At 38.7% G+C, this 131943-nt stretch overlaps 1 protein-coding gene and 1 non-coding gene across 2 annotated transcripts; one reads left to right on the forward strand and one right to left on the reverse strand.

Moving 5' to 3' along the window:
- Window positions 1-835: 835 nt before the first annotated feature.
- Window positions 836-94296, reverse strand: MOXD1 (monooxygenase DBH like 1). The gene is made up of 12 exons (XM_081530545.1): window positions 93761-94296; window positions 67590-67736; window positions 65707-65874; window positions 65456-65539; window positions 25870-26049; window positions 25483-25585; window positions 23933-24099; window positions 22726-22917; window positions 21177-21236; window positions 14659-14801; window positions 2579-2747; window positions 836-2094 (listed from the first exon to the last, which is right to left on the reverse strand). Exons 1-12 carry the CDS (start codon window positions 94022-94024, stop codon window positions 1927-1929), a joined length of 1845 nt encoding a protein of 614 aa, XP_081386671.1. The 5' UTR covers window positions 94025-94296; the 3' UTR covers window positions 836-1926.
- On the forward strand, window positions 81771-81877 carry LOC145522071 (U6 spliceosomal RNA). The gene has a single exon (XR_014065890.1). It is a non-coding gene; the product is annotated as a U6 spliceosomal RNA (small nuclear RNA).
- Window positions 94297-131943: the final 37647 nt, after the last annotated feature.

A 131943-nucleotide genomic window follows, 5' to 3' on the forward strand; every position in this document is an offset into this window, starting at 1 on the left:
TATATATATATATATTCATGAGTATTCCTACAAGAGGAATGCCTGCTTTATTCTTAGCAACAACTGGAAAAATAGATTTCCCCTGGCTCCAAAAATTTGAGTTTCCAAAAGCTATGTATCCTTTTCTAGCCAGTATGTTCAGCTTCCTTACCAAGAACAATGAAAACAAATATAATATTACACAATTTCCAAAGGAAATCATTTTTCTTTGACATCTCAGATTCAGATTCTGAACTAAAAATAAACATGAAATTTCAAATACGGAGTGTTTGGGATGGTCATATTTTATAAATATTTGGATGGAAAATCGTAGACTCTGATATAGCACTTATGAAATAAAAAGAATTAAACTTAACAGTAAAATACTCCTCATAAGCATTACAAACATTCCATTAAGTGGACAAATTCAAAGAATCAAGAAGGAAAAACTCCAAAAGACAATATTTATTTAGAAAACAATATAGTCTGTGTTGGGACTTCGCAGGTGGCTCAGTGGTAAAGATCTCACCTCCAATGCAGGAGACATGGGTTTGATCCCTGCATAGGGAAGATCCCCTGGAGGAGGAAATAGCAACCCACTACAGTATTCTTGCCTGAAAAATGCAATGGACAAAGAAGCCTGACAGGCTAAGTCCATAGGGTGCAAAGAGTCACACATACTGAACAACTAAACACACACGCATGCATAGTTGGTGTTTAGGACATTGTTCGCTGAGGAGAAAGGGCTTAAAAATGAAATGGAAAAATACAACATTCTTAATTGATGTGACTGGCAAATATGGCAGTATTGAACCGCTTGCTTCTCTCAAGTAGTATACAAGATATCACACAAAAATTTAATTTCATTTAGTTTATTAATATGATCCAAACAAACTTAGCTTAAGAAATGAGCAAAAGACACAAGACAAGATTTGGCTGATCTATACCAAAAGAACAAAAAAGGTGGCAGGACTGGTGATAATTTTATTTTGGAAAGTTAGTTTACTAACTAATATAAAAATAAATCTACAATAGCAACTGTGACTCAAATTGAGCCAGTATGCAACACGTGTGATACCCAACATGGTCAGAGAGGACCTCACACCCTCCTCAGCTGGTTCACACTCTCTGGCCTTTGTCCTGGACCTTCACAAAAGACCCCTCACAGCACTGAGTTTGCAGCCAGCTACATTTTCTCCTCAGCCTACAACCAGTTATGTACCATTGCTATGTTTTCTACAGCCTCTTTGTTTTTGGATTGTGACAGAGCTCAAGGAAAAAACTCACCTGGCCAGCGCGGAGCAAGGAAGGGGGAAAAAAAGATGGGTTCAGGGTAGTTTGGGACTCAGACTCAGGTAAATGAGGAGACTAGAACGGGCACCATCAGAAAGTGTTGAGGTCAGGGGCCCACAGGTAATTCACAGAAAAGGACAGAATCGGATATTACAAGAAAGTAGGAAGAACCACTGTTCTACTGGGGAAATCACACCAAAGAGCAGTAAAGAGGGAGAACCCTGGAATGGAGACTACTTCCATTTACACCTTTAAGATAAAAACATTTAGAAAGAGGAATGTAGAAACCAAATCAATAATTTGAAAAAGTAAAATAGCAACAACAAGTATTTCAACAAAATGAAATACAGGAGATAAAGAAGTCTTTTACTTCCACTTGACTTTGTCCAATTTTTTTAAGAGGTTAGGTAAGGTCAATTTTGCTTTACTGAACGATTCATACATTGTATCAGATGTTTCTGAGGAAAAGATGAGAACCTGATGGACATCTCTCAGGGAGCCTGGGAAGGAAGCGGGGACAGGAGGAAGGGAACCTGTGAAAGGAAGTCTCCAAGGTCTTCACCCTCATCCTTCACACCCCATAAATGTCCTTAATCTGCACGTGAGATGTCAGGCTCAGATCACGGAAAACCGTGGTCACCGAGCACGACAGAATCACGGGCACAAGCTCCTGGCGCTGAGTGCGCTGCCCAGGACCACGAAGCTCAGGAGCAGCTCGAGACAGACATTTCCACGCAGGGAAGTGGAAGAAGCTCGGCACACCAAGGGCTCTGCTTGATACGGTCTTTCTATATCTGGAGGTAATGCTGTCATGCCTTGAATCTGAAAAGGAAAGAGCAGAAACAATGCCACTGAGTGTGTGATTGAAGAGGAGGGCTGCGGCCACGCTTGCGCAGCCCCTGCGCTTCTGCAGGGGTTAAAAGGGTGGAGGGGGGAACAGATGCTGAAGTTGTCCAAGGTCGGGCAGTCAGAACCCTAGGGATTCCCAGCAAGGCGGAGAAGGGGTCAGACACACCTTTGGGAAAGAAGAGACATAAAACATGCTCTGTTGGGTTTCTTTTGGAAGCTTTCATCCCACCTTATTCCTTTTTCATCCCAACTTTGGTTTCAGAATAAACTTCCTTCTTTGAAGGAAGCGGAATCAGGAGTTTTGGGGCATCTATGTAATCATTGAAAAATTCTCAGACTTATTCAAAAGACAACTGGATTTATGGATATCTGTCTGTTCCTTTCATTTTATCTGTTGTGGATTCAGGTAAGACACGGTATCTGTTTTCCCTGAAGATTAAAACAAAGTGGGGCTTACCGACCACTCTGCGTTGTCTGTCTTGGAACATCTCACGTTGACCGGCAGGCTAAGGACAAGCTTATTGAAGGCAAGACCTTCCTTTTTAGTCCATTTAAACTTGTTCATTGCGTCCATGAAAGAAAGGTTTTTATACTGCTTAGGGCTTTTGATAATGAAAGGCCAGGTCCTGAATATAAGATAAATAACCAGAAAGAGTCATATTCAGAACAAAAGCATTTTGTGTTTCCATTATTTTCAATACCGTAAGTCCCCTACATATGAGCTTTTAAGTTGTGAACTTTTAAAGATGCAAATGTACCCCTGTATGCCAGCTGTGTACTGTACTCCTGTACTTTTGAAGGTATGGTACTGTAAGATTAAAAATGCTTTCGTTACTTTCTATGTTTGTTTTTTATCTACATATTATTTGTGTGAAAAGTATTATAAACCTATTACAGTACGGTACTATATAGACGATTATGTTAGCTGGGTACCTAGGGCTAACTTTACTGGACTTAACAAATTGGACTTATGAACACTCTCTCGGTAGAAAATGCATTTGGATGTAGGGGACTTACCGTATTCTAAAACAGACTTCATACTAGTTCATTTTTACACACATAGATAACCTAATTGAAAGTACTAGTGAACTCTTAAGCAGTTACTAGAAGAAATACATATAAAATAAGAAGTCTTTTTAAAAAAGAAAATTCCTCAGTTTAGTAGCAGTTGAGTGTTACTTTTAGACAAGAAAGCTTCCCCAGAGTCCCACAATTCCTCACATAATTGTTTTGGCTTTGGCTAACAATATAACTGATATGCATTCAGTTCTGAAGACTACAATGCTAATGGTGTAATGAAGAAATGTGCAGAATATCAAAAGATACTGAACAACAATGGAAATTTCAATTCCACACTGTTGAAAAGCCTGACCACTGCTGGTTGTCCTGTTTTTGCTTGTCTAAGTGGCAACATTTAAAAAAAAAAATTGAACCAATATTTTTAAAATTTCACTGAGAAAAAAATAAAGATGCTACACTCTGCTTCTACTTGCTGCTGAAGAAAAATATATGTTAAATGTCCAAGAAATAAAAGTTTTATATTATCGATTCTCGAAAAAAGGAAATGTGTTTAAGTGTAGTTCAAAAATTTGCATGGTCTGTTCCATGGACCATCCAGGAGATTATCATGGGTAACTGGTAGGTGTTTGGCTCCCTTGATATCCCAAGAGGAAGTTCCAGTGATTTTCAATAATTAGCAACGAATTAACCTCCAGCTGAGGAATCTACATTTTTAATATTTTATCTTTGTAATTTCTTCATTTAATTATGTCATATCAGCTCTCTCTCTTATACACATATCCTAATCAGGCACGTTTAATATTATCTTTTAAATTAAATTAAACATTCTTTATTAATCTTTTAGAGTTATGAAGATAAATTTTTTATGTTTAAAATGAAAACATTTCCTCTGTACTTTAATAAGTAAGATAATGAATAATACAATAGGTCATATACGAGGGTCTTTATATTCTTTATTCCTAACCTTTTTTCTTTAATTAAAGTCAATATATCTTTGTTAAGTTTTAAATGCACTGTTTTGCACAGAGACCTTAAAGTACTATAAAGAATGAGCAAGCGCCATCACACCTCAGCAAACAGATCTAGGAATGACCTGAAATCTATAACATTGTAAATTAAATACTCTGTGGAGACTTACAGAGGTGCAATCCAGAATTAGTACAAAATAAAATTTGTACATGTAAAAACTTGTATAAAGTAAAAATTTAACTTGAAAGCGGCCCATTATATTTACATACCATGTCATTTAAAATACACTAAAAGCTAGGTGCTAGTGGTAAAGAACTTGTCTGTCAATGCAGGAGATGCGAGTTCCATCCCTGGATTGGGAAGATCCCCTGAAGAAGGAAATGACAACCCACTCCAGTATTCTTGCCTGGGAAATTCCATGGACAGAGGAGCCTCGTGGGCTACAGTTCATGGGGTCACAAAGAGTCAGACACAACTGAAGCAACTACAGCCTCCCCAAAGTAGTTAAGTTTCATTAAATATAAAGTAACTTTAAATCAAATTTTAAAAAAATTTACTTTTTTAGGAGATGAGGTATTTGTCTTGAAAAAAGGAAAAATATACTTTATAACCAGGAAAATGCTGGGAGTGCGGTGGGGAGATCACCAGCTTGTAATCTCCTACACCACCACAAGGGGGCACTGGAATCTCTGCTAACTCCCTAAGTTTTCGGCAGTTTGCTAGTAAGAGTGAACGCGTGTGTGCTAAGTCACTTCAGTCGTGTCTGTCTCTTTGCGGCTCCATGGACTGTAGCCCACCAGGCTCCTTTGTCCATGGGATTCTCCAGGCAAGAATACTGAAGTGGGTTGCCATACCCTAATCCAGGGGATCTTCCGGACCCAGAGATCCAACCCACGTCTCTAATGTCTCCTGCATTGGCTGGTGGGTTCTTTACCACTAATGTATTGTATATTACATGTATGAAATCTTAAAAAGTTTTACCGCTAGAAAATATTAGCATCCGTTTGAGATTTCACAGTATAAAGTTACAGAAGAGGTGTAAACACATTTGTTTATTTATTGTAAGTATGTAGAAAAGGATTTTTAAAAGGGCAAGCCCAATGAACCCTATGTTGGAGCCAGCAGGACGGGCTGGGTGGGGAGGAGAGTGTCACGACCTCCAAAACCTGGCATCTTGTCCCATTTGTATTGTCTCCTTTCCCTTCCTACTAAATTGGCTCAGGCTCCTACTTTATAACGTCACACCAATAAACTCCCTAACACCTTCCAGCTTGTTCTACACCACACTTGCTGATTACCACTGCAGAGAAGAGAAGGAAAAGACAGAATGAGGAGTAATCCTGAAAAATTAAATATTTATCCTAAGTATTTTTCCTTAAAAGACTACAAACTAAACCAGAAACAGATAATGTTCAAGTTCTGCTCTCACTGGGACTGGGATTTAGCTATTAGAAATTTAGGAATGTTCTAGAAAGTAAAACCATTACATTTCTGCACATCTGGGCAGTGTCTAAATAACTACCCAGATCCACATATAGATTGAAGGGTATTATTTATATATCATTTCAGTTAAAGGATTTAATATTGATGAATAATTTTCCAATATAAGCTTAATTTAATTGGCTAGTCAATTTAAAAATGTACAGAAATGAAATAAACTTAGACTATCCAAAATAACTTTGGAGAAAGAAAAAATGGAAAAGTTTGGGGATTTACCCACTCATTTCAAGATTTACTATAAAACTATAATAATAATTGTGTGGTTTTGTAGTAAAGCTAAATGTGCACCACATGAACATAACTCAGAGTTCAGAAATTGTCAATATATGGTGAAATGATTTGCAAGAAACATTTCCGAGTAATTATATAGGAAAAAAGTAGCTTTTTTCATCAAACAGTTCTTGTACAACTTGATGTCTGTGTGAAATACAATGAATCTCAGCAAATTCAACAAACAGAAAATCATTCAAAATGGATCTTCAACCTAACATTAAAACTATAAAGCTTTTAGGAAAAAAAAAAAGAAACTCTTCACAGCCTTAGGCAGGCAACTATTTCTTACATAGTAATCAAAAGCACAAAGCAAACCAAAAATAATAAAATGGACTTCAGATAAATATAGTTAAAAAATTAAAATCAAGCCATAGACCAAAAAAAATCATTTGCAAACATACACCTGACAAAGAATTTATATCTAAAGTATAAAAACTCTTTAAAATTATAAAGAACTCTTACAACTCAATAATAAAAAAATAACTCAGTTAAATGGACAAGAATTTGAACAATTAAAAAGGAACATGTATAAATGACTAATCAGCATGTGAAAAGAGGCTCAATATCATTTGTCACAGGGGAAATGGAAAATAAAACTACAGTAAGATACCACTGCATACACATTAAAATAGATGAAATTCAAAATACAAAAAATACAAAGAACACTTTTTTTTTAAGAAGACTGTTAAGCAGTAGGAAATCTTATAGATTACCACTGAGAATGTAGAAAGGTACGTTATTTGGGAGGACATTTGAGAATCTCATGCAGTAAACATAGACTTAGTGTACAATCCAAGGATTCCACCACTAGGTATTAAAGCAGAAATTGAAAATGTATGTCCATACAAAGATGAATACAATAATGTTTATATCAGCTTGCTTCATAATTCCCACAAACTGGAAAACATCCAAATGACTTTCAACTGGTGAACAGATAAATGAAATTTCAGGTATACACACACTGGGGAATACTACTCAGCAATAAAAAGGAATGGATTGATGATACACATACATACACACAAATATATACATACATATATATGTATAGGTGAATTTCAGTATAGATGAAACTCAAAAACATTCTGAGGTAAAGCAGCCAGGCACAAAAACGTATATACCATATGATCCTATTTTCATAAAATCCAGAGAAGATCAAACTAATAGTGACATAAAGCAGATTCACGCCTTCCTGGGGCTTCCTGTGGAGGTGGGTGTCTCCAGAGGTGTGAGAGGAGTCTCAGTGGTGATGAAAACGCCCTAGAGCTGCTCTGTGATGTGGTTAAACAGGGGAACATATCTGAGAGAACTTTTTAACAGCATGCTTAGCACGCATGCGTGTTCAGTTGCTCAGTTGTGTCCGACACTTTTGCGATTCTAGGAACTGTATCCCACCAGGCTCCTCCGTCCATGGGATTTCCCAGGCAAGCATACTGGAGTGGGTTGCCATTTCCTCCTCCAGAGGATCTTTCTGACCCAGGGATCAAACCCACGTCTCTGCAACTCCGAAAGGTGAGTTCTTTACCACTGAGCCACCTGGGAAGCCCATACTTAACGAAGGGGCATTTAACTGGATGTAAGTTCCACCTCAAGCAATATGACTTAAATAAATAAATAACAAACAAGAAATAAAAACGTATCAACAAACAGACAAAAAAGATACAACCTATACTTTACCAATCAAACTGTTAAAGAAGGAAGCCAGGAAATCTGACTTATGAGGCACAACTCCTAACCCTCTCCACGCTCTCTGAGTAAACGAAGGTTGGGAAGGATCAAGCACAGTTGAACCTCCCTGACAGAAGCAGAGGTGTGTGAGCTGTAACAGATTTGGCAGACTGATATAATAAGGCCTGGGACATTCCTCTACTGAAAGGCAGTCAGCTCCAACCAGTTAGAAAACATCTTCTAATAGATTTTTAATAAAATCTGAGGAAGGAATAACCCCCGTATTGTGATATAGAGAAGAGAGTCACACCTCTGCACACACAGCCCTTTACCCTCAAAATATAGAAAAGAAAGTACATAAAATATGAACAAGTGGACAAGTGAAAGTCGCTCAGTCATGTCTGACTCTTTCCGATCCCATAGTCTATACAGTCCATGGAATTCTCCAGGCCAGAATACTGGAGTGGGTGGCCTTTTCCTTCTCCAGGGGATCTTCCCAATCCTGGGATCGAATCCAAGTCTCCCACATTGCAGGTGGATTCTTTACCAGCTGAGCCACAAGGGAAGCCCACATAAAATATATCACCCCTCCAAAAAAAAGAAATATATATATATATATATATATATATATATATATGTATCACCCAAACCTCAAACTGTGGTGTGGAGAGAAAGCAAACTACTCTCAGATTTGCTTAGAAAGTAGTCAAAACTCACCTATATTTTACCAAAGAGAAGTTTTAAACAGAACTGGCTCAGCAAAAAGAAGGAATGGCCAAACAACCATGAAACTTAGGGTGAAAGGAAATACCACATTTCAACTATTTCAATATCCAGTGAAGACAAAAAAAAGAGAGAGGGAGAGACAAAAAAATCTATTCTAGAAGATGATATAAACCAATTATACTGGAGAGAATTTCCACAAGTGTTTCATGCTGCTGCTGCTGCTGCTAAGTTGCTTCAGTTGTGCTATGTTTATTTAATAAGAACATGAATGCAATTAAACAAGGGCTTAAATACAGGATGATAAAACAACAGAAGGAGATGAAAAAGGAGATATACCAAAGGAAATAAATTTTAGAGAAAACAAATTTAGCACCAAGTAGGTTTTTAAAAAAAAAAGAAAAAAAGCAAGAGGCAGAAGAGCACTTCTGAAAAATTATAGGGAAACGCTTGAGAAAAATCCCAAATAGATTAGAAAAAGTTTGTAGACATAAGAAAATTTCCTTGTAATGAAAAAAATAAGTGAATATATATATATTTCCAGAAGATATGTAAATATTTATATATGTAATTATGTAAAGCATTTTGTATTTCCAGAAATTTTGATTCATATACTCAACACTGAAATATGCTCAATTGAACTTACAAATTCTACAGGTAGAGGAAGAATGAGACCATTTATCCAAAGACATCTCCGAAGGCTGGGGGTGCAGGGTGGTGGTGGGGGATATGACTCCCAATTACTATACCCAACCAAATGCTGCACAAATATAAATGCAGAAATTTTCAAACATAAAGGACATAAAGCATGTGAAAGCCCTTCTTGATTAAATAACTGAGGACAAAATCCTGAAGAATCAAATTAAAGAACCTAGAAATGCAGAAATCATATGAAGTAGGGATTATCATGGAATCTATAAAAGCTGCAATAAATATTGTGGAAATTATGTTTCAGAATTAAAGGTGAAAATTAAAAATCTTGAGAATACAAAAATTCTAATATAAATAATAAATATTTGGAGGTACAAAAAGGGAGGTTGGGAGAAAATGTGAAAGTTCTCATTTTTATGATCTAAAACTGAAATACAGTGTTTAAAAAAATGTTAATATCTTTTATGATCTATTTTTTCAGCATCTGAGAGCTCCTTTATATAATATTATTTCTTGTCATTAAAAACAACAGCAATGTTTATTTATTCAACAATTATTCAATTTTAATTTAGTCTTCTGATTAATTTAAACAAAATTAAATTTTAATATTTTTGTTTAAAGCAATACACAAATTATAATCTTTCTAACTCTGATCTGGGCTTCCCTGGTGGTTCAGCTGGTAAAGAATCCACCTGCAATGCAAGAGATGTGGGTTCGATCCCTGGGTAGGGAAGATCCCCTGGAGAAGGGAACAGCTACCCATTCCAGTATTCTGGCCTGGAAAATTCCATGGACTGTATAGTCCATGGGGTTGCAAAGAGTTGGACATGACTGAGAGACTTTCACAATCCTGATCTATTCATCTTTGCATCAATACCTATACAGAAAGATGTCTCCAGTGACATTCAATTAATGTCAGGGTTATTTATTTCTAACAGAATTTGGAGTGATAGCTTGTGTCCTCTTTTTTAAAACCTTTTTCTGCATTACCTAAATGCTCTATAATAAGACTATGTGATTTTAACGCCTTATCAACATAAACTGATTTTTTTTTTTCCTGCAGAGAATAGAAAAAACACCTCTCCTGATTTTTTTTTAAAGAAAGAGAACAAATGAAGCAGGAACTTTCCATCACATAAACCTCACTGGAACCACATGGAGAGTGTTGATGTATCCTCCAGCAGGGAATACAAATTTATCTAAACTCATTATCTATTCTGTTATCTGATCTTTGGGAGGTTTTGTTTTTCCTTAAGCCTTGCCAGATCTGTAGAAGGCAGAGGAAAACTGCACCCTGCACCCTCCACAACAGACAAATTTTGAGACAGGATGTACGTGTCTCTCTTTTTCTACCAATGTATCCTCTAATCCTAGAATTGCTACAGAATCTTTAAAATAAAATGGAGCACCTAAATAGTCCTTACATTAAAAGCAAAAATAGAAGATTCTAGGTCATATGTTATTCCTGTTTAATACTGTATCCTAAAACCAATATTTTTACAAGCAAAACAAAAAAAAGCACTCAAAACCCTTTCTCTCTATCTTTTTCCCAGTACCTTGTTGGTTTGGTCTTTAATAATATTTATGTCAGTGTGATGATGAACTAAACTTAAAAGTCTGATTTAAAGTCCAAACATGTACTTATAACAGAGGTTCTTTTTCATTCATATTTTTGTAGAATAAATAAATTTAAACATGTAGTTAAATGTTTTATGTGGGCAATGACATCTCAAACTAGTCGTGTTCTGTGAAGCAATTCTCCCTGTCTAAGTGACGAAAATCCCAACTTCAGTATTTCCTGGAGGAGATCAATCTAGTGGGCGCTGACAAAGCTTGTTGGGACACAGGAGATAAGCATTTTCAGAGGCTTCATACAAGTTGAGCAGAAAAGAAAATAACTGGATCATAGCATGCAATTTGTTCATCTTGTAAATACATAGCTTTGAATGTTCATCTAACATTCTCTCCAACATTCTCTTGATTAGGAAGTTTCTAGTCAATACATTAAAAATATTCTAAAGGGAAAAAAACAAGGCTGTTGAAGTCTTGCTGTGCTGTGCTCAGTCATGTCCAACTCTTTGCGACCCCATGGACTGCAGCCCGCCAGGCTCCTCTGTCCACCGGATTCTCCAGGCAAGAATACTGAAATGGGTTGCCACGCCCTCCTCCAGGGGATTTTCCCAACCCAGGGATCGAACTCAGGTCTCCCACATTGCAGCTGGACTCCTTAACAGTCGGAGCCATCAGGGAAGCCCACTTAAGTCTTAGTAAGAAGCAATATGGGCTTCCCTGGTGGCTCAGATGGTAAAGAATGCCTGCAATGCAGGAGACCTGGGTTCAATCCCTGGGTCCCGAAGATTTCTTGGAGAAGTAAATGGCTACCCACTCCAGTATTATTGCTTGGAAAATCCAATGGACAAATGAGCTTGGTGGCCTACGGTCCATAGGGTACCAAAAAGTCGGACGTGACTGAAGTGATTAAACATCCATGCCAGAAACATACAATCTCAATATTTTAAAGACAAGACTACATCCTAGTGCTTCTAGAGTGACATTTTATGTGCCGTTGTGATTTTTATTGACATTTTATTTGTTCGCAATGTAGTTATTGTGAACAAAATAGCACATATATAGCAACGACAATACAAATCCCACCTCCCCCATTGATTATGTAATCTATGAAGCTGAACAGATTTTTAATCTTTAGTTTCCATTTCCTTCTCTGAACTGGGACTGCAAATACTGCTCTACCTAATAAAACTGTGTGAAAATAAATTAAGTGAAATTACGTATGTGAAAATACTTCAGAAGCTACAACCAAATTTATACCAGCATTTTGTTATTTGTATTTTAGCAGATACAGACTTCTGATATGGTCGTCATTGGGTTGACTGAATAGGAATTCAGTAGAACGTATCTATGAATAGTGGGTTTAATTTAAAAAGAAGAGTGTTTGTAGTTTCTAATTTATAATTCTTATAAAATTTTGGAACAAAAAGTAGGCCATAATTATATTCTCAGTCAGATCTATGTTTTTACCACATCCTCATCAAGTGTTTATTTAACCTTTACTTAAATACACCCCCTCAAAAATCTACGTGTCACTTTTGCCTAATTACATCAGTCCTTTTGTAATTGACTGATTAATTTTGAAAAATCCTAATCATTAGAAAGTTCTTCCTTGTATAAAAATAAAATTTACACTTCAAACTTTCCACCAGCCATGCTAATTTGCTTTGTGGTACTGCTAAGAATGGATAAAATCCTTTTTTTCTATATCAAACTTAATATTAATAATAATAATAATTCTTAATTTCTTTTTCAAACATGTTTCCCTGCACCATTTGGACATCATTATTTTTCCTTTACTCTTCTCTTTTCCTCACCATCTCCCAGAGAGGCAGTATATCAACAAGACCAGTGAGGGCTACCTTCAAAAGGTAATCTGATTGGAACCATTTCTCACCAGTTTTATTGGCACCATCCTGGTCTAAGGCACCCTTACCTTTCAACTGGGCAATCACAAATCTCCTGGTTGATTATACTATTTCTAATCTTGCCCTCCTAGAGTCTTTTCTCAACATAGTGGCTAAATTAACATTTTGAATACCTATATCCTATAATAGGACTCTTGAGAGTCCCTTGGACTGAAAGGAGATCAAACCAGTCAATCCGAAAGGAAATCAGTCCTGAATATTCATCAGAAGGACTGATGCTGAAGCTGAAACTCCAATACTTTGGCCACTTGATGTAAAGAACTGACTCATTGGAAAAGACCTTGATGCTGGAAAAGATTGAAGGCAGGAGGAGAAGGGGATGACAGAGGATGAGATGGTTGGATGGTATCACTGACTCGATGGACATGAGTTTGAGCAAGCTCTGGGTGTTGGTGATGAACAGGGAAGCCTGGCATGCTGCAGTGTATGGGTTAGCAAAGAGTTGGACATGACTGAGCAACTGAACTGATCCTATAAGAGGGCTTCCTAGGTGGTACAATGGTAAAGAATCTGCCTGCCAATGCAGGAGACAAAAGAGATTTAGGTTCAGTCCCTGGGTTGGGGAGATTCCGTGGAGTAAGAAATGGCAACCCACTCCAGTACTCTTGTCTGGAAAATTCCATGGATAGAAAAGCCTGGTGGGCTACAGTCCATGAGGTTGCAAAGAGTTGGACATTACCAAACAACTAGCACACATGCACCATATCCTATACTAGCTTCTCTTTGCATTTAAACCCCAAAGTCCTTATGTTGCCTATAAAGTCCTACACTGTCTGGTCTCACTTGCTCTTATACCTCCCACTTACTGCCCACCATATCTCCCTCTGCTTCAGCCAAACTCACCTTCTTGCTGTTCTTTGAACATGCTGGCCTCATACTCACCACCTGTTACACTGGCTTTTCTCTCTGCAGAGTATACTTGCAGATCTTTCCATGACTGGCTCCTCAACACTTAGGTCTCTGTTCAAACATCACCTTCTGATACAAACTGAATATTTGAGTCCCCGCCCTGCCCCACAGATTCACATGTTGAAATCCTAACACCCAAGGTGATGTTATTAGGAGGTGGGGCTTTTGGAAGAGTCTGTCCTCATAAATGGGATTAGTGTCCTTATAGAAGCAGCCTGAGAAAGCTCCCCTGAGCTTTCTGCCACGGGAGATCACTGTGAGAAGACGGCTGTCTGGGTCCTCAGCAGGCACTGAATCTACCAGAACCTTGATCTTGGACTTCTCAACCTCCAGAACAGTGAAAGATAAACTTCTATTGTTTGTAAGCTACCCTGTCTGTGGTAGTTAAAGCAGAAGGGACTAAGACAGCTCTCCAGATAAGCTCTCACCACCCAGTTGGGAACAACAACACAGTTCCTTCATTGTCTCAATTATTTTCATAACATCTTTTAATATCTGAAATTTTATATGTATATTTTCTTATTACTTCTTACCCTCTCTAATATGCAATCTCAAGGGAGCAAGAATAATATTTATCTTGTTTATTATTTTGCCATAAGTCATTCCTATCATACACAACCGTGCAGAAAGAATTAACCTGAGCCTGACATCTAGGAACACCTGCTAGGAAGGCTGACCTTTGCTGGCATCAGGGAACTTAAATAGCAAACAGTTTTCTCTGCTAACATAAAACTTTCTCTAAATGATAAGCATAATTTACCATAGCTAGACTGTCTGTACAAATGATGCTGCTTATGTTGAATACTTGCTTTCCTCCTGGGAGTCTGGAATTTTGGTATTTGCCAAGCAGAGGGCATCTATGTGACCAGCCCCCAATAAAAACTCTGAGCTCTGAGTCTCTAATGAGCTTCTCCAGTTGACAATACTTCCTATGTGTTGTCATAATTTGCTGCTGGTGGAATTAAGCACGTTCTGTGAGGCTCCACTGGGAGTGTCTTGAAAGCTTGCCTTGGAAACTTGTATCTGGTTTCCTGTGGATTTTGCCTCATGTACTTTTTCTTTTGGTTCATGTTTTATAGTCTTTCACTGTAATATATGTTAGCCATGAATATAATTACATGCTAAATCCTTCAGGTCTTCCCAGAAAACTCGTGAACCTAAGAGTAGTCTTAAAGACCTTGGACACAGCAAACAAGATGGTCACCTGGACGCTTCAGCTGAAAATAATCAAATAGAACAGCACATAAAGGAATCCCATAACATGGTGATGAATCTAAAATGAAAATAAAGCCCACCCTTACCCCTATCATGAAATCCATTCACTACTTACGTGACTGGCCTGTAGATCTCCTTAACACCAATGAATTGAAGCTGCTCCATGATGTCTGGGATGCTTGCACATCGAGTAAGATTAACTCTTGGGTAATAAAGAAGGTAGGAGAGACACATTTCATTCCTGGTGCTTAATCCGCCCTGAAAATGGGGACATTTCATTTAGAAAAGTATATGTTCCACCAACTCTGATACTTGTAGCACACAAACCACAAATGTTACAGTTTCTTCCAATATTGACATGTAACCCATCTTAAAGCTGAAAAATAATCACCTAAAGGACAATTTGGTTTCAAAAAGATAGTAGCACTTTTAAAATTAATAAAGTTATTTCCAACTCTTTAAAGGTTATCTTTCTTAAATAACCTAATAATCTCCTCAAAGTTCTGCTTATATGATATAAACTTCTCACTATAGTGAATGTTTCAGAGGATGTTTAGCAACATGATACCAATCAGCTGGAATCTTTTCCTGATTGCATTGAATTTTCTATAATCTTGTTGTCATAAATATCAGCATCTGCATACCACAGGGGAAACAGATTACACACTTTGAAACTAAATATAAATAGTGGACTAATTAAAAAAAGATCAAAGATCCTCCAAAGAACAGAATCTGGAGTTGCTACTATATATTATCTACAATGTCCAATTTTCAACCAGAAGTTATTAAACATGAAAAGAAACAGGAAACTATGACCTGTATTCAGAAGTAGAAATTTATTGTGAAGGATATAGATGCTGGATTTAGCAGAGACTTAAAAACAGATATACACATGTTTAAAGAGCTAAAGAAAGATGCTGAAATAATTAAAGATAAATATGCTAAAAATGAGTGAACAAATAAGGAATAACATCAGAGAAAGCAAAACACAAAAAAAGAATCAAATAGAAATTCTAGATTTGAAAGATAATGTAACTAAATTTAAAGTTCACAGGATGACTCAACAGCAACTTGAAATGGCAGAGGAAGGAAGCAATGAACTTGAAGATTGATCACCAGGAATCTCCCAACTCAAAGAACAGAGAGAGAAAGACTAAAGTAAGTAAAAAACAACCCAAGAGAGCTATAAGACAATATTAAATACTCCATGCATGCAACCAAAATGGGCTTCCCTGATAGCTCAGGTGGTAAAGAATCCACCTGCAATGCAGGAGACCTGGGTTTGATTCCTGGGATGGGAAGATATGTTGGAGAAGGGATAGGCTATCCATTCCAGTATTCTTGGGCTTCCCTTGTGGCTCAGCTGGTAAAGAATCTGCCTGCAATGTGGGAGACCTGGGTTCAATCCTTGGGTTGGGAAGATCCCCTGGAGAAGGGAAAGGCTACCCACTCCAGTATTCTGGCCTGGAGAACTCCATGGACTGTATGGTCCATGGGGTCACAAAGAGTCGGACATGACTGAGTGACTTTCACTTTCACTTCATGCAACTGAAGGCCCAGAATGAGAAGGAAGAGGAAAAAAGAGTAGAAAAAACTATTTGAAAAAAATGGTGGAAATCCTCCCAAATTTAGTGAAAAACCTTAACTTACAGATCCAAGAAGCTCAACAAATGCCAAAGACAATTATGAAGCAAGTCATACCTAGACACCTTATAATTATATTGCTGAAAGCCAAGGACAAAAAGAAAATCTTGGAAGCGGCAAAGCAAAATGATATATTGCATACAGGGAACAATAATACAATGAACAACTGACATTTTATCATAAATGATGAAAGTAACAAAAAGATATTGGAATTACATAGTCAGTGCTCCAGAAAAAAGAAATTATTCAAGAATTCTGTATCCAGCAAATCCTCTATCCTTCAAAAGTGAAGATGAATAACATAGTAGTAGTGTTCATAAAAAATAAAAAAAGTAAAGTGAAGTCACTGAATTGTGTTCAGCTCTTTGCGACCCCATGGACTATAGTCTACCACGCTCCTCCGTCCATGGTATTTTCCAGGCAAGGGTACTGGAATGGGTTGCCATTTCCTTCTCCATCTAGCGTTTATTGTTATACATTAACCTAGATCAAATCCCTTATGAGTATACAGTGGAAGTGACAAATAGATTTAAGGGACTAGACCTGATAGACAGAGTGCCTGACGAACTATGGACAGAGGTTCGTGACATTGTACAGGAGACAGGGATCAAGAAAATCCCCATGGAAAAGAAATGCAAGAAAGCAAAATGGCTGTCTGAGGAGGCCTTACAGATAGCTGGGAAGAGAAGAGAAGCAAAAAGCAAAGGAGAAAAGGAAAGATATTCCCATCTCAATGCAGAGTTCCAAAGAATAGCAAGGAGAGATAAGAAAGCCTTCCTCAGCGATCAGTGCAAAGAAATAGAGGAAAACAACAGATTGGGAAGGACTAGAGATCTCTTCAAGAAAATTAGAGATACCAAGGGAACATTTCATGCAAAGATGGGCTTGATAAAGACAGAAATGGTATGGACCTAACAGAAGAAGAAGATATTAAGAAGAGATGGCAAGAATACACAGAACTGTACAAAAAAGATCTTCATGACCCAGATAATCACGATGGTGTGATCACTCACCTAGAGCCAGACATCCTGGAATGTGAAGTCAAGTGGGCCTTGGAAAGCATCACTACGAACAAAGCTAGTGGAGGTGATGGAATTCCAGTTGAGCTATTTCAAATCCTCAAAGGTGATGCTGTGAAAGTGCTGCACTCGATATGCCAGCAAATTTGGAAAACTCAGCAGTGGCCACAGGACTGGAAAAGGTCAGTGTTCATTCCAATCCCAAAGAAAGGCAATGCCAAAGAATGCTCAAACTACCACACAATTGCACTCATCTCACATGCTAGTAAAGTAATGCTCAAAATTCTCCAAGCCAGGCTTCAGCAATACGTGAACCGTGAACTTCCAGATGTTCAAGCTGGTTTTAGAAAAGGCAGAGGAACCAGAGATCAAATTGCCAATATCCGCTGGATCATCGAAAAAGCAAGAGAGTTCCAGAAAAACATCTATTTCTGCTTTACTGACTATGCCAAAGCCTTTAACTGTGTGGATCACAATAAACTGTGGAAAATTCTGAAAGAGATGGGAATACCAGACCATCTGACCTGTCTCTTGAGAAACCTGTATGCAGGTCAGGAAGCAACAGTTAGAACTGGACATGGAACAACAGACTGGTTCCAAATAGGAAAAGGAGTACGTCAAGGCTGTATATTGTCACCCTGCTTATTTAACTTATATGCAGAGTACATCATGAGAAACGCTGGGCTGGAAGAAACACAAGCTGGAATCAAGATTGCCGGGAGAAATATCAATAACCTCAGATATGCGGATGACACCACCCTTATGGCAGAGAGTGAAGAAGAACTGAAGAGCCTCTTGATGAAGGTGAAGGAGAAGAGTGAAAAAGTTGGCTTAAAGCTCAACGTTCGGAAAACTAAGATCATGGCATCTGGTCCCATCACTCCATGGGAAATAGATGGGGAAACAGTGGAAACAGTGTCAGACTTTATTTTTTTGGGCTCCAGAATCATTGCTGATGGTGACTGCAGCCATGAAATTAAGAGACGCTTACTCCTTGGAAGGAAGGTTATGGCCAACCTAGATAGCATATTTAAAAGCAGAGACATTACTTTGCCAACAAAAGTCCGTCTAGTCAAGGCTATGGTTTTTCCAGTGGTCATGTATGGATGTGAGAGTTGGATGGTGAAGAAAGCTGAGCGCCACAGAATTGATGCTTTTGAGCTGTGGTGTTGGAGAAGACTCTTGAGAGTCCCTTGGGCTGCAAGGAGATCCAATCAATCCATCCTAAAAGAGATCAATCCTGGGTGTTCATTGGAAGGTCTGATGTTGAAGCTGAAACTCCAATACTTTGGCCACCTCATGCGAAGGGTTGACTCATTGGAAAAGACCCTGATGCTGGGTAGGATTGGGGGCGGGAGGAGAAGGCGAGGACAGAGGATGAGATTGTTGGATGGCATCACCGACTCGATGAACATGGGTTTGGGTAGACTCCGGGAGTTGGTGATGGACAGAGAGGCCTGGCGTGCTGCAGTTCATGGGGTCGCAAAGAGTCGGACACGACTGAGCGACTGAACTGTACTGAATGTAGTGTAGTGGCTAATATGCAATGATTTTACAAATTGCAAAACATCATGCCTTGCACTTGATGAAGGGCTGGGTAAAAGGAGAAGCTGATCTACAAATGAGGCTGCAACTGACATCTCAGTAAATATATTTAATCTACCCTTGAGCTTGGATGGTTACTCAGAGTTAAGCCAAATTGTAGGAAGGGAATCAAGCTTATGTATTATCGCATCAACCAGTCATTGGTTGCTCGCTGCCCCACTGAAGAGAGTATGACTTTAAGTGAATCATTCCCTGACACCAACAGCAACGTCCAGTGAAGGACACACTTTGCTCTTTTTCTACTGTATGTTTGTCTTATGCTTGTCTTATGGATTTATAGAATTTATTTTAAATGTTGGATACTAATGCTTTATGTGTTGCAAATTTTTTTTCAGTTTAAAACTTCTCTTCTCACCTAATAGTGTTTTTTAAGTGACCAAAAGTGTTAAAGTAGACAAACTCATCAATCTTCTAATTTAGTTTGTACTTTTCATATTTTAAGAAGTTCCTACCTACTCCAAAGTCATAAAGTTTTATATATATATATATAAAATATACATTTACTTATATATATATTTATTCCTCCTAATGGTTTTAAAATTTTTATTCTTCACATTTTAATATTTAATTTACCTGGAAATTATATCTTTGTGTGAATTGTGGGAGATAAAGATGTAATTTTACTTTTGCCATCTGGCAATTGTACCAGCAATTCTTTAGTGAAAAGTCCATCCTCTCTCACTTACCTGAATGCCAATTTCTATCCTAAACCAAGTTTGCATACAAGGGGTTTGTAGGTCTGTTTCCAGAATCTCTATTCCATTCCACTGTTCTAACTCTGGACTCAAACCACACTATTAATCACCATAGCTTGAAAGTAAGTTTTCATACCTAGTAATTTGTTTCTCATCTTATGCTTTTAGTAGTGTCTTGCCAATTCTTAACCCTTTGCTCTTTTATGTAGATTTTATAATTAACTTGCTCCATGTAAAAAAAGCTGCAAAATTTTTTAGAAAAATTTTTTTAAAATAGGAGAAAACCTTTGGCTAAGGGAAGATTTCTTGGTTAGACACCAAAACCCCAAATAATAAAAATCCTTATAAATTAGATCAAATTTATAAACTAATTTATAAAGAAGGATTATCTTGTATTTTTTTTCTCTGAGCCTTCTATCCATGAACACAGTCTCTCAATCTCTTAGGTGATCTTTAACGTCTTAAAAACTAACAATTTTCTTCACAGAGATCAAACACATCTAATGTTATTTTATTTCTATAGAATTTATAGTCTTAAATTACATTTTCTTGAGATAGTTTACTGCATACTAAAATATAACTAACTTTAGGTATACCAATTTGGGGGAGGTTTTTGATGTGGAAAATGACAATATCTGTGAATAATGTGTTTCATTTCTTTACTTCTTCCTTTCTGATCTTTATATATCATTTTATTTCGTTTCTACTACGACAGTGAATAAAACCAGTGATAATAAATATCCTTGTTTTCTTCCTGATTTTAAAGAAATACTTCTAGCATTTCATTTAGCTTGATATTTGCTATAGATTTTTCACACCTAATCTTTAGCTGGCTAAGGAAATTCCCTCTTATTCTCAGTTTGCTAACTGTCCTTTTTTACCCCCATGATAGACTGATTTTATGAGTGCTTTTCTGCCCTGATTGAGGTAATCATAAGTCTTTTTCCTTCAATTTCTTAATGTATAATGGCATTAATGTATTTTCTAATTCAAACCAATTTTACATTACTTAGTTATACCCAATCAGTCCTAACTCACATTTTTATATAATGAGAGATTTGGTTTGTCAATACATTATCAAAGTGACTTCCATCTGGTGCCTGTTGTTGACCTTTCTTGTACTGCCCATGTCAAGTTTCAGTACTAAGATTATGCTAACTTCATAAGATGAGTTGGTAGAAAGCGTTTACCCTTTTTTTGTGTGTTCCCTGGAAAAGACTGAGGAAGACATGAGTGATTTATTTCTTGAATGTTTGGCAGAACTCCCCAGTAAATCTGCTGGAACCAGATTTCTGTTTGGGTCAGAAGCCCTAAGGTCATGGAATTCATTTCTTTTTGAAGTTTTGATTCATCTAAGTCCAGACTCATGTGCATGGTCATTAGTAACCACAGGTCTTTTATTAATAATATTCGGTGAGGAAAAACTAAAAGATTAAAGATAGCTTTTCATGAAAGAGTCAATAAATTGCACTGCAAATATTACCATAATATCATTAGTTAATCTGATAAAATCTTAAAACAGCTCTGATTTCATTTTTACAATGTTTCATGTTCAAGACAGTCAGGAATTTTGCTTCCAAATAGGAATGCTTTTTATTTTTTTCTCTTCTAAAATCAAAGTTTATACCTCCCCCTCCACAAATAAATTTTAATAATAAAAGTCTTCTTACCCAAGTCATCCGGGCTCTATCTTTTGTGTTGTAGCGACACTCAGTAATTAGATTATCTCCCTAAAACATAAAAGTGGAAGCTTTCAGATTGGAGTTTCATGCTGTTTTATTTACCTAACACATCTGTAGGCCAACAGTTTAATCTGTTATATGAATGCATGCATTAAGTAATTTGACTCAAGAGTAGACTTTTGATCTATTAAATTCTAGGTTTGCTAGCATAATAAGCAAGCAAACAAACAAATAAGGCTCTCTTTATTCAGGCCAGACTCCACAATGTTCTAGCTGCATGACCTTAGGTAAGGAAATGAATCATCTGGGCACAATTTGTTCATCTAAAAAATAATGATAAAAATAGCACTTATCTGACACAGTTGTTGTGAGGAAATTAAATGATAGAACACACATTTAGTTCTTAGTGTTGGCCATAGATACTAGTTACTGTGATTATCTTCTTCTTTACATTATTTTCTTTAAAGGTCCTTAGTCAGGTATTTATTTTCGTAAAACAGACTTGCGAGGCAAATAACTAGTAACTTATTTTTTCCAGTACTTTTCAACCTTTTGAACAGAACTACACATAAGGAAACTAATTTTTTATGGCTCCCGGTCAGGTAAGTGGACAGGCTATTCACAGACCAGAAGCAGCAAGCTCTGGGTACTGGCCCTCAAATTTGTCCTTGCTGCCTGGATATTCAGAGGGACCAGGAATCAGTATTTCAACATTTATAATCCTCTCATGACATACCAGTTGCGGAATTCCAAGATAATCTAAAAAAACTGGTTAGAGAGCCCCAAGACCAGACAACGCCATAAAATGGAGTGTAGTCCTTAAGAATCTTGAGATCACTCAAACTTCATCTTTCTACTTCCAGAGTATACCAGGGAATTACTGCATGTAGAAAAGATATTGCTATTATTCTCATTTCACAAATAGTATAAATATCTGACTTTTGAGAAGAAAACTAGGGTAGGAATTTGTATAACTATTGAGCTCAATGTCAAAATAAAAAATTTGACAAAATGAAGCATCATAAAATTTTTAAATTGTTCATCATTAGAAGGCATAAGATTCCTTTCTGTGTTGTTCCATCAGAACCTCAAGTATGGTTGCCAGCCAGATTACACACAGTAATATAATTAGCTATGTCCTAATACCTTAGTCAAAAGAAAAAAATGATCTTATATTCACTTTTATTGAAATGAAACTTTCAAAACTTCTGATCTTATCATTACCAGAACTGCAAGTCAAGGGATTATTAACTGGGGAGTCTAGAAAAATGGTGCTTAGAGCACAAAACCTAAGTTTTATTTCTTTTGAAATCAACAACTTGAGTTGCCCCTGGGAATAGTAAGAAAAACAAGTTTCAATTTTGGAAAACAGATCAAACACATTCTGTGAGGGTTATGCAACAGCCATGGTGGGTGGCTTTGAAGTTATGGATAGGATGAGCGATTCATTACACCAGGAGAAACCTGGCTAATTCTCAGTAGGTATATGTCTCAGGATTTTGATGACATTCAGTGATAAGAATAAAAACATTCATACTGGTAAGATTGTTTGTTCTTCTTTTAGGTACTGAAACTCCTGGAAATTGAAGTCAAAATCGTCATCGTAAGCGAGCAATCTCATTTCCTCCCCTTTGCGAAAATGACGCAGCCTGATGCCTCTGCCTGCCAGGTGAGCGTGGAGCAGAACAGCAAACACATGGATGCCACTCGGCTTTTCAGCTTCCAAAGCCTACGGGAGATACAGCGGGAGACCTGATTAGGTCTCCAAACAAGTGCAGACAGTTCACCTTAAAACAGACTTGGAGGGACAACTGAGAAGAAAAGCTAACACAATTTAAGTGAACACATGAGCTGCCATACATTCATAATGTGGATTTTTCCTGACTTATACCTATCTTTGTGAAGAAATACTGTCTGGGAGGAAAGAAGAGGAACTAATGCTTGCTGAGGACCAAATGATCACTTCTACATATTATCTTTCTTTTTTCTTCTTTTAGGAGGTGAGCAAACAGTTAAAGCTTCTGGCAAAAAGAATCCATTATTTTGGTAGCTTGAAAATTGAAACTCTTAAAGGGAGAATCTACTCCTGCTTTTCCAGATAAGAAAATTGAACTGGGAGAATTAAATTAAATGAATTGTTCACAGTCCTACAGCTAGAGAATGATGTCATGGTAATTTAATTCATGGTCTAAATAATTCAGAAGAGCATAACCTTTCCATTCTACCAGTCTTCCATACTGTCTACAACCACAGTATCCTACAATTTATAAAGAATACGATCCATGTGAAATACTTTCTTTCAAGAAAAAAAGAACTATGAATGAAGCAGCCATTATAAAATACTTATATATAGTTTTCTCTCATCCAATATGTATTTTATATTAGGTATTTTTGCTATTTGGTTAAAGAAGGGTTGGTAGCTATAAATCAGAGAAAATGAGAAAAAATGAAAATAAATCACAGAAAAAACAAATATGAATAAAAAACGAAACCGTAAAAGATAAAATGAAGTTTCCAATATGAAACAAACAAAGGAAGGGAAAGGAAGGAAAACATCAAAATTCTACTCCTGCAGCCTTCAGGATTTTAAAAAGCAATAAAGGTCTTGCTAAAATTGTAGACAATCATTTTACAGCATGGCAACAAGAAAAAGATGAGTAATACACTTGGAATTTTCAAAACATAGTTTCTACGAGCATAGATTAATCTAGGAAGAGCAGCTCACAGACCCAGACACACCATACCTCTTCCAGGCATTCCAGGGTGCAGTGACCCTCAGACCGGAAGTCGGGCAGGCCTGGAGGGATGGTGTGAAAGAGGCTTACCCAGAGGCCAGCCTCAATCACCCCAGCATCGTATTTCCTTATATCTGCCGTATAAAATAATCTCAATCCAGAATTATCTATTAAGCCTGGAACGAGAGCATTTAGACAAGAAAAATTAAAAGTGAGCTTGAGTATTTGAAAAAGTTTTCCATATTCAGCTGAAATAGGTTTATTGATTTTCCCTAAACTCTCACAAGGGAAAGCAATACAAGCAAAGATTAATGAAAGGCAACAGCCAGATTCACAAAGAAAACTTACACAGCGTACCATGGGAGACACGTTTGTATTATCTAATGATATATTCCACAATTATCTAACATGAAGACAGAAATAAAAATTCTAAGTCACTCATTAGAATATATAGTAACTCAACAGAAGTTTTATTTGATACTGTTTTGGGATGAAGTTCAGTAACATTTACATAGAGGTGAAAACCACTTGGTCTAGAAACCATGTGATGATGGAGAAAATATTAATAATTACCTTTCTTTATAGTTTATCACCAGCCTTTTAATAATTCATCAGTCATATAATCAACAAACAATTATTAAGAATCTACGATGTGAACAACATAACAGGCATGGTGGGGAGGAAAGATAAGATACATCTCTTGCTGTGACATAGTTATCATAAGGAGGGAGAATATGGGCCCCAAACACTCCATAAATCCATTCCACTTGGAAATTAATTGACTCCTTTCTGCAACAGTGACTTACCTGCCTGTGAACTGACCCGTTGGATCAATTAGCATATAAATAATTTTGTATTAATTGTTGTGATTATTTTATTGTTTGCCTTTCCCACTAAACTATAATATCGCTGAAGGTGGGGACATTACGTCATTAAGCACAGATCCAGCACATCCTTGGTGCTTAGTATTTGCTGAAAAATTGCACAAGTCAGTGTAAAATCATAACCTTGAGTTTCTTCTATTAATAATTGCATATTGAATCCTTTAAGTTTTTGGCCTTGGGATATCACATACTAAATTCAGGTGTAAATACTTGCCCCTCTTCATTTCAACATATTACACCAGTGTCAACTGCAGTGTCAGCACCACAAAATGCTTAATATTTTTTAGTGGGATGAATGGTAGTTTTTCATATGTGCTTTTAGAAAGAAAATGTTTCATAAGCACATGTTTTTCAGACTAATTTACACCCTAAAGGGAAAAGTCTATTTTTCTGCTTTCTGGTAAATAACGTCCAAATGGCTTTTTAAGATTAGTGACAACATGTGCCCATTTGCCTGGATCATTGCTGGCCAATGACTGCTGTCCCAGTGTATTTGTTTATAGTGTCCTTTTCTACTCTAAAAGGTTTCCTAATTTGGATGACAAATGTATAGGTTAATTTTCTTTACAACATTAAATGCTATTTTATTTTAAGTCTGTTTAACTCTGTTAAAATAAAGGGGAAAGTTACAAAACTTTTAAAAATCATAGGTGGAATGTATAAAAAAATACTCACCTTCCTTATATGTTGGATTGTCATAATGGACTTCCAGGAGCACATAATGAGGATCTAATGGAGTGCCAAGGGATAATCCAACATGAGGTGGATAGGAAAAACCCTAAACAAGAAAAATTCCATGACACAGTGTTCTGTGAAAGTCCCTCAGAGCTCTACTCCATTCAAAAACCAAACATTCTCAATGATATTTCAACATTCTACAACTGTATTAATCTACAGTTGATCAAATAAAATGGCTTAAGGAAAGAATGATTTCCTGTGGAAAGAAAAATAACCCACCCTCATATCAAAAAGAGTACATAGAGTTTTACTTAGAAGTGTTAGAATCACAGGGGGAAAAGTGATCAATGAACTTTGTTACATCTCAGTAATCAGTGGTCCCACCTCTCCACCAATGGCCCAGGCAAAAATGACCGTCTCACAGGTGAGGAAGGCATCGGGCATGTTAGGGTGGTAGCACTCGTGCCCGTCGTCCAGGACACTGTCACTGAAGTTGCTGCTGCACTGATAGAGCAGGATGTGATGGACCAGACTCTCGTGGCCTTTCTGAATCACGGGCTCAACCTAAACAAGCACAGGTGAGAGGGACGATGCCATCAATAAAACACCCTACAACACCCTCCGATAGGCATGAAACTAGCGTAAACGATCATCGGTTTTTCAAAGGAATAGTTTTCTCAATCGTGTAACTGTTGTGCGGTTGAAGCATAATTTATTCTGGAGACAATGACTGTGATGATGATGATGATGGCAAGGACAATGGCCAGAGCAAAGATGAGATAACCATATACTTCTCTAAGAATCGTTGTTGTCATTGTTAAGTCACCGAGTCCAATCCAACTCTTTTGCGACTCCATGGACTGTAGCCCTCCACGTTCCTCTGTCCATGGGGTATCCCAGGCAAGAATACTGGAATGGGTTGTCATTTCCTTCTCCAGGGGATCTTCCTGACATAGGGATCGAACCCACGTCTTCTGCACTGCAGGTGGATTCTTTACCACCTGGGAAGGACTTTACCAATGTGTTGTTTACTTTTTAAACTCACTGTTATTTCCCTTAACATTCTGTGTAGCAGCTGTTTCAAAACTTGCTTGCTCTCTTCCGGGCTTTACTTTGCCCTGGCACTCTCTATCTCTCTCTCCATCTCCCTGTCTCTCTCTCTCTCTGTCTCTCTGTCTCCCTCTTACAGAGGAAAAAAAAAAATCACAGAGGCATAAACTCCTTCGGTCTCCCTTAAAATGTTATCTTTGCCCATCCCTACTGGAGGTATCGGGGCTTCCCAGGTGGCACAAGTGGTAAAGAACCTGCCTGCCAATGCAGGAGACATAAGAGACTCAGGTTCGATCCCTGGGTCGGGAAGATCTCCTGGAGGAGGGCATGGGAACCCACTCCAGTATTCTTGCTTGGAGAATCCCATGGACAGAGGAGCCTGGCCAGGCTACAGTCCATGGGGTCACAAAGAGTCAGATGCAATGTGTGAAGCAACTTAGCACACGTGCAGTGGAGGTATTAATAACAGATGATGTATCATATATCTATCTACCTATCTTTCTATCTATCATCTAGATGGTGCAGAGCATAGTGCTAGGCACAAAGGAAGGCTCAATAAAAGACACTCTTATTTTAGTGATTAAAATCAAATTCCAATAAGAATTTTACCATGAGAATTTAGGAGAGAAAAAGTCATTGTAGTAATGTGCTCCTGTGACACTGCTGAAATTAGAGGGAACCTGGAAATTGGTGAAAAGAGAACGAGTGGTGATGTTGGTCCTGAAAGCATGATTCGGGTGACTATGTTCGTTCCACTGTCCCTTCTGTAAGTTCCCTTTAGAACACTGTCCAGGAACGCAGAATGAGCTAAGCACATCTTAACATCCCAAAGAGCCTTACTGCCAGAGAAGGCAGACAAGTCCCATACTTAGCTTAGCTGGACTGTAGGTGTGGCCACTAGTTACAGGGTTCTTAGAGCCTTCTATTCATCTGACAAAGTGGTCCTTTGTGTGTTTTCAAGAGTTTGCTGTCTTAGAGGTTGTCCATGCTTGTGCTTTTAGCCCTAACTACTCAAATGCAAACAATTCATTTAAAAAGCTTTGCTTTAGATGGGCATAAAAAGATGAAGTGTTTTCAGCTATTTTCTCCTAAGTCTTGTCATTTTGATTTCCTATATAGTTTCTTATTCATTTTTTCTTTTTTTTTTTTTTAATAGGAAAGATCTAAGCAGCCAAAGAGAGAAGCAGTAGGCATTAGATAGAGCTTTGTATGGGCAGCCAGGGGTCTGAGTTTTTAAATCCAGGTTTTGTTTTGTGTGGCATACTGAGCCCTGCTACACCTAACCCACATGTACATTTTTAACATCACATTCACAGAAAATGACCTTGCAGATGGCTGTGTTTGCACTCATCTCTGCAGGACTGTATGCCCCGAAGACAGAAAGTATTTTCTATGTTGCTTCAAAATGACAGTTACTGTTCAAATATGGTTGTATAACATATAACAATTACACAGAAGGGCAGCCCAGGATTTTCTGAGATTGTAGTTTCCATATCAAATTTGATGTGTGTGTGTGTGTGTGTGTGTGTGCTCAGTCATGTCTGACTCTTTGCAACCCCATAGACTGTAGCCTGCCAGGCTCCTCTGTCCATGGGATTTTCCAGGCAAGAATACTGGAGTGGGTTGCCATTTCCTCTTCCAAGGGTTCTTTCTGACCCAATGATCGAACCCATGTCTCCAGCAGCTCCTGCATTTGGCAGGCAGATTCTTTACCATTGAGCCACCTGGGAAGGTGCTTTTTTGGTGAGAGTATATTTATTTGGGTGCCTCAGTACTCCAAGGCAGGGCAGGGAACTGCTAATATGTCTTTAGATAAATATTCAGGCACATGTGAGGATTTTGCTATGTGCCTTCTAAGTTTAGGCTAAACCCTGTAGGTTGTACTGAGCTCTACTAGCTAAGTTCTGGATAGAAGCCCCTAAGGGCAAATGAGGATTAGCTGCTCCCAAGGCAGCTACCCTGGTCTTCCCTAGTGGTTCAGAAGGTAAAGAATCCGCTTGCAATTCGGAAGACCTGGGTTTGACCCCTTGGTTGGGAAAATTCCCTGGAGGAGGGCATGGCAATCCACTCCAGTATTCTTGCCTGGAGAATCCCATGGACAGGGGAGCCTGGCGGGCTATAGTCCTTGGGGTCACAAAGAGTGGGACACGCCTGAGTGACTAAGCACAGCCCACAGCAAGGCAGCTACAGAAACTAGCGGCTTTCACTGAGGCACCACAAGAGGGCACTAGAGAGCAAGGGGGCAGAGTATGTGAGGCTGGATGGGGCTTAAAGGAGCTTCAAATAACTTTAAAGATTCTTAAAATAAAAAACAAAAAACTTTTAAGAGTAAATGACTTTTGTGCATAAAATAGATAATTAGTGAGAACCTACTATATAGCTCAAGAAACTGTACTCAGTGCTTTGTGGGGAGCAAAATGGGAAGGAAATCCAAAAAAGAGGGTATATATGTACATACATGGCTGATTCACTTCGCTGTACAGCAGAAACTAACACAACATCGTAAAGCAACTATACTCCAATACAATTAATTTAAAAAGAATAAGTGCTTTTTTATGTATAAAGAGAGTGCTGAAACCAACACCAAGTTGCCAAGCTCACAAAGCACTCTAGGAACAATAATAGTAACATCTGTCTTTTATTTAGCACCTCCTACCTACCAGCCAGCCACTATCGAGTCATTTCACATATTTCACATAATATTTATAGCAAATCTATAAGGTAAATGTTCTTGTTTCCATTTGACAGATAAGAAAACAGACTCGGAGGATTCTGCAGCAAATTCAACCATAGCTAGGAAGTGGTAGGTGGGGATTTGAAACTAGGCTGGTCTGACCCTGTAAGTTAGTACTCTTCTGACTGCAACACTTTACTGAAGGAAGCTACTTGGAGATCACCAACAACTTTGGAAGTTGCTGCCAGTGAGTGGGAGGATGAAAGGTTTCACATAGGCAAGTTGCCAACATCTGTCAGCAAGAGGGTGATGACACCAGGGAGCCAGCCCCAGGAAGTGCTTCAGGAGCCACTACTGAAAATCCCCACATAATGCTGCCATCAGGGGAGCAGTGCCACACTGCAAGGGAACCTCATGCCTGGGGAGTCTCCTGCCTTCCTTTGCCACCCTGTCCACATGCCCTGACCTCTAGGGAAAGGTGACAGACTGTGGCCTTTGTTCTTTCTCCTGCTGCTGCTGCTAAGTCGCTTCAGTCGTGTCCGACTCTGTGCAACCCCATAGACGGCAGCCCAACAGGCTCCGCCATCCCTGGGATTCTCCAGGCAAGAATACTGGAGTGGGTTGCCATTTCCTTCTCCAGTGCATGAACAGGAAAAGTGAAAGTGAAGTCGCTCAGTCATGTCTGACTCTTAGCGACCCCATGGACTACAGCCTACCAGGCTCCTCCGTCCATGGGATTTTCCAGGCAAGAGTACTGGAGTGGGGTGCCATTGCCTTCTCCGAGGGCAAGTAACAAGGTCTCTCCTGGAAACCCAGTGAAGGCTTCAAGGAGAATTAAATTGAAATCCAACCTTCAGGTTACAAATTGAGAGTAGAGCCTAGAAAATGAGGATTTCCTAGGAAAAATATACCCACAAAGCAACAAGGAAACTTACTACATGCAAACCCAGGTACTGTTCATTAGGAAATATAAGAAGCCTTGGAAGAGGCAAAGTCCTTAGAAAAAAGTTTTTTTTTTCCTGTTGTGAAATTGAGAGACAAAGAAAGAGAAGTGCCTGAGAATAATATGTAAGGATAACTACTGACTAAATGAGCTATCAAACTCTTGAAAAGAGGAGAACTTCTTGATAGAGAATTTTGAGTTGACCATGGGGGATAATTAAGTGAGACACCAAGAATATCCCTGTGGACAGGAATAACCCACTTAGCGCAGAGTCCAAGTTCCAGGGAATGTGAACACCTTGGTGAGAGCAGGACAGGGCCAGTGGCTCACGGCACCCGGTATGGGGTAGAATTTCCCACAAAGCTTCCTGTCTTTCTTACAAAGCCTAGTGCTGCCAGCGCATGGCGACCAATCACCCACCAAATGACCACTGCTTATTATATTCTGCTGCCATGACCATTCCACAAACATTTGAAGCAGTCATAGCACTTGTGTTTTATCCCCTGCTGTGACATCCTTCTTTACACCAAGTAAGAGTGAGGCAGAGACAGGCCAGCCCCATCTGAGGAAGGAGACCGAAGCACGCAGAGCTCCGTGACTCACGCTGCTTGTTGGCTGAACACAAGCATTCAGCACTGCTCTTCCTTGTGCTCCTGGTAACAGTCCACGGGAAGGAATTTTCCTTTGGCATCACTGCCCAATTTGAATCAATGGTGGAGTTCTATACTTCTGTATTTAAAAATTTTGGAGACAAACAAGGCTGTAATGCTTATTTGTCTATCACTACTATAAGGGGAAGCGCTTAGAAAGGATCTCCTATTTTGATTCCTACTTCATAGATGTCACATTATCATCACAATCAAAATGGGAATCCCAAAAGTTTCCTCTATTCAAAAAAATACTGCAGTCATAGAAATTGTCACAGAAGGTCATGCCAAGATAAAGCATACAAATGTAAATAAATTGGTATTTCTGAGACTGCAATGAGTATTTAAGTGAATTTTCCTTTAAAGTTGATTATGAGTTTGGCAGAAGAAATAAATTTTAAAAAATATTATTTAAAAGTGCCTGTGGAAGCAGGTGGCAATGACACCAAATATTAAACTATGTCACTGATCACTGTGTTCTTGTACGTAACTGAAATTTACAGACCTAGAACAGATAGTAGGCCTGTACACCCACCTTCATAGGCAACAAGCCAAGCAAGGATGGTCTAGAGGCTGTGAGTTATCTGTTAGCCTCTGTGCAAACTAAAAAACAGCCCAGGAACCAAAACACAGATAAAAAGAGAGGGAAGTCTTTAACCTGAAGGATTTTAAAGAGTAAAACAGTCCCTTCAGTTAGTTCAAGAAAATGGAACTTCAGGGTATTCTTGAGAAGACTCAGCAATAAAAAGGAGAAAAAAACGAGAGCAGCTAAGCATAGCCAAGATCAAGATGAAAATTAACAATGACCATAAAGCAGTTATTGATTGTTGTTTTTGACGTTCCTAGACATCAAAAAGCCCCAAATATTTGTACTGTTCCTCATGAACCCATCTTCTCTTACTCTCTTTAGCCAGGTCAAAGCAAAGTGCTTACAACACACTGACTGCTTAATAGCTACTCATTGAATGGAAATGAGGTTGCTACTCCCTTTTCCATTAAGCCAACATCAATGAGGCTGAGTCATCGAATGCATTGCCTCCTAATTTCCTGATCTTCTCAACTCCAGTGACCTAGGCTACACCCCACTTCCATCACCATCTCCCAGAGATGTAATCACCAAGTCTAGTGAGTACTACCTTTAAAAGGTAACCTAGGAACTTCCCTGGTGGTCCAGTGATTAAGAATCTGCCTGCCAATGCAGGGAACACAGGTTCAATCCTTGTTCCACACTCTGCAACAAAAGAAGCCACCACAGTGAGAAGCCCACACACCACAACTAGAGAAAGCCCATGTGTAGCAACGAGGGCCCAGCACAGCCAAAAATAAATAATGAATTTTAAAAAAGGTAACCTGAGTGTAACCATGTCTTCTTAGCTTCCAAATACCAATGACCTCAATACTAACACTTGCAAAATAAAATTGTTTTTTGCTTAATTCCCCTGTACTGGGTTAAGTAGTGTTTCTGCAAAATTCACATCCACCTAGAACCTCAGAAAGTAACCTTATTTGAAAATATGGTCTTTGCACCTGTAATTAGTTAAGGTGAGTTTACACTGGCTGAGGATGGGTCCTAAATCCAATGACTAGTGTCTTTATAGAAGAGAGCGGAGAAGATTCAGACTCAGATACACAGAGAGAAGATGGCCATCTGAAGACAGGGGCAGAGATGGGAGTCAAGTTGCCAGAAACCAAGTAACCCCAGAAAGCACAAGGAAGGATTCTCCGATAGAGCCTTCTGAGAAAGCATGGCCCTGCCAACATCTTGATTTTGGACTTCTGACTTCCAACACTCTCAGAGAGCAACTTTCTGCTGTTTCAAGTTACCCAGCTTGTGGTCATTTATTATGGAAGCTCTAGGAATCTAGTACAGCCCCATCTCAATTTTTAAATTAAAAACTAACAATTTTTAGATGTGCACATTTGTAGCTAGGTCATGGTTATCTCTGCACTTGTTTGTGACATGAACTTATTGCAAATATACGTCATTTCCTCTTATCTGAATAGTTCTATAGGTTAGCTGGGGGCTTCCCAGGTGGCATTAGTGGTAAAGAATCTGCCTGCCAATGCAGGAGATGCAGGAGATGTGGTGTCACTCCCTGGGTCAGGAAGATCTCCTGGAGGAGGGCATGGAAGCCCACTTCAGTATTCTTGTCTGGAGAATCCCCTGAACAGAGGAGGCTGGCAGGTTACAGTCCATAGGATCGCAAAGAGTTGGACACAAGTGAAGCAACTTAGCATGCGCACAGGTTAGTTAATGATACTGTCTCAAGGGTGATTTCCTGGTTTTGATAATCAAACTAAGGAAGATAAGATGTTACCATTTAGGAAAATCTACTATTTTTACACCTATTTTTTGTAAGTCTAAAATTATGTCAAAATAAAAAATGTAAAAAATAAAAAAAAAGATTCCTTATCTACAGCCAAATATATGTGCATCTCGCTTTTGATTTTATTTTAGGAGGGTAAAAAAAGGGGGAGATAAAATGCCCTTCTTGACTGGTCTAAGAATACTGAGCTCAGTGAGGAAAACAGGAGGTTATTAGAGCTCTTATGAGCAATTTTCCTTTATTTATTATTCTAAGTCTATCCATTTAATATGTGACTTGTTAAAACATGTGTGGAACACAGCTCTCCAAAGCCAACTTGTAGTTCAATAAATTAAAAATTAAAACAAAAGGAAAGAAGTGATGGGCGGAATCTGTAATGAGCTGGAAATTTTGTAAATCCCCATCACTGTTCTTCTTGCCTGTTCTTGTCCCTGGCATCTCATTCTATGTCCCCACCCGAGGCGTAGGTTGCTGTCCATGTAAAGCACGTAAACCGTCTCTGACAAAGGTTAGCCAAAGGGCATCTGGTTGGTAAAGTGATGCAGCCTATGAGAACATTTCAGCCAGAACTAGCAGTGCAGAGAGATTATCATAAGGTCATATGACTATTTGCGCCCCTTTCTCCCTTCTTATCTCCATCCCTGCTGGGCAGAGCTCTTTGAGAATGACAATATACCTGACTTTTAAGAGGCAAACAAATTGAGCAAGAGAAGGATATCATTGCCCCACAGGTAATCCAGCCTGAAATAGTTCAGAGTTCAAAGCAAAACCCGACTTGTTGATGTGTTATCAAGGGGCCACAGCTTGAATGGATTTGGCAACTAAAGCCCAGGAAATCATGTTCAAATCAGATGGAGATGAATAGAAGAAATGAAGAAAAGGGGGAAACTGAGGGAGAGGAGACCACTGGGAAATAATTCATCCCCTACCGCAATCTTGAATTCTCAAAGGAACTACCATCTTCATGTAGGACCATGCCCCGCCAGCCACAATTGACTAGTTCAGGGGCGGGTGCCCAACACATCAATCCTTTTGTTGGATTTTCAAACTATGAAAAAAGAATGCATTGTCTACTAGAAGGTGGAGACTGCAGAAGAAGCCAACATGTGGTGAGATACAACAAAAGCACAGAGAAAAGTGCCAAAGACAAGACAGTCTTGGTAGGGGTTTGAATACTTAACTCAAGCTGTTCTGAAACCAGCTTTGTCTCTACCATTCTGCGGCTTGTTTATTCAACCTTTCCTCTTAATTCATGAGTCAGTACATTCCTTTCTATTTCCTAAGCTAGTTCAGGTTGGGTTTCTGTTACTTGCAACCAAAATCCTGATTAATAATCACGTGCAGGCTAAGTCGCTTCAGTTGTGTCGGACTCTTTGTGACCCTATGGACTGTAGACCACCAGGCTCCTCTGTCCATGGGATTCTCCAGGCAAGAATACTGGAATGGGTTGCTATGCCCTCCTCCGGGTGATCTTCCCAACCCTGGGATCAAACTCACGACTCCCGCGGCTCCTGCACTGCAAGTGGATTCTTTATTGCTGCGCCACTGGGGAAGCCACCGATTAACAATCACACCTTTAACCATATATCATCAATTTATCAATATGTGTGTGCATTTATGTAGTGCTATCTGAAAACATCTCTTTTTCTCTTAGGAAACTTGTCACATAAAACTACTTTGCTTTTGTTTTACTCTTTTATTTTAATTATTATGCATAATTGGATCTGGGTAAGGTAATAACAAAGTTACTTCAATAAAATGCCCTTGAAAGACAATATGGGGAGAGAAATCTACCCCTCTAACACACACAAGTGTCTCTCTCCCTTGCTTATTGATTCTTGAAATTCCACGGCACTTAGTATTAAACATTAAGCCTGTTTTACTTGGTGAATATGCAAGTACCCTTGAGAAAGTTTAAACATTGTGATTTATAGTCATTTACTTCCGCATGTGAATTAACTAGGTACCTTTGCCAAACAGTTCAATAATGTTAAAAAAATAAGATATAAAATTACCTTTAAAAAAGTTTATGACACAACATAGTGTATATATTGTTCTTTGAATTCTTAACAGACTATTCGTGATCTATAGTTATATATTAATTTTTGGTTAACTGAGATATTTAATAAACTAGAGACCACCAAGCTACTCTAAGAACATTTAAATTAACTATAAAATTAATTTTATAAATTTAAATTTAATTTATTTAAATTTTATTTAATTTATAAATTTGCTATATGGCCAGTAAAGAGTAGTGGAATGACCTGGAGGTTTGGAGACCAAGTTCATTTCCTGGCTGTGCCATTAACTGTGTCCTGCTGTGTGACAGGACTTTGAGCAGGTCACATCACACTAGTGCTTACTTTTTATCAATCTCTGAGACTCATGTTTATATAGAGACTCAGTTCAGTTAAGTCGCTCAGTTGTGTCCCACTCTTTGCAACTCCATGGACTGCGGCACACCAGGCTTCCCTGTCCATCACTAACTCCTGGAGCTTGCTCAACTCATATCCATTGAGTCATTGATGCCATCCAACCATCTCATCCTCTGTCATCCCTTTCTCCTCCTGCCTTCAATCTTTCCCAGCATCAGAATCTTTTCTAAGGAGTCAGTTCTTCGCATCAGGTGGCCAAAGTATTGGAGTTTCAGTTTCAGCATTAGTCCTTCCAATGAATATTCAGGACTGATTTCCTTTAGGATTGACTGGTATGATCTCCTTGCAGTCCAAGAGTCTTCTCCAACACCGCAGTTTAAAAGCATCAGTTCTTCAGTGCTCAGCCGTCTTTATGGTCCAACTCTCACATCCATACATGACTACTGGAAAAACCATGGCTTTGACTAGATGGACCTTTGTTGGCAAAATAATGTCTCTATTTTTTAACATGCTGTCTAGGTTGGACTAGACATATAAACATTATATTCATTTAATCCTCAAAACAACATAATGAGCTTAGGTAATAGAATTATCACATGTTTTATATAAATGGAAAGTAAAACACATATAAATTAAGAAACTTGCCCAAGTGTCAAAGCCCTGTTTAACTTCTGATGGCCTGGACTGTGAGTCAGTGCTCCTCACAACCACACTGACTGATGTATTGGCCTCTTTATCAGCAGGGTAGTAGGTGGCAGAGTATCCGCTCCACCGAGATCACGTCAGGTCTCCATAGCCTTTACGGTATAACCATCATCCAGATTCTGCTGTCTAATTTCTAATTACTTCACCTGAGACTGCTCGGAGGCATAATCTTGCACACACTTTGCAAACAGCAAGAAGTGCAAGATAATGTACATTCCTTTAGGGAAGGTGAAAAGTAAGGGAGGATGAATGTCTAGCAATCTTGGGTCAAGTGGGACAGCTCTAAACATACTTCATGTGCTACGGATTGAATACTTGTGCCTCGCCCTGAAATTCATATATTAAAGTCCTAACCCCCGAGCTTAGGCCTTTGGGAGGTGTTTAGGTCATGAAGGCAGATCCTCATGAATGGGATTATTGTGCTTGTAAGTGACCCCAGGGAGCTGCCTTGTCCCTTCTTCCCTGTGAGGTCACAGTGAAAAGACAGCCATCTCTGAGGAGAAGGTTCTCACCAGACACCAGAGCTGCCAGTGCCTTGGTCTTGGACTTCCCAGCCTCCAGAACTATAAGAAATAAATTTCTCTTGTTTATAAGCCACCCGGTCTGCGGTGTTCTGTTAGAAGAGATTGAACAGGCTAAGCTATTGAGAATAAGTTAAACCTGGAACTACAAGGCCATCATATCCTTGCTTGGCTCTTTCCCTAGCCTTACTCTGCCCCCTACTGTTTTCTCCTGGTACTTCCTTAATCAATCCTTCCTACATAAATTCTTGTCTCCAAGGACTGCTTCTGGGAACCCAATCTAAGACAAGTAGTGTAATGGAAGAGCATTTTTGGACCACATTTTCTTGGACTTGAATCTTTCTCCATTACTATCTTATTTATTTTTCTTGAAATATATTTGACATATAATACTGTGCAAATTTAAGGTGTACAACATGCTAAAAGACTTGATTTGAGTTTTATATCTGTATATTTAAGACTGAGATGTATTTTCTCTACAGAGATCTTTTTCTGAATTACAGCCTCCCTCCTTTATCCAAAAGAAACTTAGCTACATTGACACTTAAGGGTGTTTGTGTACAGTTTTTAATATAAACATTCCTTATCGTTTTGCTCTGAAAATCTTTTCTCTCAAAGAGATGCTCTCCATTTAGTCATGCACTCAACTAATCAACTAAGAAAAAACACAAAAAACCACACACCTATATCTAGTCTACTGTGTGCTCTGTGTTAGGTGTCAAAGGAGAAAGCAAAGAGGCATCAAACATGACTCTGACAGTAATATTGATAGAGGAAGCACACTGACTGAAACTACCCACCCAGGCCAGGCACCATAGTAACCATTTGCATAAGTTGTTTTACAACAGGAGGTCCTGCTAAGGAACACGGAACTAATAAGCCACCATCAACCGGAAGAGTTCAGGAAAGGTCAAAAGGAGACACCATATGTCCGACCACCTCCCAGAATCCTTCTCACTGGCATCCATCTTGGCTGAACAAGGTGTGCACCACCAGGAATGACTCTGAGTCAGAATGATTGGCTGAAGACAACCCGGAAACTAATCCCACCACCATAAAACCCGAGACTGCAAGCCATGTGGCAGAGCTGTTCTCCTGGGTTCCCTTACCCTACTGCTCTCCACCCGGGTGCCCTTTCCCAATAAAATCTCTTGCTTTGTCAGCACATGTGTCTCCTCAGACATTTCATTTCCGAGTGTTAGACAAGAGCCCTGTTTAGAGCCCTGGAAGGGGTCCCCCTTCCTGCAACAATACGGCTCATATTCTAGAATGGTAGAGAAGTATAGACCAGAGAATGATAATTTCTCGTTGCCTTCCAGCATTGATCCCCCTAGAAGATTTTCCTACCAGAATCCTGAATTGCTTAGCTATACCACTGGGCTAAGAATGATTCCTACATCCCTTGTGTGGCCTAAATTCATTTATGTGATCCCATCCTTGACATGAACTGAAATTGGTCAAATCATAGGGACTTTTCCATGGTGGCTGATGGAAGAGACGTCCTCTCCCTTCCCCAAGATGTGAAAGAAAAAGTGTTTCGTTGGGAGTCAAGGCTGCCATTTTCCTAACATGAGGGAAAACAGTCCAAGGATGAAAACAACAGAATAGTAAGGGCCAAACTCAATGAAGCTGAAGTTCTTGAAACATCATAAATCTACAGACTAACAGATTTGCCTGAAATCAACACAAGCAATGCTCAGTTGAAATTAAAATCAGTTTGGTGCTGATAGTAATTGTCAATGACAATAATTTTCTTCCATCACCCTTCATTTCTTTCCTCTCTTTAGACAAACAATGCAAACTGAGATGAGCACTCAAATATGGATTAAGTTAGAAGCTCTGTTAATTAAGACTTCTGAAAAAAACAAAAACAAGTTCCCAAAATAGCTAACATCTGAGTTTTCGGTTCTGTAACATATTTGAAAACCAATTTTTTTTATGAGAACACTAAATATTTAGAATATGCCAAAGCAATACAGCTTCTCTGGTGGCTCAGACAGTAAAGAATCTGCCTGGAATGCAGGAGATCTGGGTTAGATCCCTGGGTCAGGAAGATCCCCTGGAGAAGTGAATGGCCACCCATTCTTCCCTGGAGAATTCTAATGACAGTCCATGGGGTTGCAAAGAGTCGGACATGACTGAGCAACTAACACTTTCACTTTCAAAGCAATATGAAGTGAAGTGAGTGAGTGAGTGAAGTAAAGTTGCTCAGTCGTGTCCGACTCTTTGCGACCCCATGGACTGTAGCCTACCAGGCTCCTCCCATGGGATTTTCCAGGCAAGAAGAGTACTGGAGTGGGTTGCCATTTCCTTCTCCAGAGGGTCTTCCCCACCCAGAGATTGAACCCGGGTCTCCTGCATTGTAGGCAGATGCTTTACCATCTGAGCCACCAGGGAAGTCCTCAAAGTAACATGGCTCATCCTATTTTGTATTTCCCACCTATAAAATACCCTTCAAGCTACTTTCCAGTCATAATACTCATCCTAGTCCACACCTCCTATGCATCCTATCTGAATTATAGCAATAGCCACACACTTAACTTCTTGAATGTACAGGAGTTTGCTTTCTGAACCACACTCCATATCCAATACTTTAGTCACCTGAATCTAAGAGCTGAAAAAGACCCTGATGCTGGGAAAGATTGAGAGCAGGAAGAGAAGGGACGGCAGAGTATGCGATGGTTAGACAGCATCACTGACTCAATGGACATGAATTTGAGCAAACTCTGGGAGATAGTGAAGGAAAGAGGAGCCTGTTGTGCTGCAGTCCATGGGGTCACAGAGTTGGACACAATTTAGTGACTGAACAACAACAACCCTATCCTAGGCAAATAACCTTCAGAAATCAGCACTTTTAACCTTGTTAATCTGAATAATATTTGATGGCTCCAACTCACCCATCTTATAGCCAATCAACTCCACACTTCTGTTTCTGACATCAAGGGCTCTCTTTCATTGGCTGCATGTTCCTTACACAGTCCCAATATGCATGAATTTCGAGCCATAAGAATCACTTATCTTCATGCACCATATTCATTCTTCCCTCCATGATTTCATTAGTACTGTTTTCTCCACCCAATACATCCCCCTTACTCAAGTCTGCTTGTTAAAATCTTACTCATTCTTGAAAGCCCAGGTTTTGTTTTCCCCGGATGCCTTCTCTGATTATTTTGGCTCATATTTGTCTTGTTTCTCTGAACTTCTTTCAGGAGGCAATACTATGTGGTAGACTGAAACCAAAGACTTGGTTTAGAATCCAATGTCTGGGACTTACCAGCTGTGTGACCTGAGGCAGATTGCTTAACCTTACTGAAACGTAGGGGTTTTATGTATAAAATGTAAATACAGATCAACTTCTAATCCATTATAAAAGTAAAGGAAAATATGTCTAGCTCATAATTCTTAGTATGATGCTGAAAACTCTACTCAGTTCTGTGCGACTTGGTAAATCTATAATTTTTTATTGGATGCAATAATTTCATATATGAGTTTTTTCTGCTTATTTGGAGTTGCAACTCACTGTTTTACCGTTTGTTCACAATTCATTCCAGGGAGTAGACTTCTTCAAAGCTTTTATTATTTCTGTGTATTGTAATTAAGAGAATAGAATATCAAGACTAGATATTGCCAGTTACTCTTTGACAAGCAACTTCTAACTTACTTGTGTGAACTGTTTTTAAACAATGAATTGAATATTTTAGGTTAACTTGCATTTCAGATTCTGGAAATTCATGGAATTGAAAGTACATACTCTTTATATAAAATAGAGATGATTTACTGCTTCCTATGGAGAAGACAATGGCAACCCACTCCAGTACTCTTGCCTGGAAAATCCCATGGACGGAGGAGCCTGGTAGGCTGCAGTCCACGGGGTTGCTAAGAGTCGGACACGACTGAGCAATTTCACTTTTCCTTTTCACTTCATGAATTGGAGAAGGAAATGGCAACCCACTCCAGTGTTCTTGCCTGGAGAATCCCAGGGATGGCAGAGCCTGGTAGGCTGCCATCTATGGGCTCGCACAGAGTCAAACATGACTGAAGTGACTTAGCAGCAGCAGCAGCAGCACAAAAAAGTGGTTCAGAGAACTTATCCAACAGTGCTGTTAGTCAGTGCATGCTATTCAATGCAGTACATACATCAAAGGTATGAGTGTATCTGGATTTCTGCACGGTAGAGAGATACACAAGGACCAACATGTTTTATGGAAAATCGAAAGTGCAGAAATGGGGGCTATCTGATAGGAACATAGCTCCACATCACAGCATGACAGGGGAGACAGAACAGTGCAATAAAAATGCATGAATACTCAAATTTTATCTAAAATGACCCATCTTCCCACAGTGGAGAAGTGGGCTAAAGATTAATAGAGGAAAAGAATTGGAAGTAACACTCAGCTAAGCAAAGATAAGTAAACATTAAATCACCAAAATAATGAGGAAAGTATCTGCAACATTTATGTCTAGAAAAGGGCCTATTCCCTTAATATAAAAAAGCTCTGATAAACAAAAAAACCCAGTAAAGACAGGCAAAGTTACATGAATGAAAAGTTCATAGCAAAGAAATATAACTGGTTACAAACAGAGAAAAAGTTGTTAAAAGTCTTTCATAATTAAATAAATAGAAATGAAAACAACATACTCTTTCACCTATCAAATTGGCAACATGTTAGAAGTTTGTTAAAAGGCAATGTCAGAGAGTATTATGGACTGAATGCTGTATCTCTCAAAATTCATCCATTGAAGTCTCAACCCCCAAAGTGACTGTGTTTCATGACAGAGCCTTTATGGAGGTATGCTCAGCCACAGTCATGTCCAACTCTTTGTGAACCCACGAACTGTAGCCTGCCAGGCTCCTCTGTCCATAGGATTCTCCAGGCAAAAATACTGAAGTGAGTTTTCAGGCTCTCCTCCAGGGGATCTTCCTGACTCAGGGACTGAACCCACATCTCCTGTGTCTCCTGCACTGCAAGCAGATTCTTTACCCACTGAGCCACCTGGGAAACCCAACTTCTACATATTGCATAGTATATACAACCATTCCTCAAATGTCAGTTCTCACATTTCTGTTTCATAATCTACCTATAATACTTCCTTGACTATTACATTTACACTGCATTTATACTATACTATTATACTTAAATATATTATATGGAGTCCTCCAAAATCTTTGAAAATGTTTATTTCCCTAATCTTGAATTAGGGAAACATAGTTTTTCTCTTCTCACGAATTTTTAACTCGAAATTAGTTATTTAGAGTGATAACTGACCAAGATGAAGCAACATACTGTTCCTCTGAAAACCCAATTATAGCCTCCAAATTTTTAGGTCCTTACAATAAAAGAGTTTTCTCCCCGAGCCTGCTGTCAAGACTTTGCAGCCCACTGGCAGATGTCACTGAGCTGGTTTCACCTCTGAACAGACACAGCTCCTTCTGGGAGAGTCTCAGCAAAGACACCCAGACTTTCCCTTGGTTCTGCACCAAACATTTTCTGTCTCCCTTGATTGTTTCTGCTTTCTGGTCTCCTTTGAAGTTACAGTAGATAGTCTGCTTTTTGTTGTTGTTACTGCTGTTATGTGTGTATGTGTGTTTGTTTTTTTATAGTTTAAAGGCCTAATAATTCCATTCATGAAAGAACAACTCAATGACTAACAGATGATCTTCACGATAAAATGCCATAGCCCTAAATTAAAGGGGAAAAAAGCTTAATTTTCCACTTAGCTCAATACAACTTACATGTAAATAGAACTGATTTAATTCTGAATATTTTAATACTAACTAGGGTATCCCTTAATATTCGTTGCAAGGAGTGATGCTAAAGCTGAAGCTCCAATACTTTGACCACCTGATGCAAAGAACTGACTCATTGAAAAAGACCCTGATGCTGGGGAAGACTGAAGGAAAAAGGAGAAGAGGATGACAAAGGATGAGATGGTTGGATGGCATCACCGACTCCATGGACATGAGTTTGAGCAAGATCCGGGAGTTGGTGATGGACAGGGAAGCCTGGCATGCTGCAGTCCATGGGGTCACAAATAGTCAGACAGGACAGCAACTGAACTGAACTGAACTGAGAGTTTCCCTGGTGGCTCAGATGGTAAAGAAGCCACCTACAATGCTGGAGACCTGGGTTTGACCCCTGGGTTGGGAAGATCCCCTGGAGAAGGGAATGGCTACCCACTCCAGTATTATGGCCTGGAAAATTCCATGGACAGAGGAGCCTGGCAGACTACAGTCCAGGGGATCACAAAGAGTTGGACACAATTGAGCGACTTTCACATTCACTTTCACTTCAAGACTTATTTCCACATCCTGAAACTTCTAGTACATATGTTTATATGTAATTTATCATAATACTTTTGGCTTATTTAAATAAAGTATATTATTTTAGCATTGATTCATCATAATTTAAGGACTTTGTTTCCTGCAGAAATTGAATAAATGGGCCATCTTATTTTTCTTCTAGGAAGAGGAAAATAATCATTGCATGGTATTTTTTTATTCCCTCAGGCATAGTTTAAAGATTAGCTATAATTGTAAGCAATACAAATGAATAACACTTACCTGAAGCAGAATTCTATGTTGGCTTTTATCCAAAGGTCTAGAATTCACTGCTGTTTAAATTAAATTTAAGTTTAAAGCATAGCCTATTTTATCTTGTAATGAAAGTAGGGGAAGCTGATGTTAAGTATTTTTCTCTAAGATACAAAATAACATTGCTTTAGAGCCAGTAATAAATGCAGGTTTCCCCAAAATAATTAATTTCATTGAATTTTGCCCCTTTCTATGAAGTGTCTGCAAGTAGCACAGCAGAACAGTTCAGTTCAGCCCTTAAATTCGAAATAAAATCCACAGTGCCACACATTCAAAGTTCATTTGTTTAATGGGTAAGAGAGATTTTTCTGAACAGTGTTTATAATTCATCATCACTGACTTGAATTTAGATTTGAGCCATTCATCCAACAAACATTCATCAAGCACCACTACCCAGAATTGAAGGTCTAAGGATGAGAACAGCACAATTTTCCCAGAGCTTGGGTTCTAAGTCAGGCTTGTTGATGTATGACAGAAAACCACAAAATTCTGTAAAGCAACTATTCTTCAGTTAAAAAAAAAAAAGATGAGTCCTATAGGAAATATATAGGTACTATAGCATTCAGTAACAGCCATCATTTCTATTTATACGCCCCAAGAGTTACACATACTATGATGCTTAATTTCATTTCATCTTCATACCATCCAGAGACAAGTATCATGTCCTTATTGTACAGACAAGGGAACTGAGTCAATAGAACAAGAAATTAAGTCAATGGAATAAACTCACACAGCTGCTGAGTAGTAGGCTTGAATTGGCTTAAGTCAGCAGGGCTGACTGGCTTAAGTCCCATTCTCTGGGGGACTGTTCTTGTCTCCCTTTCTTATCCACACAGGCTGCAGAGGGGGTCTGAATGGGGAGCTATGGTTAGAAAAGAAGTTGGAACAAGGCTCAACAATAATTTTGTACTTTAACACTACAGTACTGTTTCAAAGAGTCATTTGATTTTATTTATGAAGTTTTGCCTTCTGGCTGGAAAAGAGATCATTAAAAATAATAAAAAAGATGGTGATCTCACAGAATTTGCAGCTAGCCAGTTTGTTTTTTTTTTTTTTTGGCTGTGCTGGGTCTTCATCACTGCATGAGCTTTTCTCTAGTTGCAGACAGGGAGGGCTATTCTTTATGGCAGTGCATGGGCTTCTCATTGCAGTGGCTTCTCTGAATGTGGAGCACAAGCTCTAGCAGTCGGGCTGCAGTAGTTGCAGTTCCCAGACTCTAGAGCACAGCTTCAGTAGTTGTCATGCATGGGCTTTGTTGCTTCACGTCATGAAGGATCTTCCCAGACCAGGGATTGAACCCATGTCTCTTGCACTGGCAGGCAGATTCTTTACCACTGAGCTACCTGGGAATCCCTAGCCATTATTATTGATATCAATTAAGACATACTTATAGTGTCTTCCCTGGAGGTCCAGTGATTAGGACTCTACACTTCCACTACAGCGGGTGCAGTTTCGATCCCTGGTCAGAGAACTAAGATCCCATATGCCAACCAACCGAAAAAATAAAAGAAATACACATGAATTGTCTTTACATTTCAGGAAAATTAAACAAATAAATGAACACCAGTGGATGGCTTTTGTAATTATGCCTCCTTTCTTTGTTTCTTTCTTATTCTCTATATATTTAAACATGCTGCTGCTGCTGCTAAGTCGCTTCAGTCGTGTCCGACTCTGTGCAACCCTATAGATGGCAGCCCACCAGGCTCCGCCATCCCTGGGATTCTCCAGGCAAGAATACTGGAGTGGGTTGCCATTTCCTTCTCCAATGCATGAAAGTGAAAAGTGAAAGTGAAGTCGCTCAGTAGTCCAACTCTTAGCGACCCCATGGACTGTAGCGTACCAGGCTCCTCCGTCCATGGGATTTTCCAGGCAAGAGTACTGGAGTGGGGTGCCATTGAGACCTCCATAAAAAGAAGTCCTCATTTACAGAGCAATTCCAAGAAAAGGGGAAACCAATAAGCTGAAGAGTGTCTAGCTCAGCAGTTTATATAACACCTACCCAGAATTAAATAGCATATTGTCACTTTTACATTGTTGTTCCTCTTTGCCCCCACTAAACACAGCACATGTCTATGCTCTCACTAGGTACTCAAGGATGACCTGAATGACAAACTCAGGCATTCAGAGTCTCAAGGAAAAACTCAGGCATCATCAGTTTTAACAAGTCTGACCTTTTTTTCCTAAACATGGCCACCATCTCCTTTAAATTAAACCCCAAATAAATTTGGCAATCAATATTTTTTTATCAGAATTTAAATATTCTTAGGTCTGCTGTATGGATCTACTTATAGATAAACGTATAAAAAGCATAGGTGATTTATTTTGCTTTTTTTTTTTCGGTCATGTCATGCATCTTGTGGCTTATGAAATCTTAGCTCCATGACCAAGGATTGAACTTGGGCCCTCAGCACTGAGAATATTAAGTCATAACCACTGAAGTCCCAAGCATGGGTAATTTATTTCACATTCTTCTTGATCAGATAAAAGACACACGCAATCTAAACTTCATAATTCACAACCTTCATAGGTATTCGTATTCCAAGAGAAATGTTGTAGTTTCAATAACGTGTCCAATCTCTTTTCTTGGCAGTTGAAAGAAGAGATCTAAAAATGATTTGATAAATCAAGCTATGATAATGGTTCCGAGAGAGAACTCATCATCTTCTCTCCCCCATGAACCATCTCTTCTGTCAAATTTTTATTAAGGTCTTAACCTCTAATACCCAGTGAGCTGCCAAGCATTTCAACTTCCCCCTCTACAACAACACATGTGTATTCTCTCATTCCAAAGCCACTCTCCTGGTGGAGGCTGTCTTTTCCTCTCACATACACTATTCTAACCTGTCCGGGCCAAACTCTTTCCTGCAATCTTTTGTATTTTAAAACCTCAACAACAAACCATGCCATTCCTCTAGGCAGAACCCAACAGCTCCACTTTGCTTCAAGAGAAGTTCACTTTTCAGCCTCCTACCCATGCTCCATATGATAGTGTCACAAGATCCTCAAACCGTACCAGGAAGATCTGTTCTCAGCACTTATGGTCATGGCATTCCAGTCTTCTCAAGCCTAAATCTGGCAAAACTGAAATGTATCCGCCAGAATTCAAGTTCTGTTAGGACAGTTAGCTGTTTTAAACACCCCTCAGCTGGAAAACATCTGGACCCTCAAAACTTAAATACATCTTCAAGCATATTGATAAGCTCAGTAAGAAATAAAGGGAAATTTCTCAAAGGTAAATTTATACATATATTTGAAATCAAAGTGACAGATAAAAACTGAAGCTGAGGCTCATATGAGAATATGTGTCTCTACTATGATCGCAGAGACTCAGGGAATATCAGTAACAGGATAGCTAACGGAATGCTGCGAGGGAGACTGAACTTGACACACTCCTCTTCACCAACTCCATTTAGACATAGAACCTGGACCCCTCAATTTGATACAACTCCAGTAAAATGGTAAACTAGAAAAATCTAACTGCTAGCAAAGGCAGGCAATGAAAAAACTTGCTTCTGCCATAAATCTGGGTTAATAAATCCTCCCCCTCAATTCATATCTTGAAGTCTTAATCTCCAATGTGATGATATTTGAAGATGGGGCCTTTGGGAGGTAATTAGAGTTAAATAAAGTCATGGGGGTAGGACCCTCATGTTGGAATTAAAGATTTTTAAGAAGAAAAACCAGAGAGTTTGCTTTCTCCTCTCTTTCTTCCTGTAAAGAAGAGGTCATATGGGCACCCAAAGAGAGGACAGCTGCCTATAAGCCAAAAGAGGAGGCCTCAGGATGAAACCTACATTGCTGGTGCCTTGATCTTGGATTTCCTGGCCTTTGGAACTGTGAGAAATAAATTTCTGTCATTTACCAGTTGTCTACCACACACCTATATGAATAGCTAAAATTAATGGGGCTTCCCAGATGGTGCTAGTGTTAAAGAACCCGCCTGCCATTGCAGGAGATGCAAGAACCATGGGTTCAATCCCTGGGTCCGAAAGATCCCCTGAAGTAGGAAACGGCAATCTGCCCCAGTATTATTGCATGGGAAATTCCATGGACAGAGGAGCCTGGCAGGCTATAGGCCATGGAGCCACAAATGACTGAGTGACTGTGAACACACACAAAGGGATGGAAATATATGAAGTAACTGGAATTCTAACACAATGCTGATGGAAATATAAAATGGCAACACTACTTTGAAAAACTATTTGACAGTTTCTTAAACATGCACACCATGGAGTCCAGCTATTGCTATTCTATTATTAGATATATATCCAAGAGTAATACAAGCATCTGTCCAAAAAAGACCTGCAAAAGAGTGTTCAAAGCAGCTTTATATGTTATAGCTAATCCCAGTGTGATTTTAATTTGCACTTGCTTAATGAGTCCTGCAGGAGAAAATGGCAACCCACTCCAGTATTCTTGCCTAGAAAATCCCACGGGCAGAGGAGCCTGGTAGGCTACATACAGTCCACGGGGTCACAAAGACTCAGACACAACTAAGCATGTGTGCACAATGAGTAGTGACGTTGAACAGTGTCTCTCCAGATATTGGACATCAGTTACACCTTAGCAAACCTGTTAAAAATCACACCGTGCAATATCACCATGCTCCATCCGTGTGTGTGCACAGTTGCATCAGTCGTGTCCGACTCTTTGTAATCCAGTGGACTGTAGCCCACCAAGCTCCTCTGTCCCTGGATTCTCCAGGCAAGAATGCTGGAGTGGGTTGCCATGCCCTCCTCCAGGGGATCTTCCTGACCCAGGGATTGAACCCAAATGCGTAAAAATGGAAATCACTGGTAATATCAAGATTTATAAGGACCATTATATACTTTGAAAACTGTCTTCTATCTAGGTTGAAACTATTTTCTAGGGGTAAGAGTAAAGGTGTGCCAATCTCAAGATCAGGCATCAAATGGCCTTACAGAAACATGTTTGTAACCTTGCCACCACCTTTGAATGAGCTCAGTCTAGACTTCTGGAGAACAAGATACAATAAAGTAGAGCTCACTTCCCAGCTGAGGACTCCTAGACCAGCCTACAAAGAGATAACTTCCAACCGCATGAGAGGGCCCAGCCACCATCAAAGAACCGCCTACACAACCCAAGCTGGTTACAGAACTATGAGTAAGCAAAGCAACAAACGGAAGAACACCTGCCAGCTAATCTGTAAACTGTAATAAATGTGTATTTATTTAGAGCCTTTGAATTTTGGGATGATTTGGGACACAGCAATAGCTAACCGAAACAAATAAAAAATCTGGTGTATACAGACTATTAAACACTGTATCACACAAAGATGAAAATGAACACATGATTTTATACATGCAAAAGCATGGCTGACTCACAATGTCGAGGTAAAGAAGACAGACGTAAAAGAGTACTACTGTCTGATTCTCTCTGCACAATGTTCAAAACAAGCTAAGTTAGTAAAGTGACTGGATAGTGGTTATGTCTGGAGAGAAACGGTACCTGGAGGGGGCCTCAAGAGCCACTTCTGGGGGAGTGGTCATATTCTAATTTCTTGATCTTGACTCTGATTCCATGAGTCAGTTCACCTTGTGAAAATCAATGAGTCATATACTAGTGTTTGTATACTTTTATATAATTCAATAAAAGGATTTCTCAAAAGAAATTGATAAGGAACTGAACAGCAAATTCACCAAGAGATAATATAAATAAAAAGAGCATCAGTCTCCCACTGGTAGTCTGAGCAAAGTAAGTCAAAGCACTCATAAATACTAGATTTCACCCACCAGTAGGCAATATATTTAAAAGATTGAAATATTCAGTACGTGAGAGGGAACAAGGAAATATTGCACACTGCTAGTATGTGAAATTTAGAAAGTAATCTAATGAATATACTAAAATTTGGAATGCAGATAATCTTTACTCAATGCATTTATGAATCTATCCTACAGAAATGAAATCATTAATATGTAAGGATATAATTACTAGAATATTTATTGAAGCACTGTTCATAGCAGCAAAAGAATTAAATCACCTTGCTGCTGCTGCTGCTGCTAAGTCGCTTCAGTCGTGTCCGACTCTGTGCGACCCCATAGACGGCAGCCCACCAGGCTCCCCCTTCCCTAGGATTCTCCAGGCAAGAACACTGGAGTGGGTTGCCATTTCCTTCTCCAATGCATGAAAGTGAAAAGTGAAAGTGAAGTCATTCAGTCGTGTCTGACTCTTAGCGACCCCCTGGACTGCAGCCTACCAGGCTCCTCTGTCCATGGGATTTTCCAGGCAAGAGTCCTGGAGTGGGTTGCCATTACCTTCTCCAAAATCACCTTGAATATACATCAAATGTGGATCGTTGCAAAAGCTGCAGTTTACATGTAACAGGGGACTTAATTATTTAAATATTAAAATGCATGTGTTATTACATTTTGACCTGCAATGATAAGGGTGGTAATTTGAAGAAGCAAATTTCAAAGTAATATATATAGTGATCCTACTTCTGTTTCAAAAAAGAAGGGATATTAACTCAATAAAACCCTATCTAATTCTGTATTTTTTTTCCTGAATATAAAGTTATAGTAATTAACAAATAAATCTATTAACACTGGTTACCTCAGAGAAGTGGAATTTGGAAGAAGGGGAACACCACCGTTTCTTTTATACAGTTCACTCTTTTTTCTTGTTGTAACAAGTTTTTATTACATTGAAAAAGAAACCTATACACAAATTAGAAAACACTTAAAAAAAAAACCTCCAGGGCTTCCCTAGTAGTCCAGGGGTTAAGAATCCACCTTGCAATGCAGGGGACAACGGTTCAATTCCTGGTCCAGGAACATCCTACATGCTATGGAGCAACAAAGCTGGTGAGCTACAACTTCTAAGCCAGTACTTTAGAGACTGCAAGCCACAACTACTGAAGCCCAAGTGCCTAGAGCCTGTGTTCCACGAGAGAAGCCACCACAATGAGAAGCCCATGCATCACAACTATAGAATGGCTGTGCAGCAAGGAAGATTCAGCACTGCTAAAAAATAAATCTTTTTTAAAAGGCCTATAAAAATTTTTTCTTAAACTCTCAGCATTTAAATTAAAAATAAGAACATCCCGTCACCTCATTAAATGCAGTTTTCAATTTTATAGTCAACCAGCACAGGTAAATGCAGACGTTACACAAAATAGGCCCCAAGCAAGAAAAAACTAAAGTGTCCTCTTGAGAAATAGTGCACCGAACAAACTCCTTAATCTTTCAAATAATGAGGGACAAAATTTTAATAGTTGTGATCTCTTTTCAAGATTATTAAAGGCCAGTCCAGGAGGACATCTTATCACATAAATATCATATGTTATTAATTCAAGCAGAAGAAAGCTTTCTATAAAATATCTTCTAGCCCTTGGAACAAATATACTTTGACATAAAGTGACCAGCCCAAAAATCCGTTGGAAAATTTATTTGCTATATGAGTGGAAAATATTACTCAGAGTACTGATATTTCCTGTTTATCATTAAAAAAAAAAAAAGAACTTAGTTCCCTAACCTTGTAAATTTGATTCATTTGTGAACCTTACAACTTCTAGAAATGGGAGTTTACCTTAAGTAACAAATAAGATACATTTGGCAGCCTAGTTCTTATAAGAACCAAGCTTTGTCTTAAAAATGAATACAGAAATAAAAGTGAAGATAGCAGAAATAGTGAATAGCAAATTATAAAGGACAAATATATAATATGAAATCCACTTGGATATAAACAAATATATTTCAATGTTCTCTTCTTTTTAATGTCTCAAAAAAGTCAATGAAATCAAAGTGAGTTTCACAACTGCTCTAAATTACTTGGATGTGATTATTCATTAATTTAGAACTTTTTCAAAAGCTCTATAAATTATTTCATTAGAGATTATTCAAAGATGATAGATTAGAAAAGGTTATAAACCCTGGGTGTATTCTGAGTGCATTTTTTTACTGTAAAATTGTTTTCTATTTCATATGTTGAAAAAGAGATAAGTAATAGCAATTTGGAATTTATGACCTAAGTTTGAATCCCAGTTTCAATTAATTAACTGGATGAGAAAGGTAGTTTTTTTCACGAGACTTCATTTTCTGCAACCATGAAATAAATGTTGATGAAAGCAAACAGAAGTTTTAGAGTGTCAGAGTTAAAAATAACCATATCATGCCTTTTATCAGCTGCTTTATACACATTTTCAGATAATTAATCTGTGAGTAGGTACTATCTTCATTTTGCCAATGAAGAAGGTGACGTTCAGAATTCTTTTTAAGTCACCCAAGGTCACACTGTGGAAAATTCTTAAAGAGATGGGAATACCAGACCACCTTACCCGTATCTTGAGAAACCTGTATGCAGGACAAGAGCAACAGTTTGAACCAGAATTGGAACAATGGACTGGCTCAAAATTGGGCAAGGAGTACATCAAGGCTGTATATTATCACCTTGTTTATTTAACTTCTATGCAGAGTACATCATGTGAAATGCTGGGCTGGACGAATCACAAGCTGGAATCAAGAGTGCCGGGAGAAAAGTCAACAATTTCTGCTATGCAGATGATACCATAATGACAGAAAGTGAAGAGGAACTAAAGAGCTGGATGAGAGTGAAAGAGGAAAATTAAAAACTGGCATAAAACTCAACATTCAAAAACTAATATCATGGCATCCGGTCCCATCACTTCATGGCAAATAGATGGGGAAAAAGTGGAAAGAGTGACAGACTTTATTTTCTTGGGCTCCAAAAATCACTGAGGACGGTGACTGCAGCCATGAAATAAAGACATTTGCTCCTTGGAAGGAAAGCTATAACAAACCTAGACAGAGTTAAAAAGAAGAGGTATCACTTTGCCAAGAAAGGTTCATATAGTCAAAGCTATGGTTTTTCCAGTAGTCATGTACGAATACGAGTTAGATCATAAAGAAAGCTGAGCACTGAAGAATTGATGCTTTTAAATTGTGGTGCTGGGGAAGACTCTTAAGGGGCCCTTGGACAGCAAGAAGATCAAACCAGTCAACCCTAAAGGAAATCAATCCTGACTATTCACTGGAAGGGCTAATGCTAAGCTGAAGCTCCAGTACTTTGGCCACCTGATACAAAGAGCCAACTCATTGGAAAGGGCCCTGATGCTGGGAAAGATTGAAGGGAGAAGGAGAAGGGGATGACAGAGAACAAGATGGTTGAATGGTACCAATTCAATGGACATGAGTTTGAGCAAACTCCAGGAGACAGTGAAGCACAGGGAAATCTGGTATACTACAGTCCATGGAGTCACAAAAAGTCAGATGTGACTTAGTGACTGAACAACAACAACAAAGGTCACACAAATGGTAAATGGGAGAACCAGGATTTGAAACCAGCTCTAAGTGGCTGCAAAGACAGGGTCCTTGAAACTTTGGTACATATAAGTTAAATACATTGTGTAAGCTCCCACTGCTAACTAAGTGAATATGTTTTATAATACTAAATCCTCTGTAACATTAGGAAAGACATCTAAATTTTCTGAACCTCTGCAAAACAGTATAAGTATTAACAGTAAGTAAAGCACAGTGGCTGGAACATAAGGACCAATCAACACAAATTTGTTTTCTAAAATTCAGTATTCTTAAAGCACTTTCAGATTAACATTGAAAAGACAAGAACCATTATCTCCATTTTGCATGTCCATATAGTCAAAGCTGTGGTTTTTCCAGTAGTCATGTATGGGTGTCAGAGCTGGATCATAAAGAAGGCTGAGTGCTGAAGAATTGATGCTTTTGAACTGTGTTGCTGGAGAAGATTCTTGAGAGTCCCTTGGAGAGCAAGGAGATCAAACCAGTCAATCCTAAAGGAAATGAACCCTGAATATTCATTGGAAGGACTGGTGCTGAAGCTGAAGCTCCAATATTTTGGCCACTTGATGAGAAGAGCAGACTCATTGGAAAAGATCCTGATGCTGGGAAAGACTGAAGGCAGGTGGAGAAGGGGACAACAGAGGATAAGATGGTTGAATGGCATCATGGACTCAATGGGATGAATTTGAGCAAAATCAGGGAAATAGTGAAGGACAGGGAAGCCTGGGGGGCTGCAGTTCATGGGGTCGCAAAGAATTGGATATGACTTAGTAACTGAACAAAAACAACATACACTGATAACAATATCATAAAAGGTAAGAGAAGCATATTCAATAACAGCATAATAAATAACACCGTATTTACGGATGTGATGAAAAACCGTGTTGTTTCCATTCAAAAGAACTAATTTTGCCTTGAAGTTATGATGTTAAGATCAGCTATCATGGAGAAAATATCCAATTTCATGAATAAAGATAAATTTGGAAATTTTTAATAACTATGAGAAATATTCTTCTTTGGAGAGTGGTTTCAAAGCAGTATTTTTTCAAATCTCAGGCAATAAATGAATAAACTCTCTCTGGAGATCCTTACCAGGTCCATGATTCTATAAAATAAGGAACTAAGTGATACAAACCTCTTGTATAAAGAAGCCCACACATATTACATACTTGTAAACTACCGAGGAAACAAGATTGACGTTGACAATGGGAATAGACGTCCAGCGACCTCAATAGTCAAGCCACCCTACGGTGACTAGAGCTCTAGGGAAGACCTCTCACTTCCACAAAAATCTAAAGGCCATCACTCTCTTCTGAGGAACTGTCTGCAGCTTTTCTTTAAAGAACTAAATGCTTATATGCATGTGTGTGCAATTAAGAGGTAGCCTTGGTTTCTATTTTGGAGGGCATGACGCAACTACCCAGAGTTTTAACATAAGTAAAACTGTAAGTTCATGACTGGGGATAAAGCTACACAATGGTATCATTCAAGATAAAATCAGTGATCCCATTTAGGTAGCGAAAGCCACAGTCTACAGTCCCTTTCAATATTTCACACGAGGGGCTTTGGTGTGGTGTGGCGAAGGCATTCTCTGATCAAAAAATGCAGTTACCCCGACAACAAGTAACCGCTGGGATTCTGCATTCTAATCTAACATAACCAGACTATGGATTTAAAGTTCAGCCAGCAGCTGCTGGCCGGCTGTAGCCCAGACAGATGTTGGCTGGAGCATCGAGGATTATTTGCCACATGTGGGACCAGATGGAAACTTCTGCACAGACCAACTTCAAAACTTTACTGCTGAAGCAAGAATCCTATTTTTCAGCTAATGATTGTTTTTTGCCATGGGCCTAAATAGTCATATTTTGAGATTGACTCAGCAAAAGTGCTTGTCCATGTTTATTTTTAAAATACACTTTCTTCCTTGGGGAAAAGCATACAAACAGGAAAAGTAGCAGCAATGAGCAACTTACTTCTCTGGGCTTCAGTTTCCTCATCTGTAAAGTGAGGATAATAATACTACCTATTTCCTAGGTTGTTTTATGAGGATTGGTGACTCACAGAATGTATGATGTTTTCAGTAAATGTCTTTCGTCTAATTTTATACTGGCGCTTAAGCACATAAACAGAGAGGTTGTCTCCGGCTCATCCTCACCACACCTGGATTCTTACCTAAGATCCATCTGGTTGTACTCTCCCAAGATGATTCTTTCCATATGGCGTGGGACTATGCTCAGACCTTCACTCCGTTCTCCTTTCTTTTCGCCTTGACTGCCTGTACTATGTCGTTTGACAGCAATGTTCGCTTACCAGCCTTAGGGTTTCTCTCTCATTCATGTGTGCCTCTCTTCTCCCCATCTAGGCTAGGAGATCACTGGGGTGAAAGGCCATGTCTTATATCACCTTGAATTTGACAAAAGACATAGCATTGTCCAAAGTGGGTACCCACTAAACACTCACTGATAATTCTTTGCAATTTAGAGGATAGTTTGAAGGACTACTTCTCACTGATTAAGCATATAGTGTATTAAGTACACACCTGATTTCTGAAATATGTCACGAACAAAGTACTTCTTCTATATTTGTAAGACTTTCTCACATTAATTGAAAGGCTGAGAGGCTTTTGGTAGTATTTATGTGCTTATTAAGTTATTTACATGGTCTGGACTTTAGTTAATATTTATGATTCCACACAGAGCAATTCAGTGAGGTTACAGTGATGAAAAGGTATCTCTTTTTTGGTAATGGAATGCATTCAAAAGTCAGCAAGGTGGCCTTCCATATAGTTTCTAAAGTGGATCCATTACATTGTAAACGTTAATGTATAGAGTTAACTTGATGTATATATTTCACTAGAACATAAACCTTTTCCCTTCTAGAAGAAAGTATCCCTTATATCTGAATTAGTTCGCTGAAATTTTATAATGAAAGTCAGCTGTGGTTCCAGGAAACAGCTGGTGTTTTCGCCTCTCTACTTCCACAAAGAAATATGCAATGCATCAAGAACAAACTATCTCAAAAGCATAAATTGCTTAAATCTTCTTCATGTGCAGACAACAGTGCATTTCAATAGGAGACATTTGATGGGTGTTCAATTTTTAAAATAGTTGTTAATTAAAACAGTATATAACTATAAAAATATGCATGGATACTATGTAATATGAAGAGCACTTTACTAGGTGCTATAAAATATAATTTAAATATGGTCTCCTGGGAAATTTTAATAAATATAAAACACTGGTTCTCAACCACAGGTTTTTTTTCAAGATCATCTGGGGAACTTTTGCAAATGACAGCAACATAAAAGTCTGGACTCCATCCTTAAAGATTCTATCCAGATGGTTCTAATGTGTACCCTAGGTTATGAATCTAGGAAAACAGAATTATTCAATGAAGCAAGACTCAACCATACTTTTTTTGATATATGAACATAATATTCTTCTTCATAAAATATATATATTATTAAAATCAGGTATATTCTGAATTTTTCACATAAAAATACATTCATTTCAAATGTAGTGAGAGGTTTGATAAAGATCCACAACAGTGCAATCTTTTATCACTTGATCAGGATTGTATAAAACTATTCTTTAATTTGAGTTTATAAATTTGAACAGTAAACAACTCTTATTTAAACTGAATTTCTAGCACATACATAATTTTTTCTGTTGTAATGTGTTCAGTCACTCAGTGATGTCTAACTCTTTGCAACCCCATGGACTATAGCCCACCAAGCTCCTCTGTCCATGGGACTTTATAGGTGATAATAGTGGAGTAGGTTGCCATTTCCTTCTCCAGAGGATCTCCCTGACTCAGGGACCAAACCTGTGTCTCTTGCATCTCCTGTGCTGGCAGGCAGATTCTTGACCATTTTACTAAAAGCTCCATTCATAAAAACTATAAAAAATTTCAGTGTTGCATTAAAAAGGATGTCATTAATGGATGACATCCTGTTTTGATAAGTATACAATTCCTTACATTGAAAATAGACATCAAAGCAAAATTGGTGTGTTATATCCCAGAGAAATATACACAAATTATCTTCACTCCTTTTGTAATTTTTAGCATGACTTGTTATTACAGTTTATCTTACAAACTTTATGAATGTATCCATTTATTTGATACATTTCCAGTTTTTTCAATTTCAATATTTAACTAGCCATAGAATTTTAAGGGTTCAAGATCACTTAGAACAACCTCTCAGTTATACCGATTTATAGCCTTTGAGTTGTGTTGTTTACGTGAACTCTATCTTTTGAGAAGCACTGTGATGCAGACACATGACTGATCAGCTGACCAATGGTTACTGCAGGATTAGAACACACACTCAGACTGATTCTTAGGTCATTCAGAGATACCAACATTTCTAGACCTTTCTCCAACAACATGGCTCTTCTTGCTTTTAGAGTACTTGCTCTCTAGGCATTTTGCCATACATTTAACTTCCAAATGAAAATGTTAGTATTTTTTTCTCACAAGTCTCTTTTTATACAGTGAAAGAGAAGAAAATAAGTCATTACTATTTTTTCACTTAATTCCAAAGAGGACTGTAACTCATCTTATACAGAAGGCTACGGGCTTGTTTCCAATTATCTTTATGCTACAAGACAGGTAGCATTTCTTCCCGCTGAAATTATTTCCAGTTCCTTTCTCCCTAACATCATCTCTGAGATCTAACATTCTGTGCCTTATTGTACCCATGTGCATAATCCTTCACCCAGTCAACCTAACACAAACCTTTTCTAACTCAGTTCCCAGGATCTTTATACTGATATTTCTGGAAGGTTCTGTCTAGGAACAGATCTTATAGGATACAAAAGAAGCCTGGATACTGAGGAGCTTATTTAAATTACGTTCCATTGGCATATATCACCTAGAAAGGCCTGGGCTAGTAGTATTTATGTTTCATTGGCATATGCGTGTGTGTACGCTTAGTCACTCAGTTGTGTCCAACTCCTTGAGACGCTATGGACTGTAGCCCATCAGGTTCCTCTGTCCATGGGGATTCTCCAGGCAAGAATACTGGAGTGGGTTGCCATGACCTCCTCCAGGGGATCTTCCTGACCCAGGAATTGAACCTGGGTCTCCTGCATTGCAGGGGGATTCTTACTTGGGGAGGCCCCCATTGGCATAGATCACACAGAAAAACCATAAGGCCTGGGCTACTAATATTGTAGACAGAAAGATCTACTAGCTTTGATATGAAGATCTGTGTACAATCTTGCCTCTGTTTCATAGAACTTGTGTAATGTTAAGCAAGTTCTTTATGCATGCCATGCCTCACTGTGTTCATCTGGAAAGTGGTGTTAATTCAATGTACCTTGAGGGAGGCTGTGAAAATCCAACAAGATAGTATATCTAAAGTAGCAAAAAAATAATTACTTACATACTTCTTTGTATATAAGTAAAGCCATTCATATATTAATATTTCCATATTTCTTAATCTTATTATGCCATCAACATCTAGAATCCAACCTAAATATTTTAGTACTCCATTTTTTAAAAAATTTTATTTATTTATTGCCAAGGCTGCATGGATCTTAGTTCCTCTGACCAGGGATGGAACCTGTTCCCCCTGCAGTGAAAGCCCAGAGTCCTAATGACTGAACCACCAGGGAATTACTTCTTAGCAGTATTTCAAAAGAAGTGCTGTTAATCAAAATATTTACCAATTTTTATAGCCAATAATTATCAATAAATGAGCTAACGCTTTTCAATTCTGCAATTCAACCTTTCGGACTATTAAAAAAAAAAAGATATAGTAGATTGGGTATAGAGTTGGGTGGCAGAAGAGCAACAAAGAATAACTATCTTTTTATGTCTGTGGAAAATTTTTTAAGTCCATAGAGTGGAAAGTTAATGGGTGATCTAAGAATGTAAAAGAATAATTCCCAGAGGTTAGTCACCAGCTGGTTTTTATCCTTACTAAGACAAGAACAGGAGGAAATTAGCTTAGATTTCATTTGGTTTAGAATAATGGAAGCAAGCTATGAAATCTAATTCCCAAGGAATCTTTTCGTCAAAATAAAATAGAGACTTACTGCCTATCATGGTTTCAGGGCAACCCTGACTTTAAGTATGAGAAAATACTAGATGAATTTATAGTCATCCATCTCTATAATCCCCATCAAGAGAAGAAAACAAGCAATTATGAGTCGATTATGGAACAGGTGTTTACATTTGTAATCATTTCATCTGTACTGGAAATTATTTTTCCTACCTCACAACTGAAGATGCACAGAGAGTTTAGTTTGCCCAGGATCATTCAGTTAATGAAAAACTGAATTAGAACACAACCCCTACCTATCTCCAGAGTCCATCCTGGGCGCTGTGCCAACCTATGAGCCTTCTTCTCCCTGCCATTCTTAATTTCAATCCTCATTATTTTTAAAAGGACATTATTCCCAATATTTAGATTTATTTCATTGTTTATTTATTTAGATTTATTTTATTTGGATTATTTCCAAGATTTAGAGGTATCTGAAAACCAAAGTAAACTGGGAGTATAGCTAGTACTTACTGAGCTATCTAATATATGCCAAACACGTAAGAACTCTACACATAATGTCTCATTTGATAATGACAGTTACCATTTGAGACAAGTACTATTGTTATCCTCTTTACAGATGGAAACCTAAGCCTCAGAATATAGGCTAAGAGTTAGAGATGTGGATGGACTTTGAGACTGTTATACAGAGTGAAGTAAGTCAGAAAGAGAAAAACAAATACCGTATATTAGTGCATATATGCAGAATCTAGAAAAATGGTATAGATGATCTCATTTGCAAAACAGAAATAGAGACACAGATGAAGAGAACAAATGTATGAACACTAAGGGGTGGGAGGGAAAGGGGTGGGATGAATTGGGAGGTTGGTATTGACATATACACACTACTGATATGTGTAAAATAGACAACTAATGAGAATCTACTGTACAGCTCAGGGAACTCAGTGCTCTCTGGTGACTTAAATGGGAAGGAAATCCCCAAATGAGGGGATATATATATGTATATGTATATATATATAAAGCTGATTAACTTTGCTATACAGTAGAAACACAACATTGTAAAGCAACTGTACTCCAATAAAAATTAATTAAAAAAAAAGACTATATACTAAGAGAGCCCATGACTGAGGGACTAAAGTAGGAGACTTTTAACTTTAAGGAGGACTTTTAATGTCAAAGGAGGCAGTGGGGTCCTAAGCATTTTCACACTGGAGCACCTGCCTGGGGATGGTGAGAATCAAGCGTATCAGGAAGTCACACCACAGGGCATCCAAACCCCCACACAGATTTCAGTTTTAGTTTTCAGCAAGTCATAGATACTTAGAAGTAAAAAAGAGCCAATTGAAATCATCTGGTCCAATCCCTTTATCTTATAGACAAGGAATTTGAGGATCAGGGCGAGGTTAAGTACTTTCTCTAGGGTCAGAAAGCTAATTAGTGACAGAGTTAGCAATAAATCACTTCCATGAAAAGACATGCTTTCAAAGTGAATTAAATTACCTTCACTCTCAAGTGGCTATTAAGAACACCCATGTAGCTAGACAATCTCCAATGTTTCTGTAAAGTCTAAGTAACCCAAGAGGATCTAGAAAGAACTTGGCAACACTGAGAATCTAAGTCAACAATCCAAAATGTGATAATTTGAGTCAATTCATTATTGTTAGGGGCGGTGCTCCTACCAACTTCTGTTTCAAGTTATAGTTTCAGACAGCTACAGTAAACGTCCAAGTATTTTCATCTCTTCTCTGGTAGATAAAAGATATATAACATTTCAGATATATTTGGATATAAAGGTAAAATTATTTTGGTATTTGTAAATTTTGGATGACAAAATCCCAAAGAAGAGGATTCTTATGATTTTACCACATGATCTTTTTTTCCCAGGAGGTCAAAAATCATCTGTCTTGTCAATCGTGATAAAATTCACAGATGTCAATGGTAATACATTGATATTAAGAAATCAATAACCAAATACAGTGCTGCAAACTAGTTAAGAGGAATGCAAAGCATACTTTTTTTACACAAAGCCTACTTTTAAAATTAATTTTTTTCAACATACTAAATAAATCTATCTGAAGAGCCAAAGCTTGCCTTTAGGAAGTATGGTTGAATTAGTAAAAGATAAAAGGGAAACATCAGCAAACCTGAACAAGTACTATAGAGTTGGAATGAAAATGGATGAAAATACAAACAATTGTTCAGTCAACGGTCAATAATAAATACCTACTAGTCTGCCACAGAATAAAGTGAAACAGAAGGTAAACACACAGTGAAAGAATGAGAACTAAAGCATGGAGTCCATGTAAATGCATCCTAATGACAAACCGAAATGCTATTTCCATCAGGGTGGAAAGAAAATCACACCAATTAAAATATATTTTGAAATATCATTTCAGGGGAGAAAAAAGGAAGAAGATAGAAATCACTCTAATAGTTGTCAAATTATGTAGTTTGGCACCGAGAATTACCACATTTTACTAAATTTAGCTTTGAAGTCTTACACATTTTCAGAAATAGAGACCCGCTATCACACTTGATGTTTCAGAATGTGTTAATGCTAAATTTCTCCATTTGATGGTGTCCTTTCATTTAAGAAAGAAGAAGGAATGAACGTGATAGGGAAAATGGGCAGCAGTGTTCATTTAATATTGTGTATAAAGTCACAGTTCCATGCTGTGTGTCTAGCATAGGAAAATTGATTTTTGAGTGACATTTCATGGGTATACAGTACTCTGGCTTCAAGGACATTTCATGGGTATTCAATGTCAATCGTGCTTAGATTTCCTTATCCCAGGAAACATTCCCCCAAATTAAACCACACAGATTTATGAATGCCACCAACGGAAAAGAGCAGCAGCTTCTAATTTAATGGCAAGAAAGATATGCTGTCCAGTAGCATATTTCCCTCCGTGTGTCTACTACCGAAGAAGAGAAAGATAAGAGTGTTTTTTTCACTCAATTTCAATTTTTCCAGAGCAGAAAGTTCTCAGAGTGGCCCGCTTAAATGAAATAAGTGACAATCCAGGTTTTATTTAGAATTCTGTCTGGAAAAGGTTGGCTGGTTTGGAATCCCACAGGAACCCAGAAACCTAACAAGATGTTCAACAGATTAGCAACTGTGTATCACTAGTGATCAACATAATTTTGTTTAGCTACTTTATTTAACAAATGCTATGTGCCAGGCACTGTTCTAAATTACAAATATTAAACCCTTTTGATTAATGGTCATAACAGCTCTCTTAGAGGAGAACCAGTATGTCCATTTGTCCATGTGAGAAAACTGAGGTACAGGGCAGTAAATAATTTGCCCATGATCAAACAACTAGTAAAAGAAATCCTCTCTTAAAACTCAGCAATAGTCAACCTTCTTGCATGATGCTCTTCCTTTTCTGGGCCGTCAGACAAAAATAGCAGTTTTCAAAGAAAAGTTGTTTGGAGAGCAAAACTGAAAATATGTAGGCTGATCATAGAAATTGAATTTATTAAGAATCCTCTGTGTTGGATACTGTAGTAGGTGCTAATAAAATTTTTTAAGCCTGTTATTTAATCTTTATTTTAAACAATACCATTAGGAAAGCATTGTTCCCATTGTTCCCATTTAAATGGTGAAACTGGGTTTTACATATATGATGAATAACTTTCCTGCTGTTCAATGACTAATGGAAAGAAGGATTCAAACCTGGCCCATCCAAATGCAGAACCTAACTACTGCCTTCCTACTAGGGAGACATCTCCTTTAAGGGGAGATGACTAAGGATGATGATTCAACCTGGATTTTTTTTTTCCCTTCTCTTTAACATAATAAGCCATCAACAACTATTTATTAAATTGATTAAGACATCAGATTTAAACAGGTGAGTGAGGAGTTTAGTTTATCTATGGGGAGAATCCCCTGACACGAAAAGCTCCTCAAAAAAATTGATAGCCCCAGCATCTAGCAGAGTGTATCCAATCATTAATTGTGATAATGATACTATACCGACTAAAGAGAGTGGAGGCAGGAGGAGAAGGGGACAACAGAGGATGAGATGGTTGGATGGCATCACCGACTCGATGGACACGTTTGAGCAAGCTCCGGGAGCGGGAGATGGTGAAGGACAGGGAAGCCTGGCGTGATGCATCCGTGAGGTTGCAGAGTTGGACATGACTGATCGACTGAACAACAACAAAAGAGAGTGGAAAGAATCACTTCCTCTAAAAAATTTTAAATTTGGGGTAATGTCACCTATTTGGCAAAGCTCAAATAGGGTCATGCTTAAATATGAAGAGATGGGCTGGAGGGTTAACCTCAAGAGGGAATCACAGAGATGATCTCCTATGAGAAGTGTGGTTTTAATATAATTTACCAAGATTTTTTTTTCCCATAATCTCCGTATATGTCATCAGACAACATCAACATCTTCAAGTCATAATTTTCAACTTTGTTTGCCATCATCAAAATATAAATGGAATCACAAGTGAACTGGAACCATCAATAATTTATATCATAACCCAATCTTTCCTGCAGATTAAGTTATTTACCTTTCTTATTTTATAATTTTACAAATAAGTTGCCTTATTATTTCATACTTTTAGTAGCAAATAATTTTTTTATTGTGTTGTTCAGTCGCTAAGTCATGTCCGACTCTTTGTGACCCTATGGACTATAGACCACCAGGCTCCTCTGTCCATGAGATTTTCCGGCAAGAATACTGAAATGAGTTGCCATCTCTTCCTGCAGGGGATTTCCCAACCCAGGGATCAAACTTGTATCTGCTGCATTGGCAGGCGGACTCTTTTCCACTAAGGCAACAAGGGAGCCCCATTCATGAGAAGTAATTGAGTTTAAATTTTAGTCTCCAACCTTCTGCCCTGCAACCACAAAATTTGTATAAGCCCTGCTTGCCAACCTGCTACCCTCCCTCACTCAAAACCTCTCTTGTTCTTGTCCTGTTACAGATCTTCAAACATGAAAAAAAAAAAAAAACTGTTCCAAAGTCTTTCAAGTCACTGAGATTCCTCTTTATACCTTTGAAACAGCAGTGTGAACCCAAAAGTACTTAATTCTAAGCATATCCTTAGATAATCGAAGCACACATATCTGAGCATTACTATAATATGCTTGTAATGGGAAAACTAAGAATTCTTAGATGAGGTACCAAGCAAATACCCTACACAGAGGGTCAGAACATATACCGCCATCCCTTAAGTGTAGACAGTTGTTTTTATTTCATTCAACTTAATTATTAGCATTAATAAAAACAAGAAAAAAATGCATTCATGTAAGTGGTTAAGAACTTCACAGCCTATCAATTAACATTTGCTGAAAAATGCATCAAGGACCTATTTTGTGAAACATGTGCTTAACCAATAGTTTTATACTTGACCTTTAAGCCAGGTTCCAGTTCAACTTACTAGAGTGACACATAGCATGCATAACATTCTCTTTCCTGAGAAAGGTTTTTCATTGGTTTAAGGGAAGGACTCAGGCACTATTAAGCATAAAAGACTAGAATTTGCATTCTCCTTTCACATGCAAAAAACAGAAACTAACACTGCATGAAGGTGAATGACTCATCCACAGTCACATTGTTGGTAAATTTGATTGCAAAAATATCCTACAAATATTTAGCACTACTTATTTAATTCAATAATCATTCCCCAACCTGTCCCTCTTGCCTCTCTAAGTAGTTATGAGTCATTCTATAAACAAAAGGCAGATTTGTGCCACTGGAGAAATATATTAGAAATTAACAAATTTAAATCACTTTAATAGTATGTGCTCAATATTTCCATCTCTGCCAGAATGCTTTGAGGTTGGCAGGAAAAATGGGATGACTGACTGCCTTTTCACAGATAAGGAAACCAGGGCAGGCAGCATTACCCCAGAGTGACTTACTTGAGGCTACATAAAGAGACCATATAAAGAGCTATTTAAACCTGCATGTTTCCTTCCAGATTCTAGAATCTAGAAGCTTCTCCCTTTCTGTTGTCTACACTGCTTTACCACATAGTCTAGGGGACAAAAGAAAGGCAGCAGTATCTGGCCTTCTGATTGTCTGCAGTATTTTGTGTACACTATGTAATTCTACCTTATTCCTTCTTGTGTCTTGTCCACATCTCCCACAATCTCACTGTAGGTTCTTTGAGAGCATGGATCATATATTCAACCTCTATGGAATTTCCCAATAATTCCTAGCACAGAGCCAAGGACCTCTAAGTTTTTAAAAATACCTGTTCATTCACTAACTAGATGCAAAAGTTTTGGGAGACCTAACCCTGGAGGAAGTGAGAATTAGAGAAGAATTAGATGTCACAGGCAAATTAGGCTTTATTTATTACTCAGTTCTGTTTTTTTCAACACTGTAGAAATTCAGTACAATTTTCTCATTTTCCTATTTTCAAAAAAATACTGTAACAATTACTTTTATGAAAATATGCAGTATTTTCAATGAAGTAGATATTATCAAACAATATTTGTGGGAAATGTAAACTTCTTGGATAGAATTTATTGATATACAAATACATTATTTTAAATTGCAATTCCCAAAATTCTAATTGTTGAACTGTTACCTAAGAAATAACCAGAGGTGTACAAATGTATCCCAAAACTTTAACCTTTAAGCATATAAAATTATGAGACAAAACATAAAATACTAGCTACAACCCAAGTTTCTTGCTAAATTCAGTGATTTTTAGGACAGCGGATGATTCAGATAAGCCAATTCCTTGTTCTCTAGGTAACTTTTGAATAACTGAAAATCATTTCTATAAATTTATTATTTTCATTTTAAGAACAGCAACTTCTCCCCCATTCATACAAATTAAGTTTAGCTTGTGAGTGAATCACATACCTTTATGACATGATGCTTTTCCTGGAGCATAGGAATCTTAAACATTTGGCACCAGTATGTTGTACCTTTGTTTGGGATGGGAACCTGTCTTAAAAAAATAAATAAATAAAAAGGAGAAGAGGACAAAAGTCATATTGTCTTGACATTCTATTAAAAACAATAATTTAAGTAAAAAAAAAAACCTATTATACGGTTTTAATAAACCCATCCCTAGAATCATAAAAACCTGAAAACAAAACAAAAAAACTTACGTCCTGATTAACTAGGTCAAAGTATGGTACGGCTGTAGACAACATATTGGTTTTCTCAGGATTCAATAACCGCAGACTCTTGGTACCACGATTGGATTCATGGTACTTGGGACCTGCTTCTCCGACATCTTCATGGTGGTAGGCCCAGATCACCCTTACCGTGCTCTCCTGGTGAACAGAAATGGGTAGGGTTATGTCTCATGACAGCACTTTCCTTACCACTGAATTGAGTTTAATGAATGCTATTTAAAGCAGGATACAGAAGCAAAGAAAAGAGAATGACATTCAGAGTCTCAAAATGGTCTCTCACATAATTGTGTAAATTTGATTAAGTCTTAAAAATCCAAATAGATGAATTCCTTTTTGAAAGAAATCATCTCTCCCATGCAAGATAATGTGTTTCAAAACATTGGGTTAGTCAAAAAGTTGTTTGGGTTTATAGTAAGATGTTAACAGAAAAACCCAGGTGAACTTTGTGGTCAACCCAATAGAATGAAGGACAAGTGATTTAGTAGTCATCCTTTCATGCTGATAGCAACAGTAAATCATTGTCATGCAAAAACTCCAAACTACTGAAAACAAACTAGTAGTTACCAGGCAAATACTCTTGTTAAGTAGCAGGAGTTTAGGATAATTAAAACCTGTTTCAATGCTATGGAACATTTTAAAGAAAACAAATAAATATAATGAAAGTTAAAATGACTTCCCAGGTCAGGATTTCAATTTTCACAATAGATTTTTCCTAGACTCTAGCCCAGTCACATGTATGAATTTAGAGAAAGTGGAAATGCAAAAGGAACTTCTGATTCTGGGTTGTTATTATCATAGAATCTAGCTGTAATCATTTAATGAACTCTCGGAATTTTCAAGGGACTGGGCCATTCCAACTAGGGAAAGTACTGTCAGGTGAAACTGGATGCCCAAAGGGTGGTGGGGCGGTGGGGGGGTGGTGTGCTGGGATATTAAAAAATAGTTCAGTCCCCCCACACAGAAAGATGCCTTTGTCTGATCTTTATAATAAGAACATTGAAAATAAATAACAAAACAAAAGCTATTTATTTTAAAAGCTATATTATTTCTCAATAAGTCAAATGACTATAATTATTATTACAATTAAAGTAAAAGAGCACTGTATATTACATAAAAGTGGTCCATGTCTTTGTACACATTTTTCTTCCTCTTTTACTTTTTATGCAGAATGTTAATCAAAACTGCCTCAGATTTTTACATTTCCATTTTTAAAGCTTTGAATTACAAAAAAAAAAAAAGGTAATTTTGTTGGTCTATACAAAATGAAATTGGTTTAAGAAATTCATGGAAAGTTTCAAAGTACCACATGAATTATAGATCCTCTAAATATTTAATTTGCATACGCACAAAGATGTTAATTTTTGCATGATGCCTGACAATAACAAATCTTGTATAACATGTTGACAGGCAATTTTCATCAGTCTACTATTCATCTTGACTTTAGAAATTTACAAAAGTGAATCAGTAACAATTCAGATGAATTATAGCCTAATATTCAGTATCATAATTCTCTCTTATGTAATGTGATTTCTTCCAACATTTATCAGTTGCTTATTTTCAAACTTTATAAAGAAGCTACAATCTTTTATAGATAAAATCACACATACTTTAAGCAGCTCTTCAAAATTTTAGATTCACACAAAAACTGTCTTTATTGAAGTTTATAGTCATAGGTGGTTTCCTGCCCCCTCCCGCCGTGGCTTCTAAGGGGAATTCAAAAATATTCCCAAAAGACTATGTGACTTTGTTGCTAAAGGTTATTTTTAAATATTTGTTCTTTTTATTCTGCAAAGTATTTCCCAATTGTAAATGTACAATCTGTTCATGCATGCATTTACTGATAGACTTCTTACCGTTATACTCTTATCATTTATGTCACAGGTATGCAGTTCTCTGGCAAATTCAATTACTGTGTGTGTACTATTTTCCATGGCATATTCTAGGTGGTAATCTTGCTGAGCATCTTTTCTCAATTCTCTGTTTGCATTTGTAAAATAATCCTGTGGAAAATATGAAAAAGGAAAATCCAGCTGTTCTAAATTCAGAGTGAAAAGAATTTAGATTGAGTATATACATATAACGTTGAAAAATAATTCTGGTTTGCTTACAAAATTCTGTATTTACAGTCATATTTTAAGTCCTGGGAATTTTCAAGGGGCTGGAGTATTCTCCCTAGGGACAGTTCCCTAGGAAACTAATCCATATTTGAACTTCTGGCCCTTCAGGAAAAGGCAGTGTGGATTTATAATAGAGACTACTGAAAGAGATGGAATGAGTAATCACTGAGTACTTTTTCCTCCTTCTACAGATGAAAAGAACTTCAACACAGGGAAATGACTTGCTCCAAAGTGAAATGACTAACTAGTTCATGGCAAAACCACGACCAGCCCCAGTGTCAGCACTTTTTCCACCATTACACCTTATGGTGCTTACTTTCTGCACTTCTAAAAGCAAGGAGACCCATGCTAAGGTTATAGGTTTTTTTAGTATGAGCCTTAATGGCATACATTTATTAAAATGAAATGCAGTGGGAAAATATGGAAAGAAATGACTCTAGTTGAATTACAAGGTACTGAAAAACTAGGAATGTTTTGTTTTAGTGGTTCAGCTATAATTCTCATACTAAACTAGTTCAATGGTTTAAGATTACCTCTTAGAAGCACACAGACGCAATGGAAAGGGTATAGGCTTTGAATCAGATAACTAGGATCTGACGCCCCAGTTCTACTACAAAAATGTCGATGAATTATTGAAATCGAACTCTGAACTTTTGTTCTAACATTAATAAAATTGAGATAGGGACTTCCTTGATTGTCCAGTGGTTAAGACTTCACCTTCCAGTGCAAGGGGTATGGGCTCTATCCCTGGTAGAGGAGCTAAGATCCCTCATGCCTCATGACCAAATAAAAACAAAACATAAAACAGAAGCAATATTGTAACAAATTCAATAAAGACTTTAAAAATGGTCCACATCTAATAAAATCTTTAAAAAAGGAAATAAAATAAAATTGAGCTAATACATACTTATTGTATGAATTTTGAAAGATAAATACATGGAATACTATATAAGGAAAAAAACTGCCAACCATAGTTGGAGCTCACTCAATGCCAATCTTCTTCCCTCTTTTGCAATTAGAGTAGTTTTTCCCCAAAATATTCTCTATGCTTTTTACCATTAGCTTTCTACATTGAGAGCTTCCCTGGTGGCTCAGACGGTAAAGCGTCTGCCTACAATGAGGGAGACCTGGGTTCAATCCCTGGGTCGGGGAGCTCTCCTAGAGAAGAAAATGGCAACCCACTCCAGTATTCTTGCCTGGAAAATCCCATGGATGGAGGAACCTGGTAGGCTACAGTCTATGGGGTCGCAAAGAGTCGGACACAACTGAGCAACTTCACTTTCTTTCTTTCTTTCTTTTTCTACGTTGAAAGTCATAAAAATCATGTTGTTCATTTTTATTACTTATAGAAGACATAAAATTTGCCATAATTATACTGGTTTTCAGCATATAATGGTATTTTATTTCTGATAAACCACAAAGAATTGATTTAGAATACACATGCTGAAATAAAATTACAATTAGTTTTACTAACACTTCAATTACATTTAAAGAAATGATTGCATGCTTGACAGAGAAAATACAGTTGTACAAGAGAAAAACTTGAAGTTGTCTATAATTGTCATACTCTAGGATATGGATAATAGTGTTATAACAATGCTAAATGACCTAACATCAATTACCATGGTTATGTAAGAGAATATCCTTGTTCTTGGTAATTATACACTTAAATGTTTAAGAGTAAAAAAAAAAAGAACAAGAAACGGTCATTCTCAAATGGATGGCATTTGGCATTTTTATTCCTAGCACTTCTTCTAAGGTAGCTATCTAGTGTACGTAAGCTTGACATTCAGGGTACCACATCTTGACATTTTTCAATTCTCACATTATTGGTGATGCACAGAACCTAACTAACTTCACTCTGGTAACAATTACAACATATTGAGTACATTCTATGCACCAGATTAAGCATATTACATGTATTAGCTCATTTAATCTTCATATCAAGGCTATGAGACAAAATGATTTTCCTATTTCACTGAAGCACAAAGAAGTTAGCATCTAGGCCAGAGTCATACAGCTGGTAAATGGTAAAGCCAGTATTGAAACTCAGGCAGTCTGATCTGAGCCTCCTTCTTCACCGTTCTACATCATAGTGGCCAATGCTGGAAAAGGATGGGTTAGTTTACATCCTTCTGTCTACAGAACTATATACATCAAGTATTTTTTCATATAAAATGTTACTTCTTCTACTGCTAAAGTCAGTGTCTGTCTAAAAATGTATTCCGAGAACCAGCTGTAATTGTGAAAGCAATTCAAATGAAATATTCCAATGATAACCGTGCTTTTCCCACTTTTGATCATATAGATTTTCAGTATATAAATGAAATAACAATGCCTGTGGACAAGAGATTTAGATAAACTAACTCTGTCTTTACACCAAGCTCACATTACATTACATGATTCAAGCAATCATGGTTTTTGCAAACAAACAGAATACAATACAAAATGCAATCAGTTCAAAGAGTAGAATAATTATCCGAGTTTTGCAAATATGTTTCCAAAGCCTTAGTCCCACAAAATATCCAGCTGGCTTGCCAATTTTCCATTTGTTTTATTTCCACTCACCAAAACCAATTCTTTTCAGTTATTCCACCTTTTTCTGGCTTTCAGATAACTTAACTATGAGAAATAGCTATGAAAAGAAGAGAAGCGAAAAGCAGAGGAGAACTGAATTATGAGAAAAGGGCAGAAAGTTCATTCAGGTCTTACTGAAAGTCCCTTGAGCTCATTTGCACTGTGTGAACCACTGAATCTTCAATATTCAGAAAAGATGGCTGTCAATTATGTCAAAGTTCTGCACTTCTGGAAAAGTGTGTTTGTCCAAAAGAAGTTGGTATCTTCAACCTCACTAAGGGAAAATATAAATGGGTTTGAATAAAACTAAGGTTGAAATGTTCACTTCATTCAGTTCAGTCATTCAGTCATGTCCGACTCTGCAACCCCATGGATTGCAGCATGCCAGGCTTCCCTGTCCATCACCAACTCCCGGAGCCTGCTCAAATTCATGTCCATCACGTCAGTGATGCCATCCAACCATCTCATCTTCTGGTGTCCCCTTCTCGTTCTGCCTTCAATCTTTCCCAGCATCAGGGTCTTTTCCAATGAGTCAGTTCTTCACATCAGGTGGCCAAAGTATTGGAGTTTCAGCTTCAGCATCAGTTCTTCCAATGAATATTCAGGACTGATTTCCTTTAGGATAGACTGGTTGGATCTCCTTGCAGTCCAAGGGACTCTCAAGAGTCTTCTCCAACACCACAGTTCAAAAGCATGAATTCTTTGGTACTCAGCTTTCTTCATATGAGGTTGAAATGTGAAATAGCCTAATCACCACTGTAATTCCGTTACAATTTTTTTCCACATTTTTCAATTTTTCGGGTCTGTTTGGAGACATAGCTTCAGATTTGATCATAGTACACCTTAACTACCCAAATAGTGTTATCAGTACATGTTTACTTAGCTGGGTCCTTACTAATGCTTGAAAATCCACAAGCTAATCTCTTACTATTCCTGGGAGATCTCCTAGAACAAATACTCTAAACCCTCTCTATATAAGATGCCAACATTTTCCCACCCTCAGCTTTTGATCAGACTTTTCCCTTCACTGAGAGAATTTCAGTTATGATATACATGTGAGCTCACATCTTGCCTTCTGTCTATTCTAAATATTATATCACTTAATGGCATCATAAAAATCAACCTCAAAGCAGGAAAAGAGAAATAAAAAACAAAGAGGAGATGGGACAAACAGAAAGCAAAAAGTAACTGAAATGAAAGAGAAATATTACAATAGATCCTACAGACATTAAAAGGTTAATAATTTCATATATATATACCTTGATGGGAAAAGCTTGAATAATTTAGGTGAGAAACAGACAAAGTACTTGAAGGACACAAACCAGAAAAATGTATCCAATAAAAGATACTCTTAATGACCAGAAACTATAAAACTCTTAGAGGAAAACATAGGCAGAACACTCTATGACATAAATCACAGCAAGATCCTCTATCCACCTCCTAGAATAATGGAAATAAAAACAAAAATAAACAAGTGGGAACTCATTAAACTTAAATGTTTTTGCACAGCAAAGGAAACTACACAAGGTAAAAAGACAACCCTCAGAATGGGAGGAAATAATAGCAAATGAAACAACTGACAAAGAATTTATTTCCAAAACATACAAACAGCTCATGCAACTCAATATTAGGAAAACAAACAACACAATCAAAAAGTGGGCAGAAGACCTAAACAGATATTTCACCAAAGATGATGGCTAATTAACACATGAAAAAATGCTCAGCGTTGCTCATTATTAGAGAAATGCAAATGAAAACTACAATGAGGTATCACCTCACACAGTCAGAATGGCCATCATCAAAAATCTACAAACAATAAATGCTGGAGAGGGTGGAGAAAAGGGAATTCTTTTGCCCTATTGGTGGGAATATAAATTGATATCCCCTACAGAGGACAATATGGAGATTCTTTAAAAAACTAGGAAAACACTATCATATGGTCCAAGAATTCCACTACTTAGCGTATACCCTGAGAAAACAATAACTGAAAAAGACACATGTACCCCAATGTTCATTGCAGCACTATTTACAATACCTAGGACATGGAAGCAACCTAGATGTCCATCAAAAGATGAATGGATAAAGAAGCTGTGGTACATACAGAGAATGGAACATTACTCAGCCATAAAAAGAAATACATTTGAGTCAGTTCTAATGAGGTGGATGAACCTAGAGCTTATTATACAGAGTGAAGTAAGTCAGAAACAGAAAAACAAATATCATATACTAATGCATATATATAGAATCTAGACAGATAGTACTGATGAACCTATTTGCAGGGCAGCAATGAAGACATAGAAAACAGCCTTGTGGGGAAGGACAGGGTGGGATGATGAAGAGAGTAGCATGGAAACATGTTCTACCATACATAAAACCAATAGCCAGTGGAAATTTGCTATATGACTCAGGAAGCTCAAACTAAGTCTCTGTTACAACCTAGAGGGGTGGGATGGGGTGGGAGGTGGGAGGGAGGTTAAAGAGGGAGGAGACATATGTATACCTATGGCTGATTCATGTTGATGTATGGCAGAAACCAACACAATATTACAAAGCAATCATCCTTCAACTAAAAATAAATATATTAAAATGTTTATTTAAAATAAAAGATACTCAATGGCCTATAGTCTAACCTAGGGGTAAAAACTTTCCTACAAGGAAAATTCTAAGCCAAAATGTATTTTACTGGGAATTTCTCCAAATATTTTAGGAAGAGGTAATATCAATCTTTCACAAACTCTTCCAGAAGAAAAAAGAGGAGGGAATACTTCCTAACTCACTTTTTGATGCTAGCCTTACCCTGATACCAAAACCAAAGACACTATAAAAAAAAAAGATCATGATCTCTCACAGGCCTAGGGGCAAGTTTTCTCAAAAATATATAACAACAAGTAGAACACAGTGATGTTTTTTAAAAAAAGGATACTGTATTATGGCCATTCAGAGTTGGTTCAATATTAGAAAATTATCAGTGCAACTTATTATATCAAAGTCTAAAAAAAAGAAAAACCATGCAATGATCTCAGTAATGTATAAACCCATTTGAAACATTTATCCACGGTAAAATCTCTCAGTAAACTAGCAATAGAAGGTAATTCCTTAACCTTATAAGTAAAAGTGAAAGTCACTCAGTCATGTCTGACCCTTTTTGACCCCATGGACTATACAGTCTATGGAATTCTCCAGGCCAGATTCTGGAGTTGGTAGCCTTTCCCTTCTTCAGGGGATCTTCCCAACCGAGGGATCAAACCCAGGTCTCCCACATTGCAGGCGGATTCTTTACCAGTTGAGCCACCAGGAAAGCCCAAGAATACTGGTATGGGTAGCCTATCCCTTCTCCGACAGATCTTCCTGATGCAGGAATCGAACCAGGGTCTCTTGCACTGCAGGCGGATCCTTTACCAGCTGAGCTACGAGGAAGGAGACTACAGAACATCAGGGCATCCCAGGTGGCACTAGTGGTAAAGATCCCACCTACCAGCAGGAGACATAAGAGAAGTGGGTTCGATCCCTGGGTCAGAAAGATCCCCTGTAGGAGAGCAGGGCAACCCGTTTCAGTACTGCTGCCTGGAGAATCTGAGGGACAGTGGAGACCCAAGGGCTACAGTTCACAAGGTTGCAAAGAGTCAGACAAGACTGAAGCGACTTAACATGCATGCATACAAACTTAAGAATAACATCACATTTAATGATGAAAGACTGAATTCTTCCCCACTAAGTATGGGAAAAAGGAAGTCCTGGGATAAGGCAAAGATGTCCACCTCCTCACTTTCAGAAGGGTCCATCGCTGGTTGTCAACCTCTGACAGTTTGTCTCTATTATTCCCATTCCCTAACTAAGTCATCGAAGTTCTGTCCTTGACATTACATTACTCTGTTTTCATATTTCATCCTTTGGGAATCTCATCTTCTCCAAGAGTTTCTAATCATCACCCTTATTTAGTATCACATATCCAAAAGTCCATTGGATACCATTACTTGGAATTCTTTACTTTCATTTCAAGTGTAAGATTAAAATTGTATTCACCTTTTATCTATAAGGATTTTTATTTACTTATACTATCATTCTCCCAGCCACCCAAATTCAAAAACCAGTATTATTAACTTCTTCCTTTATTACTCACAACTCCACAGATAATCCCCAGTCCTATCAATTCTTCATTTTCAAAAATAACCCACCTTTACCTCTGCTCCATTCAACTTCTAACTTCAGATTCTATCACTCCATATTTTTGTCAAGATCTTCCTTGAAAATCACTCTCAATGTGCCATTACATTTTATTCAACAGTATAAAGTACTAAGTTCTATAATTTAGATTCAAATTTCTCTAAAGTTTAGCCTGGTTTTCCAGGGTTTCTATCATTAATCTCACCACATAATCTCTATTATCTATTTATTATTCCCTTCAAATCTTGGTGGCTCAGTGATGAAGAATCTGCTTGCCAATGTAGGAGTCTTGGATTAGATCCCTGAGTCAGGAAGATCGCCTGGAGTAGGAAATGGCAACTCACCCTAGCATCCTCCTGGAAAACCCCATGGATAAAGGAACCTGGCAAGATACAGTCCATAGGTCACAAAGAGTCAGACAAGCCTGAGTGACTGAGCACGCACACACACACAATTTTCTGCCTTTGGCCAGCCTTTTGCTTTTGTTCATATTCTTTCTATCTCCCCTACTGTCTTCACCGCACTGGTATATCCACCACTACCTCCACCCATTGAAACAACTGCATTGAAAAGCTTCCTTTCTCCAAGACTCATGATTCTATCTCTTCTACAAAGTTTTCTCTGATCATTCCAACTGGAAGTGATCATTCCCTCTCCAAATTCTTATTCCTGTATTTCCATTCCTGTGTAGCATGCAATATATTCTAGGCACAGCATTATCTTCTCAACCACTGTGGTTGCTGTTGTTCAGTTACTTAGTCATGTCTGACTCTTTGCAACTCCATGGACTGCAGGACGCCAGACTTTCCTGTCCTTCACCAACTCCCAGAGCTTGCTAAAACTCATGTCCATTGAGTTGGTGATGCCATCCAACCATCTGTTGTCCCCTTTCTCCTCCTGTCTTCCATCTTTTGCAGTATCAGGGTCTTTTCTAACAAGTAGGCTCTTCGCATTAGGTGGCCAAAGTATTGGAGTTTCAGCTTCAGCATCAGTCCTTCCAATGAATATTCAGGGCTAATTTCCTTTAGGATTGACTGGTTTGATCTCCTTGCATTCCAAGGGACTCTCAAGAGTCTTCTCCAACACCACAGGTCAAAAGCATCAATTCTTCGGCACTCAGCCTTCTTTATGGTCCAACTCTCACATCCATACATGACTAGTGGAAAAACCACAGCTTTGCCTACACGGACCTTTGTTGGCAAAGTAACGTCTTTGCTTAATATGCTGTCTAGGTTTGTCACAGCTTTTCTTTCAAGGAGCAAGTGTCTTTTAATTTCATTGCCGCAGTCACCATCTGCAGTGATTTTGGAGCCCAAGAAAATAAAGTCTGTCACTGTTTCCACTGTTTTCCCATCTATTTGCCTTGAAGTGATGGGACCAGGTGCCATGATCTTCATTTTTTGAATGTTGAGTTTAAACCCATTTTTCACTCTCCTCTTCCACTCTCACTGAGGCTCTTTAGTTCCTCTTTGCTTTCTGGCATAAGGGTGGTGTCATCTGCATATATGAGGTTATTGATATTTCTCCTGGCAATCTTGATTCCAGCTTGTGCTTCATCCAGCCTGCCATTTCATATGATGTATTCTGCATGTAAGTTAAATGAGCAGGGTGACAATATACAGCCTTGAGGTACTCCTTTCCCAATTTTGAACCAGCCCATAGTTCCAGGTCTTGTTCTAACTGTTGCTTCTTGGCCTGCATACAGGTTTCTCAGGAGGCAGGTAAGGTAGTTTGGTATTCCCATCTCTTGAAGAATTTACCAGTTTGTTGTGATCCACACAGTCAAAGGCTTTATCTTAATCAATGAAGCACTAGATATTTTTCTGGAATTCTCTTGCTCTTTCTATGATACTGTGGATGTTGGCAGTTTGATCTCTGTTTCCTCTGTCTTTTCGAAATCCAGCTTGAACTTCTGGAAGTTCTCGGTTCACATACTATTAAAACTTAGCTTGACGGATTTTGAACATTACTTTGCTAGCATGTGAAATGAGTGCAATTGTGCAGTAGTTTGAACATTCTTTGGCATTGCCTTTCTTTGGTATTGGAATGAAAACTGACCTTTTTTAATCCTGTGGCGACCGTTGAGTTTTCCAAATTTGCTGGCATATTGAGTACAGCACTTTGACAGCACCATCTTTTAGGATTTGAAATAGCTCAGCTGGAATTCCATCACTTCCACTAGATTTTTTTGTAGTGATGCTTCCTAAGGCTCACTTGATTTCACACTCCAGGATGTCTGGCTCTAGGTGAGTGATCACACCATCGTGGTTATCTGTGTCATTAGAATCTCTTTTGTATAATTCTTCTGTGTATTCTTGCCACCTCTTCTTGATATCTTCTGTTTCTGTTAGGTCTATACTGTTCTGTCGTTTATTGTGCCTATCTTTGCATGAAATATTCCCTTGGTATTTCTAACCAGTGGTAATTGCCTAGAAATAGACACCTAATGCTAATCCAGTTATAAATTTACACGTTTAAAAGAGTTGTTTACATTGTGAATGAAACAAAAAGGGGAGCAATAGATTATTTTCCCACTTGTTCTTAATTATATTTACATATGTTTAAGACCTGGTGTGGAATGCATTTAACCAGATGCTAGAATGAGTTTGGGTCTGCATGATCGCTGTGATGCAGACACATCTGGGAAAGCTGTTACGGCCTTTTAAACAGACATGAATCTTATGAAACTGACATCGACATTTAGAAAAAGAGTTTATGCATGCAACAGTTCATTGAAATCCTTTTACACGAGGGGGTATTCCCTACCTATTTTAAAGAAATAAAAAAAAAAAACAGATTTGAGAAAGAGAAACTCTATTTTAGAAATGTTAACTTATGTCCTCAGTGCCTAATGGAGTGACGTGCATATTGGGGAGTCATTAAATACATTATGCGCAATTTGGAAAGTAACATCCTGCCTTTCCTTTTGATAAGTCTAAATGAGGGGGTAATTTTGAAACCAAAACAACCTGTGAACCTCCAATATTCATATCTTTGTGGTATAGGAATAACTTGACTTGGTAGGAGCAAAATATTCCCCAGCAGTGCCTACCTTCTTCCTTTAGCCTGTATTAAGAAAATATATGAACTATAATTAAACACAGGCTCAATGATGTCAATATTATACAATAAAAGATGGCATACTGGCAGACCTTAAAAGCACAATTAAATGAGTCAAGAGGAGACAAAAGGGCAAAAAAAACTCTGGGTCTCAAATTTCTTATCCTTCAATTATTCTAGCTGGGAGGAAGGAGAGAAGAGAGAGAGGAAAAAAGGAAGAAGGAAAGAGGAACAGAAAGCGAGTCACTAAGAGAACAACCTTGAGAATGGATCCTTCGAATTGGCTAAACCAAAAAAAAAAAAAAGTGTATTTAGTGAGTTCAAGGGTTTCTTGACAGTTTGACAAAGGGATAAATGTTTTCAAGTGGGTAATTAAATGGAATGCTTACTTTGTTGCTATCATCTTCTAGGGGAAAAAATGGAGAATGACAGTAAAACATCAAATAACATTCAAATAAGAATTTGAATACTGATAACATGACCTAGAAATTTATCTTCACAAAACCAGATAGTATAGTACTTACGGGATATTTAAGGAAATTTTCCAGATCATTTTTACTATTTGATTTTCACTTTTAGGATTAGAAACAAATGGCTCTCCTCCCTCTCACTCCTCATCCAATTTAGCAAATGGGGCCAGATGTAGCTTCACTGTACATCCATGGTGAAGGCCATTCCTTAGCCATCTTGTTATAGTGCTTGATATTCCAGGACTTTTAAGGTAAAAGCAGGAATATTGATCACAGTGCACTCTCATTGTCATGGTCTGATTATAAAAATCACAGCCATTGTAAAAGTCTCATTGTATGATATACGTATTAAATATATTTATAAAGTATAAATATAACATAAAATACTGATAAATAAAAGTAAGCTCTGATTAACCATTAAAAATTGACTTTATGAGGGCAGGAGAGTTGAGGATGATTCAGAGAATCATGATTCTATAGAGATTTTGTAAGCATTTAAGAATAAAAATATGTAACTGTTTTAATTATGTAATATATAAAAGCTGTTATGCAAAAGTCATTCTTCTTTCTACTTATTTATTTCTAATCTTCTGTAAAGTGAAATGTGACCGTAATATTTTCCTAGATAAATGATTTTATGTGGATTTCAATCATATTTGAACTCAAATATCTGCATAAAGATAAGTTTCAATATGAATTATCATTGATGCTTTTTTGTTTTTATCAAAGATTATTATATGAATCATATATTAACCTTGTTTATACTATTTAAACATAAAATATTATCTTTATCCTTGAAAATCTGCTTTGATAATTAGACTGTGACAATAAAATAAATCTGCAGTTGTGTCATAAAAATATTACTCCTGAAACATATTCTCACGGGATATTTTTCCTTATGCACAGGTTACGCTCTGAAATAAATGAAGCGTATTACTGAGATTTCAAAATGCTGTGTGGCAATAGTAAAGTTAAGCCAACATCAGCAGAAGTTGTCATTATCATTTTGCATGACAGCCAGAGTAATGACTGCCACCTTCAAACTAAGATAACATGCCCAAAACGCTAGCCTTGATAATCCACAGGATGGCTACAAACTCTTATTAAAAAACATGATTACGCAGATGTGAAATTGGTGTTCACTCATTGTCAGTCTTTCTCGCTTGAATAAAATCTCTTTAACAGCAAAGAGCTTTGACCGGGGCTGTGTTAAACAGGATGAAGTGAAAACTCTTACGGGTGTAATAAAAGATATGAATAAACCCCAGTTTGGCCTGGGGAACTGAATGTAAGCACAGCTGCATGGGGAACCTTGAGAAAAATGTGACCATCTGTCATCATTTTCTTCAACAGGTGCTTGTAGTTTTTCTTCTTTTTCTAAATCACAAAAGCCTTGTTACTTCAAACATTTCTGTTTGTAATATCCATTTCTGTAATAAGTGTTATGGTGCTTTAATAATACTGATAGTATAATAATAGATATTTTGTGTTCAAGGGAATCTTTGATCCTAAAAAACCATAAAACCCTATAAACAAACTATACAAATATAATCTTCAGATTTCAGTATAAGCTGATTTTAATAAGTTATTTCTTTGCTAATCTTGGAAATTTGAGAGGAATGTCAAAACAGAAGGCGACTGCCTTCTAGGAACCACTTCAGATAAAACTGAGACTCTCTAGTTCTAAGAAGTGATCTGTTAAGTAGATGCCAGAATATCAAAACAGGAGCCCTGTAAGCTTGAGTTCCAAGGAGGGGCCACCTGAGCAATTTGGTTGTTCTTTAAGTGCTACCTTCTGAAAATACACATCCTGATTTTTCTCCCACAGCCAATCATCTCATTTTAGTTTTCAGGGAGAGAAATTTAATACTTTGCTATCATTATAGAATTATCAGATAAAGTGTAAAATTAAAACTTTGACTCGATCTCTTAAGAATAGACTTCAACGAAAAGAAGAATTTCAGATTTTACCATTGACATATTTTTACTTTCACCCTATTTCATCATCTTAACTTAAAAAAATTTTTAGATGGCTTCTCTTAACTCTCTATGACCAGTTTGTGAACTCGCACAGTTGTGTCAGACTTTTTGCGGCCCCTGGACTGTAGCTGACCAGTCTCCGCCCATGGGATTTTCTAGACAAGAATACTGGAGAGGGTTGCCATTTCCTTCTCCAATGACCAGTTTATGCAAGGAATAAATTTTGAAGAGAAGGATCCTTCTTTCCTGTCTTTCCTCCTTCCTCCCTCCTTTCCTTCTTCTCCTTTTTTCCAACACATATTTTACTGCATGGTTGCTATTCTTCAGTCCTGTGGTAGGGCTGAGAGCACATGACTGTACAGTATAGACCATAAAACAAAGTCCCTGTCATCATCAAACTGATAGTGTAGTTGCAGAATAAACAATTTTTGAACTTAAACAATAATATAACCAAAAATATTTTGACAATAAAGGCTTACAGGAAAATAAAACAGAGATTCTAGAGATGGATTGGAAAGCCTGGAGTTGAGGCATCAGAAAAGTCACCACTGAGACAATGAGACTTATTTTGAGAAATAAACTACAGTTAGGAGCCAGCCAATGAAAAGTGTGGAGGAAGTAGGTCCAGGAAGAGATAGCAGCTGTTGGAAAGGACCTAGAAGGGGAAGAGGCAGGGGCAAGGTTTATCAAGTTTGGTGAAGCAAATAAATGCCAGTTTGACTGAACTCTAGTGCCCAAAACAGAAAAATGAGGTCAGCAGGGATCAGCTGATGCCCCAAATGTTATGATGCTTTACAAATCAATATAGGGAGCTCAAATTTAATACTAACCTTATACAGTCATTTGAGCCTTAAGCAGCAAGTGCCATATTTTGATTGATGTGAAAATAAGTATATATGTTCCTATGTTTGCAAATTTGTGTGTGAGAGAGAGAGAGAGTATGTGTGTTTGTTACTGAGGCTACCATGTAAAAATGAAGAGAAGAAAGAAGACTCATGGTCAGAAGACAGAAATCAATCACTGGTGCCAGGGGTTCAAGCTTGAGTGATGGTGATAAAACTGAAGGGAGGTAGGCAGGTTTTAGACTTAGTTTGGAGGAAGCACCAGTAGACCTAAAGACAGGTTTTATATGTGGGATGAAAGAAGGAGAAGAAAAGAGGATGACCTCTAATTTTTGACAGAAGCTACCAGGAGGTGCCATTTACTGAGATGGGAAAGGCTGGGGAAGAAGCAGGTTTGAGATGCTATCTAGACACCCAGGTGAGAAAGTCTAGAGGTGGAGTATATATAGACTATTCTTAGATCAAAATCATGCATCAACCAAGTTTCAGAAACTTATTGACTTTATAGTCAGCCTTGACTATAAAGGCTCCTAAAGCCCTCCAAATTCTTTTGAGTATTTACAAGTCATAAAACATTCTCTTTCTTCCTTTTCTTCATTTTTTAGGTTTCAGAACGAATATATATTCACTATATAGGATTAACATATATTCACTAATATAATTCAAATATACTGAAATATATAGTAAGGAAACAAATGAAATACTCTCATTTTTTTTTAAAATACTGAAATATTGAAATACTCTCAATAATTGTAAAGATTCACTAGATACCTATCCACAGAGACAGGAGAACTTCTTAAGGCAGGTTAAAAAAAAACATAGACGTGCTCACTTCAGCAGCACATATACTAAAATTGGAACGATACAGAGAAGATTATCACAGTCCCTGCACAAGAATGACAAGCAAATTCATGAAGCATTCCATATTTTTACACATGAAAAGATGCTCAACATCGCTCATTATTAGAGAAATGCAAATCAAAACTACAATGAGATACCACCTCACACTAGTCAGAATGGCCATCATCAAAAAGTCTACAAACAATAAATTCTGGAGAGGGTGTGGAGAAAAGGGAACCCTCTTGCATTGCTGGTGGAAATGTAAATTGATACAGCCACTATGCAGACGGTATGGCGATTCCTTAAAAAACTAGGAATAAAACCACCATATGACCCAGCAATCCCACTCCTAGGCATATACCCTGAGGAAACCAAAACTGAAAAAGACACACATACCCCAATGTTCATTGCAGCACTATTTACAATAGTTAGAACATAGAAGCAGCCTAGATGTGCATCAACAGATGAATGGATAAAGAAGCTATTGTACATATATACAATGGAATATTACTCAGCCATGAAAAGGAACACATTCAAGTCAGTTCTAATGAGGTGGATGAACCTAGAGTCTATTATACAAAGTGAAGTAGGTCAGAAAGAGAAATATAAATACCATATACTGACACATATATATGGAATCTAGAAAGATGGTACTGATGAATTTATTTTCAGGGCAGCCATGAAGAAACAGACATAGAGAACAGACCTATGGACATGGAGTGGGAGGGGCGAGGAGGGAGAGGGTGAGATGTGTGGAGAGAGTAACATGCAAATTTACATTACCATATGTAAAATAGATAGCCAATGGGAATTTGCTATATGACTCAGGGAATTCAAACAAAGACTCTATGACAATCTAGAAGGATGGGATGGGGAGGGGGATGGGAGGGAGGTTCAGGAGGGAGGGGACATTGGTGTATCTATGGCTGATTCTTGCTAATGTATGACAGAAAACCACAAAATTCTGTAAAGCAATTATCCTTCAATTAAAAAAATAAAGTGGCAAAAAACCCCGACATAGTTTCATAGTTGATCATGTTTTCTCTTCTATTAATTTCTTGAATAATCTAAAAGTATGATTGTGGAGTAAAGTTATTTCCAGCATCACACTCAAGTTGAAAGACAGCCTGAAGTATACCTAATCTATGTTGTGTTTTTTTCTGTTGCTAAGTCATGTCCGACTCTGGGACCCCATGGACTGCAGCACACCAGGCTTCCCTGTCCTTCACCATCTCCCTGAGTTTGCTCAAATTCATGTCCACTGAGTTGGTGATGCTATCTAACCATCTCATCCTCTACTGCCCTCTTTTTTTGCCTTCGATCTTTCCCAGCATCAGGGTCTTTTCCAATGAATCAGGTGGCCAAAGTATTAGAGTTTCAGCTTCAGCATCAGTCCTTCCAACAAATATTCAGGGTTGATTTCCTTTAGGATTGACTGGTTTGATCTCCTTGTTGTCCAAGGAAATCTCAAGAGTCTTCTCCAGCACACAATTCAAAAGTATCAATTCTTCATCAACCCCATGAACAGTATAAAAAGGCAAAAAGATATGACACCTAATCGTAGTTCCCACCAAAGAAAGATTTCTTTAAAAAATGTTTTTAGGAGAGGATCACAATGCTCAATATCAACCTCACAAGGCAACTCATTCAATTTTATTTTTGCTTATTTTTTGGTCACACCATGCTGCTCCATGAGGGATCTTAGTTCCCTACCAGGAATTGAACCTGTGCTCCCTGCATTGGAAGTGTGGAGTCTTAACCATTGGACAGCCAGGGAAATACTGCAACTCATTTAATTTTAATAACTCTGATGGCAGAAATGTATTTCTTATACTAACCTGAAAGCTTCTATCTTTAAAGTATACTAATTGGGTCTTTTCTCTTCCTCTGGAGCCTAATAGGCAGCATCTAATCCATATTTCTTGAGGAAGGCTGTCCACTATTTCAAGACAAAGATCATGTCTTTTCTAACTATTCTTTCTCCAAACATTGCCAGATGCTTCCCATTGCCTTGGTAGCTCAATTTCCAGAGATTTCAATCATCGTTGTAATTCTCCTTTAGAACCATCCAGGTCACCCATACATATTTTAGAAAGTTATTCTAGAAGGTATCTTTTGGAATGATTAGCCTAGTGTAGAGTACAATGTCAGTATTACTTCTCTTGATGTCAATGTAGTACTTATAGGCTAATATTGCAATCATGTGTTCAACAGCCACATCTTTTGAGCTTAGGATGAACAACTACTTAGACCTAATATGAATTCCAATTAAGACCAATTTTACACACTTTGTACATACAGAATTAAACATTAAATCGAGTGTTTATTTGTATTCTCACTGAATTTTTAAGTTTTAGTTTTCTTTATTTTAATATATCGCTATCTTTTGAGTCATTATTCTGTAGCCTAATATAGGCAATCTGTTATCAACATGTTTTGGGTATGGATATTTAAATATTTACAATAACTAATTCAACTTTATTAGTCCATCTTCTACAGTGACATCATATGAAACCTGCCAATTACCTTAGTACCATTCAGACACAACATTTATTTATTAGCTGAACTACAGGTCCAGCAAATCAAATGCCAAAGAAAATGCAGTCTTGTCAGTATAATTTGTGTTTATTGAAAGCATGTTGACCTCTAGTCACAAACAAATTGCTTTGGGCAAAGCATTCACAAATCTGTTACTTAAAGTTTGTCCTTGAGTTTTCACAAATGATTCTCAACCTCCCCTAACTCTTCCCTTATTTTTTCTCCAAGTTGAAAATCTGGGACATTTGTCTCCATGTAATTATCTGACAAGGGCTTCTCAGGTGGCACAGTGGTAAAGAATTCACCTATCAATGCAGGAGACATAGGTTCGATCCCTGGGTTGGGAAGATCCCCTGGAGCAGGAAATGGCAACCCACTCCAGTATTCTTGCCTGAGAAATCCCATGGACAGAGGAGCCTCGTGGGCTACAGTCCATGGGGTTGCAATGAGTCAGACACGACTGAGCGACTGAACATACACACATGCACACAATCATCTGACAATTCTGATATTTCACTAAGTGATTGACTCATTCTAACAATACCTTGTATTGATTGAGCACTTTCAATGTACCACATACTCTACTGAGAGCTTTAAGTGCGTATTTCATTGAGTCCTCACAAAAATGCCATGGGTAGATATAATTTCTTTCTTCATAAAGGGAACTGTCACTTGAGCTAAAGGTTAAAGAGTTGCCCTAGGGCCACACAAGGAATAAACAGCAAGCAGTGTTGGGACTCATAGCAGGAGTTCCTGTTCTTAACTGCTCAGCAGTTATTCAGCAGGTATTCCTTGAGGACCCACCAGGCAAATGGACTCTTTCCTGTTCCCTCAGGAAGATGAGACACTCATCAGCTTGTAGATGTTCCATCCACGCCCTAGTGAAACACTAATTATCTACTACCCAAACTCCTTTTCCTCCTTCTCCCTGCTGCAACTATAGCTTTAGGGCATTTCACTGCGTATTAGTAATCTTGGAAGATGAAAGTGGGAAGGGAAAGAGTACCTATTTACACTTTACACTAACTAGAAATACACTTCAGAATTTTTCCAAATATAAAGGGAGTCATTTTGTTACTGTTCATTCTAATAAAAGATTTGAGAGCAGAGCACATCTCTTGGCTTACATGCAGGCTGAGACTAACCTGAGACTTTCATTTATTAATATTTCTTTGATGCCCTGTGACCATATATAACTTACCAATTTTAGGCTTTGTGTGGGCAGATATTTCTGTTGCTTAGAAATATAGCAGCTAGTACCAACTGACAAAAGGTGTGTAGGAATGGTAGGGAGGTACGAGGAGGAGGGAGATTTCTGGCTCAGAGTATTTCAAAATAGACTGCTACCCACAGTTCTTCCATTGCTATTCTCATTTCAGCATGTAACTTTGAGGAAATACTTTAAATTATCAACACATCTGTTAAACGTCTCAGAAGTGTTTCAATTTTAGAAAAACCCACTTGACTTTTCTACTTTACAAAATAATCTCTATCCAAGCACATGCTAACCCTTGCTTCAAACATCAGTCACTCTGATTTGCTTTGTTGGGAATCCTGCTATGCATCTCCATGCCCAGAGTCTGGAATCTTCCGAGCTTCTATAGGTGAACCACATGGGAGTTACCTGATTCTGATCAAAGAGCCTGACCACACAAGGTCAGTAGTTCCTGAACTTGACTGCACAGAATCAGTTAAGAGATTTTAAAATACTTTAAGGCCTGTGTAGACCGCTAGAGACTGTGATTTAATGGTGTGAAGGAGGGAGGGGGGATGCTTGGATGCTAAAAATTTTAAAAGATGTCCAGGTGATTCCAATGTGCAAATCTGGGAATTTCTGACATGGGAAGTATCTTCCCAGTTCTCAGTCCTCTATTAGCATTGCCTGCTCACCACTGGAGTGCAATTTGCCATTGCCAGCTTGGCTCTTTCTGAAGGGATCTGGAGGTCCAAAACACCAGGAGGCCTTGCTTCTACATGGTTTCATCTACCATGAGTTTTCCTATATGAATGGGCTTCTGGGCATGAAGCTTTTAGGGGAGAAAAAAAAATAGTAGCAATTTAGTCGTATCTAAGAAACTGAGGTTCTCAAGTTTTAGTTTACAAATTGCCTGAAAGATGGAAATCTTCCCCAGACTCATGTAGTTTTGTTGATCTAGCTTCTCAAAGTCCTTTAGCTCTCTCATCTTATTGAAGATGAGGAGGAACACAGAGTATAAAAGAAAAACATTCACACCTAGTATTAAGAAAGAAACTCCTATAAAATCACAGAATCTCTAGATCAAAGTCTGAAAGACTCTAGTTGAGCTTACTAAACATGTGTGTAATAAGGCTACAGAAACAGAAAAGAGAGCTCAGGCAGTTCAGTCACTTTAATTATATTTCTTCCAAGTAGGCAGACTCCTATAGTCAATGTCTACCGAGTCCTTTGAAGCCCGTGCCAGATAATATTCCCCATAGTATATAATACTTTGAATGGTAAACGCTATGGTTAATCTTGAAAGACAACATTTAAAACTTCGGACACTTGTTTTCTTTCATGTTTTAATTGTAAGCCTCCCAATCTGAAATAGCCACACCACTGCCCCTTATCACATCAGCCTATTTTAAACCTCTGCCACACTTATCACTTTCTGATATTTTTCTTGCTTATTTGTTTACCCCCCATCAAAACAGGAGTTCCATGAGACCACTGATTTCCTCTCAGTCAATGCTATGTCCCCAGGATCTAGAACTGTTCAATAAACCTTTAATCAATATTGGTTGAATTAATGAATGAACATTCCAACATTAACAGTGAGTACTTTACTAAAACAGTCATGTGAAACTCACAAATGATCCCCATGCTGTGTGGCCTGGAGCCTCAAATTTATACATTTACAAAATGGGAGAAATAAGATATTGATCTCATAGGGCTATTGTGAGAATTACATGAGATAACACACTTGAAGGACTATAATGTATGGCATATATTAAGAACTCTATGAATGAAAAATCACATCACAGAAATGTATATCTATGGCATTTGTACAACAAAAGTAGTAAGAGAAATACTATGATTTTATTTTACCAATCTTTTAAAAAATGCTTTTTATTAACATGTTCTTTCACTATTGAGGAAGAAAATTGGAATGTTTTTATGTAAGCCACCAGCTGCTTGCAGAAGAAAGAACACCAGACCAAGACCAAGAGGAAATGAATCCAGACCACTGATCTATATGGCTTCCAACAGGTCATTTAATAGGTACCTAAGGCCCAGTTTCTTAACTTTAAAATTCAGGTGGGAGAGTTAGGAAATTTAAGGGGGATCAACTGAACTCTGAGCTCTGAAGAGCAACAAGTAAGTGCCCAAAATATCAATATTCAACTTGTAAAACGAAACACTGTTTAAAGATTTATCATAATATTTGGCTACATTAGTTGAATACAAAAGATTTCAATAGTAAATTAAATTTGAACTATACATTATTTGTATAGCACTCATATATAATCCCATTTTTACTGTTAGTTAACAAAAATTAATACATTTGAAACTTTCTTATTTTTCAGAATTTCCTGCTTATGTGCATACTATATACTGTCCTTAGGTGAAGCTTTTCTTTATTTTTGGTCTACTCCAGAATTTAACAAGTTAAAAAAAGACAGATGTGGAGAAGAGGTTTCCTAGAGAAATAATTCTCTGTTTAAAAGTTCTGTACTAATTATCCTTCAAAAGTTACAATAAGCCACATTACGAGGCATCCTTAGGCAGAGTTGTTTGTTTGTTTTACATACAGATCAAACATTTCCAGAAACAAGATGATATATAATGAATTCATTCTTTTGGCCAGCAACTCTATTTTAACAGGGCTCTATTACGAATGATGAATCAATAAACCACCATTCACTTTCTTTGAAGTGGGTGGACTCTTGGCTTTCTTTCCAAGAATCCAGAAATAGGCCGTTGGTCGCCTGAAGCCTTGAACTTTGAGGGTCAATTCAGGTGCATTGTTCTCCTGGCTCTTAGTCCGCCCTTTTCCTCAGGCTGGCTTCTTGAAACCATTTGCTCTGTCAGGGAGACCACACAGCTGAAGAGCTTCCTGGTGATTCTTGGTTCCTGCTTACACTGGTGCATGTGGACTTACTACTAATACACCAAACATGAAGCTTGGAGAGGTCCCTTGTCATCTGGAAATTGGTGAAGAGGGGGCGGGGGGTGGGGAGGGCGTAACCTGAAGATTTATAAATACCTCTTAACAAAGCCCCAGCTGATCTGTGTCAGGGTTGTACACTCTCTTCGTCTTCCCCTTACAGCTTTTCAATTTGCTTTCCAAACATTTCTTTGTTGCCGTTGGCTGCGGTGCACTTAAAAGAAGCACATCGTTAACCACAAAGAATGCTCACTGTTTTCTGTGATTCCAAATCACAGCACAATTTCCCAGCACTTCCTCAGCAAGCAGCCCGGCAGCAATTACCCCGCTGCTGAAGAGACTCCTCATCACAGCAAAGTTTCGGTGGTGGCAACAGCCAACCAGCGAGGTTGTAGCAAATGATGACATCGGTTTCTGCCTCCATTCCCCAGCAATTTACACCCCCAAAGGAAGAGTGAATTCATTTTTGTGCAGATTTCAACAGGCACATCTGACAATGCTGCCCTCTTCTCCAACTCACACAAACTAGGCATTCATCAACCCGGATTACTTCCCCCAAATGGCGACTCAACAGTTGCCAAGTGGCTTGGGTGGGGGTGGGATTGCTCTGTGTCAGAAAGGGGCAAAGTACAAGGAGAGGACACGAATCCACCAGGGAAGTAAGCGTTGAGTTAATTCACTGAGACAGAATAGTGAGGCTTTCCAAAGCCAAGGCGAAAGGAAAGACTGCTTCCCACCCCCCACCGCTGGCAACTCTGTGAAACACAGTGTCTGGAAGCCAACCTCAGTACCATCCCAGGAGTACCGTGTCCCTAAGTGAACAACTTATCTGATAGGTTACATGGAGACGGGCTTTACTCCACAACCACTTTTCTCTCTTCTTTCCCATTTTGATGGTACCCGGTTACACACCCTTTAAAGAAACATCTACTCCAGGGTTGGAGGATTACAAAACGGGCAGGGTCAATTTCCATAATACCTCATCTCGGTGTAGTTTTAAGAGTGTCCAAGCCAGTATACTGCCTTGAGGCAATGGAATCAAAATCTGATACTTCCATCTACAAGCAAATGTCGCACTGCCCCCTGGAGGTAGTCTCACTGGGCCCAGTCCTGAATTAGTGACTGGCAACCACTGAAAAATCTGGGGTTGCTGAGGTTTAGAACTCTTTTCTGCGGGGCGGGGGGAGGGTGGAAAGAGTGTGGACTAGGAAGACTAACTATTTACTAACTTCTTGTGAGTGGTGTGTGTGTGTGTGTGTGTGTGTGTGTGTAAGCATGAGGGAGTAAAAAAGAGGTGAATAAGAAAACACTTGCCTCCCCATCTCAGCAATGGAAAGAGAGTGGATACATGGTAATAAGTACCTGGAAATGGTGGTTGAAGGGAGATTGACAGATTGGTGAGAATGACTGTGATTGCACGGAGTTTGTAAAGACGGCCACGCTAATATCTTCCCCTCCCATGTGACCTCCTCACCATGAGATGTTGAAGTGGTATCTACATTTCCTCTTGAATCCAGAGGGACTGGGACCACAGCTAAGACACAGTCCAGGACTCCAAGGCTAAAGGGCCATACAGTTTCTACTTGGGCCTCTTGAGATGTTCACTGTTGGAACTCAGCCACTGTTGGGAGGAAGCCAGGCAGCTGCATGGAGAGGCCACATTCCCACCACAGTTCCTGGGGAGGTCTAGCCAACAGCCAGCCTCAGTCACCAGTCAGAAAAACCAGTGACAGAGCCTCCAGATGACTCAGTGACTCACCTTGGAGTGCACACCAAGTGAAGCAAAGAAGACCTGTCACCACCAAGCCCTGCTCAAACTGTAGCTTTATGAGCAAAACAAACCACCATGTTTTGGGGTAGTTTATTACCCAGTGATAGATAACCAAAAGAGGGGCAAGGTCCCCTGCGACACTGGACATTTCCTAACAGAATAAGTGGGGCCTGAAGAGAATTGGAACCTGCCTCTTAGCCTTTCACCAGTTTTCATAATTTGGGTTGATTCTTTATTCACTTTAGCTTTTTTCCTCTTGGTCCCAGATCAAGCTGTCCATGGGATATATCTCAAATGAAATTATGTGTGTATACGTGCAAAACAGGGTGTGTTATACAAACTTGAATTGTGGCTGCTACTTACTAATCAGATTTTACTTACACACACACACACACATATCTGTGTTCTCTCAAAAAACAAACAAACAGAAGGTCTGGCAATACTTGATTTGCATTCCCACATAACAGTAATTCACATGGGAAAATCGGGGTTTCTTCCATCCCCTCTACTCTTCTGCATTACAATACTGCCATTTCCACTTGAGTCTTGTCACTCTTTTACATTTGCTTCCTGACCTCTGTATGGATTTGGGTTTATGACATCTGTTTCACCAACAATTCTCTGCCTGGCTGGTTGGGATTTAGTCCAGGAGTTAAAATTCTATTGAAAAGAAGAGTCTTAATATCATCAGAAAAAATAAAAGTCAGAATAATAATAAAATAAAATATCTAAAGGTCAAGTTTTCTAATTAAATAAGAAAGAATGAAATAATATATACGGAAAGTAGCCACAAGGGAAGGTGACTTGGACATCAACTTAGGTTGTCATCAGTCCTCATACAGTTTAATGCCATTGCCCCAGAAGCAATGCTTTTTGTTGTATTGTTTCATGCAAAGTTCTCACTGGAAGTAAAATTACACGAAAATCAAAGTTTCCTAATGGAATCACATACACAATGTTGAAGAATGTTATTTACCTTTTGGTAGAGTTGCTGAAGATACCACTCACTGTACAAAGAATCTCAAATTAGTAAGTTTTGGGAGAAGATACAATTTCAAGTGTTGGAAAATGGAATCTCCCAACCTGGATGATCCAGCTGGAAATGATACGTTTCTTTTTATTTTTAGTGTCTGGGGTCTTTCATTTTATTAAAAAGGTTTTTAATAAATTTTCTTTCTACTTAACTGCTACGCATAATTTTTATTGTATATTATATGTCCTAAAATGAGTGGGCTGTGCTGAGCTGTGTGTGTGTTCAGTTGTGTCTAACACTTTGTGACCCCACAGACTGAAGCCCCAGGCTCCTCTGTCCCTGGGATTCTCTAGGGAACAATACTAGAGTGGCTTGCCATTTCCTACTCCAGGGGATCTTCCAGACCCAGGGATCGAACCAGTCTCACATTTCCTGCACTGGCATGCAAATTCTTTACCAATGCGTAAGAAAATGGAGTAGTAAAGGATTTCAGTCAACTGAGAAAATGACAATCCTTTATATATGAAAATAAAAATTCCATTTCCTTAGGAATAAAAATAGAGGAGAAAGTTCTACTTCTTGCTCATTAAATATATTGGGAAAAGGTCCATATCCAAAGCTTACTGAACAGTGCTATGTGTTCAGCAATTACTTAAGAAAAGTTCTACGTTTCAAAACCCATCTAAAGGCACTTGATTAGTTCTTATGTTATCTTTACAAAGAGCTACCCGCAGTGTGGGAATACTGTAGTTTAACAAACTATGTTTGTGGTGTGCCCCTTATAGCATGTTGAAACAGAGTTCTGCTTAGTCTTTCATTTGATATCAAACTGGATGGGCTTTCTAGAAATGCTACTCTTTGAGAAAAATAATATCAAGTTATCTTTAAAGTATACATGATTTATGATATCACTGAAGTAAGAATTTCCATGCTCCCTTCAACAAAACATTTAAGGATAGTTAAGGGGCATTTGATTCTGCCCATCCTAAAAAAAAGTAGACAAGCAAAAAGATGTGGCTCAATAGATGTTTAAATAAGGTACTGTCTACTTCATATCAGAAGAGAGCAAATTACTCAGCTAGTGAGGCCTGTGTTTGGGTCAAATTCTTGGTTTACAAATTTAATGTCTGAGATGCTGCAGGAGGAGTAAATTTATACGTCAATGACTTCAACAGTGTAATTCTCATAAAACTGTACTTTATTGGAGTTGTGCTTATTTGGGGGAGGAAAGGACTAATTTATGAAAAAATAGACAATGGAACGGTTTTAAAGTTTTTATTGCTGTCATTTTTAAAATTCCTAGCCAGAGTTAACAGCTCATTGCCATAATTAGCGTTAAAAATTAATGGCACAACATCGTGGCAATCAAACTTAGACATCAGAAATAAAATTACTGAGAAATGCTCTTTGGAATCCATCGGGTATATCGATTTTAATATCATCAAAGCCTAATATATAGCCAGAAGAACTAGCTTTAATATGTATTAAGAGACTTTTAGCAAAGGGTAGTATTTTTGGATGAATTTTGATAAGCAACACTATATTCACCACGATGTTATATCATAGTGGATAAGTGTTCAAATGTTGGTCAAAATCAAACAGACAAAAATGTCCAAAAACCTAAGCATCTAATCATTCCGATCATCTCAATTCTTTTTTTTATTTTTTTCCTATTCATTAAAATATCTGTGAACGGGCAACGTCTCTACTCTGGCTCTTTCAAAGCAAAACGGTAGCTGTCAATTTAATTTTGTTAGCTATTAAAGTAAGTGGCATCACTGACTCGATGGACAGGAGTTTGAGTAAGCTCCAGAAGTTGGTGATGGTCAGGGAAGCCTGGCATATTGCAGTCCATGGGGTCGCAAATGGTCGGACACGACTGAGCGACTGAACTGAACTGAAAGTAAGTGAAACGTTTTGTCACTTAATATGGGGTTTTGCCTGAAGACTTCAGGTTTTGTAGGTTTCTCAGCTTCCTAAACAGCTCCCAATAGCAAGTTCCTAAGGATTCTTGGGGACCTTTCATTCATTGCTGGCATGAGGTAGCTGACCCAGCCCCAAAGTTGGGAAGCTACAGAAAAGCCTTCTGAGATCCGCGATTCTAGACAGCTAGACAGCAAATGCCAAAACTCTCCGGTCCCTTCAACCCTGAGAGCCGCCCCGTAGATCCCCAAAGCCGGGGTCCCTCTCCTTAACCATCAGAGATGATGGGTAGTGCGTGGCAGGTGTGTACGTGGGCATGTACTAAGTGGGGCGCTGGGGACGGGAAAGTGTTCAGAGACGGAAAGCTGCCTAGGATTACCGTATTCCGCTTTCCGGGGGCCAGGCGGCGAAGTTGGGGACTCCAGCCCCAGGGGCCTTGGGTTCTGGGGTGCAAGAGAGGATCGCAAAGGGTAGCGGAAGCCGGGCTGGGGCTGCGGGGCTACGGGGGCGACGGCGTCCAGCCTCCGCCGGAGAGAAAGCCGGGTGGCCCGGGGTGCCTCCCCCAGCCGCGCCTGCCTGCCCGGAATCCGGACCGGCCAGGGGCTCGGAGGGGCGGCTGCAGGCGGGTATACACGCGCTTACCTGGAGGTAGGGCCGCCCGCGGGCCACCCCGCCCACGACGATGTCTGCCGCGGCCATGGCCCCGGTGGGCGAGAAGCCGAAGCCCACGTAGCCGGCGGTCCGCACCTCGAGGCGGAAGACGAGCTGGCCGCCCCGCAGGCCCCACTTCAGCCAGTACTTGCCCTCGGAATCGAGGAGCGTGCGGTGCGGCAAGGGCAAGCCCGAGCCCCCCGCCGCCGCGCGGGGGAATAGCCCCCACAGCAGGAGCAGCGGCCAGCGGCACATCCTCAGGCGCGTCCAGCCCACGGGCACCTGGGCTCCCGCCGACTGCAGCGCGGAGGGCGCACGCGGAGCGGCGGCGCGAGCAAGCGGCCTGGGACCGCCCCCCGGCCTGCCTGCCGGGAGGGGCCGCAGAGTCTCGCTCCCCCTCTCAGTCCCGGGCGGTCCGCGGGCTGAGTGCCCCCGACTCCATCCGCGACCCGCCCTCCCGCCCCATCCACCTGCCGCCCCGCGCCCCCGACTTGGTCCCCGAGGTCGGATTCAGTGGGGAGCGCAGTGACGGGCGTCCTGGAAGAGGAGAGGAGGAGGTGGAAGCTGAGGACGGGGGTCGACAGAAAAGGAGCGCGGAGAGTGCTAGAGCTTGCCTGGGCAGTGTGGGCACGTCGCGGGGAACAGGGGTGGGGATCCCAAGGGAAAGACTAAGAGACTGCTGAGGAAGGGCAAGTTTAGCTTAGCAGAGGAGGGGAGGATCTGAATGATCAGAGGGATAATTCTGGGTTTGATGGACAGCAAGTGAGAGAAAGTCCCGTCCAGGGTAACTGCTTAACATCTCTATATTCGCTGCATTGAAAACCATTGTAACTAGCGATGTCCTTAACCCCACGGTTCACCTCCTCCAGCGCATTTGGTTCCTGACGCCAGGAGTCAGTGCCCTGAGGCTTGCCTCTTTATATCTGGTTTTTGTTTGATTTGGTTTGGTTTTGACAAATTCTGCCAAAATACTCAGCTATCAGCAGAGTAGGTCAAGGCTGAAGCATCATTTGGGAGTTAAATTTTAATTTGAAGTCTTCCTACTATTTCAAGTTCTGGCCATAGTCGTGTTTGTCAAAAAGTGTTTTTTGCCTCTACTTTTACCCATATCACTCCTGTCTTCAGAATGCTAATTACTCAGTGTAACTGCAAATTACCTTCTTTATTTATTCATTTATTTATATTCTGCCCTGTTTCAGAAAACGTTCTAAGGTGGCTCATAAGATACAAATAATACAGAATATACAAATAAGAGCGGATATCAGATAAAAACAGCATGGGCAAGAAGAATATACAAACGGTGCTATTTGCTCTGCATTTGGAAGCTCCACACAAGCTGCCTACTTTCTCTCTTAGATTCATGTTTCAGCCTGTTTTTTCTTGCTCTTGTTTTCTCTTCCAGTTCCTCTTCCCGTGATTTTTCCCAGAGTTACCAGCATGCATCAGAACTGTGCTCTCCCAAAGATTCAGGCATATTTGACTAATTCCAGAAGGCAAACTTCCAGTGGATCTGCTTACCAGGGAGTTCAGGGAATTGCTTGAGAACGGACTCATCTCAAGGAGAGAGGGGACAGAAATCTATAGGTTTAGCCAATGACAATAGACCAGAGAAGAGTGGTGTTGAAACCTTAGGACAAGGCAAGAAATAAAAGAGCCTGTGAAGACTTAAAGGAACTGACCCGTTGAGAGTAGCCACAGTAGCTCACTGGGCAGACATCAGAGGCAGCAACATCAACTTCAGCAAACTAAGAATTTCATCCTTAGAACTGAGATTTTACAAGCACAGGCGTGTGGTTACTGCTATGGCTCTAGCCAGGAAGAGAACAGGAATATGGAGAGAGGAACAAAATGATGGACACAGAGACCAAGAAGAGTCAATCCTGGGACTACAGGAAACACAGGGATTTCAAGGGAGTTATGTCACTCCAGAATGATCAAAGGCAAACTTCCTCTTTGGTGACCCTACTTTTTATTCCTAGCATAGAGGAGCCTGGAACATGTGGTTACATCTACTTCCTTGGTGGGGGGAGGGGTGTTATATAAATTCCAAATTCACATCTAGAGTCTGATCCCTGTTTATTGTTCTGGCTTTACCTTCCATCAATCACTCTCATATCACTCACCCATTTCCCACTAGAAGGACACATAAAAATTGCCTCTAGAATCCTAAAAGAGAGCCCCGCTGTCTCCCGTCACTCTGCCTTTTCAGATTGCTCACGCTCTGCCACACTTGCCTTTTCTTCCCTCCATTCTTTGAAGTATTTTCTAATCCTCCTTCCCACATTTCCATCAGATTTCGTTGACCCTTACCCAGTGGTACTGATGTCCATGGAATGTTCTCTTCAGACCTCGTGATGGTACTCCTAACATTTCAGTGTCTGTCTATAGACAGTTTCCTTCAGCAGCCTTTTAGACCAGAAACAGATTCTGGTTCCTTATTCTAACCCATTGCCTAGAATATGGACCACCATGCAATAGGTGCTTAATAAATACTTGTAGGAAGAATAAATAGATGCATTTCAGATCCTCCTGGAAGCATCCTCTTAACAAAGATGGGCTGTGGAGGGAAAGCTTAGCCCCCTAGATGTGATTGAATGCTCTGCTCTGCCCTGGTATTAAGGCCAAAATAGAAAAGACGACCACACACGAATATACAAAAGAGAGTCTTAAATGGTTTTATTCTTTCATCAAGTAAGATTGTTGAATGTGAAGTTATTGCCTGTTGCTTGTCTGTAACTGGCATTGCATCTAAAGCACCCTGAGTGCTCTGCTGCTGCTGCTAAGTCGCTTCAGTTGTGTCCAACTCTGTGTGACCCCATAGACAGCAGCCCACCAGGCTCCGCCGTCCCTGGGATTCTCCAGGCAAGAATGCTGGAGTGGGTTGCCAGTTCCTTCTCCAGTGCATGAAAGGGAAAAGGAAAAGTGAAGTCACTCTGTCGTGTCCGACTCTTAGCAACCCCATGGACTGTAGCCTACCAGGCTCCTCCATCCGTGGAATTTTCCAGGCAAGAATACTGGAGTGGGGTACCCTGAGTGCTCAAGAACTATTAAAACTAATAGAATCATATTGAGATTAGATCAACAGAAATTATTAGCATAATTCATCTTCAAGAGATCCATTCTGCCTTGCCTTGAATTACCCCAGTAAATGAAGACAAAAGAGACAATTTTATCTAAGTGTGACGCTGCGTGGGTTCCCTGGATAAAAATCATCTCCCCATTCAATTTCATAAACTCTCAGTTTCCCAATTGGAAATTAATTACTGTACAACTGCTTGTTTTAAATCCCTAAAGAAAGCAGGAAGAAAGCACTGGTCCATTAAAAACTCAGGCTATATGGCCAAGAAGAGAATAAAATCAGTAGCAAGGGGTTTCAAATTTATTTATTCACTATTGTTTTTGTAAAAATAATACTTCTTTCTTATTTAAAGCTAAAGGTCAGGAAATGCAGGAAAATATGAGTAAGAAAGTAAACTTAAAAAAAATCACCTGAAATTCCACCTTCCAAAAATAACCCTTGTATGCATTCCAAGAACATCATTCCAGAACCTAGTGCCATTAAAACCTTGAAGGAAGAGCCTGTTGAATAGGAATTTGTGAAGAAACAGGTGAATTAATTTTGCAAAACTCCACTTGAAATAAAGAATGACTCTAAGCATGCCAGTTCCAGTCACATTTTTTTAGGTTTTTTCTCTATACATGTATCTATAAAAGAAACAGAAAAGAGATAAAACTGGAGATTCAGTGAGGTCTGACTTGAGTTCAGTACATTCAACCAAATTACTCATTCTTAAAAATGAGTCATTTTCTCACACTTTTCAATCAGGAATTTTAAATGTGATGTTTATTTTGAATCCTCACCCATTCTGATACACAGCTTGCCATCAGCCAGTGTGACTGAATCCATGCTGGGCTTCCTTACCTTGGAACCCTTGCTGCTGTGGAAGGTTTATTTATATTTCCACATTTGTCAACTGCAAGGAGGGGGAGGAGGATGGAAAAATGAAAGCTCAAGAGACCCTAACAAGCCAGTGCAAAGTCCTTGGTATGAACCAGGATTGTCTAAACGAGGTTATTTCTTACTTAAATATGGGAGTATCATAATTTTCCTGTCTACTTGTACCTAAGGTGCAACAATAAGACTAAATATTTATAAAGTTCTTGTCTTCTAGGGAGCTCAAAGAAAAATATTTATATAAGTGATCTCAGCAGTTCTCCAGCAAATAGGGAAGCTGAAGCATTTTCTCATTTTTGTCTATTCACTAAGCCTCTTGTGTGGATAGGCTTAGTTAATACACAAAAGTTGGTCACTGGTTCAAGTTAACACTGTGAGTCTGTGGTAGGAAAGCCAAAAATAGAACTTTGGTTTCTTTCTTTCTTTTTCTTTCTTTTAAACTATATACTTTCCCTAGCTCTCACCTCATATTCAACAACAAAAAATAATTTTTAAAGCCTCTATGTCATCATCATGAAACTTTCAGTTGGTCTGTTATTTTTCACATGAGCAAGATGCCATGATCTGCTATTAGCCCAATATTATATTCCTTATCTTAATAATGGATGATACCAATGAAGACAGTAGTGTGGGTGAAGAAGGTGAGGCCATAGTGCCTTTACTTTCATTATTAAAGAATTGAAATGGGTTTCACTGAGTTCTTGAGGTTACTTTGAAAGTAAGTGCCAGTTGGGATTGAAAAATCACTTTTAGGCTCTTCCATATGAAGATAACACAAGAAAACCACTTTCTCTTGGCAAAATCTGCATTTTGGTATTATCTATAAATTATGCTCTGAAATAAAACTGTTGCAACTAGAAAAGTAATAAAATATTCTTAGAAGAAAAAAATAATCATACTTGGGGCTTCCCTGATGGCTCAATAGTAGAGAATCTGCCTGCCAATGCAGGAGACATGGGTTCCATTCCCTGGTCTGAGAAAATCTCACATGCCACAAAGCAACTAAACCTACCGAGCCTGTGCTCTAGAGCCCGGGACCCACAAGTACTGAGCCCATGGGCCACAACTACTGAAGTCCATGAGCCATAGAGCCCAATGCTCCACAACAAAAGAACCTCTTCATCTCTTCTCTTTGCCTTCCAATGAGTTTATGGAAGTTAACAAAGCTAGTGGAGGTGATGGAATTACAGTTGAGCTATTTCAAATCCTGAAAGATGAGGCTGTGAAAGTGCTGCACTCAATATGCCAGCAAATTTGGACAACTCAGCAGTGGCCACAGGACAGGAAAAAGTCAGTTTTCATTCCAATCCCAAAGAAAGGCAATGCCAAAGAATGCTCAAACTACTGCACAATTGCACTCATCTCACACGCTAGGAAAGTAATGCTCAAAATTCTCCAGGCCAGGCTTCAGAAATATGCGAACCATGAACTTCCAGATGTTCAAGCTGGTTTTAGAAAAGGCAGATGAACCAGAGATCAAATTGCCAACATCTGCTGGATCATCAAAAAAACCAGAGAGTTCCAGAACATCTATTTCTGCTTTATTGACTATGCCAAAGCCTTTGACTGTGTGGATCACAATAAACTGTGGAAAATTCTGAAAGACATGGGAATATCAGACCACCTGACCTGTCTCTTGAGAAACCTGTATGCAGGTCAGGAAGCAACAGTTAGAACTGGACATGGAACAACAGACTGGTTCCAAATAGGAAAAGGAGTACGTCAAGGCTGTATATTGTCACCCTGCTTATTTAACTTATATGCAGAGTGCATCATGAGAAATGCCAGGCTGGAAGAAGCACAAGCTGGAATCAAGATTGCCGGGAGAATTATCAATAACCTCAGATATGCAGATGACACCAACCTTATGGCAGAAAGTGAAGAAGAACTAAAAAGCCTCTTGATGAAAGTGAGAGAGGAGAGTGAAAAAGTTGACTTAAAGCTTAACATTCAGAAAACTAAGATCATGGCATCTGGTCCCATCACTTCATGGCAAATGGATGGGGAAACAGTGGAAACAGTGTCAGACTTTATTTTTCTGGGCTCCAAAATCACTGCAGATGGTGATTGCAGACATGAAATTAAAAGATGCTTACTCCTTGAAAGGAAAGTTATGACCAACCTAGACAGCATATTAAAAAGCAGAGACATTACTTTGCCAACAAAGGTCTGTCTAGTCAAGGCTATGGTTTTTCCAGTGGTCATCATGTATGGATGTGAGAGTTGGACTATAAAGACAGCTGAGCGCCGAAGAATTGATGCTTTTGAACTGTGGTGTTGGAGAAGACTCTTGAGAGTCCCTTGGACTGCAAGGAGATACAACCAGTCCATCCTAAAGGAGATCAGCCCTGGGTGTTCATTGGAGGGACTGATGTTGAAGCTGAAACTCCAATACTTTGGCCACCTCATGCAAAGAGCTGACTCATTGAAAAAGACCCTGATGCTGGGAAAGATTGAGGGCAGGAGGAGAAGGGGATGACAGAGGATGAGATGGCTGGATGGCATCACCAACTCAATGGACATGGGTTTGGGTGGACTCCGGGAGTTGGTGATGGACAGGCAGGCCTGGCGTGCTACAGTTCATGGGGTTGCAAAGAGTCCGACACGACTGAGCAACTGAACTGAACTGATGAGATGTGATGTCTGATTTGTGAGGAGTCCTCTATAAACTTTTGGTTAGAAGAAAGATTTCCATCGATAGAAAAAAGGTTGAGGAGCACCAGAACTCTAAAGTCAGAAAGCTTAACAAAATTGTGATTTTTATAGAAGGAACATTTTATTATAAAATTAAGAAATTCTATTTGAGTCAGTTCTAGTGAGGTAGATGAAGCTTGAGCCTGATATACAGAGTGAAGTAAGTCAGAAAGAGAAAAACAAATGTCATATTTCAATCATATGTATGGAATCTAGAAAAATGGTACTGATGAACCTATTTGCAGGGCAGGAATAGAAGTATAGACAGAGAACAGATTTGGACACAGCTGGGGAAGGAGAAGGTAGGACGAATTGGGAGAGTAGCAATGAAACATATACATTACCATATGTAAAATATTAATAGATAGCTAACGGGAAGTTGCTGTGTAGAACGGGGAGCTCAACGTGGTAGTCTGTGATAACCTAGAGGGGTGGGGTAGGGTGGGGGTGGGGAGAGGTTCAAGAAGGAGTGTACATCTGTATACTTATGGCTGATTTACGTTGGTGTATGGTAGAAGCCAACACAATATTGTAAAGCACTTATTCTCCAATTAAAAATAAATTTAAAAAATAATAATAAAATAAAAATTGTTCACCAAAAAATTAAGAAATCATACTCAAATATTTGTTGTTCAGCTGCTAAGTTGTATCTGACTCTGAGGCCCCATGAATTGCAGCACTCCAGGCTTCCCTGTCCTTCACTATCTCCCGGAGTTTGCTCAAACTCATGTCCATTGAGTTGGTGATGCCATCCAACCATCTCATTCTCTGTCACCCCCTACTCCTCCTGCCCTCAATCTTTCCCAGTATCAGGGTCTTTTTCAATGAGTTGGCTCTTCTTATCATGTAGCCAAAGTATTGGAGTTTCAGCATCAGTCTTTCCAGTGAATATTCAGGGTGGATTTCCTTTAGGATTGACTGGTTTGATCTCCTTGTTGTCCATGGGACTCTCAAGAATCTTCTCTAGCACCACAATTTGAAAGCATCAGTTCTTCAGTGTTCAGCCTAATTTATGATCCAACTCTGACATCTATACATGATTATTGGAAAAATCATAGCTTTGACTAGACGAACCTTTGTTGGCAAAGTAATGTCTCTGCTTTTTAATATGCTATCTAGGTTTGTCATAGCTTTTCTTCCAAGGAGCAAGCATCTTTTAATTTTGTGGCCACAGTCAATGGCCACAGTGATTTTAGAGCCCAGGAAAATAAAGTCTGCCACTGTATCCAATTTTTCCCCATCTATTTGCCATGAAGTGATGGGACTGGATGCCATGATCTTAGTTTTTTGAATGTTAAGTTTTAAGCCAGATTTTTCACTCTCTCCTTTCACCCTCACCAAGGGTGATGTCATCTGCATATCTGAGATTGCTGATATTTCTCATGGCAATCTTGATTTTAGCTTGTGATTCATCTTGCCTGGAATTTCACATGATATTCTCTGCATAGAAGTTAAATAAGCAGGGTGAAAATATACAGCCTTAATGTACTCCGATGTCAATTTTGAACCAGTCCGTTGTTCCATGTCCAGTTCTAAATGTTGCTTGTTGACGTGCATACGGGGGAAGGTAAGGTGGTCTGGTATTCCCAACTCTAAGAATTTTCTACAGTTTGCTGTGATCCACACAGTCAAAGGCTTCTGAGTAGCCAATGTAGCAGAAGTAGATATTTTTCTAAAATTTCCTTGCTTTTTCCATGATTTAAAGAATGTTGGCAACTTCATCTCTGATTCCTCTGCATTTTCTGAATCCAGCTTGTACATCTGGAAGTTTTCAGTTCACATACTATTGAAGCCTAACTTGAAGGATTTCGAGTATTACCTTAGTAGCATGTGAAATGAGCACAATTGTATAGTAGTTTGAACATTCTTTGGCATTGCCTTCCTTTGGGATTGGAACGAAAACTGACATTTTCCAGTGTTCAAATATTTAATAGAAAGAAATGTTCACAGTATACATTCTCTAATGGAGAAGTTTTTGTTTGTTTTTTTTTAGTCAGTCTTTTGTGAATAGCCACCAGAATTTATAAACTTCTGCATTTTTACCAATGATTAAAAATTATCAGGTCTTCCCTGGTGGCTCAGTGGTAAAGAATTCCCTTGCCATTGCAGGAGACATGAGTCCAACTCCTGATCCGGGAAGATCCCTTGTGCCATGGAGCAATAAGTTTGTGCACCACAACTACTGAGCACAACTATTGGAGAAGGCAATGGCACCCCACTCCAGTACTCTTGCCTGGAAAATCCCATGGACGGAGGAGCCTGGTAGGCTGCAGTCCATGGGGTTGCTAAGTCGGACACGACTGAGCGACTTCACTTTCACTTTTCCCTTTCATGCACTGGAGAAGGAAATGGCAACCCACTCCAGTATTCTTGCCTGGAGAATCCCAGGTACGGCAGAGCCTGGTGGGCTGCCGTCTATGGGGTCGCACAGAGTCGGACACGACTGAAGCGACTTAGCAGCAGCAGCATTGTGCTCTAGAACCCAGGAGCTGCAACTACTGAACCCATGTGCTGCTACTGAAGCTCCCGCACCCTGGAGTCCATGCTCTGCAACAAGAGAAGTTACCGTAATGAGAAACCCTCACACTGCAACTGGAGAGTAGCCCCTGAGGCAACAAAGACCCAGCACAGCCAAAATAAATAAATTAAATTATAAAAATTATCAAAGCCGTGGAAGTTCATGAGAAGATGAAAAGATTTTCACATGTATAGTAGAGCAAAACCTTCCTAAGAAACCATCATGATTATACAACCCTGTAAATGAATACTTTCTCAATTCCTTAAGGGATTAATCCCTTTATTTTTTATTTGAAATTCATGAATTTTTCATTTAGATTGCATCCCAGGATGCTGTTTTATTCATTTATTCATTATACTTTTGAGAACCTATTGTGTGCCTGTACTTCTAGATGCTGGAGATACTGCTGAACAAAACTCATTAAAAAAATTCCATCCCCTCATGGAGCTTGCATTTTAGTGATTAGATCAGGAAGCATTAGAAGAAGAATCAAATTATAGGTAGTCAAAAAACAGACAAGTTTTTGAGGTGGATAAAGCACACATTTTTCTTTACTATAAAACCATTTGTGAAATATTGTCACTTTCTTATTTTGCTGCTGCTGCTAAGTCGCTTCAGTCGTGTCCGACTCTGTGCGACCCCGTAGACGGCAGCCCACCAGGCTCCGCCGTCCCTGGGATTCTCCAGGCAAGAACACTGGAGTGGGTTGCCATTTCCTTCTGCAATGCATGAAAGTGAAAAGTGAAAGTCCTCCACTCTCCTGAATAAATTGTGTTGAAATGGTTTGTTCCATGTGGTAAGAATTATCAGAACATGAAGAGCAAGTAAAACAAAGCAAAATTTTGGGGAAGAGTATTTACATAAGAGAGAACTGCATCAAGAGACTCTTAGTGGAGACAAGACACAAAGTAAACCACCATAAAGAAATAATGCATCTAAAGAAACAAATGGAGATGTGCCATTCTGAGCAGGATTAGAGGAGAATGAGAATGAAATGCCAGTGCATTTCTTTATGTGATTACCCCAAAGTAGAGCTGTTTAAACTTATCAAATTAACTTACTAGGAAGCAAATTCAATCAACAAAATGAATGTTTAGGTATGACACTTTTAATCATTAGCTGTGTAAATATTTTTATCTCCTCTGGTCTTATATTTACTCAAATTACTTGACATACAATCACTCTTTGGGTCCCCCTGTTTCACCTCACTTCTAAAGTCTTATTTCCTCTATGTCCTGACATCACTCTCTAGACTACTGCCTTGGCAACACATACGAACACCCACAAACAAACTTGATTAAATACATCTCCAATTTCATCATATATTTCATACCACATTTTTGTTAACTTAAAATTTTTTTTTGATTCGAGGATAATGGCTTTACAATTTTGTGTTGTTTTCTCCCATACAACAGCACAAATCAGTCATAACTATATATATATATATATATATATATATATATACCCTGCCTCTTGAGCCTCCTTCCCACCCCCTCATTCTACCCCTCTAGGTCGTCACAGAGCACCAGGCCAGGCTCCCTGTGTTAGGTAATAGCTTCCCACTAGCTATGTATTTTATGTCAATGCTACTTTCTAAATTCGTCCCACCCTCTCCTTCCCCTACTGTGTCCACAAGTCTGTTCTCTATGTCTGCATCTCCATTCCTTCCCTGCTAATAGGTTCATCAGTACCATTTTTCCAGATGCCATATATGTGCATTAACATGTGGTATTTTTATACACATGTTTAAGAACATCTATATGTAAGGGAATAGCTGTATTTGTCCAGAAAACATATTTCTTTCCAATATCTTCCTCAGATGCTAAGTTGTGTCTGATTCTTTGCGACTCCATGGACTGCAGCACGCCAGCTTCACTGTTCTTTACCATCCCCTGGAGTTTGCTCAAATTCATGTCTGTTGAGTCAGTGATGCCATCCAACCATCTCATCCTCTGCCTCCCCCTTCTCCTCCTGCCCTCAATCTTTCCCAGCCGAGGGTCTCTTCCAATGAGTAGGCTCTTTGCATCAGGTGGCCAAAAGATTAGCGCTTCAGCATCAGCATCAGTCCTTCCTAATATCTACCTTATCCATTTTTGCAAAAGTTAAAACTCAGTTGCTGAGTCTACATTTGAAAACAAAATACAATTTTTAGGACCACAGTAGAAATTGAAATCTTTCTTTTCAAGCCCATATTTTTCCTTAGCCAGTTATTGAGAATCTTCTGAATACCCTGAAAAATATGATGAAATAATCTCTTTACTCCCTCACAATCATAGTCTATTTATCAAATTGAAATGTCTGATTTAAATAGGTTCAGGTTCAGATTGTAATGCACTATTTCGGTGTTTTCAAATACAGCTGCACTTGGCTTTGCAGCATAGAGAAGATTACATTGAAAGCATTTTTCAAATGGCATATACTTTTAATGTATGGTATTGAATTAAATAAACCCAGCTTGTGATGATAGTGATGAAAGTAATCATAGTCACTTATGATTCTTTTTCTCTCCATCCCTCCTTCTCCCCGCCTTTTGTCTCCCTCTCTCCCTCTCCCTTCCTTGTTTAATTTCTACAAGCAGAACATACCTAAAGGTAACAAGATATTAGTTCAATATTTTAGAAAAAGAAGAGCATGGACTTTGGAGCAGAGGACCACCCAGAGCTGAATTTCAACCTTGCCACTTGCCAGCTGTGCAACCTTTAGGGACTTTGTTAACTTCTCGGTGCCTCATTTTTTATCCCTTATAAATTGTAGATAAAATTAATAGTTATCTCATAGGATTGTTAGGATCAAATGAACTCATAAATTCCTTAAAACCTGGCACTAGGAGGTACTATTTAAGCACATGTTAAATAAATAAGCCTAAAGACAAAACTGTTCTTCACTTAGAAATAATTTCTCTAGAACAAAACTGTGGAAAGTTAGTCAAGCCACCCAGTTTTTTTTACCTTCCACACTTCACCAACCTTGCCCAACAAATATATTCTATTTCAAGAAACTGAAATTGATTCCTTCTTGTCTATTTAATTCACATTTGTAAACAAACATTCCAGAAGTTAGTGTTTCCATTCCACTGGTCATTAACAGAAGGCAGGATTCCTTCTGAACTTAGATGACGTTGGAGCAGCAGAGGGGAAAGAGAGAAAAGTATAGCAAAAGTGACTAAAAGTGAAATACAGGAAAGTAGCAGAAAACATTTAAAAATCTATAATTAAAAGCATGCACAGAGTCCTGTTGACCTCGGCTGACTCCAATAACAAAGTTATAAGAGAAGTGGTCTAACCTTAACAGTAAATACAGAGGTGAACAGCTCCGGGGCAATCACATCAAAGGAAAGGGAAAGATCTGGTACAAAGGGGCCCCACCCAACTTCCCGGGTTTGACATCATTTTTCTAGCAGACAAACCAAACAAGCAGTTTTGACCCTAAATGCAAATCTTCACCAACCCTGGTAGATGAGCCTGCAAATGATGTTACAGGCAGTTCCTCTTGAAGATCAAGGAGCACAGAGAAATCAGAGGCAGATCTTTCATTCCCTTGTCTCTTGAGTAGTGACTTCTTGGGACCCTTGAGTTTGACTGGGATGAATAAAGACCCTCTCAGACTTGCAGACTTCCCCTGAGGCTTTTGACATCACTCACCAAGCACTTGCTTTCTATGAGCAGCATCATGTTGCCCTCTGACCTAGTTCCTGAAAGTGTTCTGAGACAGCTATTCATTTGTAGGAAAGTTAAAATACCAGTCTGGGGACCTAGGAAATCGTTTTGAACTAGTCAGTAATTCTGAAAATTTTAAATATGAATTTTTGGATTATTTTTTATTGTTCTTTAATTCCCAGTTTACTAAATCGCTATTCAAGTCTATACTGAAAAAAAACCCAGCCAAACAAGCAAAAAATAAAACACAAAAGACCAGAAGGGGTAAAATATGTAGCAAGAAACAAGCCAGAAGTATTTTTTTTATTTACGTTTATCAAGAAAGGAATTGTAATTTCCTTTGAGGTCAATAGAAATGTAATTTCTCTGTACGGTAGAGAAAGTTGGTTCCATAGGGTTATGCTAACAGTATGGCGTCTGACCTTCTTGGGATAATTCTCCTTACCTAGAATCAATCACCAGCTTTGTTCTGAATGTACCTATTTCAGAGCACAAAAATCTTTCTAATTAATTAATTTAAATTATGAAAATTTCTTGGCACAAAAAGACATAAAGAATAATATAACACACTTCTAAGTAAAGATGGTTAACCACACACTTGATTTCCTCCTGGACTAACATGGGTTTTCAAAGCCCTGCGTCCACAAAGAAAAAGAGAATGTTAGGGCAGGAAAGAGCAGCAAAGTTTTGGAAACTATAAATCCTATGGATCAGTGGTGACCAACTTAGCATATCTGAGAAAACAAAACACTAACCTGGCAACAAAGAAAGTCCAGGAGCAAAGTTACTTCAAGCCCAGCATCTCCAAATGACCAAGCACTGCGAATTCCAGATAACCCTGCAACTGAAGATCATGGGAAGGGGAGAGCAGTGAAAATAGAAGATTTTGAAAATTTAGGAAGTAGTTAGGTCCTTCACATAGGTAACCAAATCCCCTCTGGTCTCCTTAGCTGGGTTAACAACCCTCATCTGTGCATGCCTGCTCAGTCACTCAGCTGTCTGACTCTCTGCAAGCCTGTAGACAGTAGTCTGCCGGGCTCCTCTGTCCATGGGATTTTCAGGCAAGAATATTAAAGTGGGTTGCCATTTTCTACTCCAGGGGATCTTTCCAACCCAGGAATCAAACCTGTGTCTCCTGTGTCTCCTGCATTGGCAGGTGGCTTCTTTACCCACTGAGCCAGGGGGAAGCCTTTTCCAGCCCCAAATTAGAGGTTTATTCTCTAAAAAGGGTAACAGAACAATTCGAATTGAGGAAGGAGGAGAGGGGACTAGGCAGCACTGAGGCAAGAGTCCTGGAAGGGAAGAGGGGAAATACATGTGAAGTGCAGAATGTCAGATTACAGTTTTGTCTCCACCAGCTCCTAGAACCCTGAGAGCTGACAGACTCATCAGACCAGAAGACCATTCACTGAAGAATCTACTCAGCCTAAAGATTTTAATGTTGGGTGCCTCCCAATAAAAGTTCTAAGTCAAGTCACGCCAGAGTATACATGCTGCAGTAGACCCTAGAACTTCCTGTTCAACTCTCCGCCTTTCAGTATGAGTGAACTGCAAAAAATAACAAGGTATTTCAGGAAACGCTCTACTGTTTTAAAATGAAAGTTGGGATGGGGGTGGGGAAGAAAACAAATCATCAAAAAAAAGTGCAACTTGAGGAAATGGAAACTATTTTGAGAAAACACAGTACACCATCCTCAGAGAAGTAAGAAATAATATAGCATCTGTGAAATGCTGGCAGGATGCCATAAGAAAGAAACAATCAGATAATAAAAGGAAATCTCAGAGATTAAGAATAAAATACCATAAACGAAAAGTTCAAAAGAAGGCATAGAGAATAATGTAAAAAAAAGAGGGAGGGAGAGATAAAAATAAGATGCAAAATAGCTATTTTTAATTACACCAAATTAGTAAGGAAGCCTCTGTCCAAATAACAGAAATTCCAGAAAAAGAAACCAGAGTAACTTGACTATAGAGGAGGGAAAAGTTATCAAATAATTCAAGAAAATCTCCCCAAACTGTAGAAATGGGTCCACTGGGTTCAGGATGAAAATAAAATTGTATCAAAAGAACATTATCATGAAATCACTAAAATATGGGATGAAAACAATCTGAAAAGTGCCTGAGAAAAGAATTGTGTAAAAAAATGAAAATTGGATTGGGTCAAACATCCCAATAGCTTGCTGGGAGCCTTAAGTCATTAGAGCAAAGCTATCAAATTTCCTAAAGAAAATGATTTCCAACCCCAAAATTTAGACCCAGTCAAATGACCAATTAAAGATGTTGCTGTTGCTTGCTGTTCAGTCACCAAGTCATGTCTGAGTCTTTCTGACTGCATGAACTGCAGCAAGCTGGGCTTCCCTGTCCTTCACCATCTCTTGGAGTTTGCTCAAACCCATGTCCACTGAGTTGGGAATGCCATTCAACCGTCTCATCTTCTGTCATCCACTTCTCCTCCTGTCTTCAATCTTTCCCAGCATCAGAGGGGATGAGGTGACCAACAAAGAATTTCCAGACCTGAAAAAAATCTCAAAAAACTTATCTCCTGTGCATCCTTTCTCAGAAATATTCTGGAGGGAATAAAGCAAGAGCCATGAATCAACATCTCAGATATGGGAGAGATAAAGGGAGAGTCCTCCTCCACTCCCCACTAGCTGGATGGAGAGAGATCCAGAAATAATGACTCTGTCATGGAAAGGAATTAGTCTGCATGGCTGCAAAACAAAAGGCTCAAGGAGAACTTGCAAAACCCTGAAACTGACAGGGTACCTGTCATGTTTGAGGTATTGAGAGAAAATTCAGACTTCTGAGAGTTTAATGACAGATATGTGCCAAATACATAGAAAACTAAACAAATAACACACATTAGGCAAAAATTAAGAATTTTAGTTTTTATATGGGTCTGTGATTGATTTAATTTTTGTATATGATGTGAGATAAAGATCTAAATTCCTCTTCTTGCATATAGATATATTTAGTTGTCCCAACATTATTTATTGAAAGGCCTATCCTTTCTCCCCAAGGAATTGCTTTGACACCTTTGTTGAAAGTCAATTCACCATAAATGTAAAGATTTTGTTTAGGACTTTAAATTTTGTTTCATTTGATCTATAGATCTATTCTTATGCCCATACTAATGGTCTTGATTACTGTAGTCTGATACTACCTTTTGAAATCAAGAATTCTAAATTCTCTGGCTTTTTTCTTCTTTTTCAAAATTGTTCTAGCTATCCTGGTCTTTTGCATTTCCACATATATTTTAGGGGCAGTTTGTCAATTTTTTCAGATTTTCTGCTAGGGGAGAATTCAGAGAGAATTGCCATTTTAATATTAAGCATTTCAATCCATAAGCATAAAATACCTCTCCATTTACATGTTACCAAAATGTTTTCTGTAAATTTTAGCAGCCAAGTTTTATATATTTTTCTTCTACCCGGTTTGCTCTTCTTTTGTAAAGTTTATTACTAAGTATTTCATTTTCTTTAATGAAATTATGAACAAAATTGTGTTCTTAATTTTATTTTCTGATTTTTGGTAGCTGTTGTTCAGTCACTAAGTCGTGTCCAATTTTTTGCAACCCCGTGGACTGCATCATGCCAGGCTCCTCTGTCCTCCACTATCTCCTGGAGTTTGCTCAGATTTATAGTCACTGAGTTGGTGATGCTATCTAACCACCTCATCCTCTGTCATCCCCTTCTCCTCCTGCCTTCAATCTTTCCCAGCATCAGGGTCTTTTCCAATGAGTCAGCTCTTTGCTTCAGGTGGTTGAAGTGTTGGAGCTTCAGCTTTAGTATCAGTCCTTCCAATGACTATTCAGGAAAATAAAATTGATTTTTATATATTAATCTTCTACCCAATCTTGCTGAACATGTTTATTAGCTCTAATGGAATCTCTGGGTTTTCGGAATACAGGATCATGTCACCTGAATAAATAAAATTTTACTTCTTTTCAAACTGTATGCCTTTTATTTCTTGCTAGAACCCCCAAACACAATGTTGAATAGAAGTAATGAAGAGTGGCTATCTTTGCCTTTTTCTTGATCACAGGGAAGGAACATTTTATTCTTTCATCATTAAGTACAATCTTAGCTATAGGTTTTTCAACAAATGCCCTTTATTAAGTTGAGAAAGTTTCCTTCTGTTTCTAATTTGTTGAGATAGTTTTATCCTAAACAGTATTGATTTTGCCAAATATTTTTTCTGTACCTATTGAGATGGCTATATGGTGTTTTCCTCAGCTTTATGGTTGCTTTTTGGGGAGAGGATTTATTTATCGCCTTATTCTGACAGGCTACAAGTAGGAGATCCCAATGAGATTATAATTTTGAGTATCATATTATTTATTTAATGTAATTCATGATTGTTATTTTCCTCATTTATTTTTAAATCTGACTGATCTATTTACATGTTTATTTTATTTTTATTTATTTTAGTATTTAAAATATGTTTTTAATATATTTCATTGTATTTAAAATATATTAGACTTTTAATTTCATAATCCTCTAATCCAAACTCCTGGGTGTTCAGTTCTGTAGCTTATTATTTTTTTTGAATCTTACTCATAATGGTTTATTTGTGTGCTTTATAACTTTGTAATGTATGCTTATACTTATTAAGCATACATTACATGGGAGCATGGTTTGAAGACATCTTTCTCCAGAGAGGATTTATAATTAATTTCACCAGACACCTCAAGGCTACCAACTCTAGACCATGTTCTGTGAATTTTTTTAGTTTGAGACTCTTGGTTCCAAGAGGTATAAATCCAAACCTGAAGCCATGTGAGGGTCCAACAGTGGTTACAGATTCTTCGTAAACAGTATTTTTCCACCAGAACTCAGGCCAGTTAGGATGACTCTTGTTTTCCTTTCCTGGTGGGCAGATTTTTCTAGTCTCCCTTTGCTAAGGGTGTAACACTCACAGGGATCCAGTTATACTGTTAGTTTTCATTCCAAATTCCCCTCTTCCTGCGTCTAAGCCTTAGTTATTAATAACTGCTGTGCTTAGAAGATTATGCCTCAGATCCAGGAAGATGGAGAATGGAAAATCCCTTGGGAATAACTACTAACTCAGTGCTGCTTAGTGCAAACGTTTTTAGCTCCTTGTACCTGCTTTTCCTTATTTCTTCAGTGCACACCTGTGTGTATGCAGTGGTGCTTATCTAGTTTCCAAGACAGCCTTCAAGGATCTTTACTTTCTGCTGTTCATATCCTCGGTAGTTCCCTCCCACAAGGAATCATGGTTGACCCATGTGCCCATTAGGATAATGTGGAAATAACCATGTGCGCCTTCTAAAAAAAAGCCATAAAACAATGTGGCTTCCATCTTGGCTTCTCTCAGGGATTGCTTGCTCCAGGGAAGCTGGCATCTCGTTGTAGGAACATTCAAGCACACTGTGGAGAGGCCCCCATGGGGATGAACTGAGGCCTCCCACCAACAACCAGCATCTGCTTTCCAACTATGTGAAGGAAGCACTTTGGGAGCAGATCCCAGCTCGGCTGCTCCTGAAATCTTGATCTAAAATACTTGTGAGAGATAATGAATGCTTACTGTTGCTGTAAGCCATTAAGTAATTTGTTACACAGCTATAGAAATACAATATTATACCATATCCAGCATTTGAAGATGTCTTATAAAGATGCTTATATTTTTTAGTCCATCATATTCCCAGATAGAGTATTGGTCATGAAAAAAGAAGAATACTCTCGTCTCAAGGCTTTTTCACTTGCTCATCCCTTCACTAGTCATCTTATCTAAAATCTCACCCCTGCATACTTTCTATGCTCCTTCCTTGTTCTTCCCCTCTCCTTAGCATTTATCACTATTAACCATATTACTAATTTATTTTTTAAAAATAGCTACTACATATTCCGAGTAGCTAAAATGATGGAGATTATTATGAACAATTATATGCCAATAAAATGGCAAACATAGAAGAAATAAATTCCAAGAAACATATAATTTCCTGAGACTAAATCAGAAAGTAATAAGAAATATGAACAGACTGATTACCAGTAATGAGATTTAAACAGTAAAAAAAAAAAAGGAAACAAGCTGAAAAACTCCCCCCAAAACAAAACTTCAGGACCAGACAGTTTCACAAGTGAACTATACCAAACATTTTAGAAAGAGTTAACATCTCTTCTCAAACTACTCAAAAAAATTGAAGAGGAAATTTTTATGGTGACAATAACTAGACTTATCGTGGTGATCATTTTATAATGTATATAAATACTGAATCACTATGTTGTACACCTGAAACTAACATAGATCAATTATACTTCAGTTTAAAAAACTGTCTATATTCCAACTAGAACATGTATTCTACTAAGAGCTAGGATTTTGTTCAGACTAGTTCACTGCTGTGTCCTGTGACCCAAGGACTGTTCTTGGCAAACAGTCAATGTCTAATAAATATTTGTTCTCAACCCAGGGATTGAACCTGGGTCTCCCACATTGCAGGCAGATTCTTAACCGTCTGAGCCATCACTTTCATCAAAAAGTGAAAAATCGTCCTAGTTGGCTTGCTGAAGTCCCCAATAAAGAGAGATCCTCAAGTGGAGGTGCAGGGATTGAACCTGGGGCCTTATGCGGGCTAAGCACACACTCTACCACTGAGTTACACTCCCCTCCTCCCGACAATAAATATTTCTAGAATTAGTAAAGGAGTAGATGGAGCTTCAGCCATATCATCTTGATAAAATTTTACTCTATTAATTCCCAGTAGAATGAAGTCCCAGTTCTCCAGATTTGTAGCTGTAATGTGCCATGTATCTATCCGTCCTATTTGTTTCTATTCGTTTCAACATCTATACCACTCATCTAGCTTCTAATCATTAAAATTTTTTGGTTAGTGAAATTCCCTGAGTTTCCTAGAAATAGTTTGTTTTGGCCCAAGTTTGATATCTTTTTATCTACGTAAAACTTATTTTTATAGAACAAGCCCTCCATATTGAAACTAACACTTTTCAGGTCTCTGAAACCAGAAAAGGGGTAGAAATTTCACAAGTTCACCCATTTATTTGGGCTCAGCATTTCCTCTATCATTTCACCTAATTTTTAAACTTAGGCACTGTAAACTCTGTTTCTTATAATGCTAAATTTGAAAAACCAAATTCCTACACAGTCACATTAGAAAACTCCAAAAGGAAACCTGAATATGAAAGTATTAAAATTTTTTGTTTCTCCCTGCATATTTAATTAAAAATTTTTTAATGTAAGTTCCACAAAAGGATTATGTTTATATGGTTATTCTTCATCAGAAAAAAACGTGTTTGTGACTTCAAGTATTCAAACAGAGAAGAATGCTCATTTTCAAAAAGCAAGAATGTGACCTAATTAGACTAATTTATTCCTTGCTTTCATCTTACAGGTTTTTGTTATGCCAGAGAACCCCAAAGCATGTCCATATTTTTTATTAAAAGAATACAAACAACAGTTGATTTTTAACTTAAGCAAGATTGCCCTAATATTGGGAAATATTTACTTGACTAGAGTATGGAGGAGAGGGTTATTTCTGTGTCTGGGACATACAGATGTTTTAAATATGTCATGAGACTGTTATTTGGCTGACTAAAGTCAGATCTTCACATGGCAAATGAACCAAGTCAATTACCCTAGAAATACTTGTTGGTGTTAGACTAATTCAGCTGTCAGTGTGGTGGAGAGATGCAACAGAGAATCAAAAATCACTTGGAATCAACAGTATGCTTACCAAAATACAATATATTTTTAGTTCTGACAGTTTTTTTTATGATAATATAGAAAAATTTAAAAGAATATATGGATCAATTGCCCACAGTGTATTCTAATGATGAAGATATTATTATTGTTATTGTCACCTCCAGTGGAACAGTTAATAAGATTCAAAATCATATGTAAAACACCTTAAATTCTCCTTTCTTTTGAGATAGTCATATGTTGTTTTATTGAAACCAACTCACCCCTTCTGAAATGAGTTTAAACTGTTACGAGTTCACAGAGAGGGTTTTCAAGCGCACCTAGGGGCAAATGGAAACACATATGTGAACATACATGGAGCAGGGCGGGTGAAAGGGAGAGGAGAGGAGCACATCTTTCATTCATCTATACCAGCAGCCCTGAGATCAAGCTGTCATGCTTGTATCTTTTCAGCACATAGAGCACCTTTCACCAAGTTGATATAAAACTTAAGTGTATGTAATTTTCCTGGGAGAAAACTCTCTAGTGCACCTGTGCCTGCAGATGCCATTCCAGTTGGTTCTCAGGCTATTGTTATTAGGAAATATGAATTGAATTCATCTTACATGAGCTAATGCAAGACATACAGAAACTAGAGTAACTGGCAACAGAGTGATACCACTCTAATGGCAGAAAGTGAAAAGGAACTAAAGAGCCTCTTAATGAGGGTTAAGGAGGACAGTGAAAAAGCTGGCTTAAAACTCAATATTAAAAATCTAAGATCATGGGATTCAGTCCCATCACTTCATGGCAAATAGAAGGGGAAAAGGTGGAAGCAGTCACAGATTTCCTCTTCTTGGGCTCTAAAATCACTGCGGAGAGTGACTTCAGCCATGAAATTAGAAGACAATTGTTTCTTGCCAGGAAAGATACCACTTTGCTGACAAAGGTCACTCTAGTCAAGGCTATGGTCTTTCCAGTAGTCATGTACAGATGTGAGAGTTGGACCATGAAGAAGGCAGAGCACCAAAGAATTGATGCTTTCAAACTGTGGTGCTGGAGAAGACTCTTGAGAGTCCCTGGGAAAGCAAGGAAATCAAACCAGTCAATCTTTAAGTATATCAATCCTGATTATCTTTGGAAGGACTGATGCTGAAACAGAAGCTCCAATACTTTGGCCACCTGATGCCAACAGCTGACTCAGAAAAGACACTGAAGCTGGGAAAGACTGAAAGCAGAAGATGATGGTCAGTTGGCATCACTGATTCAATGGAAGTGAACTTGGGCAAATTCTGGGACAAGGAAGGCTGACGTGCTACAGTCCATAGGGTTACAAAGAGTTGAACAAAACTTGGTGACTGAACAACAACAGAAGGTCAACAGCCACTAAGAAGACAAGAGACTCAGGTCTCAATAGAAGTTGATCTTTCAGTTCACTTCAGTTCAGTTCAGTCGCTCAGTCGGGTCCGACTCTTTGCGACCCCATGAATCGCAGCACACCAGGCCTTCCTGTCCATCACCAACTCCCGGAGTTTACCCAAACTCATGTCCATTGAGTCGGTGAGGCCATCCAGCCATCTCATCCTCTGTCGTCCCCTTCTCCTCTTGTCCCCAATCCTTCCCAGCATTAGGGTCTTTTCCAATGAGTCAACTGTTCGCATGAGGTGGCCAAAGTATTGGAGTTTCAGCTTCAACATCAGTCCTTCCAATGAACACCCAGGACTGATCTCCTTTAGGATGGACTGGTTGGATCTCCTTGTGGTCCAAGGGACTCTCAAGAGTCTTCTCCAACACCACAGTTCAAAAGCATCAATTCTTCCGTGCTCAGCTTTCTTCACCGTCCAACTCTCACATCCATACATGACCACTGGAAAAACCATAGCCTTGATTAGATGGATCTTTGTTGGTAAAGTAATGTCTCTGCTTTTTAATATGCTATCTAGGTTGGTCATAACTTTCCTTCCAAAGAGTAAGCTTCTTTTAATTTCATGGCTGCAATCACTATCTGCAGTGATTTTGTAGCCCAAAAAAATAAAGTCTGACACTGTTTCCAATGTTTCCCCATCTATTTGCCATGAAGTGATGGGACCAGATGCCATGATCTTAGTTTTCTGAAAGTTGAGCTTTAAGCCAACTTTTTCACTCTCCTCTCTCACTTTCATCAAGAGGCTTTTTAGTTCTTCTTCACTTTCTGTCATAAGGGGGTGTCAACTTCATATCTGAGGTTATTGATATTTCTCCCGGAAATCTTGATTCCAGCTTATGCTTCTTTCAGCCCAGCGTTTCTCATGATGTACTCTGCATATAAGTTAAATAAGCAGGGTGACAATACACAGCCTTGACATACTCCTTTTCCTATTTGGAACCAGTCTGTTGTTCCATGTCCAGTTCTAACTGTTGCTTCCTGACCTGCATACAGGTTTCTCAAGAGACAGGTCAGGTGGTCTGGTATTCCCATGTCTTTCAGAATTTTCCACAGTTTATTGTGATCCACACAGTCAAAGGCTTTGGCATAGTCAATAAAGCAGAAATAGATGTTGTTCTGGAACTCACTTGCTTTTTCAACGATCCAGCAGATGTTGGCAATTTGATCTCTCGTTCTTCTGCCTTTTCTAAAACCAGCTTGAACATCTGAAAGTTCACGGTTCACGTATTGCTGAAGCCTGGCTTGGAGAATTTTGAGCATTACTTTCCTAGCGTGTGAGGTGAGTGCAATTGTGCAGTAGTTTGAGCATTCTTTGGCATTGCCTTTCTTTGGGATTGGGATGAAAACTGACCTTTTCCAATCCTGTGGCCACTGCTGAGTTTTCCAAATTTGCTGGTATATTGAGTGCAGCACTTTCACAGCATCATCTTTCAGGATTTGAAATAGCTCAACTGGAATTCCATCACCTCCACTAGCTTTGTTCATAGTGATGCTTTCCAAGGCCCACTTGACTTCACATTCCAGGATGTCTGGCTCTAGGTGAGTGATCACACCATCGTGATTATCTGGGTCGTGAAGATCTTTTTGTACAGTTCTTCTGTGTATTCTTGCCACCTCTTCTTATTATCTTCTGCTTCTGTTAGGTAGGTCCATACCATTTCTGTCCTTTATCGAGCCCATCTTTGCATGAAATGTTCCCTTGGTATCTCTAATTTTCTTGAAGAGAGCTCTAGTCTTTCCCATTCTGTTGTTTTCCTCTATTTCTTTGCACTGATCGCTGAGGAAGGCTTTCTTATCTCTCCTTGCTATTCTTTGGAACTCTGCATTCAAATGAGAGTATCTTTCCTTTTCTCCTTTGTTTTTCACTTCTCTTCTTTTCACAGCTATTTGTAAGGCCTCCTCAGACAGCCATTTTGCTTTTTTGCATTTCTTTTCCATGGGGATGGCATTTGTCTCTGTCTCCTGTACAATGTCATGAACCTCCATCCATAGTTCATCAGGCACTCTATCAGATCTAGTCCCTTTAATCTATTTGTCACTTCCACTGTATAATCATAAGGAATTTGATTTAGGTCATACCTGAATGGTCTAGCGGTTTTCCCTACTTTCTTCAATTTAAGTCTGAATTTGGCAATAAGGAGTTCATGATCTGAGCCACAGTCAGCTCCCGGTCTTGTTTTTGCTGACTGTTAGAGCTTCTCCATCTTTGGCTGCAAAGAATATAATCAATCTGATTTCGGTGTTGACCATCTGGTGATGTCCACGTGTAAAGTCTTCTCTTGTGTTGTTGGAAGAGGGTGTTTGCTATGACCAGTACATTCTCTTGGCAAAACTCTATTAGCCTTTGTCCTGCTTCATTTGTACAAGATCAAATTTGCCTGTTACTCCAGGTGGTTCTTGACTTCCTACTTTTGCATTCCAGGCCCCTAGGGACATCTTTTTGGGGTGTTAGTTCTGAAAGGTCCTGTGGGTCTTCATAGAACCATTCAACTTCAGCTTCTTCAGTGTTACTGGTTGGGGCATAGGCTTGGATTACCATGATATTAAATGGTTTGCCTTGGAAACAAACAGAGATCATTCTGTCGTTTTTGAGATTGCATCCAAGTACTGCATTTCAGACTCTTTTGTTGACCATGATGGCTACTCCATTTCTTCTAAGGGATTCCTGCCACAGTAGTAGATATAATGGTCATCTGAGTTAAATTCACCCATTCCAGTCCATTTTAGTTCACCAATTCCTAGAATGTCAACACTCACTTTTGCCATCTCCTGTTTGACCACTTCCAATTTGCCTTGATTCATGGACCTAACATTCCAGGTTTCTATGCAATATTGCTCTTTACAGCATCAGACCTTGCTTGTATCACCAGTCATATCCACCACTGGGTATTGTTTTTGCTTTGGCTCCATCCCTTCATTCATTCTGAAGTTATTTCTCCACTAATCTCCAGTAGCATATTGGGCACCTACCAACCTGGGGAGTTCCTCTTTCAGTATCCTATCATTTTGCCTTTTCATACTGTTCATGGGGTTCTCAAGGCAAGAATACTTAAGTGGTTTGCCATGCCCTTCTCCAGTGGACCACATTCTGTCAGACCTCTCCACCATGACCCATCCATCTTGGGTGGCCCCACATGGTATGGCTTAGTTTCATTGAGTTAGACAAGGCTCTGGTCCGTGTGATCAGATTGGCTAGTTTTCTGTGATTATGGTTTCAGTGTGTCTGCCCTCTGATGCCCTCTCGCAACACCTACTGTCTTACTTGGGTTTCTCTTACCTTGGACGTGGGGTATCTCTTCACGGCTGCTCCACCAAAGTGCAGCTGCTGCTCCAATCCCTAAACTTGAAGGAGGAAGATGAACTTGGGTTGGTTCTCTTTACTTGTTCATTTAATATATATGTACCTATGTATAGCATATAATTAGAGATAGCAAGGTTATTTAAGGCATGGAATATTGCAACTGAAAAGGGAAAAGGCTGAAGACAAGGTCAGAGACAAAATAAAACTGCAAGCCTGAGATAACTGAACGTTTAGGTCTCTGGGCTCCTACCTCCAACAAGTCTGAGAGAAGCTCAAGATGTTTTTTTCTTGGGCTATCTTTTGAAATGCAAGAGAAAGGAATTAATTTCCTGATCCAAGGGGTACAGTCCCTTACTCCTACTCATATTTGTGCCCCATAAATCTTATTCCTAGCTCTGCTCTTCTAAACTGGGAGTCCTGGAACATGAGTGCCAGAAATGCTTCTTCATTAAGTATACTCATTCGACTGGTATCTCCAAACTGAAAATGAGAAATATGTATCAACTGACTACACACTGGTCACTCAGTAAAGGCTTTGGGGGTGAAGAGTAAAGGATAAAAATACAAACATAAAACTCAATCCCTAACTGAGCAACTTCATTTTGTTTTTTTTTTAATTCCACGGTCGACTGGTAAAACATCTATATCCATAATGTATTTTGTTGTGTACAAGATTTAATATCATATTCTGTATTAGAAAGTCAATAGATTAACTGGCTAAAAATATTTTCATGTGTTTCTTTTTTGTATGTTCTGGACACAGATTCACAATAATTAGTTTCTTTATTCATAACTTGTTTCCCAATTATGAACCTACCAACTCTTTCACCTTTTCATTTTTACTTAGTTTTAAATAAAACAATTATTTATTTATTAATTTATTTATTCTTGGTTGTGCTGGGTCTTTGTGGCTGCACGGGCTTTTCTCTAGCTGCAGTGAACCGGGGCTACTCTCCAGTTGCGGTGCACAGGCTTCTCATCTCATCGTGGTGGCTTCTCCTGTGGAACATGGGCTCTACAGCATGTAGGCTTTATTAGTTGCAACACATGGGCTCAATAATTGTGGTCTCAGGCACAAGAGCACAGGCTTCATAGTTGTGGCACACAGGTTTAGTTGCTCCGAGGCATGTGGGATCTTCTCAGACCAGGGATTAAATCTGTCTTCTGCATTGGCAGGCGGATTCTTTACCACCCCACCACCAGGGAAGTCAGGGAAGCCCTAGTCTTTAAACCATTTGTAACTGGGGATATGTTTTGAACTCAAGTATAATGTAAAATAATGATAATCGGTGACTGCTCTGGACATATGGATTAGAGTGTTTATAGTTATTAAACTTTAGGAAAAATATAATTGAAGGGAAGTAATATGAACACAAAGTTTATATGAGTGTTTGTGAATCTCTTTAAATTCATTAAAAACAACCTACAGTGAATTTTCTCAAATGTAAACAGTGTTGATTTTCAAACGTCAAAAGTTACTCATTCAATCATGTGCTTTCTTCAAATGGAGACAAATGGTGTAGTAATCAACACCGTGTAATATTATTTTAAACAAAATCTAAGGCTGCAAACAGAAAATGTCTTATTATTTCTATTCTTCTTTAAACAACTCTTAACTCTGTCATTTATTGGTTTAAAGTATGCTTTTCAATATTTAGATTTATTATTTCTTGGACTAGTTAATTGATTTTTTTCTGTGAAATCTCTTATGTATCATCAACAGAGTCAAATTAGGTATTAAACAACATGGCCTGCAAAATTTAAAAAAGACATATAAGTCTGAGTATTACTTTTCCTAGGGATAAACAAACAAGCATGTCATTTAATGTTTGAAATTCTGCTTTAGAGAAAAAGCATGTTATTTGAAACTAAAATATGTATTAATTCTGCGTTAGGCTTACTCCATTTATCCTATGAAAGTTTGATTTTTAAACATAAATATGTATAAGAGCAACAATACAACAAATATCCTCAAAATTATAAACTACTTAAAACAAGTTTTTCAATCTATCAGTGCTCAAAGATTTAAATGAATCTCTGTAAGCATGGCCTTAAAGCTCAACGTTCAGAAAACTAAGATCATGGCATCTGCTCCCATCACTTCATGAGAACTAGATGGGGAAACAGTGTCAGACTTTATTTTTTTGGGCTCCAAAATCACTGCTGATGGTGATTGCAGCCATGAAATTAAAAGACACTTACTCCTTAAAAGGAAAGTTATGACCAACCTAGATAGCATATTAAAAAGCAGAGACATTACTTTGCCAACAAAGGTCCGTCTAGTCGAGGCTATGATTTTTCCAGTGGTTGTGTATGGATGTGAGAGTTGGACGGTGAAGAAAGCTGAGCGCCGAAGAATTGATGCTTTTGAACTGTGGTGTTGGAGAAGACTCTTGAGACTCCCTTGGACTGCAAGGAGATCCAACCAGTCCATCCTAAAGGAGATCAGTCCTGGGTGTTCATTGGAAGGACTGATGTTGAAGCTGAAACTCCAATACTTTGGCTACCTCATGCGAACAGTTGACTCATTGGAAAAGATCCTAATGCTGGGAAGGATTGGGGGCAGGAGGAGAAGGGGATGACAGAGGATGAGATGGTTGGATGGCATCACCGACTCGATGGACATGGGTTTGGGTAAACTCTGGGAGCTGGTGATAGACAGGAAGGCCTGGCGTGCTGATTCATGGGGTCGCAAAGAGTCGGACACGACTGAGCGACTGAACTGAACCGAAGCATGGCCAAATGTACCCACAGGCATATACCTCTAAAGAAGCCAAAAAGCACACCTCAAAGGGATTTAAAATGAAGGCCAGGGGTGGAATGGTGGGGAGGGAGGTGCAAGAGGGAAGAGATATACATAATCATGACTGATTCATGTTGATGTACGGCAGAGACTACAACACTGTAAAGCAATATCTGGAAACATACATACTACCATACATAAGAGAGTCGGTGAGAATTTGCTGTATGACTCAGGGAGCTCAAACCAGCGCTCTGTGACAACCTAGAGGGGTGGAATGGAGTAGGACTTGGGAAGGAGGCTCAAGAGGGAGGGGACATATGTGTACCTATGGCTGATTCACGTTGATGTATGGCAGAAACCAACACAATATTATAAAGCAATTATCCTTCAATTAAAAATACATTTAAAAAGAGTATTAAAAAAATGAAGGCAGGCCATCACGACACTTTTGGACTGAAAGGTGAATCATTTTACTCACTGAAGTTTTCCAATGAAACAAGCACCTGTTGAATTCCTGAGAAATCCTGTACGTAAGCTAAGAAGAGAAAGCAGTCCCTTTCTCTGCTGAACACACTGGGGAAAACACAGTCCATGGAAGAAACTCCGGTTTTGAAGTTTTGAAGCCAAGAAAAGAAAACAAAAGAAAAGCTGGAGCTATCGGCAGGCATGAAGAGGAGCAAACAAAGCAACATACAACTGAGTTCAGCCTAGAGCTAGAGGAATCAGTCCAGAGCTAGAGGAACCAACAACCACTGTATTAGCATCTTCCTCAGGAACTGACGAAACCGCTGAAGGAAATGCTAGATTCCCCAAACTACCTAGGATGGGGACTCCCAACTATTTAGAAAACTTTCTGGAAGGATGTAAACCAAACGATTAAACACTTTTTATTGGAAAGAGGGATAACTGGAAACCTTAAATCTTTTACCTTCTATATTTTAACCTCATTTAAAAATAAACATGAATTATCTTTATAAACATGAAAATCAGTAAAGATGTTTTCACAATCATTATTTTTATGTATTGGTTTAAAGTCATACCACAGTGAAAAATTCAGCTCATAGTGTTGTTCAGAAGGTGTAAACTTTGTCGTTCTTACTCCCTCTGCTGGCTGGTCAACAGGACAAATGAAGGAACCTTTCTCCTGGCCAGCTATTCTAGGAGACTCTGATGGGGAGCAGAACAGTAGCACCTCTTCTTTAGAAACTCTCAGTTGCAGAGGCAGGACCATATGGCTGGTCGTTTCTCGGTGTGGAGGGAGTCAGGTGACTGTCAGGAAAGATGGTTCTTCTTGAAGAATTCTTAGTTGTGAGAGCACTCAGAATTTGTCACCCTTTAAAAAGGGGCTTCCTTGGTGGCTCAGTGGTAAAGAATCTTCCTGCAAATCAGGAGGTGTGGGTTCAATCTCTGGGTCAGGAAGATCCCCTGGAGAGGCAAATGGCAACCCACTCTAGTATTCTTGCCTATTAAATCCCATGGACAGAGGAGCCTGGAGGACTATAGTTCATGGGATTTGCAAAAAGAGTTGGACACGACTAAGTGACTAAAAAACAATAATTCCCTTAAGACCTACCAATGGTATTGCATGTGTGGTTATTTTTAACCTTAAATTTGATAAATGGATTAAGAGCCTCAGTTTACCAAATGACAGTCTTTCCTTCTTGTGTCTGTCTGGAATTTTCCAGGAAACAGAAAAACTGTGTTGCTTGCCGTCAGAGCAAACTCATTGGTCACTTTATACCTGCAGGTACTCGGCCTTCAGGAAAGCCATCCACCCCTTCAATCCATATCCACAGTCATGTTAGGAGACACACAGGTGATATGACTCCAGTGTGAGCTCCTGGGGGCACACTCTCTCCTCCAGATGCAAGAGCTCTTCCTTTCTGCTTCTTGGGCCGTGGACTTTCAATGGTGCTGGCTGCCTCAGCTAAGGGATGTCCACGGCTGTGCGGATGAGGACCTGGCCTCTGCTACCCTGAGACACCTTTCATGCTCCTATTTCTTCTGTTTTCTGTCTGAGGTCCTCATTCCCTGCAGTATGCCTTTTGATTCCCATGTTGACTGCTTTCTCTGCTAGTTGGAAGGCACTGTCCTCTCCCTGTGTCCAGCTCTTTCAAAGACAAGTTGTCACAGTTGAGAAATAGCTCCAGTGGCAATTCATTCTGTTCTTTTTTTGTCCCTACTGCAGCCTGTATAATCTGTTAATACGATGATTTTTTTTAAGTTTAAATCGTAAAATAAACCACTCAAGTACTGAGTCTAACTAGCAGTTTACTACTGGGTATTCCTCCCCAAAGGCTCCTCTTGTGCCTTCCTGCTGTCTTCACTTTCACACTCATCGTCCCTCTCATCCTACACTGTCTGTCCACTGGCATATCTCCACTCGACTAAACTCAATCTCTGAACTAATTTCAAGGTCTTCGGTAGGGATGTTATGCTAATGAAAGCATGTGGCTAATTGCCTTCTAGCATGCTGTGACAGAGACGCTTTGAGTATCTGCTTGGAAATGTACAAACACACCCTCCAGAGAGATGTCATCTGTGGTCAGAGGTAGATTTATACATTTACCAAGTTGTTAATGAATCTTAATGTTAGGGCCTCCCATTGGACCGGTTCTAAGGCCTCCTGTGTTCTCTGGTTAACTGGAGAAGGAGTGGCCCCAGCTAGCCATGAACAGGAAGCAGGGAGTAGTGCCCAGCTTGGTAACCACCCTCTGCCACCTGATGGTGGTACTGGGACTCCAGATATAACCTCAGGCCCCCAGATCATATCTGTGAGAAGGGTTAAGGAGATGTCTCCCTGCTTATGGGCAACTATGACCAGCATTCAGGAACATTTTCTGTCAATCACTTCAGGTACCACCCACTCAGAAGAGGGAGCAGAAAAGACCTAATCAAAGTGGACCATCCGCTGTGGCAGGAGGTTATCAGGGTCCATACCCAGTGACATCAACAGGCTGGAGTTTTCTTATCATTTTCCTGACCACTGCTTGAGAAAGAAATTCTGATGAGGCATTACTAATAATGAATGAAGAAATTGCAAGAAAGCTTTCTGATCACTCAATTTCGATCAATCATGAGAGATGAAAGATTGAATTTCCATTTTTTCTAGAGAAAACACTGCAAAAAACTTTCATATGAAGAGATACAGTGTATGCAGCCCAAAAATGTAGGAAGAAAATTGTTACAGAACTGTTAGACATATTATCATCTTTTTTAAAAATTTTTGTGGTATTGGTGCTAGCTATTCGTCTGTTTTAAAAATAGTATTTCTGTGATTCATTTTCTCATTCTAAATACTTTCATAGCTTATTTTTGTATTCATAATTTTGTGTTCTTGTTCTTAAAGAAGGGCCACCCACCTGGCACTAGTCTGTCCAACACAAACTGTTGTCTGGTTTCCATCTGGGCTGTGACTTAGCAAGGACTAACCATGCAGGGGGAGATGCAAAAGAAAGAAGTGTTTTTAATTTTGATGCAGTTTAATTAAATCAATTGACCACAGATGTAATAATTTATATTAGGACTCTCAAGTTTCTTCCACTGATCTATATGTTCCTTCTTGTGCCAATATCTCATTGTCTTGATTACTACTCCTTTATAGTAAGCTGTGAGGGCAATATTTATTCTTGCTTTAAGATCCCTGATATGACAAATGTTTTCCAGTGAATGATTCACCCCCAAAAAAAGGAATCAATTTCTCTTTGCTCTCTTTCATAGAGCTTGAGAAGGTTTTTAGATGGAAAAAAAAAAAGAATACAAATGTCACATTGAAATTATTAAATGGGAGATTTGGTCTCTTCATTTTCTCTTTATACAATGATTCTTTTTAAAAAAGGTTAAAACATACTACTTCACAAATCATAAATAGCTTTGGGGATTAGGAAAAAGTAGACCTTTGAGCATTCTTTAGTTAAAAATTACTGGCTAACCTTACCCTAGTTCTCTGAGATACATTACCACCAAGACCTAGAAAAGCAAATCAGCAAAAAGCCTGACCCATGAATCTCAGTGACCCTTACACACTTAAGTGTCTCTTCCAACCATGTTTAATTTAAACCAAACTTTGCACAGCACCAAAATAAGACCTGCTTTATTAAACAAAAAAAAAAAAAAGGATTTTTGTTTTGTCATTGTGTGATATATTTGGGATTAAATGTTGTTTCTTACTAGAACTATTTAGGAAAAAAGTTAAGTCTAGTGTACCCCAAGTGCTTCCCTGACGGCTCAGTGGCAAAGAATCTGCCTGCAATGCAGGAGGCCCAGGTTCGATCCCCAGGTGGGGAAGATCCCCTGGAGAAATAAATGGCACTCCAGTATTCTTGCCTGGGAAATACCATGGACAGGGAAGCCAGGCAGCAGCCCGTGGGGTTGCAAAATAGTTGGCTACAACTTAGCAACTAAAACAACAGAGTACCCCAAATCAAAGCATATTGTTTGCCGTGAGTGATCAAATCCCTCTCTGAAATAACTCTTCCCCTTTGTCTATGTTTTTAAAATTACAGAAAAATTACAACATTTATAATGCAATTGATGCTGAATTATTACCCAACAGGCTAAGTAAGTGCTTAAGATACCAGAAAAGCAGATGAACCAGAAATTACTAACAAAGTTTAACTGTGATGAATTTATGCAGCATTTCAAAGTAAGGAAATCTAGAAAAAACCATTTTAGTTTCAGTATTTAGGTGAGCTTTATGATCTTTTGAAAAAATAATTTTTTTTTTTCAAATTACATCTGGGTTTGCCATCAGTCTTTTTAGTATCTGAAGCTTCTAAAATTCTCATTCCAGGCCTGGATTAAAAAAAAAAAAAAACTCTAAACACAGAGGGTTAAGGCATCAAAGATGAAAGCTAGTACACTCACAACTATTTATATTGCAAAAGCTTTGCCCTTCTGCAAGAACATGCAGTTTCCCAAACACTAACCTCTCTTTACAAGGTTATGCTTATTAGCTGGGATTTGAAGCTCAATAGCAACACTGTTCATCCTTGGTTCAATTCAGATTGTAATTTCTTTTTAAATTACCTGACCCTTATAATCATATGGTGAGTAGGTCTGATCATTCATCTTCCTGAAGCCAAAGGACTTGGTCTGAACACAGAGTCACTTGTGTTTCTGAAGTCTCTCAGCATCATGATGACTGGGGTAAAAACTGTTGATTGAGGAAAGTTTGAAAGAAACCTTTCATACAACATTTTCATTGTCTTTTTTTTTTTTTTCTGGAACTAAAATTTCTGATTGGAAAAGCGAAAGTCTTCCTAGATACAAGGATGATGTTTTAATAGATGTTTCTAATGAACTGTGGAAGCTATGAACCATTTCATTGTCCCCAGTGCCAGAATTTGCTAATTAAGATTTTGCTTTTTCTTAGAATCCAGTATTTATTAAGCATTCAGCAAATTCTTACTGAATAAATGAATGATTCCACCCAACTTAATGTCTTTGTCTTGAAGCTGTGTCATCCCTCATAGTATTAAAATGTTGTGGTGCTGTCCAACTTCAGGTCTGGTGCACCAGAGCCCACATGCTGCCCAGATATGATTACAGTTTGCAGGAGAGTAATCCTGGAGCTGCCTGTTTGGATTGCGTTTCTTCTCATCCCTGAACCAATCGCCAAGGCAAAAGGAATGGGACAGGCTGACCAATTTATCTAAAGTAGTTAGTGCCTGCCATCTCTGAAGTCAGGTTGGAGTCAATTCCACCCAGAGCATGTGGCTGCTACCCAAGAGGGGAGAAAGAATATTCCAAAGCAAACTCTGAGACCATTCAGAATGGGCAAGAGTTGCATAGATTCTAAGGCATACTGACAATGTAATTTCTACTTTTAGTATGACTCAATGAAAAACTGATAAATATAACTTGTGTGTTAAAAATCATTCTTTCTCTCTTAAGAGTTAAGGAAAACCTGTCTTAAATTGGTTGGGAAAAATTTTTTTAGTTCCATTGGACACTATGGTCTTTTTCTTAGGGAAGGGATGTTAAGATAGGGATGCCACACATTGTATAGAGGAGTTTTAGATTTTTAACTAGACATTGATTAGGTCACTGGTCTTGGGAATTTCTTAAACAGTTAACAGTGCTATTTACAAAGAGGTTTTAAATAAAAAGTAGTTTCTATGAAAAATCTCCCTAATTAGAGGTCATAGAAACATTCTTTAGTATTTTCCTTCTTAGTACATCACTCCTTCCTGCATCTCGGACTTTTCTTCTAGTCATTTTCCCCTAAATTCCTCCTTATTCTTTAAATGAATATTGGCCATAAATTCTTTCAGAAAAAAAAAAAAAAACCCTGTCTTTCTTTTACCCTTGTTCTTGAATGATAATTTCATTGGGCATTCATTTTAGATAGTTATTTTCATTTTGTACCTGGAAGATGTTATTCTACTGTCTTTTGATTTCAATTTTTGGCACTGAAAAGTTGGCTGTCAATTTACCATTCCTTTTATGTGACGTTTATTTATTCTGGCTGCTTTTAAGTTCGCTTTGTTTTTGTTGGTGGTCTTAAGTTTCCTTGTAAGGAAACTACATTGGTTTCCTTTAACTTATCCTGTTTGATACACATTTTTTTTTTCTTGTATTTGTGGAGGCATGTTTTTGACTAGTTCTGGCAATTTCTCAACAATCATCTTTTCCATGTTTTTCTATTCTCCACCTTTCAAACTCTGATTAGACATATATTAGATCTTCTCATTCAATCCTTCAGGTCTCACCATCTGTTATTCATATTTTCTATCTGTCTGTCCTTGCTACAGTTATGCCTTACTTTTCAGTTAACTACTCATGAAAGCTTTTCATGATTAGGTCTTCAGCTATGCAAGTTACTCTTACTCTTGGGCTAAATCTCTAGTTTCTGAAGATGTAAATTTTGTTCCTTTTATCCTGGTCTGATTTCAGTATTTCAGATGTACCATTCAACATTGATATGAAGCTTCCAGAAAGAAGGCACTAGAAACTGAAACTAGTATCAGCAAATCTTTGTTGAGGCTAAATACTGCATTTCTAAGTTTCCACCAATGCTAAGAGATATTGGAGGTAGTAACTACTGTCTAACGCTACTTACAGTAAACACTTAAAAATTTGTACTTTGGGTTTGCCAAAGTGGGAATTAATGCCCTTTCAAGTTTATTTAAAGACTCAGTTGAGTTCTAGCAGACTCCCTCTAAAACAAGTAAGGGTGTTGTGCATGTAACGACTGCACAGGAAATCTGGTTTTGCCTTCTACCACTTACATTTTAAGCAGGAATGCCATCACTACACAAAACCTACAGGAATCCCACTCCGAGTAATTAAGTGACCAACCTCTTAAAAACCTGCCAGAAGCAACAGGGTCTATAAAAATCTATTTAGCGTGTCAGTTATTTAGCTCTATTTCTGCATTTAAAATTAGATTTGGAGGAAAATAAGATTTCATAATTTTGTTGTTCAGTTGCCAAGTTGTGTCCAACATTCATGATTTTACTGTTAACCAAAGGATTGCCAAGACAAAGGATTAAAACTGACAAATTGAAACTGTGTTTAGGAGAAAATGGGTTAACATGAGCCATTGAGGCTGTTCTTTATTCCCATCCCCCTCCTATTACCTCACCCATCCCCCTACAAAAAAAGTCAAGGGATAGGGCAGGGTTAAAATTAAAATATTTTAAGGGACATTTTACAAGGAAGCATGCATAATGCATTGGCTTTGAGTGTATTTTGAAGAAACATAGATTCCAAAATCCCTTTCATTTTCCTTTCTTTCCAATATTGGGGAGCAATAATTTTGCAGAACTCCTATAAATGTCAGTCCTGACTATCAGGATGCACTAGCTTTAAATTCAGATGCTGCCATCAAAAGATGGAAGTTTCTTTACTAGAGACAATACATACAGATCAATTCTTAAACTAGCAGTTACTCTTCAGACACTTTTCTAGTAGTCTGTTAACTAAGAAAAATGAATGAAGTTCAGTTCTTGGTAATGAGGGAACATGATACACAGGAAGCCAGTCCTCAAGAATGAGTGGTCCCCAAGTATAGGTGGTCCAAAGAATGATAAATCCATCCTCATTCCCTTACCTCTTCCCTCTTCCACCCAACATTTTTTTCCTAACATCAAGTGCTAAATGTAAGGTCCTTAAAGGCAGGGGCCACATTCTTTTGGTTCACTCTAATAGCCTCTGTGCTCAGGCATGTAGCAGCCTGACACAAAATAAATGCCAAATTAAGTACTCAAATATTTATTGAGCAATGAGACAGCAAGGGAGGGAGGAAACTGCTCAGTGCTTTGGCTCCCAGACCTCTTCAGTACACCATAAGATTTGAGCAGCTTGACCTTGTTATTTTTCAGAGAGAAATTATACTTAACAAGACTGGCACCCACAATCAGTGAAGATAAAACCATTTTCTACACCTTTTTTTTTTTTAGGAATCTGTGTCCTCAAAAGTACTGTCACGTAAGAAATAAAGAAACTGCCTGGATGTAAACCTGCAGGTTCATCTTTCTTCATTTCAGCTGGATTTAACAAAGTCAATAGACTCAGTGAAGCAGCATGTCTTTCACTATGACAAGACATGGAGAAAACCTGTTTTCCCTTCATGCTGAATTAAGCTGTTTCAACCTCTGTCCCTTGGTTCAGTCAGAACAACCACATGATGACGAAAGGACGATGAAAGCCTAAAGGGTTTCAGTGTGGTGAATTAGAAACATCTGAAGGGGGGGTAGGGAAGGTGTCTGCGGAACCACCCTGGGCGGGTCTCAGGAGCTCATCCCGGAGACCCTGTGAATCTGGAAGCTTCTGGAGACTCCTGTCACCCCAGCCTGCACCACTGACGCCAGCTGAGTCTCAAGGCGCTGTCAGTGTCTGTCTCTGCTGTTGATAGCGCCAGAGCAGGTGACCTGTGAGAAATCGCGAAGATGCTGTGACGCCCATGTCTGCAGCCTGCACACTCTTCTGCCTGGATGGTGTCTGAGGGAGGGTATCTGAGAGCAGGCGAACTTGCCCTTCTCTGCCTCCTCAGTTGCCTGAAAATGCCTCTCACTGGACCACTCTTAGAACCAGAAAACAAAGGGGGTTCTGGTTCTAGAAAAATGTACCTCTGGCTTCCCTGTACTGCAAAGGACACTACACAGGAGGAGACAGTGATACTGCGGTGACAGACAACCCAGCGCGGTGGTGAAACGCTGACAGATGGAAAGAGTCAACTATGTGAAGGAGAAAGCCTTGGACTTCTCTTCTCTTCTATTAGAGTTGGCAGAAAAAAAAACTAAGCAGTCCTGTTTCCCTATGGTAAACAGTCCATTTTCCCAACCAGAATAAAGTGCAGAACGAGAAGGCTTCAAAATAAAGTCTTTTTTCATTGTAAATCTGTCTAAATAAGTACTCAAAACAAATTTTTTTGTATAAGATTTTACTTTTTTAAATTTTAATTTTTTTAATTGAAGCATGTAATTGCTTTACAGAATTGTGCCCGTTTCCGCCAATATCCAGTACGAATCAGCCATAGGTATACACAGATCCCCTCCCTCTCGAATTTACTATTTTTTAACAAAAGCAGTGACGACACCAAAGAAGACCCTGTTTCAGACTCTTCAAGGTGCAATGCTCTCAGTGAACAACACAAAAACAACTGCTGGGCACCCAGTGTGCTCAGGGGCCTGACTCCAGAGGCTGTCTCCACGGTTTGCTGTCTGAGATCAAGCTCCATTTGTGTCCACATTTGTATTTTTTAGGGTTGATCCCATGCCTACTAAAAACAACTCTGCATTGTGTTGGAATGGCACCAGATAGTCTTCTACCACTAATCACTGTGCAAAACCAAAACAGTTCCAAATATTTAATGACTGATACAGTGGTCAAACCTTTCCTATGACACTGTCATTCAATTTAAGCAAAGAGGCTGGTTAATCACAGTTGGCGTCATGCAAGTATGTCTTCAAAGCACACTAAAAGGAATGATGTGTCATTTGATAAGGAACCTTCTTCAGCTTGAGTCTCGGTTCGACTCAGATTCAGATATGCTGACAGTCATGAAAGTAAGCATCGCCTTTCAAAGAGATTCTAAAATTCACCTCAAGGAAAACTTTGTTAAGAAGTTAAAAAATTTGAATACTGTACCGTTTTTCATTTTATTTTTTTCTTTGTATTCTAAATATTTTGTGTAAAATTTTCTCTTAATAAATTTCTTAAAAAGAGTACAAACCACCTGGGCTCCTGTTTTCAATGATCTGTGTCCCAGTCAAAATAA

Source organism: Giraffa tippelskirchi, chromosome 9 (assembly GCF_054371585.1).
Source record: "Giraffa tippelskirchi isolate mGirTip1 chromosome 9, T2T-mGirTip1v1.2.pri, whole genome shotgun sequence".
Lineage (NCBI taxonomy): Eukaryota > Metazoa > Chordata > Mammalia > Artiodactyla > Giraffidae > Giraffa > Giraffa tippelskirchi.

What these genes read in the sequence shown, in the direction of transcription:
- MOXD1 (XM_081530545.1), bottom strand. Translation starts at nt 94,024, where the DNA reads ATGTGCCGCTGGCCGCTGCTCCTGCTGTGGGGGCTATTCCCCCGCGCG. An exon ending in AAAAGCATCATGTCATAAAG is followed by an intron (nt 26,050 to 65,455) that starts GTATGTGATTCA and finishes GTGCTTGTTTAG; the next exon opens with GTTGAGCCCGTGATTCAGAA. An exon ending in CCCTGGAATGCCTGGAAGAG is followed by an intron (nt 22,918 to 23,932) that starts GTATGGTGTGTC and finishes TATCTCCCGTAG; the next exon opens with GCTTTGGAAGCTGAAAAGCC.